Source organism: Mizuhopecten yessoensis, unplaced genomic scaffold (genome assembly GCF_002113885.1).
Source record: "Mizuhopecten yessoensis strain PY_sf001 unplaced genomic scaffold, ASM211388v2 scaffold8991, whole genome shotgun sequence".
Lineage (NCBI taxonomy): Eukaryota > Metazoa > Mollusca > Bivalvia > Pectinida > Pectinidae > Mizuhopecten > Mizuhopecten yessoensis.
Genome location: NW_018407824.1, coordinates 67,772 through 205,543, shown reverse-complemented (window position 1 = coordinate 205,543; position 137,772 = coordinate 67,772). Strand labels below are relative to the sequence as shown.

Sequence of the window (137,772 nt, the reverse complement as noted above, 5' to 3'; positions counted from 1 at the left end):
TGTTGGTTACACACCTGATGTTGGTTACACACCTGATGTTGGTTACACACCTAATGTTGGTTATACACCTGGTGTTGGTTACACACCTAATGTTGGTTACACACCTGGTGTTGGTTACACACCTGATGTTGGTAACACACCTGATGTTGGTTACACACCTGATGTTGGTAACACACCTGATGTTGGTTACACACCTGATGTTGGTAACACACCTGATGTTGGTTACACACCTGATGTTGGTTAAACACCTGATGTTGGTTACACACCTGGTGTTGGTTACACACCTGATGTTGGTAACACACCTGATGTTGGTTACACACCTGATGTTGGTTACACACCTGATGTTGGTTACACACATTATATTGGTTACACACCTAATGTAGGTTACTCACCTGATGTTGGTTACACACCTAATGTTGGTTACACACCTGATGATGGTTACACAACTGATGTTGGTTACACACCTGATGTTGGTTCCACACCTGATGTTGGTTACACACCTAATGTTGGTTACACACCTGATGATGGTTACACAACTGATGTTGGTTACACACCTGATGTTGGTTATACACCTGGTGTTGGTTACACACCTAATGTTGGTTACACACCTGGTGTTGATTACACACCTAATGTTGGTTACAGACCTGATGTAGGTTACTCTCCTGATGTTGGTTACTCACCTGATATTAGTTACACACCTGATGATGGTTACACACCTGATTTTGGTTACACACCTGATGTTGGTTACACACCTAATGTTGGTTACACACCTGATGTAGGTTACTCACCTGATGTTGGTTACACACCTGATGTTGTTTACACACCTGATGTTGGTTACACACCTGATGTTGGTTACACACCTTATGTTGATTACACACCTAATGTTCGTTACACACCTGATGTTGGTTACACACCTGATATTTGTTAGGTGGTCGGGTGGCGGATTCGATATCGTACTCGTCTTTCACTAAAGCGGCCTAGATTCCCCGATTGAACGTGAAAATTATGGGTACACACCTGATGTTTGTTACGCACCTGTTATTCCCCATTTTTATGTCGAAATAACTAAAAATTCGACAAATTATGATGAGAAATCTATACTGAACATACTAACTCGGGAAGTTATGCGACTAGATGACAAATTATGCATGTAGCATGTCACCAGGCAGTTTCAAATAATGACCATATTTGACCATAAACACCATCAGCAATTTATACCATATGACACGATACTTTAATACGGCATCTATGTTTGAACCAACAAATGTTGCGGTCCATATGCGTAATACCTGTACAAATCTCAAACATGAATTATACATCATATTAAGAATTACTATACATTCTTTTCTCGTAAACTTCAGGTACTTTCTTGTTTCACAAACGGTGACAGACCCATTTGACCTTTTTGGAACAATCTTAACGAGCAAAATCAAATGGGTATGCATTGTGACAACCAAAGCTTTATAACGTTTAGATTTGGTGGGGGGATTTAAAATCTGCACGCGGAAACTAGCAGAGTAATCAGAATCATTGGAAGGGCTGGGCAATTTTTCACTTCATGCATAATAGCTGCTAATTGGTAAACACGAGTGTACCGTAGTTTATTTAGAGCATATGTAAACAAATAATAATCGGACGGGCATGAGGACGGGTAGATTATTGTTACTAATATCCTGAATGCAATTCCACACATATTCAATTTCTACCGATCTATCAAACCCTGACTTATTGCACATGTCATAACTGATTCCGAACACCTCAATGATTCATTGGTGTCCTGTTGTGAGGGTTGACCGTAATGTTAACGTTTGACCGTGATGTTAACGGCATTTTCTTTCAAAGTGAAGCTTACTTGAACGGAATAACATAGACACTGTAGCGCCCATCCCAGACTATTTTGCACTCTAAAATATATTTTCTGAAAAGTCACACTAGAGCAACTACGGGTAATGAACCCTAGCCGTCTGTACGGAGGGTCAGAGTTTTACTAACTGCTCGGCCTAATCAGTCCGGGAAAAAAGATACATATTCACTTTATATAAAATATATTCAGTTTTATTTTGGTACATTACTTGATGAGATACATGTACAGTTTATATATTCAACAGATAAGGGTTATTCAATTATATTGTTCCAGTCACAAAAATGATAGTAAATTTATGTTTTATTTTTGTATATCACACATCCTTTAGGGAAATGAGATTTCTACATGATACATAGATTAGTGTAAGTCTTGTTTAAGTAGGAAGGCTTTCCACTGGAAAGTGTAATTTAACAGCAATATGATAAAAAGATACATGTATTTAACCGTGAACGCATTCAGAGAAAAAAACGAAAAGTTTAAATTCTTCTGCAAAACTTTACCACAGAAATCAACTTTTAGCGACAACATTGTGTGTAGAACGTAGGTACAATGCGCCTGGTGTCTGCGTGTTAACAAAAATACAGCAAAAACATTCGGCGAAAGTAACAAGAAAACACCCTTTCCTAAAAATCTCATTAAATGAATATTTGCATCATGAGATGGCTATATATACATACTACATGTACATGTAATATATGATAAAATTGTAATTGAACGATAGAGGAAGGTGCTTGATAGAGAGGGCTATCTAGCGCAGAATGTACTGCATGTACCTACGGGAAAAGATTTTTTTCCTATAATTACAGTTTCTTCCTTTTTCCTATTTTTTATATTCATATGTTATACATCAACAATTACAAATACCTATATATACTCAAACATGTGCGTATAGAGGGAGAAGAGACGGGAGTTTGGAAGACAAGACCTATCGGCATTCGTTATACTGAATACAAAGTTCATGTGATGGCGAGCCCATTCCTGGGACTCTCCGACGTCTCCACGAATAGTCCGGAGCCATGTGTTTGACCATATTATTTGTCAAGTTATCCATCATTACTATACTTAAATGTATATCTTATCGAGGTGGGGGGGGGGGTTTCGGGGTTTTTTTGTATTATCAAATGACGATCGTCAAGATTATGAAGGATATAAATAATTTTATCTATATTTTAATCACAGAAGATGTTTTACCTAAAGAAGCTTGCGACTAATATGCATTAAGCAATATTAACAAGAAGGATTATCAAGGCCGATAAGGCATCGAATAGTACCCTAGTATTATAGCAATCGCAACTTCTCGGCCAATTCTGGCTAGGCGCGGAATCATTCCGCGCCTAGCCGGAATTGGCCGAGAAGTTGCGATTGGTATTATAGTACACGACCACTTGAAGCACTTTGATGATTCGATTACCGGATCATCCAGACGCTTTAATCATTAGGAAGATATGTTGGAATGTATACACAGATCGTGAATGACGTTCTATCCAGCGTGACAAAAGCAATTCGCTATACTACTTCCGATAATCACAGGGTCATCATATGCCTTTGTCCTAATGTGTGTCCAGGGTGGCTTATAATCAGCTCCTATTTTATCGCAACCTTCAGTTTTATGTATCATCTCCTTTCCTGTCAGACAGATAGCGTCGTCTGAATCGCACACATATCCTCTCGCGCCTGTGTGTCCTGGCGGGGCGATGCGCGTGTTAGTGAAGGATATGAATGAGCGTCCGCGCCTCCCGTAGTGCCGCCTCGTGCCTATCCCTCAATTGCAAGATGGCGATACAAAAGAGTTATTTAAAGAGACCGGCAGAGGAAGATGCCGTTCATGCTTATCATTTACCAATAATCGACCGGTACCTCTTTACAGATCGTTAAGTAACGGAAATGATCTATATCAGGATCGTTTCATCTCGCTTAACGCACAAGTGCACGGTGCAGCTTTGCACGCCAAAGGCATTCTATGTGCATGCACATATACTGTTGAAGAGTTGATTTGACATTCGCACGAGTATCCAAATCGTTATGTCTCCTTGACAAAACCGTGCGATGCCTTCATTCTCGTACGTCTGACAAGGAATGTCTCCAAAATCCCAGTAATTTACTTTTTTTTATATTTCGTTCATGTCTGATAGCTCAACACCGTAATATTTCATTTGTGTGTGAATGACATCACACTAGCATCATGTCGGCGTGTTTTTGTAACAAAATACAACAGCAATATGAAGTTGAAGTATCAATTCAAACTTTGCATTTGTGGCGTTTCTAAAGAGGGGCCACGTCAATCGTTTATACTGAAAAACACTTGGGTATGCAAAGTCAATGGAATATATAGGTCCAAAGAGGGAAAGAAAAGATAGAGGAGGAGACGTAGATATTTGATTTAATAATTAACTCTAACAATTAGTCGTTGTCGGTCAAATAAAAATACCTAAATATATATTGCATTACATATACTATGCATCGTAGTTTATGAACGCAATTAGGTCTTTGTCATTTTGAAGCTTTTCCTCCCTCCAGGACTGACGTAGGGTCATTGTTTGAAAAAAAACCGTTACGGTGACGCTAGTCCGTTGTAGGATGTTTTGCACTATTGATACTGATACTTTAATACCGAATATATGTTGGAAATCCTTACATTTATGTCATTTTTGACAATAAATATATATTGTTAATGTACGTATTTAACATTCATACCGACATGAACGTATTTTATTTACGTGGTTTCGTACAATATGGATTTAACAGAAAATTCATTCAATTTTATGATTTTATTAGCACATGATTATTTATTCATGAACTAAAATAACTTCGTATTTTTTTATAAATGTGTTGAAAGCACTTATTTCAAGTTGAATCTACTTTGTATGTTCTGGAGCACAATATTTAATTGGTCAAGCAGCGTCAGATTACCACCTTTTGTGACGTCAGACCCACTTTTATATCTTTGCTGACGCCTCCATTAGGATACGATACAGCATTCCTCCAACCCAACTCTCGACTAACAGGTAAAACGTTGAAGCTGTCTGACGTCAGTGTCCGTTCAATATTACCTACCAAAAGCTTATTGTCAGTGTCTCATTCTCGTTTAATAGCAAGACTACTGGTTAATTGAACTCCCTTATGATGACAAAAAGTTGACCTTCGTCAATACATTAGACATTACGTCGCTTTTTCAGTCCCAATAACATAACATAACTTGAATCGGCTCATTTGTTTCATTGCTTTTGAACTGGCTTACTGTCCCCTTTAATATATCACATGTAAATGTCTGTATTCTGGTTCCTTATGTTTTCATGACGAATGCGCCGCATTATATCAGTTATCGAATTGATAGGACACGATTGTTTGTTTGTTTAGCTGAAGTTATTTGTGGTAAAGCAGATAAAGGGGAATCATTCTAACAACCTCCAGTACCTGGACAACTCTCCACAGGAGTACACAGTGACCTTGCCGTTAACCACGAGACACTCGCTAATGTAATAGCCCCAATTTGTCCAATAGTCTGGTCATGCCCTAGGGACAGCTAACTGTTTTACGATTTCCGTAAATTATTTCGTCCCGTTTCTGACTTACCAAAAGGAGCTACTGAATAGGTTATTGTTAATGACTTTCTCCTCTTCAACAAATTAATCGTAGATTGGAATCCCCCAACACTCCCTCGACACATCCCTCGGTCACATCTGTACTGTTTACCGACCGCGCTAGGAGTAAATAACGACAGCACTTCATCATTACGTCAGTATCAACCCTGCTTATTAACCTCCACGATAACTGAGCCGACTGAACATATTCTTTACTTTCTGTTACCCATAAGAGCTCAAATCTCAACGAGGGCAAGGAAGTGCCGTCATTACACCAGGGTGTGTGTGGGCGAACAACTTATGTTGTATGATCATTTGTATAACTTAGTGGCATCGAATGACCATTTCTATTTTTTCTTGTACCTGTTAAGTTCCAATGCGGCGATACATGTTCTCGAAGGATACATCGACCATTATTCCTCAGAGTTTTGGATGTCCTAGCGACGTACAATATGATGATATTGCACAATGCATTAAGTACACTTTATGACAATTTGGACAGTGACTGACAGGTTAACTTTTTTTAAGGCCAAAAGGATTGATACTGTGGTGTGTTTATGTATCTGCCGTGATAATGAGCATGGTTTTGACTATTCCCCTACGTACAACGGATAAGAGGAAGGTCTTCATCATTTTCATACAGCTAACACAAATGCCATTCCGGAAAATCTGAGAAAATAAGATAAGGAGTGGAGACCTCTGCATCACCCGCGTCGTAACCATAACAATGTGGGTTTTGTGAGGAAGGACCATCGGCGGCTCACAATCAAAGTATTGTTGTCGAGTCTGTGGTCAGAGTTCGCCACTACAATCACAAATATGTATGATACTTAGGCTTTTTATGTCTAGCACATCTCTAAAATATGCATTCCAGTTAAAGTTAATTACCATGAAATGAACAGCGGACTTAGAGAATCCAGACTGTCCATGATCAAAGCTGGGAGAGACATCACCATGTCGCCATCACTAACTAGTTATATTTTACGTATATCCCCGACTCGCTGATATACAGTACCAGACGGTATGCACAGGATTGAATAGAAACCTTGTTCAAGGTGTGTTAGATTAGTTTCTTGAAAATAAAATACAACCATGTGATAATTATGCCTAAAAATTTTAAATGAAATTTAAAAGATTTTATGATTCCGTTAGATTTCGAAATATATTTCAAACTAATAACAAAATGACCAAAAACCATGGATAGTAGATCTCTTTCAGAACAGTGTCGTCCGCTGATTAAGACAATCCGTATTGTACATGTACATACTGGATTGATTTTAAAACTTACTGCGCCAGTTTATAAATGGTGTGAATTTAAAACCATTTTTAAATAAATTTGAGGTATTGTGGACTTTGCTTTGTTTTGTCTAGTGTTGAACGCCATCGCAGTAGAAAAGGTCATATAAAGTATGATAGAACATCCATTTCTGAAGGGTCCCCAATTTGTCAACTGCTAGGATAGCAAGCAGAGGGATACAACAGGTTTATTCTTACCCCTGGTCAGCAGGCATTAAACAGGAAATTTATTGACTTTCATATTTTTTTCTCTCAAAATGTTGCTGTGACTTTGACCCCATTATCCATACATTGTGGCTGGACACATGCTGATAAGAACGTATCAGCTAAGATGGCTGGTTGTAGCTGTCTCGTGCAGATAAAGCGTGTAGATAAGGTTAAATCTTTCTATGAATGTTAGAAGAGCAACTATCTCATCCTTCGCGGCGTTTAGTGACCGAGATAAAAAGACATCTGACGACAAAACGTGCTCTGTTCTCCTCAATACATTAAATTTGAAATGTGTATTCAAAACCAAATGACCACCTATCAGTACAGTAAGAGGGCAATAATGAATTCTTTCCTCTCTCAGGATAGAAAAAAATACCCATAAATCGACCACGTAATATAATCCCGCTGTCCCGTGGTACACATACTCGCGCAACCGTTCTGAGGGCGTCTGTGTAAGGAGATACGGGGTGCTCGTCTTCGGCGGGGAGTGTCATTCTTCTTCACGGGGATTTGTCATATAGTTGTAGAACCCCCTACAGCAGTGAACAGCACGCCGTACACCAAAAACACGTACTCGTGATTCGTCTGAACAGAAACTCTTGACTGCAATGTCAGTTAAAATTATGTGTGGCATTACGTATTTGTCATATGATTACTGTATTATTCAGTGACACGTCCATGTTGACCTATGGCGACGTCACCAAATGGTAAATTAATGTAATGAAGTTAAAGAATTCAGGACTATGTTAAAACATCACAATGGAGACGAAAGACACGGATTCCAAATGGTGGATTCTTTAGTAAAAGGTATAAAAGAATATCTAAGTGTCGACAAACAGTAAATCGAACTCAAAATCTTTAAAATCAATGCGAAATATTTACGTGGTAACCCTTAAAAAGTACAAAGGAAAAAATAGACCCATAGTTTGACAGGATAAGCGTATTAAAATTTATGAACGACGTCCGTCATTATAAAAGCGACATTGAAAATACCAATGTACACTATGATTGGCACGTGACCGTCGAATTTGCCAATAGTTCATCTATAAAAACTCTGTTGTCGCTTTCAAATATAGTTTACTCTATTTTTCTCCCTCCAATATGGTTTACTCTATTTCTCTCCCTCACATATGGTTTACTCTATTTCTCTCAATACCATATGGTTTACTCTATTTCCCTCCCTGCCATATGGTATATATCTTCCTCCCATACGGTTTACTCTATTTCTCTCCCTCTAATACGGTTTACTCTATTTCTCTCCCTCCCATATGGTTTACTCTATTTCTCTCAATACCATATGGTTTACTCTATTTCCCTCCCTGTCATATGGTTTTCTCTATTTTCCTCTCTCCAATATGGTTTACTCTGTTTATCTTTCTGCCCTATGGTTCACTCTATTATTCTCCCTGCCATACGGTTCACTCTATTTATCTCCCTGCCATACGGTTTACTCTATTTCTCTCCCTCCAGTATGGTTTACTCTATTTCTCTACCTGCCATATGGTTTACTCTATTTCCCTCCCTGCCCTATGATTTACTCTTTTTCCCTCCCTGCCATACCGTTTACTCTATTTCCCTCCCTGCCATATGGTTTATTCTATATCCCTCCCTGTCATACGGTTTACTCTATTTCTCTCCCTCCCATACGGTTTACTCTATTTCTCTCCCTCCAATACGGATTATTCTATTTCTCTCTCTCCCATACGGATTATTATATTTCTCTCCCTCCCATACGGTTTACTCTATTTCTCTCCCTCCCATACGGTTTACTCTATATCCCTCCCTGCCATATGGTTTACTCTATTTCCCTCCCTGCGATATGGTTTACTCTATTTCCCTCCCTGCCATATGGTTTACTCTATATCCCTCCCTGCCCTATGGTTTACTCTATATCCCTCCCTGCCATATGGTTTACTCAATTTCCCTCCCTGCCCTATGGCTCACTCTATTTCCCTCCCTGCCATATGGTTTACTCTATAATCCTCCCTGCCATATGGTTTACTCTACATCCCTCCCTGCCATATGGTTTATACTATATCCCTCCCTGCCATATGGTTCACTCTATTTCCCTCCCTGCCATATGGTTTACTCTATATCCCTCCCTGCCATATGATTCACTCTATTTCTCTCCCTCCCATACGGTTTACTCTATTTATCTCCCTCCAATACGGATTATTCTATTTCTCTCCCTCCCATACGGTTTACTCTATTTCTCTCTCTCCAATACGGATTATTCTATTTCTCTCCCTCCCATACGGTTTACTCTATTTCTCTCCCTCCCATACGGTTTACTCTATTTCCCTCCTTGCCATATGGTTTACTCTATTTCCCTACCTGCCATATGGTTTACTCTATTTCCCTCCCTGCCATATGGCTCACTCTATTTCCCTCCCTTCCATATGGTTTACTCTATATCCCTCCCTGCCATATGGTTTACTTTATATCCCTCCCTGCCATATGGTTTACTCTATATCCCTCCCTGCCATATGGTTCACTCTATTTCCCTCCCTGCCATATAGTTTACTCTATATCCCTCCCTGCCATATGGTTTACTCTATATCCGTCCCTGCCATATGGTTCACTCTATTTCCCTCCCTGCCATATGGTTTACTCTATTTCCCTCCCTGCCCTATGGCTCACTCTATTTCCCTCCCTGCCCTATGGCTCACTCTATTTCCCTCCCTGCCCTATGGCTCACTCTATTTATCTCCCTCCCGTATGGTTTACTCTATTTCCCTCCCTGCCCTATGGCTCACTCTATTTCCCTCCCTGCCCTATGGCTCACTTTATTTCCCTCCCTGCCCTATGGCTCACTTTATTTCCCTCCCTGCCCTATGGCTCACTTTATTTCCCTCCCTGCCCTATGGCTCACTTTATTTCCCTCCCTGCCCTATGGCTCACTTTATTTCCCTCCCTGCCCTATGGCTCACTTTATTTCCCTCCCTGCCCTATGGCTCACTTTATTTCCCTCCCTGCCCTATGGCTCACTTTATTTTCCTCCCTGCCCTATGGCTCACTTTATTTCCCTCCCTGCCCTATGGCTCACTTTATTTCCCTCCCTGCCCTAGGGCTCACTTTATTTCACTCCCTGCCCTATTGCTCACTCTATGTATCTCCCTCCCGTATGGTTTACACTGTTGATCTCCCATATCGGTTGATTTTCCTTCCTTATCGTGTACTTTAGCTTTCTCTCATTATTGTAATATCTTTCTCTCGTGTGTGTTGCTCTCTCCAATATATTGCACTTTAGCTATTCCCCAGTATTGTGCTCTTGTTTAAATAACAATATTGGATATTAAATATAAGATCATCTGTCCCAGTACCAGGTGGCCAGACGCTATATAACTAAATATATATGAAATCAGTGTGGTCCCAGATGAAAAAGAAACGGTCTGGTCATAAATCGGCGTAGTAACCATCTTTTGTGTTTGGATGATATATATGTGAAGACGAAAGTATCGACTCAGAAAAGCAGAGACACAGTTTCCACGATAGCGAAATATGACAAACCATCTTACCTTTTAATTGAAGAAAAGGCATTGCAAAAGCATTTACTTTGTATAGATGTTACTCATGTAAGGAATTTTGCCTAGCTAATTTTCAAATTATAAATGGTCAAGAATAATTATTTCAGTTTGTATAAAACCTTTGCCACACCAATACAATGGTTAGTCTTTTGTTGTTACTAGAGCGCTTTAACGCGACGATTATCGATTGTAAACGAGCTTATTATTACAGTTAAATTGTATAGTCTAACGCGTTCTACGAGGTAGTTAAAGCGTCAAAACCAAATACATTTTTTTTCAAATTGATCCTTACCGGCTTCCGTACTTTAGTTCTTTTAAAAGGATGATGTAGGAATTAAGAATGTAAGCATCATGACGTTTGTCATACAAGTCACATGGATGTGTTCTTCTAAGTCTTCTATGTATATACCATCGTAATTTCTGTCGTCATGGCGGCGCGCTCATCATTTGTATATCGCCAATACATATTGTATTTCCATCTCATTTCAATTATGGAAATAAGTATTCTGATATTTAACACGTTGTCGATAATCGAGCGCTGAAGTATTTTGCTACATGGGAACTCTTTCTCAACATTGAGCAGGTGTACAGTTTAATAATACCTGCAACAATTACATAACAATGACTGTAGGGCTGATATAATATAGAGAACGATGCTGTTGTAGCGATCATTTCTATATAATGAAGATGCTATTTACATGTATGCATTGACTTTGAGTCATAAAGATTACAGAACATTGGTTTAAAAAGAAATATTATAAAATATCTCCTTGTGGCAAATATGAATGTTAAGGTATTCTGTGTCTCAGCAGAGCCCTATAGATATTCCACTGCAGACTGTATTTGATTGCATAATTAAAAGTGACAACAATACAGTGTCTGTCTGACGCCGCAAGCAACCCGAGTATCAATTCCGCCTCCTTTGGTCTACGGCTTCGCAAAACAGAAAGGTAATATTCTACATGTAGTTCTTAAAATCCTTGTTGAGAATTCTGAATGTAGTTGCAGAACCCTGATGAGAATGTTTATCATTTCTTTTTCGTATTCCTTGCTATAATCTTGAAAGACGTTTTTATTTTTGCAAAATATCATGCTTAAAATCAAGATATTGAAACAAAATTGCATCGCTCTAGAAAGTTATGATACATGAGGCAATCGATACTTTTTGAACTTTATTTGCTGTATTGTATTGCTATTTACTTTAAAATATAAATGAAATTCTTGTATTGGAATGCCAGTCGTGATCACAAAACCATCCTCTAGAAATCGTTTCATCATTTCAAATATTCATTTTTTTAAATATCATCTCAGGAATTTTTTTATATGTTTCTGCCCATCTTAATTTTGTGATAATTAATTGATACAATTAACTAAGGGACATGGATGTATATCGATGATATTTTTTTCCTTTTCTTTAAAATAAATAATAGCAACATTAACAATACATAATTAACGGGAGTGTGGTGGACGGAAGCTTAAGGTAGCGTAACCCCTGGAATTTCTAGGATGTTCAAAAGAAGATGCGGATATATGCGCTTCCTCTGATTTAAAACTTTCTAAGTGAAAGATAATCAGCAATTGCCATCAAGACGTTAATGCATTCGAATGTTAAATGTTCATCAATTCTTGCACCTTCTCTCAAAATTGTCTGAAAGCTTTTTGTTATTTTTACTAGAATATTTAACATCGACCTGAAAGAACAGTGCTGAATGCAATATATAATGTAGCTGTTAATAGGACGTAAAACACAATCAAACGAAACCAAACGAAACCAAACGAAACCGGAAATACATTTAATGCTCCATTTGCAAAGGTATTTCCCAATTTAAAAACATTTCTGTTTCGAAAACAGACATTCCTGGCCTTTTTTTTATTGAAACCGTCAACAGGTGTTTCACTGATATGCATCCTATTGACTATTTGATCGTTATTCTGATGAATACAATTACAAGGTTGATGAAGGATTAATTCACTCCAAGAAACAATGTCAGTGAACTGGACAATAACCATGTGCATTATGACCATGCATACAGTAAATGTAAGTTTGTTTAGCATGCCAGTTATCGAGACAATAACTAAAATACCGGTCCATTTCATATTTTAAACATGGCTATCAAAATCTGGAAAGTTAAACCTTTTGTGCTTTTGTTTATAACATACAGAAAAAAACATACGAATATTAAAATCAACTTATCAACTTTAAGTGTAGTACATGTACCTTGTGTGTGTGTGCATGTTTCAGGGCATCAAGATCAAAGTGGTACATGTAGTAACTTTTTATAGAACTCTGAAACTAATTTCACATGGCAGCGGGGGCATTTATGTCTTACAGACATTTTCTAGTTCAGATTATATTAATTTTTCATTGTATGCACAAAAAAGTGTACAACCAAAGCATAATCAAGTACACATTTGAATCCAACTCCATGCTTGTTAGTCATATGTTTTGAATTTTTGCTTTTTGAATATTTATAGTTTCTTCTGTGTTTGTGCCAAAACATCTGATTATTTGTATTATATTTATTGTACTGTTGCTTATATCATCAATGTTTTTTGTTTGTCTATTTTGAAACATTATAGTTATTTGTTATAATTCATTGATTTGGAAAAAGATACAATGTAACTCTCGAAAGGAAATTCAAATGTCATAATTTTTCAATTTTGAAAGTACCTCATTAAATATTCATTTATTAATCAATTTAACAGTGTTCATTAATAGTATGATATTTCTAGAATATTTTACAGACAAAATTATACATATTTAACCTTCAGTTTGGGAGACATTTCAGTTTTTGAAGTGTTTTTTGTTGAAATGGTTCCAAATACAATTTTGAAACATATTTTACTTGTTCTTATTTGTTACGTGAACATGCATAATAATGCAGCCTCAAAAAATTGAGAACATTTTATTTAAAAAAAAGGCATTTTCCGTGGTTTTTTGGGGGAAAAAATGATGAGCTTGTCGTATGATATACTAAGGTCTAGGAAGTTATTGGGTAATCATAGGAAACACAATAGTTAGATTTCAATGGTTTTTATCCATTTTTTCGTGGTGTGTTGAGTCACCTTAGGTAAGGGCACCACCTTGTCTAAGTACACTCGTCCTTACATGACATTACAAAGGGTTGCTATTGTGTTAATAAGATATATGGGATGGAGAGCGATGAAAGATATATTCATTGTAATGAGAAAAACAAAAAATAAACATGAACACGGATCAAAACCCCTTTGTAGCTGATAAATCGAAAGCGGTCACTTAACATCCCGACTCGAGATTATTTTTAAGGAAGAAATAGTTTACATACATGTTACCAAAACTAGTAGATTACTTACAAAATGTGTCATTGTTATACGGAATAGGGATTAATACGAATGTAGTTAGGTTCAACACGTATGTATTATATATCTATCAAGATATGGCGATGTAGCGTTATTACACAGAGAAAGTTAAACGTAACTATGTCCTTCGATCAAGTGATAATTTTTGACATTTGACCGTCAACCCCATATTCCGTAATGATAAATAGCTGTTGCAAACCTTTGCCAATATTCCTTAATTACCTCGCGACAATTAGAACCAATACAGATTTAGACGTATCACCAATGAATACCTTGCATACTGACGCCAGACATTCAGTTTCATCCAACAGATCGTTTTATTCTGAAACTTTCGTAATCATTTGAATATCTCTGACATCAAAGAAAGTTGCTGTGAGAGTATTTGTATGTCACTGAATTACGTTTATGTACTTGAAATATCACATGTTACCAGCCAGTACATAAAACCCGTACTTTAGGATACAGTTCTCCCGGACGCTTGCTAGACTGGAAGCGGATTGATTATCCAGCCTGTTGATAGGTATACGACAGCGAATACCTTAATTTATGTTTTTCGGGGTTGTTTTTTTATAGACGGTGTCGTATGAGTCGTGTTCATTAGCAAATCAATGACTTCTATATATAATCAGGCAATTCATTCAATGTTTCTGACAGCGACAATACGAATTAAATGACACATTATTTTCTCTGTTCTGAAAGTAGAGTAACGCACATCCTCGAATAACTATATTGTGACATCAAGAGACATATGCACTATGATACAAACTGTACCTGAACGAGAATTTATCACTTTTGTATCGAAATACTGGTAAATGTTCGGCCAAACTTGTTCATAGTCGACAAAGGTTTGCTGGAGCTCATTTAAAGCTCAACTTCATAATTATCGTTTTCTTTTCTATGTGACAAATATGATATTGTATTTGGTCCCTCGGTTTAAGTATTCAAAGGAACAATACTATTTCTGCTGTCCTTAGTCAATAAATATGGCAAAGATTATATGTTATTTAACAATTTCAGAATTGTTGGCAATTGGAAAGAGTAAATTTTGTTTTGCATAGGAAAAACGCCTTCATTGAAAACCATGAAATGTTGAATTTTGAATATGATTTTTACTCGCTACACGAAATATTATTATCATTCTTTGACTCGGACTAGACTTTCTATAGATCATATCCAGGATATGTTAGAAATATTATATCAAACTTTTTATTCTGATTTATCTTACCATTTATCATTGTAACCGCTAACAGAACTCCATATTTAAGTCTTCGTCAGAAAGGCTCTTTGAAAGAAATTACATAAGCTATGAACTTGTTGATATAAATTTTATCAATGAAGTAAATTTCTGAATATATTTGATGATTCAGACCTTTTTATATACAAATGGAAAACACGTTATATCTGTGTTGTTGTCAATGTGAACGAAAAATGATTTTGATACAGAATAAAATTGTTCGCATTGTCTGGGTGACAATCTGTTTGTAATATTTCAGCAGATAGGCGGGATTGCAACGGAAACCATGTTCTTTTTACCTTAACTTATTAAGCTGAATTGATTCGGTAGCCGTTAAAGAACCTTTCAAACGTGCTCATACAGGTTTATTCTATTTAACAGTTGATTCCCTACTTAGAGACTATGTGTAAGTTACAAAATTGTTTTCCGGATGTTTACTGTTAACAATTTGACGATTTGCATTGCCGTCATCATAACCTAATTCCTACGGTGACATGTCAGTGTTGATAATGATCTAAGGCTTGTTAACTATTTTTAACTCGTGGGGATATGTACGCATTCCTGGATTTGACGTGATACATATAGAAGGAGGGCACATGAAAAGCTTACACTTCCGGAGCACACGTGTTTAATTCTAGTGTCTTTGTATGGGATTAAATTGGCTTCCTCAGTTCACGGTATTGTCTTTTCATTTCGAGGTTGAGCTCAGAAAAATACAGAAAAATGAAATGAATCTCTACAAACATTGCGGTTATTGAAGTGCTTCTCGGGCTTATCGAAACAGTAGGTAAAAAATAGTATTTATTCGGTAATGAAATAAGAACTACGGATCTGATATTACCAGATAAGCTGTTATCTCTAATCAATGCACACCAATTGTCTCCTGTTATTAATTAGTTATTGCTATTATTTATTTGTTATCCATCTTAACTGTCGTTCAAAGCGTTGCTAACGAGAATTTAATCTTTTAAAGTTACGTCTAAAATGGGCCAAATTATTGGTCCTTTATTCTGACCTAGATGCATTCAAGGACCGAAAACCCCATTAATACTGTGATAATTATTAATTTTATACAAAATGAAAACAAAATTGCATTATTAAGAAAAAGGAAACGAGTATCTGTCATTCAGGGATTTTATTTTGGCTATAAAAGGGGGGAAATGTCATTAATAAAGCAAAATACACAAGCGCGACCCAACTGCACGCTTTTAAGAAACACATTTTAAAAAAGAACTCTACTAAAGCCACATATTAGTATACGGTAGTGCTTCGAAACATTCATAGATCACAGTATGAGGTTTTAGAAGAAATGACAATGATTCTGTCTGCGAACACAGTGATGGTGACAGCTGATAAAGGGTAACAAGCTCATGTGTGTCAATAGTTCCCTTTCGGGTCTGAAGTCAGCACTTATGACAGATATATCTTTGTCAAAGGTAGGGTTCATAACACCTAAGATTTGTCTGGTGATGCTGGAGTAAACGCTGAACTAGTACATGCATTTTTTTATAAATAGCTTAGTAGATTAAATGATGATGTCTTTCCTCACCGTAAGGTTGTTTGCATGTCTAATAAGCTGTGTATGGTTCATACAGCATTCTGCGATTTTTATGAATGATAGTGTTCTTCTTGCAGAAAATATAAGTGGACAGTCCGACATTGTTCTCTGTATATATTCTGGTGGATGGCTGATTCAGTCCAGTCTCATTGCCTCTCGGCGGATCCATGCTTATGTTTTTCCTTGCAATGTCCTTCATTGAACCATGGATGCTCTCTTTTGCCTGAAGACCTGTATGTTTCTCGGTCAGAGTTTCGAGACCAGAGATCTACGTTTAAAAACGTTCATAAAGTCTTTCTTTTATAGATTGAACAATTAGTAAAACATGGGTTTGATGAAATCTGTCGATGCAGTTTCGGATTATTACCCACAGCTTTCATTGCAAGATCTGGTTTAGCACAACTAAGTGTGGCATGGTAACGAAAACAGGTAGTCTCCCCTGGACATCCCTCGGACACGGATCTACCACCGAACTTTCTTTTGTGGTGACTACATCCAGTCAAGTGTATGGCAAGTTGTGTGGGTACATGAAGATACATATGTATAAGGTAGGTGAACGTGGAAATGGTTTATTGTGTATATGATGTCATCTGTGTTCTGTATCACAATCACTACCGGAGCATGTCTGAAATTAGATGTCTCACACTTAGGTCTTCATTACACTCCACCATCACGCGTGTTATGTCGAGCACTGTGGACGGTTTCGTACAGATGTTACTAGCTCAGCAAGTATATGGTCCTCAACTTCTTTACCTAACCAGCAAAGGATCTGATATATTTAAGAAACTATCTTATTTTTCAAATTGCAACAAATAGTCATGGAATAAGTGTAAGTTGACTTGCCATATCATAATCTCAAATATAAGGGTAGTAACACTCCTGTTATTGTGATTGTTTACTACTTTGAAGCACGTGCAGAAAAATGATGACAAGTTCGTCAACAAATCTTGTCATACCACTTGAGATATACGCATCGATTTCCGCTATTTACTATCAGTATGAATCTCCTGCAATCATGGTACGGCTGACGGAAGTTCAGGCGGGTCAGACTATTGCATTGCTAATGCAAGGTCAAAGGCAACAACATGTTGCTAAGCAGTTCGGTTTGAATGTTTCCAACATCGAACGTCTTGTCCGTCGTCTAAGAGACACCGGAAGAGTTGCCGACCGCCAGCGATCGGGAAATCCGCGCGTATCGACGCGACGTCAAGCTTAAAACAGGGATAATCGTCTTATCCACCTGCGTAATCGTCACGTTACTGCGACTGAATCCGCTACTGATACGGAAGGTAATCATAACCGCCACATTCTCCTAAAAACTATAAGGAACCGATTGCACGAGGTTGGTTTGCGAGCTCGTCGTTCTTACATTGTCTGCATCTCACTCGTGCACGACGCGCGCGACGTGCGTCGTAGGGCTTGGTTTGGTTTATTTTGTTTAACGTCCTATTAACAGATAAGGTCATTTAATGACGTGCCTCCATGTATGGGGTGTATGCGTGCTTGCGTGTGTGTATGCATGAGACAGGGTATGTTGTTGTGCTAGGGCTTGGCTAGCGGCATAGACAATTTCCAATGAGGTAATGGAGATGTGTGTTTTCACAGAATAGTTCCAGTTTAATCTTTTCAACCGGACGGTCGACGTCGTGTATACCGTATACATTTAGTCGAGACATTTCTCGCAAACCATAATAGCAACCCACTGGCCGCCGTACAGTCCAGATTTGTCCAATCTGTAGGACGAACTTGGCATGGAGGTCAGTGGTCGTCGCCCCCGCTACTCTCGACCAACTAAGGGATACCTTGTTGGAAGAGTGGAACAAGAACCCCATGAGAAGGAAAATACACTGATGAACTCCATGCACAAGATAACCAGGGCTTTGACAGATGCGCGAATGGGGAGCCCCATTAATGAAATTTGATAATTTGTTTATTAAGGACTGTTTCATTGGATTGTACCATTCATATACATAACATTTATTCACCTAAAATGTTTACCCTGCGTTTCTTTTTCTTTTCAGTATATATAAAATATAATTCAACGAAGGCCTCATTATTGAAAATCTGCTTATCTATGTGATATACGTATCATGAATCTTCGTATGGCGGATGACATACTAGCATACGTTGGCAATGCTGGACTTGGTAAACAATCGTTATTGGAACCATCACTACTGTAATATTAACAAGCTTTGTCCATAGCCTCAGTACAAAATAAATCAAATAGATTATTTCTATGGCGAAACACTCATCAACGATCTATTGTACAAAAAAGGGTAATTTCTTTCTTAAAAGACAATTAACTTTGACCTAAAAACTTATGTTTGAGGTCAAGGACACTGGGTTGAGTCTTTCTTTAACTGTTTTATTGAATGACGTGTCTGTGTGGTGGCAAGAAAAATGATACGGGCGTGCTCAACAGGAGCGGTTATAGAATATCCAGCCCTTCTCTTTTTCACAAGTTTTATTCATTGACTTTTACAGTTGTGTTAAATGGCATGATTGCCACATAAATTACAGTATTTACCCTTTTTCATGAGAAAATAGACCATCATGTTACTAATATAGAAATAGTTAGTAACAGTTAAAGCACATTTTGCATAAACTTGAAATTTGGATATAAATGGTGCTCCTTAAATACTGAAAAGTTCCAGATTGTCAATCGCTTTTATCTGGCTTCAGAATGCAGATAACCTTGAAAATCGTCCTCTGTTTGTTATACGAAAACAGTGTTTCTTCCCCTACGCCTTTTTTGGAACAGTTTTAATCTAAAGGCACACCTCCTTGTCTGTGTGTGTGGGAGACTTGATGTAATAAACCTGGATCAGCATTAAGGTTTGAAACAGTCTTATATAGTAACTGTATGGCTTACTTACAGAAGCGTGTACAAAGAAAAATACAGCTTCTGTCGAAATTGAGTTACCTTCCGGTTCTTTTTATGAAACCCATCCTTACATATATCAAAAACCACGGCAACAAAAGCCAAAGCCAAAGTGTGCAATTTGATTATATTGATTTTCAGGACTACATTGTTTTACGGTAAACCCCAGTCCAACAGTATCCAGCAGGAGCCTTTTTGTGAATTTCTGACAGCTGTATTGAATTATCTTGACAAATGTAACAGTTAATCTACATTTTAATTACAAACCTGTTAAAATGCATCGAAACATACGCTTCAGATAGTTTTTATATAGACAAATGTGACAGTTTGCGATTCAAAACTTGCAAATCGAACAATAATCATTTGTTTTCAGTGCTATAAAACGTCAGGCTATTCTGATTCGTATGTCTCGGGAGTAGGGATGAGGGTAGGCAGTTAACGACAGTTAATCAAAACGAATGTATTATTTGCTAAAACTGTTTCTTAACTTTACTTTTTTAAGTATATTTCCGCAATAATAAGTTATCACTATCACTTATTTAACGATACGTTGTCACGTGCTAATAACATAACACGTAAATAGCTATGCCTTTTGTCATGCCAAAACTTGTATTACACAAAGTTGAATGAGGTACACAATTGGTCTTATGCAAGATTAATAAGTTAAGTACACAGTTTGTATTACACAAGCGGAATTATATACACAGTTTGTATTACATATATACAATCTGAAACAGTTTCACGATTGGTATTGCAAAATTTGACACAGTTTTTGTCGGCTATTCATTATTTAGGGGATAGTACGTTGTTTTGAGTGGCTATATATATATATATATATATATATATATACTGGCGATTAGAACATGACATTTGGGTTTGAACTCGAGACCGATAGATTAGAACATGGTCCGTATCCAATCAAAACACGCGTTGCAGACGAATCGTGTTAGAATGTGTAATATTTCAATATTGAAAATTAATTGAACCTTATTTATTTTGAAAACAAATGCAGAACGATTTCTTTCAACTTATATTACTCACTCTTGCTGTGTGGATGGTAGCGCGCGGGGTGTGTGGGGAGAAATGTTACCGGAGAAAACCCACGGATAAATATAGGAAATACGAAATACGTTGACCTGTATGTGGAAGGCAGATGTAAAAGGAATACAACCAATATTCATATGGGTAACCACATATACATTAGGCTAGTTAAGTTTCCTCTGAAAAGTAGAAGCTAAGAGAACTGGCACGATTTCCTATTCGAGAATCCCAAATCCAGAATAAATACCAAAATATTCATGGAAGCCTTGTAACAATTTATGCAGTATAATACCGGACAAAGAATTGGCGATGTTTTAACTCCACAATGGTCCTACATTATACATGAAGATGCTATTAAATGTCGAATAGATACGAAACTTTTTCTCAATATTTCCTCCAGTAACTATTTTCTTTTTCTGAAGTGTTTCTTCGTACTTTGACAGGTTTTTAATAGCTTGTCTGCATTTGCTTCATTTGCCGTTTAAAAATTTACATTACATATAAATTAAGGTGGTTGTGCTGGTGTGTTTATAAAGTAGGAGCACGCTAACAGCGAAATTGAGTTGAAAAGGATAAATTTGCATAAGACACAATCGTGGTTAATGATTTATTTTACATTAACCAGCCTTTGGATAAGTTTAATTGTGTTTTATTGCCTTCGTACATTCACGTAAATATAGTGTTATTTAAGTTTGGTGATGTGGAGAACGAAAATGATGATTGATTATTTAATGAAGATATCTCTCTGAAATTGCAAACGCTTTTGAGAAATCGCAAGAAGAACAAGCGATGTGTGTTTTTTCTGACGAATGTTAAAAGCATGAAATAATGGATTTCGAAGAGTTAATGGTAAAAGACAATTAGGAAACATCTAGACTGAAATTTATAATTAAAGTTATCAGGAATGAGCAATGTACTAAGATTAGTTTTCGACTGGCTCGTTAAATACAAACAAATATTAGAAGATTCTTTCAGACTGTAAACCAGTTTTTTAGGAATGATAAAAGGTGAGAAAAGGGTAATTCCAATTTAATTTTTTCCTTTTGTTTGAACACTTTATGTCCGATTCCGTCAGACCCTATTTAGAAGTTCACATTATTTCCTATCTTCATTGGTGACGTCGTTAGGCGAATCGTTAGAAAGTGGTTATAATCATACCGTTAAAGTCGTTATATTATTACATGTAATAGGCTTTGAGTCAGATTGACTTCTGTCTATTGCAGAATCAATGTTTTCGCGAGAGAGAAATTAATTGTGCGCTTTTATCAAAACATTCTTTTGATCGCGTGTACCAATTCGTTTGAATGATTATACCTCTAAAAAAAGTTTAAATACTTTTTTCTAGAGACGGCAACCGGACTCAAATAATGTACGTTGTAGTAAGTAACGCGTCAAGGAAACAAGGAAAATATATCCCAGAAATCCAAATATCAAAAGTCTATATAACTGCTCAAAAAAGGATGTTTAATTTACAAAATTAATATAAAAATATTGGAATTCAAACTGGGACAGTATAACAATTGCTCATACTCAGATGTTAGAAAGCTTCCAACTAGAAACCGAAGGTATAGTTACAAGTGGTATAGATATACCAAAGTTACAAGTATATTTAATTCATACAAAGAAAATGGCTGGAGACTTTACAAAAATAAAAGGTGATAACCACAACATGATACAGCTTTGTGTACATTGAACAACACAAACCCATCTGAATGACAGGAAATGACAGCCGCAGCTATTCACGACCACGGAACCAAAAATCAAAATACAACAAAAATTTGCAACAAACTATAAAACCAACAATAGGAACATTTAGCAGTCTATGGTTTATAAGAGTGTAGGTTTTAATCGTTGGAACTTGGAATGATTAAATGCGAATATCCTGTGGTGATGAATAAGTGATTTGCCTTATAAACCGAAACATATGTGCTACTACCTGCATACCTATCCCAAAACACTAAACAACCGATCATTTGATAGATGGGATATTCAAAATTAGAACGTGATATTCTTGTAGACTTCTTATCCACAGAAAAGCAAACATTGCAAAGCACAAGAATTTTAACAAACTTAGCTGCAGTCGAACTATATTGATCCACGTAAAAAGCTTTAAAGCGAACAAATCTAGACTGGTTATCTTTCTGGACAAATGATGATATTTCTATCAAGTTATCCTGATAAATGGAGCCCGGATCCACGGGGCTCGACTCGCAACAGAAAACAAATTCAATCGAAAAAAAACGCAAAAATATATTTTGAAATACATTAACATACTGGTAATGTATCTTATTGATTGTGAAGATCAATAAAGTGTCATACAGAAATATACAATGTGTAAAAGGGAACACAAATCTATGTAAGGGGGAGACACGAAGTTAGTTTAAGTTGTTACTGACCCCGTATGTTACAGCAATTGAACAATTATCTTTTGGCAATACTCATGTTATTGTGTGGCAATGAAGGGGACTGGCCCTATTGTACGATGTGTAGGCTCACTCCACTTTTTATGGGAATACAGGAAAAGATTCAAATGCAAGAATCGGCGGACGAAAATAGTTTGTAATAAAATAAAATAATCTGGAGTTCTTTTGTAACAAACTGTTTTAATAAAAGATAGAAAAAAACAATCTGAACTGAAGATTTTAGCGACAAAAATATATTTAATCAGCATACTGCTGTGTTGAGAATGGAGATAAAATGCTAATCAATTGAAAATAAACTATTTAAACCTGCAAAAACGTATGCCGAAAAAAATACAACGCACTATTCAATCAGAATTAGAATTAGACCTTTAAAAATTGTTCACACTCAGAGATTAGCTAGGGCCATACGTAATTGAGCACCTGTGACTCTGCATATACAGTAATGAACACGATAAAATAAATTTATCTTTCATCCTGACATTAAACACAAAACAATCCTGATTAGGGATAAGAAACAACAATATTACCTCAAATACAGCTTACACTGATACCATCTGATACCATATGCTGCGGACTCATTTAACATGACAAAAAAAAACTTTCTAAGGATCGGTTGATTAATATAAAATTGGACATTCACGTCTACGCATTTAAACTAAACGGTACTACACCTGCGATTGTAGCGTCTAACAAACCGGACCATTCCGGTGACTATGACGACATTAATTTGTCCACGGATGTGTGACACTGCGGCGTTGAGGAAACATTGACTTTGACCGATCACTCACAGATGCTTAGGACGTTGGCTTAACAGTCTTAGAACTGATTGTTTTGAACATGTGGTGTTGGCACATTAAAAACGTAGAGTAGATGCCTTTCGATTATTGATCGCGTTCCTTCAGGGTTTTCCCTTCTCATTGCTCTATTAGCTGTAACCATGGTGGATTTTACCTACATCAAACTTTTTTCACCTATTTCTTTATCTATGTTGTACATTTTCAAGATGCCATTTTAATTCATTTGATAGAAATCAAGCTTATCTACGATCATTCCTGTTTAGACATCATAACTAGTACCACGAGATTTAAAGAAACATTGACACATCAGCAGTAATGGACGTATTGATAAACCTTTTATGAAAGTGAAAATCACAGGGATAAGAAATAGCAAGCGGATCACAGGATTGCTAACAACTTAAAATTTGAACTCAAATACCGGGTTTCGTATAAAAAATTGAAACGAGTATTTAGGAAATTCTTAAAATAATGATGGTCAACAAATCTTAACATTTGTAATTTTAATGTCACTATACATCAAACGAAAATCTATAAATTTTAGGTCTACAGGGAGGCGGGACTACACCGTATCACGTCTACAGGGACAAGGCAGTACCGTATCTCGTCTACAGAGACACGGCAGTACCGTATCACGTCTACAGGGACAAGGCACTACCGTATCACGTCTACAGGGACATGGCACTACCGTATCACGTCTACAGGGACAAGACACTACCGTATCACGTCTACAGGGACAAGGCACTACCGTATCACGTCTACAGGGACAAGGCCGTACCGTATCACGTCTACAGGGACAAGGCAGTACCGTATCACGTCTACGGGGACACGGCACTACCGTATCACGTGTACAGGGACAAGGCAGTACCGTATCACGTCTACAGGGACACGGCACTACCGTATCACGTCTACAGGGACAAGGCCGTACCGTATCACGTGTACAGTGACACGGCACTACCGTACCACGTCTACAGTGACACGGCACTACCGTACATGTACCACGTATACAGGGACAAGACAGTACCGTATCACGTCTATTGGGACAAGACAGTTCCGTACCACGATTACAGGGACAAGACAGTACTGTATCACGTCTACAGGGACACGGCAGTACCGTATCACGTATACAGGGACAATACAGCACCGTACCACGTCTACAGGGACACGGTAGTACCGTATCACGTCTACCGGGACAAGGAAGTACCGTACCACGTCTACAGGAACACGGCAGTACCGTATCACGTCTACAGGGACAAGGCAGTACCGTATCACGTATACAGGGACAAGGCAGCACCGCACCACATCTACAGGGACAAGACAGCACCGTAACACGTCTACAGGGACTTGGCAGTACCACACCACGTCTACAGGGACAAGGCAGTACCGTATCACGTCTATCTGGACACGACAGTACCGTATTACGTCTACCGGGACAAGTCAGTACCGTATCACGTCTATCTGGACACGACAGTACCGTATCACGTCTACATGGACACTGCAGTACCGTATCACGTCTACAGTGACACTGCAGTGATGTATCACATTTACAACACCATGGCAAAACTGTACTATGTTAGCTTCACAAGAAATTCTCTGGTTGAGTGTACCTTTAGCGCGACCATACCTTTAAATGTATAGGCCTCTGTCTACAGCTAGCAATCTCTGTCAGTCAGATAGATTGGAAAGGCAGACAAACTAATAACACTGTCCACAAAATGCACTTCTTTGTTCGGAAGGCACTGGAAGCATTCAAACAGAACTTATCAATAAAGCTAAATATCTTCTATCGTAGCCCCACCGGTTTATAAGTGTAACCATTTCCGGTGAAAGACTGAATGGTTTCTTCCTCTATTTATATGTTCAATGTGTAATTAAAAAAGTGAATGTCTATATATTTTGTATTCATATCTTAAAGGTTAAAAGGTATCAAGCAAAAGTTATGTTTGATGACATGCCAATAAAAATGTTTCAGAACGGTATGCTACAATATGTACTATGCAGCGGTAATATTTACATTTCCCCTTTGAAGCCCTCCGATAAACCTACCAAATAAAACCATTGTTAAAAGCAACTAACATTAAGAACATTTACACGTTAATGTTTTCCAATTGGGAACTGTTCGGAGATGTCTACGGGTTGTACTGTTAGAGTGATCATGGTGTAACGTAAAATTCATGTAATGGTTTCTGTATGACGTTCGCGCCCTAACAGAATGGGTACGTGTAACCATATAACCTTTTCCCTCTAGTATGGCTATTCCACCATTCGGTAAAGCAGTGTATAAATATGAATCATAAACAGAAAGAAAATATCAAGAAACATTGAATGAAAATTACTTTATTTGAATATATATATATATATGTATATAAAGGATAGCATGCATCTTAATAAACATTTATGATGAATGCAATTAAGTTCCGTTTAAACATTTTCCAAAGAAACATGGAAGGGTGTCTTGAAGAACATGCATGAACAACAGAATTGTGTTGCTTACAGTCATATATGTTAAATAGGAGTCTTTTAAACTTCAATAACGCTCTCTATGTGAAAACTCCAGTAGTGCTACAAATATTGACGCTAACGTTTGACGATCTTACACTGTTAAAGGCAGTCGATAAATGAATGCAGGCTCCAATACCTATAGTCAACCTTTACCAGATCCCAATAATTCCGCCTATTGTCTGTGTAATTGAATCACCAGACCAGGGAAATGAGGGTAGTTTTCACGTTTAGAGGAACCTCGCTAATCAGGATAGTTTATTACCAAACAACAACACATTTAACCCTTTCACAGATGTATCCATGTAAACAGAAAATTAAATATCTTCCACTACCGATAAATAGGAAAAGAACGGTTGGTGAGTCGGGGGATAGATGGGTTAGATTCCTACCATAATGAAACCCTGATAGCATACATGTAACATGTCATTAAGCATCACACATCAAACTACTCCTTTACATGATTGCAGTATTAATTATATTGATAAAATACCAAAGCAAATAATTTAAGATTATTCGAAGAATTACATTCTATCATAAAGATTTGTGTTAATCTCTCAGGGAGGCAGTCGTCTCAAAGTTGATATTGAGAAGGGAAGGGTCGATAAAAGAGCTAGGCGTTTTACACATTTAGAATAGCGGGCGTAAAAATTGTGTTTGAAGCGACCAAAAACAAAACCGTTAATGGTTATTCACATAATAGCCTGGACGAATCTAAAAGATTAACGAAAGATGACAAATTTTAAATCTACGTTGTTAGGTGGCAAGTTTCCATCAAAGCTTCAACACAACCCTGCAATATGAGATATGGACCCGCAAGTCTTGTCTAACAACGTATATCACTAATAACAACACTCCAGACAATCGTTATGTCGAGAAGGTTTTGTACCACTAGCCAATCCGGAGCAATTTGTTTCTGGTTTGGTGTAAATCAGAGACAATGTTCATCCATCTACTGGTAACAAGCAGCCGATGGCCATCACAAGTTACCAGTTATTTATGGTACTTTCTACTAAAAGCATGTGTACAGCAGGTGTAGTAGTTGTCTAGACGTAATATATTTCTCTTGACTTATGTTTGAAGGAATCTAAAAGGCTCCGGTCGTTGGTCTTCGGAACCACTCCAACAATTGTTGGAACAACTTGAATTATCACGCTAGTACGATAGAAACTAATGAACATACAAATATAACCAGCAATGCACCATTTAAGCTCCTTGATGAATATTGAGAAGTTGTCCTTTTAATTGGCAAGCAAATCTCTGTACATTGTACATGGTTCAGGAAAATCTATAACGAAATTTCAATTAATGATTGTTTTGCAAGTTAACACAAATATTTAATTCTTCTCAAATATTTTCAACGGAAAACAAATAAAGCAACCTATCAGTATGTTTGTAGAACCAGCTTCTGTCCTTGTATTGATGAATATTTTGGTATGAGCGGGAAGCCTGGACTTGACAAGACATTTCCTATTAACAGTTTTATTTTCTGTTGTGTATTCTATGATGAAAACGTCATATAGTCATATTATTAAAAAAAAAATCTTATATATTTCCTTATCGTTTGTTAAAAGTACATATGTGTTTTGATAAGTTGATATTTATTCGTTTGTTAAACTAATTTGGTTGGTTTCAATTCTAGGGTTTTCAAGAGACCCTGCAAGTATGTTTTTATTATCCAAAATTAACTTTGAATTTTGGGTTTTAAAGTACAAGTATATTAGACATTTGTTCTGACTCTGCAAGATTCAGAAAAAAATATGTTTTACTTTGGAAATTGCTTAATGTCAAGGGTCAACTAAAGGGCCAGAATTCATTTGATACACTACGATGATTGATTTCTATTTAGGTTACTTTTCATGGTGAGATGCTTTTTGATGGGTTGTTATTTCTACACATGTACGTTAGGTTTTTTTTGATGGGTTGTTATTTCTACACATGTACGTTAGTTTTTTAGGCGTGTTTTGGTGCATTTTGTATGTATATATATATATTTCATGCTTAACCTGCCTAGTCCAATATGGCTGAGGTCCCTAGATTCGAACCGCGCGCGTCTGCAGAAGTGAGCGATATGATTGTGTCCTTGAAGAAGTAACTGTATCTGTTTGTCTCAGTCTACCAAGCTATACAAATAGACACCGGGTTTCGGGTTGTACAGGTCACTAAGGCAAGCAAGAATTTACTCCGAAACCCCGTCATAATGCTGATGACGTCATCTACAAGTTTTGTATCGACAATATGTTTACAGGAAATTAGTTTTGCAAGGTAAAATAGATGTAAGAACGGATTAAAATTATTTCTGTGTATAAAATTGGGAGTAGTGAATGTAATTACATATTAATCGATTCACTTAAATGCAAAGTTTTTTTGTATTGCTATGATTTACGAAAGTTGGTCTAGTGCGCTTCAATAATTTCCGTCGATATTTTTATATTAGGCTGGTTGTTGTATGCTAATCAAATACGGGATTTCAGGAACAATTACCAAGGCAAAATGTTTATTCCACTCGTAATGAAATCTTCACAAACACCGCCGTGCTTGTATCTCTTAACCTGCCTTGATGCTGGTATTTACCGGTAACTGGGTCACCAAAATGCCTGTAAAAGGATAAATATCTATAATTTTCTGGCGTCGATCTTTACAACAAAATAGCAAATTTCTCAATAGTCTTGATTCCACGTACCATCGTGTGAAAATCGTTTTTGTAGGAGAGTTAACGAGAGTTGTAAATGTATATTTGTATTTTGTACCGCCGTTATTAGTCAAGCTTTTGCCATGGCAGGTAGGACTCTGCAGATTTAGCCCAGTTTTATCTATTGAAACATCGTTATAACTGAGTCTGTAAAAGCTACTATATAACAGTATTTGTTTGACTACATTTGACTTTTCGCCAAGAATTCGCAAGTACGCTTAGTTCCAACCTGGCTACACATCTAGTGGGTACATGAAAGCAAAACGTGGTCCAGTGGATAAATCAAATTAAAATGTTGGAATGTTTGTATGATTCCCAATTTTGGCTGCAAATTGAACATAAGTACGCTTGCGTTATGTTTATTGGACTCGCACTGACACTCTGACGCCGGGAGTTTACCGGATATATCATCCATGGTATTATTTGAGCGATTTCTGCGAATGACAGATCTTTACCGTTGATTTATTTAACTTTCATTGAACCTCTCCACCAGGTCGACGCTGACTGTATAGGCATTCGTGGTTATGAGGAGCATCCATTGCTAAGTTTTCTAGCTGCTGATGCTGGCTCCCTAATTATAGATGTTGTATCAGTGACATGAACATTTCTGATAAGATCGTGCGATACCCGTCCCTTTCCGCTCTTTACATCTATACTACTCTCATCCCTGATCATTACGGCGGCTGATTGGTGTCGATTACAGTTATCGTTCTTTTACCCAGAAGGAAAGACGATATTAAACAATTTCTTTTTCCTCGGTCCTAAAGGGATGCTCTTTCTCGTTCTTTCGCACCAAAAGAATGAGAATAGAACACTTTCTAATTCTCACACTTTGTCCTTTTCTCAGATCAAGATGGCATGATTTTATGTTTTCTAATTTTCGTCCTTTAGTTTATATGAATATGCGAAAGGACGAAAGGACAACAAATACTGCGCAAACGGTCGAAAAAATTATATAGTACATATCCGCTTATTAGCGACCTTAATTCCCGCCCTTTCGTAAAACAAAGAACGAGGAGACGAAATGGCACAAATCCGCCCCCGTAGATGGACTTGTTGTTGAGCTCTGCTCCAGACTCACTAAAAAGGGCTGCGTGTTGACTTAAACCCTAGGAAAATAATGCTTCCGAAATTCCTTGATCTCTAATGACGGTTCAATGTATGTATTCTCTTTACCATAACAAATCGAAGGCAATTCGCGGTCATAGTGCCGATTGGAAGGTCTTGGTTAGCTACTTGTAGAATGGGGGGTTAATTTAATACTACAACATTGTACAGTCGTAATATGGACTTGAGATATCGTGTAAAACTATGCCAGACGTCATCTACCTGACTGGCTGTTTTCTATCGTATTTTGTTTTCTGCTGTTGTTAACTTATTTGTTCCTGTTGACATTGCTGCTTTCGTCTCTTTCGTATTTGATGTTTCTACAAACATCGATCAGTGAACATGCACTCGCTACTGATTCGTCAGGCTACGAGTAGTGCTACTCTAGCACTCCTACCCGTACCAGTCCTATACCGATAACCGGTGTACCGCTGGTCAGTACAGCCAGGCTAGTAGTCCGTGATACTGACCACATGATGGACTGAGTGGTTTAGCCGAGGGCCTGCTGCCAACTCCAGTGGACGTACTTAATAAGAATTGAGGAGCCTTCCCATCTGGATGATAAATAGGGACAGTGTTAATTGTAGAGGACATATAATGACAAGCTGAGTGTTGTCATCGGGCGGCGAGATTTACCGCACAGCTATTAAGGTGGGTGGCACTTGTTTACATGCTATTGGTTATACATATTATTTGTTTTGTAAGCAGAGATAGTAATGCGTTAACTAAAAATACAATGTCAAACCCTGGTGTACAAATGTATTTAATGAAAATAGGCAATATAAATGATATCGTAATAATTACTCTGTTTATGTTGCAAGGTACATGTACAATTTAGGTTTTTCGCAGCGACGTTTCTCCCGTGTATTAATTGAACCGACTGGTCAAGTTCAGAATATTGTGTCTCACACTTACAGCTATTACTACCCTGAACAAACCAACTAACGTGTTATATCGTAATTAGATTTGGTTTGTGACAATTTCATTAACTCCTTTAATAAAACATACGTGTACCATTAGAAATGATTTCGGCGCCGTTGACAATAACATGCTACTATCGCCACATCTACGGGTCATGTACACTGTATATGTGTTTCTCTCGATTGCTGAAAAAAAGAAACAGTCTGAAAGAATGTTTAAATGTAAATAGCATCTTACCATGAGGATATGGTTTATTACGAACTTACAGTGCTGTCGTTTTAAGCCTGGAAGTGTTTTAGGCTGACTGGGAGAAATAAAGGCCCGTATTCACGAAAGCATTTTAATGCTCAAACTCAGATTCTGTGCTAAAGTTCATTTTCTTTTTCCAAAGATAATTTGATAAAACAATCACAGTTTCTCAATTATTTGAAAGAATTTATGAGAGACATAAAGCCAATTTTCAATGTTACCACTTGATTTTTTGACTGTCTGTCACATGATTTAAGCAGGTTACAAGAAACTGTTTTGGGAACAAAATCAATGCTTAAGCATTCAAACTAGCTCATGAATACGGGCCCAGGAGTCTTAGTAAAATGTGATATGCCATCAAAAAAGCCCAGGACTGAATGAATACGAGATCATTTGTATTCAAAAGTAAATAACACTGTTGATAAGAAACCAAGGAAAACATCGACAAGCCGCAAGTCGCGGAAATTAAGGGAAAATGCATGTCACTGTCAAGAAGGGAAAGTTCATAGGTCATTTTCAATAAGGAAAAATGTCTGAGCTCCTTTTGTGTTAACCTCTTTATCGCATTCAAATAATATACAAAGGTTTTTAGTTTATATAAACTATATCAATTCAATATGAACTATATCAATTCATTGTAACATTATATTGTGAGACGTGATAAAGCCACGTTATTGGTAATAAGTGATTGGTAAACTAGGTAGTATAGTAATCTTACACGAGACACCAGACTAGGCTTGTACCTAGAGTCTGATACATAGGAAGGTGATGAATCGTTGTTAAATAAGTCTGGAATTTTCACATCGACATAAAGTGTTTTACATCTGCCATCAAAAACAACTCTGTAAACTTAAATGGTTTTGATGTACAAATGTACCCGTTACTGTTCTAGTAGCATTAAAAGCTTTATATTTTTAAAACTTTACTGGAAGAGATTCATGTAACTTCGTATTATGTCGCCTCATTGTGGTGAAGAATACAATAATATATCCAGTTTTAATTAAGTTTACGCAGAATTTTCAATCATAGAAAATGCAACCGTTATGTAATCTGGTTAACCATTACCGCTCAAAGCTTTTGTTATTGGTGTTCCTTGATCTGGATGGGAAATTATTCTTCCGAAATAATGAAAGATGAAGTTTTAATGGTTAAAAGAAGCATCACTGTAGCCATTTGGCGGTTGGAGATGAAGAGCACTTTTTAATGTGACGATGGCATCAATAAGCTGGCTTACAACTGTAAAGAAAAGTACCGTCTTTAAATAAATGACTTTAAATCGTCTTCATTATCGTTACAATGTAGCTATTAAGATTTCAATCGGTTCTTAGATGTACCTATAGGGCCTCAATTATTGACAGGAGCTAATGTAGATTCTGAACCATTGCCAATAATATGTTGTTTTCTGTTACTAAATTGATCCTTAAATGTAGGAAAATTCATCAGTAATGCATATTACTTGTAAATTAAATGTCAACCTCTGTTATTGTCATGCTATGGTTGAAGTCGCAGCGACTCATCATCACATCACAGGCCCACACTGTAAGCATGGCATTATATGAACGTAGCCTCAAAACAAATATTGCCTTATCAAGACATTCTCGGAGAACTACCGCCAGCTATATCATATTTAGGAATTACTTGTTTGTGTTATGAGTATGATATATCATTATGTATGGCAAATACATGTAAACGTGACAGGAAGTGCTGATTTACCAGTGTGGAAGAGATACATGTAGTATGCACTATATAAGAAACATTTTGTGTTTTATTCTGTTGGTTTACAACATTTGACTACAATACTGCAATAGGCCGAGAGAGGAAAGTATTCAGTAAAATAACAAAACAAAATAAATACTATACCTTACAGTAGTCCGAGAAAGTCTAAACGTGTAATAATACCGACGTAGATCTTACCGTGACCAGGAGTATGCTAATTTCTTAGAGTTATTTTTCATTGTCAATGTCTGATGCTGCGCATTCATAATTGCTTGATAGCACATTGGAAAAGTGTTGGGTTCGCAATGTATAGATGTCGAACCTACATCCCTTTATTTTTTTTGTATTTTTTTTTACATACATATGTTTTGAAATACTCTTTGAAATAACTACAATTCTATAAAATGCAACACGTCATTATCGAGACAGTTATAATGAGTAATTAATAAATTGATGGTTCTTTTTGCCGAACTTGTGGAATACTCCTAACCGTCATACCTTATCCAGGCTAATGTCGTTAATGGACCGTATGGGGCGAATCAGTGATCTTTACATATATTGAAACAAAATGATGTTTTGTTTGAGGATATATCATTCAATACCCTTCCTGTTTTACTTTATTATGTGTATACGTTGATACTTTAAGAAAAGAAGTATTAGATGTGTTTAGTTAGTTAGTTTTAACTAATTAAAAAAACAAAGGACAATGAATATTTAGAAACCTGCAATGAGGTGTTTTTATGTCCTTTTTTGGATGGTACATTTAGTAAAGTTTCTTTTAGCTCGTATCTTGAAGACGGTAAAATGCTTTTGAATAAAAGTGTATTTTCGGCCAACGTTAGAATAATTCAGAGCACACGACACGTGTGCTGGTATCTTGCGGCAGGTGAAATGACGAAATGCCCAGGATGTGATCTGGTTACATTAACTACCACCATATAGGTACATCATCCAGTACATCAGCAAACAGTGTATGGCACTGAATAACAGGATGGAATCTTAACATTGCGTTAAGCTTGGTGATCGCACGGTATCATTGAAGAAAAAAAGTTAGATGGTTTTGCGATTTTGTTTGCTGTTTAATAGGCTGGCGACACCTGCTATTTCATTACCCTATGTTGTATGTACTGTCATGCAATAACTTAACCGTAAATAGGAAATTTGACAGATGATTGATCAATTGGTGTTAAGTTACATCATTGTTCCCAGATACAAAGGTTGACAGAGACGGACGATTTGCGTTTTAACCCTGTCCAAAAGTGACGTCACAGAACTGATAATTTGAAGAAAAAACATGATATATTGTTTATACACCGCCCCAAACGTATATGTATCACTTTCACATATATGTTTAAGAATTTTCACAGAAATGCGATACGTGTCCACGATCAATGGATCAATATCTTTTTTACAGTTAAAATTTGCCCGCGATCACGTCTATAGAATCGTTTTACACTAACGTCTTCACTCTATCTCTTTCACTCCTACAAATACCGTACAGCCTACCAACTAGTTACTCATTTCTGTAATGAGTTATGTCAATAAGTATTCCTACATTATCAAGGGAAATGTTAAAAGTAAACAAAAGGAACAATATATGTATTGTATATGTATATGTACTGACCTGATAAAACGGATTCGCAATCTGTCGTAGATACACTCTTCGCTTTACCGACTTCAGATACAGTATATACTAATACAATCGCTAATCTGCAGTCAATTACAAATAAATGGTATTACTAATATCAACATCGCCGATGAATATTCGATATGCTAGTTGTAAGGCAGGTGAAATGCCATAGGAATCTTGTGTAAATGTTATGACTATATATTTCGGTTAATTCGCTACGTAAAACCTTTTAATGGAATACAAATATTTTGTCGTGATAATTTTCTCATGCTTTATACACCCAGCAGAGACGATGGGCCTTGTTACTACATAACCCTCGTATAAATTATAAATACAAAATAATTTAGATGGATAATGACAATTGAATTTGCATCATGCTCGAGTGCTAGTCTAAACAACGGGGCAATCGAACATACAATCAATAGGAGAAAGTTGGATATAGCCTCAGGAAAGATTACCTCAGTGTGTAAGGTCAGGAGAAACATTGCCTCAGCGTCTAAGGTCAAGGACACGACAACGAAAAGCCTGTGTTTAGTAGTTAACACGCCTTTTCAACTTATCATTGAGAAACTCCCGTATTCATTTACTCGTTTTTCATATCTTTATTCTTAAAAATGTCCGTGTTATTTATAAAATGTTTCACAACATTACATGATTGGTTTGATGATAACGACTCAATGTACATAGCATGTACCTAACATATGATATTTCAGGTATGAACTTCAGTTGTACTAACATAGCAGTCACCATGGTCAGTCGTATCGCCAACCATCCGTTACAGTTGTCATAAAATAATGGCCGCGACATGTATTATCTTAACATCAAAATGACCACTGGTCAATTCGGACCTGCCCGAAGGTTGTTTTTGACTAAGTTAAAATCTAATGGAAAATAAATGACAGTTTCATCGGAGGAAGACTTGTCCCGCGGCTAAGTGAATGGAGACTAGTGTGTAGTAGATTTTAGACACACCTGGTTTATATACGTAAACAATAACTGTTGATATATCTTAATTGATGTGTGCTTTTGAACCTTCAATAATCTATTTTACATCTTCAATATCTTACTCAGACAAAGGCTAATTTCACTCGTGTGATAGCAATCATAATTATAACTTGTCAAGCATGACTTTATCGGGGGTTATCTAACTTATAAGAAGTCACATGAACTAGACGATACACTCGATACATGATGCGTAAAAGACGGCTCGCCATTCGTTATTTGATATTTTCTTCGTTTCTTTTGAAATGTGGCTAACATTATACAGCAGATAGACTAACGATTGTTAAACATTGAGCCATTTTTTTAAGTTTCAAAAATGTTACAACTGTGTATATTTAACATTCAGGATATACATTTTAATACAATAATGGATTTTGTGCTGTTGAATATGATGTGATATAAAACTGAAAAAAATGATATTAACCGAGGCGAAGTTATAATGAAGCCAAGGTCAGAATAACTGTTATAGTTCATGTCACATCATATAAATACCAGCAAAAAGGTCTAAACCTGTTTAACAATAGTATATGCTTCAACAATAAAAGAAAAAGGGAAAAAGAAAGGTTCTGAATGACACGGGTTTATTGCCGGGTTCATGATTTTATCTTATTTTGATGCAGGTTCCCAATACTCCAAACATTAATTTTTCAAGACCATTTTTGACAATGAAATATAATCGTATGTTAAAAGATAACCAAACATACATTGAATATTTCAATAAGGCTTGGAACGTTTGTTTAACTTCGGAAAACCCGAACTAATAATGTTATGAAATCCATCCAAATATCTTTTTAAACCATTACTGATTGATTTGAGTGTGTATTTTTGCATAGGATTCTACTATCTTTACGTGAAAGAGCAACCGCGAAAAAAAATGTCCAGGTTTGAATCTAAAAACTCATCATTGAAGCTAGTTTTGAAAGCTAACTTACCGTCAAAGTTCCCCCTTAAAATTTCGTGGAAGACGCACACTGTATGTTTAGACGCCCTTTTCATTGCCAACTACACTTTATCTGCGAGTAGTTTCTGAAATTCGCAGTTATTACAAAGGCATAACGTTTTTTAGCAACCAAATTCTCATGTCGTCCGACTGACAGATCGCATCCGGTCTACCTGCGCATGCGCTGGTACAATTACATTTTGAAATCGACATTCACCTGAAAACCGGTCTACGTAATTATAAGTATCCGAGGACTTGGCACGTGTTTGAGAAGCGGCCAATGAGGTTGCAAGACATTATCAGGTATATACAGTAATAATGGTGAATATGTGTCTTGAATTTAACATGTTTTATTGTCCGATTCGGAATAAAGGAACTTGGCACAGTTAAAGTCATAACAGCTTATGACGCCATCTCCTATAAATGATTCCTTCACAAGTGGTTCCATAGACAGACGATTTCAAATCATTGAGGAGGGAGCAAGTCAAATTACCATATTTATAAACTAGTTCAAGTTCAACTTTAACTTGAATCTCTTTCGCTGGATCTGATATAGGTTTGCACATGTCAAATTCATCACAGCTCAAATCTATACCGCTTCTCAATCTCTATAGTGATACAATATTCCTAGCTATGCTGTAGATTGTTAATTGTGACAAAAACGAAAAAAGCATACAACACAGGTACTACAATGTATGTAGTTTGAAAAGAAATAGAACTTGAATTCACTAAAATGTTAGAGACTGTTTCTCCAAAACAAGAAACGAATCGTTGCCCTTTACTACAGTAATAGTGCATGTGAACAGTGGGTACACTATACCTATACTAATACTGTATGATATAAAGGTCTAGTAACATCACGATCGTACGTTGTCGGTCATGGAAATGGTAGTGTTTGATAGTGTGGACACAACAACTACATTACTACATTTCTCCTAAAAGTCTAACATCGACTTGCATCCCGGGACCATTCGTCTCCAATAACTAATCATCGATATATAGGCCTTGGAACAGGAGAAGAGACGTGTATTGAATCTCTGTTTTACGCCATGAGGTCAGTATTAAAACAATTCCTCGTGTCTTATGCCAGGTCTTTGTCATTTGGGCAGCAATAAACCCGTTCCCTTGTGTTGTCTGTAAGGTCATTAGGACAGCTGTTGAACCGTTCCTTTATGTGTGTTTCCCTTCATTTGCTTTCAGAAAAATACGGGTACAGTAACATCTTTTCATCTTGTCGGGCCGTTCGTTTTTAGGACATAGTAAGACCTTTCGTTTGATTGACTGACAAGACAACATTTTGGGAATCGGTGACGCCATATGTTTTGATATTCCTGTACATGTTTGCTTTCCATACGCAACGGTATGTGAAGTTATAGTTAAGAAAAAAACAGATGTACTTCCACCATCATTTGATAGGTCACAACCTAATTCTATCCAAAGATAGATTTTTTTTCTCCCTGAATTATAATCCGTAAAATGATTCATACGAAGGCTTTGTCGTTGTAACGATTGTTTTTCTGTAAATTGGTATCTTGGAGAATGCTCCGTCATTATTATGACATATTGGACTCATTTGTCATTTTGAGCCTGTCCATTATTTTCACTAATAAAAGCCGACATCCATCATCGGTCGGATTTCAAAAGTGAGAACACCTAACTACTTTAAGTATCAATTATATTGTACAATTACCTTTTTTAGGATTTCGGGAGAAAGTTATTTGTAAAAGTATTTGATTTTGGGTGTTACTCCAACTAAATCCGTCTGTTTCTATTTGAAATTAGTTTTGATAAAAAAGCTATAAACATTCTGAAAATCATAGATCAAATATGTTCTCGATTTGGTACTACATGTAGCTATACAGTCGTCTAAAACCTTCATTCTGTCACCCATTCCTGCCAACTGATTCGATCTGATCAGCCGAAGTGTTTACCTCTCTCGAGCGTGTTAAGCCGCTCCAAGGACAGACAATGTATTATACATGTTACATTCATCTGACATGTACCGATACCTTGTCTGCCGTTCAGCATTTCTGCTAGACCCCGGTAACGTTTTTCACGTAAAAACTATGTAAGAAACATTAATTCTTGAAACATTAAAACAAGCTGTAGTAAACGAATAACTCATAGTTGATAGACGTGATTTTGATCCACCAGTGACGTCATCAATTAAAGCTGTATGGCGCAGTCGTACTTTTTCCAGTGTGTATGTATAATCATATTTGTAACATATCAATATATCCCATTTATACATGTATATACTGCATTTAAGAGTGATATGAGATATATATAACCCGCGTGTATTTAAGGAATGGCCAGGGCTATTTTGGGTTAAAACACCTGTGTGCACGTTGCATAAATCCGCGAAGAAGTAAATGCACAAAAGTGCGCACACTTTTTGGTTATTTAAAACTTTTGGCTCATGGTTAATGAATGTTAATTCATTTCTGATAAAGCAAAATGCAAAAGAAACAGCATTGTGATGTTGTTTTATCGCCGAAACAACTTCAACCCAAACCAAGTTGGAATTACAAATACCACGCCAAACACGACGTCATAGCTTTTGGTGTTTGTTTTTTTTTTAGTTTAAACCATATTTTATTTCATTTTTTTTGTCATACATACAATACATAAGTACAGGGTTCAGAAAAAAAGTATTAAAATACTTATATGAATCCCTCTCCTTAATTACTGACAAGCGGATGACAACACTATAAAGCTAAACAACATCGTAAGTATCATATATGTAATAAAGAACAAAACTTAATTCAAAAGAGAGAGTGAGTGAGAGAGAATAGATAAATTTGGATCTCCGCACAGAAGCATGTCAAGAGTGTAATTTTCAGGTAAATTTATAAAGCATTTGTATAATTAGGACAAGACGGAAGAAAGTGATCAGTAGTTCCATGTGCCTGTCTACATGAGCAATAAGGACTATCGACAAGATAACGACTAAATAGGTGGGCATTTAAGGAGCTGCAGTTCATCCTCAGTCTAGCTGATGAGCCTGGTCGAGGCGTTTTCCATAATTATAATAAGGGGGAACTGTAAGGGAGTGTCTGTGTAGGTAGTTTTTCAGATTACTTATTGAGGGGTTATTTTTAATATATGGGGGTAGTGAATTCCACAGGTCAATAGAAGAAGGAAGAAACGATTTCTTGTAGACGTTAGTTTTGCAAAAAACATTGCTTAAGTTATCAGCAGCACGTGTGTTATATTGGTGAGCGTCGATTCTACGGGGGAGTAAGGCCAAAAATCATTTTATGTATCTGAACTATTTTCTTTACGTTGCGTCGGTATTGTAGACTGTCCCAACCTGTTTCCTCATAAAGCTTAGCATGATTTGTTAGTTTAGTACCACCCGTTGTAATTCTTGCAGCTTCGAGCTGAATATTCTCAAGGGATTGAGACTGTTGGTTAGTTAAGTTATCCCGGACGATATCACCATACTCAAGTATAGGTCTGACAAATGAAAAAAAACGTAGGTTTGAAGAGAGTTTTTGTCTATTTTAAATTCAGGTGGGTTTTTTTACCTGAAACAGTCTGCCTTTCGGGGTAGAGCCAAAATTAAACATATTAATATATCCCGTGTGTATTTAAAAAGTCCTACTTGTATAATTATAAAACATATGTGTTTACTAAAAATAGGGGGAGTATACAACAAGCATGGTTAACACGTTGAAGTGTGAATATAACAGACCGGTCGAACACAGTGGGGAGGAGGTTACAACATAAGTTGAACAAAAACGGTGTGTAGCATAGATCAGGTTAACATGTTGAAGGTGTATCATAGATCAGGTTAACCCGTTGGGGTGTGTACAATAATCAGGTTAACACGTTGGGGGTGTAGCATAGATCAGGTTAACACGTTAGGGTGTGTAGCATAGATCAGGTTAACATGTTGGGGTGTGTACAATAAATCAGGTTACCACGTTGGGGTGTATCATAGATCAGGTTAACACGTTAGGGTGAGTAGCATAGATCAGGTCAACACGTTGGGGGGTGTGCAATAAATCAGGTTAACACGTTGGGGTGTGTAGCATATATCAGGTTAACACGTTGGGGTGTGTAGCATAAATCAGGTTAACACGTTGGGATGTGTATACAATAAATCAGGTGAACACGTTGGGTTGTGTGTACAATAAAGCAGGTTAACACATTGGGATGTTTTTACAATAAATCAGGTTTAAACGTTAGGGTTGTGTACAATAACTCAGGATAACACGTTGGGATTTTTTTTACAATTAATTAGTTTAACACGTTGGGGTGTGTAGCATATATCAGGTTAACACGTTGGGATGTGTATACAATAAATCAGGTTAACACGTTGGACTGTGCGTACAATAAATCAGGTTAACACATTGGGATGTTTTTACAATAAATCAGTTTAACATGTTGGGGTGTTTGTACAATATATCAGGTTAACACGTTAGGCTGTGTACAATCAATCAGGTTTACACGTTAGGGTTGTGTACAATAAATCAGGTTAACACGTTGGGGTGTTTGTACAATATTTCAGGTTAACACGTTTGACTGTGTGTAAAATAAATCAGGTGAACACGTTGGGATGTTTGTACAATATATCAGGTTTACACTTTGGGCTGTGTGTATAATATATCAGGTTAACACGTTAGGCTGTGTACAATCAATCAGGTTTACACGTTAGGGTTGTGTACAATAAATCAGGTTAACATGTTGGGGTGTTTGAACAATATATCAGGTTAACACTTTTGACTGTGTGTACAATATACCAGATTAACACGTTAGGATTGTGTACAATAACTCAGGTTTATACGTTAGGATTGGGTACAATATATCAGGTTAGCACGTTGGGCTGTGTGTACAATATATCAGGTTAACACGTTGGACTGTGTGTACAATATATCATCTTTGAGTGTGTAATCGACTGTGATATATCACAGCGGCAACCTGTCATGATTGAAGGTATATTATTGAAGAATATGTACGAATTTCTTGTATATAACACGCACACGATATGTGTAGATAGCCACGTGCAAGTAGCAGCGTGTAATTGCTACATATTCTGCCCTCTGAAACAGCACGTACGGGACAACGGCGATATCTGCGGAATGTGTTAGAGGATGTACTGGGTGTCAGATGTATCTGTCTACCCATGTGGTATCAAAATTAACTTCTACATCAGAAAACCGTGTTCATTTTGTTCTATCAGATATACTTCGCAATTAGTATATGTCAATCTGCATAGCGTTGAGGCTGTAGTGTAGTGTTCCTAATTGTTTTGACTGTTAAATAGCGATGCAGTCAGTGCATGTCAATTTGTCAAAGCTTAAAATAACCGCCAACATTTTTTTGCATTTTTATAAACAGTAACATTCGTAAGACACACATAGAAATAAAATTCAGGCTATTACTTGCAGGATCAAATGCCTTTAATTTTCATTAATGATTATGCCAGGAGTAATATTAATACCCTCATGAAACGTAATTAATGGGCTGGGATAACTTTATAATCGGAAGTTGACATAAGTAATTTTTCCGAATTGTTTCATTCATATCTTTATTCTTCCAAATTTGAAGAGTTACAAATGACATATATATGGGTTACAAAGATAGATACACAAAGGACATAAGTATAAGGTAAAATGAAAAAGAAAAATACGTGGAATCAAATTTTTTTTTACATGATTACACAATATATGAGTTACACAACGATAAATAAAGACATAAACAGGACTATATCAAACAGCAAGGGAACATGTATGTAAAGACAGGACAGTCAAATTGTCAGGATTAACCAGATATAATACGAGTGCAAATGGTTTACATGTATGGCAGACTATCGTCATTAATTAAACGTAAGAAGGAACACTTTTTCGGCATAAATGCAACAATCTCTTGCAAAAGGTGCGAAAAGGCGGTCCTCATTAACAATTGTCTTTCATGGCAGCAGATTCACCTCCCTACATGAGTTAGCAAGAACAACATACACATGCACCGGATAATCGTTGACTATCTTTGTGAAAAGTTCATCACGTAGAGTTAGCAATGTGGGATTACGGCAGTCTAATATACATGTACAACGCGCAACTGCATCTTCTACAAGGATATCGCACCGGGCACATGATAGTTCACTATTAGGTGGAATACCCCATAGCTTTGCAACGTTTTTACACGTTGTGTTGAGATTAGGGAAACATTTATATAGGTAACATAGTGGCGAAGGGCTGATCTCACAATGCAGGTGTTTAAATCTTAAGAACTCATCGCAAGCATTGAGACGTTCACTCCATTGCGAGGAGTACTTATCTAATACGACACCTTTTGTGAAGTGTTTCCAATAGTTTTTTACCGGGACAAACCCACTTAGCAAAAATTGGTACAAAAAGTCTTGTAGATCATATTTGTGAAGTATGTTCAGGATGTCTAGAAAAAAAGAGTCATCAGACACAGTGGTTATTACATTTAGTTATATGGCAACAGCGTTCATATGAAATATATATGACACTTAAAGCATATTATATATTGTTATTACGAAAAACACACATCATATGTCAATAATACATGCATCATTATTTCAGTTTGTGTATTTGTTAAGCCATTATTTATGTTTAACAAATTATCATAGCCCTGCGTGTCACGCGACCAGTTTAGGGCCTCAGACCCAGTGAAGTATGACTTTCGCTTTGAAAGAGCAAGATTGAGAAATAGTTTCAAAGCTTTCCAGTTGGAAGTCCGTATCTGTCATATCACTGACATTCAACTGAAATATACGTTACATACGGGCTTTATTAGCACCAAGAATTTCGTTGTTGACAAAACACGTGTACGTGGATCAATAGGGCCCGGGTTGCTCATAGTACATAATGTAAATTAAGGATGTACTATTAATAGACTATCTTAGTTATTGTGATTTGCACAAATATATTCTGCTAATTGCCAATACGAAATGGTAGCAGTAGTTGATATCTGTGTTTATCAATACTTGGAATCATAATCGATCTCCGGTGCGTATATTCAATAATCAATTTACTATTATTGTCCTATTATTCATAATACTTGTCAATGGGATAATATAATATCGGTTTGGACCCTCAAGGAGTTAGACATATCATGTTATGACATGATGAACAACATCGGACGGTTCTGTCTTCCACCCACGCGCCCGCTTTCATGTCTAGGACATATCATGGTTCAATCTGTCTCCTTTGAGTCAGGTTAGACTAAACCAATGAGATTTGCGATTGTAACCCTCTAACCGTAGATGTCATTATAATTGATTAGTTTTTAGAGGTTGGAGGGATATTAGCTATTACTAAATGCATTTAAGGGTACATGTATATTGCATGCTTTCATTCTTAGTTGAAATTTAGTTTTTCTTTCGTTTGGTTTCTGTTTTTTATCGCTTGTTATCACTGTTTAAAGGAAAAGATTTAAGGTGATGTTCTTTACAAAATCAACGGAGAAATATCAAAAGGAGAACCAAATAAACATACTTAGTCTAAATAGGTTCAAAGGTTAGTTTTTAGGATGTTTATACGTTACAGTCAAACACAGGGGAATTTTATTGTAGTTTTTTCATAAGTTATCTCACCTTCATTTCGTTTTGGATCCTTTAGAAGGACTAGACCAGGGCCCGTATTCATGAAAACTGTTATCATCCTCAAGAATGGATTCTGTGCTCAAGCCAGCTTTCTTGTAACTCACTTAAATCATGTAAAACAATCAAGAAGTCAAATGTAAACATTGAAAATAGTATTCGGCTTTTAGTCTCTGCAAATTGTTTTCAAATCATTGAACAAAATAAGATTGTTTTATTAATTTATAGCTGAAACACGAAATTAGGCTTGAGCACAAAAGCCATGCTTGAGCATGGTTTTCGCTTTCATGAATACGGCGCCAGGAAAATACAGTTAATCAAAACCTGTATTCATAAAACCGTTAACATGCTCAAACACACACTCTGTGCTCAAACTGTCTTTCTTGTTACTCGTTTCAATGCTTTTTTTTATTAATTTATCTCTCGAATAAGGAATTGGACTTGAGCAAAACATCTGAGTTTGAGCAAAAGACAGTTTCGTGAATATAGACTCTGATAGCTACATGTAAGAGCGAAACCGTGTCGTGATCCGCGCTCAAGGGTCCCAGTCTGGTCTCATTGTAGTTTTACTATCAGAACACTGTTTTTTATTTTATCATCTTTTTATCGGTATGAATGTTTCCAATTCCAAGTCTTTTGGTAGTAATACGAGGATCCTACCATATTATGCAACCGACCTTGTGGAATGCATTTCAATCCTATTTCTCTAATGCTGTTGAATAATTTATAGGTCAAACCAATCACTCCACAAGCTCGTGTCGAATTTCTCGTTTAAGCGAAACTTGTAATGTCTCAAAGAGAATCAATTTTCAATGCATTCTGATAAAATGTTATTTTTGGTTTAAGATCGGTTTATCCTCTACCTTGGTGGTTCATTATCAATACTGTTGTTGCTACATCATCATGACTTTGAAAGTTGAGAGACCGGACTTCTCATGTGCTATATTCATCATCTCAACTATTATTTTGACTATATCACATAGATATCTCATTTCGGGAAATGTTTCTAATGGACTCCTGTGTACCTTATCCTCTACTGGTTTCATGTGAACCCTAGCTTCAACTGGTTTCATGTGTACATTAGCCTCTACTGGTTCCCGCTGTATCTTAGCCTCTACTGGTTTCCTGTGTACCTTAGCCTCTACATGTTCTCTGTGTATCTTAGCCTCTACTGGTTTCCTGTGTACCTTAGCCTCTACATGTTCCTTGTGTATCTTAGCCTCTACTGGTTTCCTGTGTATCTTAGCCTCTACTGGTTTCCTGTGTACCTTAACCTCTTCACCTGACTCGATGTTTGTTTCTCTGCGCGTGTTAATATATAACAAGGTACTCATACACATACTACATTTGCTAATTCTAGTCTGGGAGAGACCTCTGGTTGACCTGACAAACACCTGCCGTTGAATGTTCTTCGGTGAACAACCGAAATATCAGCACCTTCGCATCTTTGCGATAGCTTTCAATTAGGAGAGCAACATATTAACATTTTGAAATAGCGGTTTTGCATAATAGACAAACATACTAAAACAATATATGTATTGTCCTTGATGAGGGGAAACAAGGAATCGTGTTTCCCTATCACAGGGGCACCTACGTAGAACAACAACCCAACAGTAGATCTGGCTTACTAATACGCGCCATAGAATTCAAAATTATTTTGAAGAGGGTCTTAAAATGGTTAATATAAGGTCATTCATAGATTCCCTAAAATCAGGATGGATACGAGATTATATCAGAAGTCGGGCAAGTGGCAAGTTATCTTAGAAACACATATTGACTTACATATGCTATCTCATTGAGGAAGTGATTACATTTCAATATGTCTTAATAAGTGCACACATTGATTTTGGAAAGATGTCTTTAAAGCATGGAGAAGGTTTAATGAAAAGGAGCAGGTGAAACCAATTAATGAAAGTTGTATCTGGAAAATGCCACTATGGTACGATAGTAAAAAGGATGCTATTGTATACCCTATCATACCCTGTAATGTTATTGTTTTTCTTAAAAAGAGTAAAAGGGATAAAAGATTTTCATAATCTTATGGTAAAAAAAGATACTATTGCTACTGGGAGGAGAAAATGGGAAGAAAAATTAGATTTGAATAATTTTGATTGGATTGATATATATAAGACCCCTTTTAGAATAACAAAAAATTCAAGACTACAATGGTTCTAGTATAGAATTGTTCATCATATTTTCAGCCATGTTTAAAGTAGGATTAGTGACAAGTCCACTCTGTACACTTTGTAATTTAGAACAAGAAACAATCATTCATATTTTGTGGGAATGTGGAGAAGTACAGAAATTTTTACACAGTTTTGAAATATTGTTAGATGCACTTTTTATCCCATTTTCATTTAATAAAATCAATTTTCTTTTTGGATTATTTGTACCAAATGAGAATATGACATACAATAGCATTGACAATGAAATTTTAATTATTATTAAGTTTTATCTTTATAAGACAAGATGTCGACATCAAACGTTGAGCCCAAATGCCTTAATTAACACGATTAAAGAACATTATACTGTTCAAAAATATATTGTAAACAGTCAAGGCGATTCTGCACAGGATAGGTTTGAGAAAGAATGGAGAAAATGGATAAAAATATAAGACTATGCGGAAGTGTAATTTAAATAATACCAAGGTAAAAACAGCTTTTAATATTTTTCATGTTCTCTGTCTCTCCTCGATTCCTAGATAATTTTTCTTAATTAACTTATTTAAATCTTTTTTTATTTTACTGGCCCAGATATATCTCTCTTTCTTACAAAGAGAAGGAGGATGAATAAGATGCTCATCACGTATAGATTATGATGATGATGATGAGAGTGATGATGACGATGATGATGATGATGATGATGATGATTGTCAATGTGTATGGACGACGACAACGATGATGATGATGATGATGATGTGTATAAATGACTATGATTGAGAAACGCATGCTTCTGTCTACAAGTGAGAGTTTGTGTGTAATGTCTGTTTGATATAGATGTAACAAAAAAATATACGCGCCATAGTTGTTATCTGATTCAATCACTCGGAACTCAGATGTGTTTTCTCTTGCTCATTTTTATGCTGTATATGCTGTGATTAATGGAAATATGATTGTAGAAACTCAAGCGCGTGTTAAACATTATTTGCAAATAAACATAACTTGGTACAATGGTCATAGTTTTGTGTGAATGTTTGTTTATTGCCTCCCGCATACTTTAACACTATTTTATATCATGACCTGTTTCTAACGTGACCAACCGTCCCTATAAGAAAGTCCCCATGCATCAGCTGTCATCTAACGACTTCCAGTGATAATGCGACCACGCCAGAATAGTTTCAATCAGTGATTGTCTAGATTGTGCAGAATGATATCGTTTATACCGGAAGTCATAGAACAAGAATTGCGTTCGTTTGACCGGAAGAGGCCGCCCACCTATATACAGTGCCCGGCGGTTATCTTTAAAACAATTGGCCATGTTTCATTGAACATTATATCATAAAAACATACATTCCCTAGAGATTGATCAACATCTGGTATGTTTACGACCGAATTATCGGCGTAATCGTCGTATTATTGGGATCATCCTAGTCATACATTCTGGTTCTGGAAACATAATTTATAATCACGATGTTTGAACGGTTGATCAGGTGTAATTATAAAGACATTATTGTACATTATAATCCACGATAAATCACCAGCGGGATGGTTATATAGTTATATTCTATGTCGTTGATGAGTAAAGATGTGTCGTAGATATAAAGGTATACTTTGTTATTTGATAGTCTCGTTCCTATCTGTGGGATTAATTTGATTATGAAAAATCTTCTATTCAGCGAATTCCTATCGCCTTGCACCTGTTTAGATATGGAGGTATTGTTCCGTATAGGTGTAATAAACAACCCAATCAGTTTGCAGACATCTCTTCAACACATTCTAATATTGTAATAATAATACACCATGTTATTGGTTGGACCTACTACATTAAATTGATTCATTGGTATCGATTGCATCGTTTTAGATAACCATTGAAATTTGCATCAGTCACTCTATCAATGGTTCTATGGACATTGCATTATCAGATCGTGTGATGATTATGTTCACGGCGAGATGTATTGAGTTAGTCTTGAGACTGATTTAATGAATATCAAACTGGATATTGTCAAGGTCAAGCTCATAGAATTAAGCTGACCTCGAAACAAATTCCACATTGTTTGAAGGTTAAACCAATTTATCAAGCCACGCACTTCACCACAGCAAGGGTCGCATGGGCCTTATGCGAGCAGAGTTGTTACCGGCTGGACATGCCATGGTATAACCGATACATTAGTCACAGTCTGTCATAGCTATACATACGATGTCATGTGCTAGAAAACTGCGTTGAATCACCACCAAAGTGGAAGCAAGGCAATACCGGAGTGTTAACAAATCCGTTACAAGAGCTTAAACTCGATTTAAACAATTAAATCATTGCAAAATATAAACAAAGAGAAAACTTATACGGAAACATTTGGCAAGGTTCTAGAACAATCAGACCAGGTAATCCAGAATGATTATTGTCATACCCACATCGACGACATCTGTTAGATCGGTGGTCATCGCCATACGCCGTGCCTTAGATCATTCGATCGTTAGTGATCGCCTTACGTCGCACTGTAGATCGTTAGTGATCCACATATACGCCGTACCTTCGATCGTTAGTGATCGACACACGCCGTACCTTATATCGTTGGTGATCGACATACGCCGTACCTTAGATCGTTGGTGATAGACATACGCCGTACTTTAGATCGTTGGTGATCGACATACGCCGTACATTCGATCGTTGGTGATAGACATACACCGTACCTTAGATCGTTGGTGATCGACATACGTCGAACCTTAGATCGTCGGTGATCGACATACGCCGTACATTATATCGTTGGTGATCGACAAACACGGTACTTTAGATCGTTGGTGATCGACATACGCCGTATTTTAGATTGCTGGTGATCGACATACGCCGTACTTTAGATTTCTGGTAATCGACATACGCCGTACTTTAGATCGTTTGTGATCGACATACGCCGTACTTTAGATTGCTGGTAATCGACATACGCCGTACTTTAGATCGTTGGTGATCGACACACGCCGTACTTTAGATCGTTGGTGATCGACATACACGGTACTTTATATTGCTGGTAATCGACATACGCCGTACTTTTGATCGTTGGTGATCGACATACGCCGTACTTTAGATCGTTGGTGATCGACACACGCCGTACTTTAGATCGTTGGTGATCGACATACACGGTACTTTAGATCGTTGGTGATCGATATATGCGTACTTTAGATCGTTGGTGATCGACATACGCCGTACTTTAGATCGTTGGTTATCGACATACGCCGTACATTATATCGTTGGTTATCGACATACGCCGTACCTTAGATTGCTGGTTATCGAAATACACTTTACCTAAAATTGCTTGCTATCGATATACACCGTACCTTTGTTTGTTGGTGATCGACATATGCCGTACTTTATATCGTTGGTTATCGACATACGACGTACCTTAGATCGCTGGTTATCGACATACACTGTACCTAAGATCGCTTGATATTGACATACACCGTACATTAGATTGTTGATGATCGACATACACGGCACCTTAGATTGCTGGTAGTCGACATACGCCGTACTTTATATCGTTGGTTATCGACATACACCGTACCATCAATCGCTGGTTATCGACATACACCGTACATTAGATCGTTGGTGATCGACATATGCCGTACCTTAGATCGCTTTTTATCGACATACACCGTACATTAGATCGCTGGTTATCGACATTCACCGTACCATCGATCGCTGGTTATAGACATACTCGCTGGTTATCGACGCATCTGCGTTGTTTGGACTAAATCTACCAGGAATAAATTAGAATGTTTACTTTTCCGGGACGCTGTTGTTGGTTTTTTAAAGAATTTATGACGTCGTTTTCGTTTTGATCCTGAATAATTTTATTGTCCTTTCTAATCGCCTGTGAGATCTTGTGAGTTGACGTTGTGGTGTATGTTTTTCTGTTTTATTATCATGTTTTATCAGGCGGAGGGAATGATGTCCTCACAACTCCATTGGTCTTATTGTTTATTGGTCTCTTTATAATCTCAGACGTTCACGGTTACGACGTCAACATCCTTAAAGGAATGGATACGACAGGAATATTTTGCTGCCACACGCCATAATTAAATCCATTCGATGTTTTATGAGGAAACACTCTCCGGCCTGTAACAATAAAATATGTACAATGCATTAATTAAGACATACGAACACATAATTTATGACATATTGCATATACAAATAATGTGAGTTATGAATATATATGGAGATGTGTAGAACTAATGAATTTCACAAATTGATATACATCTGTAACAGAGGATTAAGTAATGGAGAGACATTGACTAACATAATCTTTTCACAACCAAAAAATATAAGGGATGATTAGTTTTCTCCTATCCTATTATTTCAGTCAAAACTCCACCGACAGTAGTCTGCCATGTTTGTAAACAAAAACACATGTAGGGTATACATATCGTCATTCACTTTTGATGACCTCACAATTACAGGTGACACATTATATTGAGGTCACAAGTGAACGCGTGCTAATTGGCACGAGGTTATCTCCCCTAGGGGGTGACAAGCTGATCTTTCCCGGCTAAAACGTGAGACTCGCCTGTAAAGGGTGGGAGAAATGTATATCACTTATTAGAATCTAAGTCGTGAACACAAATCTTAAAGATTCTAATTGATTTATAACAGTTAATAGCATTATTGATATTTTATATTTATTTTCCTGTTATCCATTGAAAAAGCTAAATGTCCAGCTCAGGTCGACCGTCTAGAACAATTGACAGTGTTTGACCCCTGTGTTTTGGGAGGTATACCTTTTGCTACTGGTTAGAAAGGCAATTTGTAAAAGATCTCTATCCAGGATATTAAAACTATTGTGTATATAATCCATACTGGTACAGCCACGGTTGAATGTATTGATATGCTTTTCATTTTGATTTTGATCATTAAATATAAATTCCAATATACTAAAAAAGACAACGCTGTATGTAAACATGTACTAAGGTATAAGTTATGTGCTGAGATATCTATTGCATTGGTACTATTACTTTTTATATAAGATAAATATGTACAACGATCATTTCTGTGTCTGAATCGGCACAATTATGGGCATTTTGACTTATCTTTGTATATCACTCACGACATATGTGGTTCTAAGATTGATGGCCTGGACAAGATACCATATGTGGTGTCACTGATTTGACATTTCAGATTGGAGTAACCCCTGTGGTGAAACGTTATTACAGTGTCTACTGATGATGTGGTCACTCGTTGACCACTGGCCATCAGACTAAAACCTTACAACTAAGACAAGGCTGACATTTCAGATCTATCAAACATTCCTCGGATGCTCTATAACCGATTTTACGTAAGATTTCCTGGTTTTGAGAACGTTTTTATCATAATGACCAAATCTAACATAATCGATAGAACGAAGCACCTACAATGTATTTGAACATTTAGAAGGTTTACTGCACGATACAAATTATGATTATTTTCATCCATTTGGGACCAATCAGTGGTTCTTAAGGCCAAAGAATGAGTTCCTAGAGTGTCCCAATACATATGGGTAACTACTGTGTGCAATCAAGCGTTACCTTTAGACCACTCACTCTCCAAACAAAATTCGGCTCGATTCCCAGCGGTAGTAGAAAAAGAAGGTGATGTCTGAGAGCGTTAATTGTTATCTCTCCGATGGCACGGTGGTTTTACCCCGTGGGTTTTCCTCCACCACGAACACAACATTTTCTCCCTTGGTGGAGTCGTAATAAAGTCTCTACATAGCTTAAGTTTGTTGTTGACAATGTACACGACGTTAAATAAAGAGTAGTTAGAAGAACAACAAAACTGTAAAAGCGTCTTGGTAAAACACTTGGCTAAAACAGATGTTTTGTTTTGCACTCGTATGTCAAGTAAACAGTACCAGAATAACATCCAATAACAAGGTTGCGCACGACCGACCTCGGGGACTTAGTGTGTACCAGCAAAGTGTACCACTCTGTGACGTATAATAATCAACAGAAATACAGAAGTAGGGAACCGCGTCAACCGGAAGTGAAAGATGTAGGAACCAGACATAGCATAATGCAATGACGTCATTGACGATGTCTTAGAATTTACAGTTAAATTTATCTACACAAGAAGAAATATAGAAATAAGAACGTATTTTTAAACAGTTTATAGATCATGTGGGTATATCAGCAAAAATGCAACGGGAGATATATATTCAGTAATCATGTCAGCCTTTTGTTGTATGACAAGTCGGATACATAAACAGATCATATTCGAATCAAAACTTAATGCAAAACAAAAGCCGCTGACAACAAGTGATCGTTTCTATTGCGTACGACTATTCTATTCAGGCGGAAAATCCCATGATTATAACATAATTCCTTCAGACATTTTTTTTAACCGTTGGGTTATATTGGTTTCCTGGTCTTACATCTAAAGCAACATCCCTGTTATAACGCAAAAACGTAGCACGATTACGCAATAAACCTCCACCCTAGAATATTGTGCATCTCACAGTTTTGACATATGAATTGAGTTATCAGTTCTTCTTTTAACAATAATGGAAGGATTTATATTGTTTATGGTATTACAAATAGGACATGCAATATAATATTGATTGGTTTAAAGGATTCCCAACTGTAAATTATTTCGAAATTCACCAGAAACAATTCAGGTAAAAATGAATTATATTGGTTTCCTATCAGTGTCTTATGTTGGGTAGACGAGACATAAATGATAAACATCAAGGAGTAACGTAACATAAACACAGGTGATTACACCTATACAATTTGGTAATAGATATATTATGCCTGAAATGAATTACACTGCACCATACAGGTGTTTCGTCCTTCTAGGGTGTATTGGCAATGTTAATCTAAATTGTTTTAAAGTATTTTTGAAACAGAAGGGGGGTGGGGGGGGGGGGGGGGGGGGGGGGGGTAGGGTTGCGTGCGTTTATCCCTTAAATATATAAACTGAAAAAACGAGTGCTAATAAATAAATAAGCAATGAGTAAAGCCATATATGAATTAAACAGCAACAGAATGCTTTAGTAGAACAAGGAACAAAACCATTATTTGAATTCAAAATCGATAAAACTAAAGCAGCATTTAAACAAAGGATAAATAGAAATGGTGATCCTCGAAAAAAACACTAGGATGATAAGACCATGTCAAGCGTCATCTACTTTATTGACGACATCCCTTATATGTACTTACATCGAGAATACAAGAAGAGAAAACAAAACCACAAAGCAACCTCATGAGCGTAATCAATAACGTCGAACTTCATATCACGCAAAGAAATAGCACATTTCCTTTGATGATCATGATGGCGAACCCGAAACTTGTCCACAGTCTTCACCAGCATGCATCTTTGCAAACCCTGCGTTGTAAATCTGTCTGTAAGCAGTCGACATCTATCACGCAATAATGATATTCGAAGCAAGCTCTTGACACCCGAATCAACTGTGACATGTAAGCTTCGTGGAAAGTTACTGTCAAGAAAAGGAAAATTCACGATCAGAATGATAAAAAATCATCCTGCTTACTTCTATTTATCATAAATATGTTAACTGTCCATACATGTTATATATCAATTTCTTTTAAAGTTGTTACCCTTATATATAAAACAGGATCATGTGCAAGTGGCATGTATCTTAGTCCGTTACACGTATCTTACATAGGTTTTATCTATCTTACTCCATTACACGCATCTTACATAGGTTTTATCTATCTTAGTCCATTTCACGTATCTTACATATGTTTTATCTATCTTAGTTCATTACACATATCTTACATAGGTTTTATCTATCTTAGTCCATTACACGTATCTTACATAGGTTTTATCTATCTTAGTTCATTACACATATCATACATATGTTTTATCTATCTTAGTCCATTACACGTATCTTACATAGGTTTTATCTATCTTAGTTCATTACACATATCTTACATAGGTTTTATCTATCTTAGTCCAATACACGTATCTTACATTGGTTTTATCTTTTTTAGTCCATTATACGTATCTTACATAGGTTTTATTTATCTTAGTTCATTACACGTATCTTACATAGGTTTTATCTATCTTAGTCCATTACACGTATCTTACATAGGTTTTATTTATCTTAGTCCATTACACATATCTTACATAGGTTTTATCTATCTTAGTCCATTACACGTATCTTACATAGGTTTTATCTATCTCAGTCCGTTACACGTATCTTACATAGGTTTTATCTAAACGCTTTTCCACATTGTATACCATCTTCACTATCCTGAACTTAATTCACGCCCCAGAGATTTGCCATCTCGGCATTTTCTTTCTAACCTTAATTAATGCTTTAGTGATTTGGTGCATCATTCTTTTCTGTCTAAACTGGCTACCAGATCAAATATATTGATGTCAATAGAATTATGACTTATTTTATCAAACATCACACTGCTTACAAGAAAAGTTATTTAACTCGAATAGATTGATCGCAATGAAAGCTCACAACTAATTAGGCCATTTCCGCTAGAGTACACAGAGGACGATATCGTCCACAAATGATAGCATTCTAGTACGGTTTGCTACAGGAGAATTCGGTACAGGACTAACTGTCTATCACTTCTATCTGACTTATTTTTGTATTCCTTGCCTAGATTTACACAAAAGATTGTGAGGAAGGGGATAAGCTACCGTCCTGAATTTTGTATTTTAAACATAGTGTTTGCATTCAGGTTATCTTGTTCTTGAATAGCAAGACCATTGCGAAATTTGCCTCTACTCTATCGCATATAATTCGAAATTAAAGACACCATAAAGAAATCCCCTCAATATCTTACTATTGAATTAATGGTTATCTCACTGACAAGCTTTTTGACAAATCTGACGACTTATATTTTACAAAAGCGATCACTTACCAGTCCTGCTGTTTTTAGCTACATGGCTGTCTGCTCTAGAGCCTGCTATCAGATGTTTGGAAAAGATACTTCCTGCTGACCATACCACCACTTAGCCATCATATTCCCACTTAAAAGGCTTCACTCTACGTCAAAGAAATGCTTAAACGTTAAAGTAACCATTATTACAAAGACATGTTCACTATGAGTTAGAACGTTGACGACCTATAGCTAGCAGACATCATATTCGGTGCCGCATATGTTGTGTAAACAACGCTTACCATTCCAGAGAACCTCATTTTCCTTTTGTTTATCTCTGCTCTCGGTTTAAGTACTAGCGTAGCCTCCACTCGCGACGTTTTTATACCGACAGGCATCTTAAACGTATATCGTCCAAAACAGCTCATAAAGCACAAAGTATCACTACAATAACCAAACGTTATTCTGTCGAAAGGTCTTTCCCTGATAAGTGGATGGTTGTAAAACACTATGATCGGATCAATAAAAGGTCGACTAATCAAATTATCTTAAATATTGTTTGATTGATTTTGATTTATTGTGTCATTTAGAATGACTAGATTATCAAGACCTCGAAAACTTTACTTCTTTGTGTAAATAGTACAGTTTATACAAATGTATAGTTCCGCCCACTATTCCTATACCGCTGTCGCGGCGACATAACGTATGAAGTGGCAGTCCTGATGTCCCTGATGGTAACGAATGTGTGTTCTGATTTCCCTGATGGTCACGAGTGGCGGTCCTGATGTCCCTGATGGTCACGAGTGGCGGTCCTGATGTCTCAGATAGTCACGAATGTGTGTCATGATGTCCCTGATGGTCATGAATGTATGTCCTGATGTCCCTGATGGTCACAAGTGGCGGTCCTGATGTCCCTTATAGTCACGAGTGTGTGTCCTGATGTCCCTTATAGTCACGAATGTGTGTCCTGATGTCCCTGATGGTCACGAATGTGTGTTCTGGTGTCCCTGATGGTCACAAGTGGCGGTCCTGATGTCTCTGATAGTCACGAATGTGTGTCCTGATGTCTCTGATAGTCACGAATGTGTGTCCTGATGTCCCTGATGGTCACGAATGTATGTCCTGATGTCCCTGATGGTCACGAGTGGCGGTCCTGATGTCCCTAATGGTCACGAGTGTATGTCCTGATGTCCCTAATGGTCACAAGTGGCGGTCCTGATGTCCCTGATAGTCACAAATGTGTGTCATGATGTCCCTGATGGTCACGAGTGGCGGTCCTGATGTCCCTAATGGTCACGAGTGTGTGTCCTGATGTCCCTGATAGTCACGAATGTGTGTCCTGATGTCTCTGATAGTCACGAATGTAGGTCCTAATGGCTCTGATAGTCACAAATGTGTGTCCTTATGGCTCTGATAGTCACAAATGTGTGTCCTGATGTCTCTGATAGTCACGAATGTAGGTCATAATGGCTCTGATAGTCACAAATGTGGGTCCTGATGTCACTGATAGTCACAAATGTGGGTCCTAATATCTCTAATAGTCACAAATGTGGGTCCTGATGTCTCTGATAGTCACAAATGTGGGTCCTAATGTCTCTGATAGTCATGAACGTGGGTCCTGTGCCATATATTTGTCTAGTCTTTTGTGCCGTGTTAGCTTCTGTTTCCTTCATGGGGTCAGAATAAATGTGGTTTCGCGACATGCAATCGTCAGCGCTGGACTAAATTATAAAGATGGCAGTTCCTCTGAAAGCAAATTATGATAATGATTGTAAATTGTGCAACAGTTCTGCTACGTTTTGTCTTTGACTTCCAACAGCGTTGCTTGATAGCACGCCACTACCGAGATATTTAACGAGACACACATTGATAATATTCGTTCCAAAGATATATTAGCTGTTTTCACCAGATAAGAATAGCACTTTTATCTATTAGTATAAAAGTATTCATTGAAGAATATCAAAGTAAAACCGCAAAAGAAATTCGTTCTTCTTTACTGGTTCAGCGGATATAAAACCATGCTCTATACCTAAGTTACCAATCTAGGAATTGTCTATCATTATTCATGCTATACAATATAATTCGCAAGGTAAGCAAATATAAATTATCTTTGTGTATTGATGGTTTGGTATATATTATCTTTGTTTGTTGATGTTTTGGTATATATTATCTTTGTGTATTGATGTTTTGGTATATATTATCTTTGTGTTGATGTTTTGGTATATGTTTTGTCTGTGTGTTGATGTTTTGGTATATATTATCTTTGTGTGTTGATGGTTTGGTATATATTATCTTTGTGTGTTGATGTTTTGGTATATATTATCTTTGTGTGTAAATGTTTTGGTATATATTATCTTTGTGTTTTGATGTTTTGGTATATATTTTCTTTGTGTATTGATGTTTTGGTTTTTATCATCTTTGTGGGTTGTTTTTTTTTTTTATATATTATCTTTGTGTGTAAATGTGTAGGTATATATTATCTTTATGTGTTGATGTTTTGGTATAACTTATCCTCGTGTGTTAATGGGTTTGGTATATATAAACTTTGTTTGTTGATGTTTTGTTATATATTATCCTTGTGTGTTGATTTTTTGGTATATATAATCTTTGTTTGTTGATGTTTTGTTATATATTATCCTTGTGTGTTGATTTTTTGGTATATATAATCTTTGTTTGTTGATGTTTTGGTATATATCATCTTTGTGTGTTGATGTTTTGGTATATATTATCTTTGTGTGTAAATGTGTAGGTATATATTATCTTTGTGTGTTGATGTTTTGGTATATCTTATCTTTGTGTATTGATGTTTTGGTATATATTATCTTTGTTTGTTGATGTTTTGGTATATATTATCTTTGTGTATTGATGTTTTGGTATATGTTTTGTCTGTGTGTTGATGTTTGGGTATATATTATCTTTGTCTGTTGATGTTTTGGTATATATTATCTTTGTGTGTAAATGTTTAGGTATATATTATCTTTGTGTGTTGCTGTTTTGGTATATATTATCTTTGTATTTTGATGTTTTGGTATATATTATCTTTGTGTTGATGTTTTGGTATATTTTATCTTTGTTTTGATGTTTGGGTATATAATGTCTTTGTGTATTGATGTATTGGTAAAAAATAAATGTGTGTGTTGATGTTTTGGTATATATCATCTTTGTGTGTTGAGGTTTTGGTATATATTATCTTTGTGTGCTGATATTTTGTATATATTGTCTTTGTTTGTTGATGTTTTGGTATATATTTTCTGTGCGTATTGATGATTTGGTATATATTATCTTTGTGTGCTGATTTATTTGTACAAAATATCCTTGGATGTTGATGTTTTGATATTTGTTATCGTTGTATGTTGATGTTTTGATATTTGTTATCGTTGTATGTTGATGTTTTGATATTTGTTATCGTTGTATGTTGATGTTTTGATATTTGTTATCGTTGTGTGTTGATGATTTTGTATACATATGGTCTTTGTGTGTTGGTGATTTGGTATATATCATCGTTGTGTGTTGATGTTTTGGTATATATTATCCTTGTGCATTTATGATTTTGTATACATATGGTCTTTGTGTATTGGTGATTTGGGATATATCATCGTTGTGTGTTGATGTTTTGGTATATATTATCTTTGTGCATTGATGATTTTGTATACATATGGTCTTTGTGTATTGGTGATTTGGGATATATCATCGTTGTGTGTTGATGTTTTGGTATATATTATCTATGTGCATTGATGATTTTGTATACATATGGTCTTTGTGTATTGGTGATTTGGTATATATCATCGTTGTGTGTTGATGTGTTTTGGTAGATATTATCTTTGTGAGTTGGTGTTTTGGTATGTGTTATCTCTGTATGTTGAGGTTTTGGTATATAAAGTTCCAGGAATGAATCTGAGATATTTGCAAGATGAATACATGAATATATGGAGTAATCGCTGACAATCGAGTTTAGAAGATAACTGAAATATACAAGTCTAGTACCGCTATCAAACCGTTTTGAAGCTGGCAATGGTCGTACTATTACGATTATTCAATATGGTCATCACAATAGGATGTTTTTGATACATTTCCTGACAAGTGCTGTCTTCATAAATAAACCTTAAAGAGAATATTTACCAACAATGCTCTGCAGACAGGCATATCCGTCTACTGAGAAACCATTGGTTGGTACCAGTCTAAACTAAAATGACAAGGAATGTTTTAATTGATAACATATGTTCTTTTCTAAATATCAGAGAATACATTAACAAGAAGTCAAGCGAGTACAAATAAATATTTGTTCTACTATTGCTACCGTCCATTGCTATCTTACTCCATCCTAAACCCTGAGGCACTAACCCTGTGTCAAATGAAGGGATTATCTCAACACACCTGAACTGTTCCTATTACGATTTATTTGTATAGTTTGTGAGCGTAGACGTACTCTGTGGAGATTATTCATATTACTGAAATAAACATAACCTTCTAGCTAGTGGACACTCCCTATTGTCTGAAGATTCATGACACTGACACAAAAACAGCAACACTTCTGCCACGCGATAAAAAAAAAACTCATTTGTTTCATGAATGTGAGGTTCTACCTAAATAATTTGTTGAAATCAAGTTTCAAGTTCTGAACTGTAAGTCCCGTGCTGTTAAGTTTTGTTAAACATAAATAATACTCATCCAAGTGAAATTTTCTTCAGTCACGGTTATGTCTTCATAAGACACGACAGACGTCATAAGACGGAGTGGTGTACCTGTGTCATTCCGAGGATCAAATACAGAGAAAACCTAGAAGCTAAAGCGGACGCTGCATCATTTGAAATTGTTACAAAAGTGATGAAGGGGGACTTTCATATCAACGCGTTCAATACATTGCCGGACTACAAATATCTGCGCTTAGAGAAAAACTAAGTGCTTAATAGCATCGCCAATGTTCCAACGAGACCAACTGGAACTACTTTTAGTTGTAATACCGGCCAAATACTAGGTCTTATGACCACTGCTCTATGTATGGCGCTTACAAAACCACATCTAGAATCAAAACCATAAATAATGATGTACGTATAACTCAAAGGCTTTTTTTACCAAGTTTGTCAAAGACTAAATCTCTGTTTAGTTCAGTTTATTTTATTCCGTAAGCTTTACAGCATAGTGGTTCAGTACAAAATGTATGTAACAAAGATGGCATAATAAATAATCATCATCATCATTCTCACTCAACATTTTCTTTTTCATTCCCACTCATCATCATCATAATCATCATAATCATTATCTCTGAAACAGGACCAGTCACTGAGCAAGATGTCCAAATGAAATTCAAACGTTTGTATATCAAGCAGTCTTTGTAAACACAGACCATGATTTATGTTTCATAAATACCCTTTATTTATGCATATCACCCAATACCTAAGTATTTGTTATTTTTGTGAACCTGTATCTTCTAACATTCTATACAAACGAAGACTTGGACCCGAATCCGTCGGTTAAGAACAAACTTACGGCCGTACTCTAACCTACATCTATATAAAGGAGCGTCTTATATGTTTTTTCATAAGAAGAGCATGACATTCCTAATTTTTATCTGAAAGATGAGGGCATCTTTTATAAGCTATCTGATTTGATCAAACTTGGAAACCTTTGTAAAACTTTGGTCAAGATAGTCTCGATTTAAGAAAAGATGAAAAACTTCTCAAGGGAACTTTTAATTACAGAAACCATATATTTGTGGGCTATACTTAATATATAAAGTGTCGAAGCGTTTGAAGGTAAAATGATACATTTCGTTATATACACACGCCGTGCTCACTTTGTATTTAAGGCAGACTATAATTCCGAAATCTGGTGCTAATTCCTCCATGGGTTCAAACAAAGATGAGAAACACTTGACAGGGTTAACGGAAGACATTATTTTGATCCTCTCTCTTATTAAAAAAAAATTGAAATGCTATCGCTGTTCCCGGGAGCAATTAAGCCATCAGATGGCATCAGATATAAAAGGCCTAGCCTAACCAGTATCCTGGCTATCCTGATGCGGCAGGCCATTACGACAGGCAGGGTTAGCGGAGTGGCAGGTATAGGCCGCGCTAGCACCAGATCGCCGCTGGAAGTCAACATTTACATACGGAGTACATTGTGGGGCCTCTCATCCTGGCCTAATTGTCTTTAGTTTATAATGCTATACGTGTATTAAGATATACCTAATTGCTGCTTAATTTCCTATTTATTCGAGATTGCTATAAATATGTCTGATACTGTAGCGCACCTGAGTAGAATCGTTATGTATCTCCGACCGAGAGGGGGTGAGTCGACATACGTTTATTAGTTTATACACAGCTAGATATAGACCACTTAATTAAATGATATACGTCAGATGTTTTGTTTATGTTACTTATTATTAGGTTAATACGTTATTTCAGTCTTTTTATTGGTTCTGGGAATCTACAGGGAGATCATGTTTTATCGAAGGTTCCGGGGTTGTGTGTTATTTGACTTTCATTTGATAATATATTCTTCAATAATTTTTTTTGTTTATTTTCAGGCTTGAATGATGGCCACCATCTGTAATGTCTAAACAAGACGCTTGACATCCGTGTTGAAGATAGCGTGGGACGTCCTGGCTACTACAATGGATACAGAGACTGGAATCGAGACCCCTACGGAACAGGGTTATTATGCCACCATCAACCCTCCTCTTTTGAACGCAAGTGTTCCGGCGGACGGAAGAAGTACTATTGGTCATACTCCTTTACAAGTTCCTATTTATCTCCAGGCCATTATTATCACTATGTATTCAGCAATTATTATTCTATCGGTTGGAGGAAATTTGACAGTGTGTTTTATAGTGTTTCGGGCAAGGCGCATGCGCACGGTAATGAATTTTTTCATAGTGAGTCTCGCTATGAGTGATCTCTTGATGGCCCTTTTGTGCATCCCTTTTACGTTTGTTGCCAACCTCGTTCTAAATTATTGGCCATTTGGCGACGTCTTGTGCCCCGTTGTTACATTCCTCCAATCAGTGACAGTTTTTCTCAGTTCTTTTACTCTCGTCGCTATTAGTATGGATCGCTATATCGCCATTATTTACCCACTTCGGCAAAAAATGTCGAAAAAACAAGCGTTCATCGTAATTGCTTTGATCTGGTTCATAGCTTTTATCATTCCCATACCCACAGCAATGTTTTCTTGGACACACAAATACGTCAATGTTTCAACAGCCCCGAAATTTTGTCAGGAAATGTTTGAGAATCCTGAAGATAAACGTTTGTACGGAACAATGATCATGTTACTACAATACTTCATACCCCTCGTTATACTCATGTTTACGTACGGCCGGATCAGCGCCGTCATGTGGATAGATAGGGCGCCGGGCGAGGCCATGACAACACGTGACCAACGTATGACTGAATCCAAGCGGAAGGTGAGCATTTGTCTAATTATTACCAATTTTAGAAAGCCATGCACTACTTTCCGTCTGGTCATTAACAGAAAGTACTAAAGGATCTGAAAGGTTAACCATTGAATTTGAATGTGGGTATGAAGTATGAATAAGTAGGCAATTATAAATGCAGGGAAAACTATAAATAGCCTTTACCCACAGTTTTCCCGCACTGTACCAGGCGTTCTCCCTCATGATCGATGCCGTTTCTTACAAACTAGTCTTTTGTACAATAAACTTGTCTTTTTGGTTAACTTTCCTATTCTTGTGCGAATTGGATAAGTAAAACTAATGATATTTCCAACAGAATTATCTCCCATGACCATTAATTTACTTCCGTTTCATTGAAGAGTTATTTTCCGTTTTAAATTGAGTTACCAAAGGAAGAACATCACATTACGTCTACTGATAGGTGTTGACAGCCCGCGTTCAGAATCACATGTATGATAGCATCTATACAACTACGTATTTAGATAGAAAGGTTGCAGAGCTGGTATATGTGCTCAAAAAATGTTTTTTATATATATGGCATCGCGTGGAAAATCATAATTGTAATTCATGAAGATGAAAACGTCAAACGTTGCAACTATGTTCTGTATTGATTTTAATGCTTTGAAACAGGACTTAATGACACACGATCCATTGACAGTCCAATTAAACTGATAGAGAGTTGAAGTAAACGACATATTTCTGGGGTGGAGAAACGTTGGTTATAACGATACCCGAGTGACAGTCTGGTGTTAGATCGTGCATGCCTGTAAACATTGTTCCTCTTATTAATTTTCAAGACGTTTTATCACAATATCGTAAAGATTTACCAAAAAGAATAATAGACAAAAGAGATTTGGAGAAACAGTATAATATCTCTATGTTACTAAAGATATTTATTGGAAAAAAGGCAATTGTACATTTTTATATATTCCCAGGATTGAGACGTTCCCTAATACGTGTGTTTGTGAATATTAGTATAGGGTGTTAAACGTGTAATAGGGTACATGTAACTGTTATAGATATATTTCACCTCTACAATCTCATCAAATTGATTTGGTTATTCTCCACGTAAACTGATAGTCAAGAGACACATTATTGATGCAGGTTTTTTTTTATCAATATTGGAAAAGTTTACCTGTATTAGGTACATTTACTTAGGGTATGCTTGTTGTGTCATCTGTGTTAGATGTTTTCCTTTGTTTGAGTATATACAAATGTACCATATACCAGTTGCATTTACCTATCTCTAATGTAATTACCTGCGATAGGTGTCGTTACCTATATTGGATGGGGTCATTGTTTCTTATGTGCCTTAAGCAATTAATGGTTTATCGCACAGCATTTGTATAGTATCCTAGGAACGATATTAATACATGTCCTAAGGAAGTGAAGGAATTTAAGATATCTCTATACTAATGTATACTAAAATTCCAGACAGGACTGTTCTGAAGGTTAAAGAACGACTATGGCACTATTCCAGATTTGAAAGTGCCCAACTAATCTGAAATTCCATTTAACAATTTCTTCAATGTCGATTCACCTTACCTTGCCTTACCTCTCCACATCGACATCGTGTACGAGGTCGCAGAGATCACAGAGGACGCTGGCCGGCTACAAAGCCGTTCAGTACGAAATACCAACAGTTCTCGTATACGAAAAGGCCAGAAGCCAGACACTGATAAACAAATAAAATCGGTCATATGCACTACTTGATACCTGTATTTCATTCCTGTAGATAATACCATGCTCAATATTTGATTCATTTCTAAAGCACCTTTTCGCATTCCCAGTTTCTGCTAAATGTAGATCGCTAAGATTTTCAACATCCGTTTACTAGCATATAACAGTATCTATACAGACCAGAATTACCTATTATACGGCCATTTGGCTGTCGATAAAGAGGTGTTATGCTTTTGTCAGAGTGAGTGGCCCACACCAGCAATGTTAAATCGGCAAAATTAAATACCTATTACGTCACACTATTGAACATGGCAAAACAAATGCTGCCAGGACTTTATTTGTCTACGATAAGTTATAACATTACGTTTTTTCATTATTAGTTATGGATTATAAATGAACATATGAACGATAGTTTTATGGTTATGTAAACCAATGATAAAGAACATATATAAAAAATAGGTACATGTATGTAAATTGCGCACATTCCAAAATTACGGGAAATGGGCACACAACAGAATTAGACATTTTCTTTTGCTGCTGAACATAGCCGGTATTGGATGGTGTGTATTGCTAAGCGTTGGGCATGACAATTTCTGTTTTGTAGTTTTCAAGTGGTATTGCACTAAAATGAGCTGTTAGAAATACGAACACAACAAAAAGAACATGTAGCATTCACGTACATGTTGTTATTAACAAGATTTTATAGTTTTATTAAAAGAGGGATGTTCGGGAAGTAAAATACTGGTACATGTCAAAATCTGAAAAATCCAAATCCCATTTGACAACTACCGACTACTGTGTTACTACAATAACTCGTTTTATTTTATCGACCTGTCCTTGGCGATGAATAGAGATCATCCAGAACAGGTACATTTCCGATATATTGCATCGCATAGTTATAAATCCAGGCTCTGTAAGTGCACATTTAGTTCACATATTGCAAACTGGTGCCTTATTAGCAATGCCATAGTATAGACACCCACTAATAATCTCACATAGACACCCACTAATAATCTCACATAGACACGCGCTAATAATCTCACATACACACCCACTAATAATCTCACATAGACACCCACTAAGAATCTCACATAGACACCCACTAATAATCTCACATAGATATAATCTCACATAGACACCCACTAATAATTTCACGTAGACACCCACTAATAATCTCACATAGACACCCACTAATAATCTCACATATTTACAACATACAATGCCATAGTATAGACAACCACTAATAATCTCACATATTTACAACACACAATGCCATAGTATAGACACCCACTAATAATCTCACATATTTACAACACACAATGCCTTTTCGGAGGCAGAAAATTTACGACATAAAGCATAAACCGTTTGTCTTCACTTGTGATGCGGGTCTGTCAGGCGTCAGCTGCTGGGATATTTGATAAATCACTCTCGTCTCATGTGGGTTTCGTTTCCGCCTCGTCCACTTAATTGCTCATTTTAGCTAGTTCAAAGCCCTGCGTACCGACCAGTCAAAGCACTGCCTGTCAATAAGTGCGATATTGACCAATAAGTAACTATTGCAAAGTCCAGCAGAGATATATTTGATTTGAGATCTATAACTTTTCACTGGCAATATACTCAGCACCAAGGAACTTTCGGGACCAAAGCATTTTGGCGATAAATGAAAGAACGCTTTCATGAAAGAGATATTCACATAGAAAAGGTAATATTGATGCAACGATCATCGATTTTACATTGTGTGGTGTTATTATTTATTGTTTCATGACGAAATGAACATCTAAAATGACGATGAAGGATAAGCACTCTAATGCAGTGTCTATGATTGTCGTATAGTTCCTGACATTGCCCTTAATTGGTGACCATGGTGAAATCGGTCATGCCGTGGTCCAGACTAGTCTCATTAGATAGCCATATTACCGCCACGCCTTTCCTCTAATGATCACAGACATACAGATCACACAAGGTCACCAGAATCGAGAATTCTGTTGTATCAGAAAATTGTATTTTGAAATCCAATGGCTGATGTCGAAAAGATTCGCAACATCCACAGTTATATAAACATGATCCGTTTCTAAAATGTCCTTCGGCTTATAAAATGCATTTATTGAGTTTCATACACTGTTGACGAACGCTATGTATTCCCTTATAGTTGTTGTCTGCGAACTGATATCGATGTTTATCATTATTTACCTCAGTGGATCTGTGATAATTGCTCACATCAGCTTATCTACTATTCATCAGTGTTTAGAGAAGCTGATCTGTCGAATTTTTAAAAGTAGCCGGTATTTTACCAATGTTTACATGAGTTTTTCTATAATCAGTAATATCAGCAAATATCTGTGATCGTTGTTAGGGGCTGATTTATGATCAATGTTTATAGTAGCTGATCTCTGATCATGTTTGCGGAATATAGATGACCTTAGAATTACTCCGCCATCACCATGTTCTTGTTCCATGTCCACCTACAAGTATGGTCCGGCTGGACATGCAGTTGTTGTATCGAGAGACTCCTACTATCAACTGGAATGTAAAATACAAGATACAAAAACGTACTTATGGATTTTGATGAAGACTAAGCCAGACAATGGGCAAAATGAGAGCATGCTGGATAAGACGCATTTTCAGAATGGGTCAAATCTATCAGGTACATAGTTAAAAAAAGAATGAGATGTTTTAAATCTAAAATGAAAACAAAGTACAATTCTTTATGTCTTAACCCCGTGGTCAAGAATAGTGTAAATGTGAACTCATATTATTTTTAGATAAATAATGCATGCTATCGGTGAGCTCGACCGTACTTAGAGAGTTAACACTATGGATATCAATGTGCACGTAAAACGTTAAACGTACTGGAAATGTTTTAATGCCATAATGATATTTGCTTTTATTTTACAAAATAGTTTGAGAGAAGCAACCCGAAGTGGATAATGATGCGTTTTAAAATAGCAATAAGAAAACATGTTCGTTTTTAAACCATTCTAAACCGGCATTGATGACATTTCAGACTCCCCTACCTTTTGTGTATTTTTATGAAGCAGTAATTCGAAACACAATCAACACGCTATCCATTACCTTTATAGGCAACTAGTTTGTAAAGTAAAAACATCCTTATAACCGAATGTTCATATAAGTACGCATAGACTCGATTTATGAGTGCTTTGGGAATGTATTACTGTGCAATAAACACATTTTTTTAATTAAATCAGACAGTGATGAAAGGGAACTTTCTTAGGTATGCTAGATCTCTCCTACCTATACTGGATATAGCGCTCGTGCCGTCTTTTATCAAGAGAACAATTAATCCCAGACGGGTCTTACGTGTGATAACCTTTGTGCCAAAAATATATTTCCTGACTTTGTTTGTGCTTCGGCAGGGTTTGACTGATTCATTGAAGGAATCGAGTCACGTGTGTGTCCGCTAACCATTTAATCACGTGTCCAGTTTAGAGTGGTAACCGGAAACTGACTCGGTGAAAGCTTCTGAAGAACTGTTATTGTAAAATGACAAATTATGCTCATTTTTTTGTCATAACTATTTCAAGAAATTTATGCTATCCGTGTTTATGTTACTATGATTATTTGAAATAGTCAAAACTAAAAATATCTCACTGTGTTACAATTGTGATGAACTTAGATCAATTTGTAACACTACAAATTGAAAGCTATCAAAAGATAATTGGTAGAGATCCAACAATACTAATCAGTTTCTCTTTAGAATTGCCCAACTCCGATCATCACTCGAGATATAATTGACCCAGTAAATTAAACGAAAACTGCCTCTTTATCTTGTTCAATAGCCATTACATTATAACTCTGACACAAAATGGACATGCTGCCGAAACGGTAATGATCCCCACGCGTGCCGTGTCAAGATAATCTTACGACCGTTAATTTGTGTTCAACCTAGCAGAAGAAGTGGGCATTAACCCTTCGATTCCAACTTCCGGTTTTAGTCCAAATGTTGTGTTTTATGAGACAGATAATGGAGATATATCCCAATACACAAGTCGAGGAGGTTCCTGTTGAAGAGTGGTTCGACTTCTTTGTGACAACGTTTGTTCCTCATCAACAACCCCGAGGACTATCGAAATGATTTGTACACTGAAACATCTTTCGGAGTACTCAACATGATTGCCTACTGACTTGATAACAGAAATAAAATGCTTGAGTGTAACGATTTCAGGGATTCAATAGCGCATTGCTTGAGAAAATGGGAAACTCTATAATAATTGAATCTAACACACTTATTTCTCAGATATCAATAATGATGGTAGTGGTGAAATTTATAACACAGTCAGTTTGTTGGTAATCACCAACCGTCTTTTTCTCACGCAATGATCATGTGATATTCGTTGATATTGTGTCACAGATTATTCTTTTTGTTTCATCCGAGAACTTTGAACTCAAAGTCCTTTTTCTATCTGTAATTCATATATGTCTATTTGTTTGTTTACTTGTAATTGGTAGAATTTCAATGGCTAATTGTTTATTAAGTTCATGGGGTTTTACTTCTTCACAGCCAAAAGATCCTGATGAAGATGTGTTCACTGATGAAGGGACTACACCAAAGTATGGTCACGGTCTGAAGTCATAACTTGACACGGTACCATGACTTTTCTCTGGTCATATTATTCTAACAACGGAATGCACCTCTGAAAATAAGGATTAGAACAAAGAGAAAAATATGGATATTCTAAATGTTTCAATGAAGCAGCGGACCAATATTTGATCACTGAATTGTCCTGGGTGTGTGTGTGTGTGTGTGTGTGTGTTTGTGTGTTTGTGATTCCAGAACTACTGGCTTAACGAGGTGTATCAGTTTGTGATTTGTATAATTATATAATAATGCTGTCTGTATATAATTAGGAGTTAACTCTATTGTATATTTGCTGTAGTAAATCGTGATTGTACTGAAGATTTCCAGTAGATCTACAGTGGCAGCTTAATCCGATTGACCAACGCGCTACATATCAAGTAAATTCGATTTCCACACTTCTTGTTGTATTATACTCGCAATGTTGTATTACTATCGTTCTATCGCATTAAACATTCCGTGTCGAGAACTAACTTGTGTGCACATAAACATCGCTATCAACGAAAGATTTATAGGTGGGAAACAAACATATTTTTATACACATTGTCATTTATAATCGTTTTCCAACCACACCTTGACTATTGTAATGTGTTTTACCTCTCTTCGATTGCTGTGTTGATGTTAAGATGGATGTCTTACGATTTAAGGAAAGCCGTTTATGCGATTACCAGTTGTGTGTTAATGGAACCATACCCTAACTTTAGCATCGGCACTTGGAAAGCTCTGTTAGCTATGATAGCGACTCTCAGGAATTGGACGCTGCCAGGACACTGCCACATGAATTGGCGTTCTCTGAACATACTTTGTCTTCGAGACCCTTTAATAGCCGTAGACTGGAAAGTCTCCTGTAGAAAAGTGCTGAAACCAAACAAATGCCTTCAGTAGAACACTGCTGTAACCGAACCAATGTTTTCTGTAAAGTAGTGCTGTAACCGACCCATCTTCTTCTGTAGAGTACTGCTGTAACCGAATCAATGAATTTTGTAGAATATTACTGTAACCAAACCAATGTCTTCTGTAGCGTAGTGCTGTAATCGAATCAATGTCTTCTGTAGAGAAGTGCTGTAACCGACCCAATGTCTTCTGTTAATACCGCTGTAACATACTAAATGTCTTCTGTAGAGTACTACTCTAATCGAACAAATGTTTTCTGTAGAAAATACTGAAACCGACCCAATGTCTTCTGTAAAATGGTGCTGTAACCGACCCAATGTCTTCTGTAGATTAGTGCTGTAGCTGAACAAATATCTTCTGTAGAATAGTGTTGTAAACTAATCAATGAATTCTGTACAGTATTACTGTAACCAAACCAATATCTTCTGTAACGTAGTGCTGAAACCGAGCCAATGTCTTCTGTAGAGAAGTGCTGTAACCGAACCAATGTTTTATGTTGAGTACCGCTGTAACATACCAAATGTCATCTAGTGAGTACTGTTGTAACCGAACAAACGTTTTATGTAGAGTAGTACTGTAACAGAACCAATGTCTTCTGTAGAGAAGTGTTGTAACCGACCCAATGTCTTCTGTAGAGAAGCGTTGTAACCGACCCAATGTCCTTTTTACCGTAGTGCTGTAACCGACCCAATGTCTTCTGTAGAGAAGCGTTGTAACCGAACCAATGTCCTCTGTAGAGAAGTGTTGTAACCGACCCAATGTGTTCTGTAGAGAAGCGTTGTAACCGACCCAATGTCCTTTTTACCGTAGTGCTGTAACCGACCCAATGTCTTCTGTAGAGAAGTGTTGTAACCGCCCCAATGTCTTCTGTAGAGAAGGGTTGTAACCGACCCAATGTCTTCTGTAGAGAATCGTTGTAACCGACCCAATGTGTTCTGTAGAGAAGCGTTGTAACCAAACCAATGTGTTCTGTAGAGAAGGGTTGTAACCGACCCAATGTCTTCTGTAGAGAAGCGTTGTAACCGACCCAATGGCCTCTATAGAGAAGTGTTGTAACCGACCCAATGTCGTCTGTAGAGAAGTGTTGTAACCGACCCAATGTTTTCTGTAGAGAAGTGTTGTAACCGAACCAATGTCTTCTGTAGAGAAGTGTTGTAACCGCCCCAATGTCTTCTGTAGAGAAGGGTTGTAACCGACCCAATGTCTTCTGTAGAGAAGCGTTGTAACCGACCAAATGTCTTCTGTAGAGAAGCGCTGTAACCGACCCAATGTCTTCTGTAGAGAAGTGTTGGAACCGACCCAATGTCTTCTGTAGAGAAGTGTTGGAACCGACCCAATGTCTTCTGTAGAGAAGTGTTGGAACCGACCCAATGTGTTCTGTAGAGAAGCGTTGTAACCGACCCAATGTGTTCTGTAGAGAAGTGTTGTAACCGACCCAATGTGTTCTGTAGAGAAGTGCTGTAACCGACCCAATGTCTTCTGTAGAGAAGTGGTGTAACCGACCCAATGTCTTCTGTAGAGAAGTGTTGTAGCCGACCCAATGTCTTCTGTAGAGAAGCGTTGTAACCGACCCAATGGCCTCTATAGAGAAGTGTTGTAACCGACCCAATGTCGTCTGTAGAGAAGTGTTGTAACCGACCCAATGTTTTCTGTAGAGAAGTGTTGTAACCGAACCAATGTCTTCTGTAGAGAAGTGTTGTAACCGTCCCAATGTCTTCTGTAGAGAAGTTTTGTAACCGACCCAATGTCCTCTGTAGAGAAGCGTTGTAACCGACCCAATGTCCTCTGTAGAGACGTGTTGTAACCGACCCAATGTCTTCTGTAGAGAATCGTTGTAACCGACCCAATGTGTTCTGTAGAGAAGCGTTGTAACCAAACCAATGTGTTCTGTAGAGAAGTGTTGTAACCGACCCAATGTCTTCTGTAGAATAGTGCTGTAAACGAACCAATGTTTTCTGTAGAGAAGTGGTGTGACCGAACCAATGTCTTCTGTAGAGTAGTGCTGTTACCGACCCAATGTCTTCTTTAGCGTAGTGCTGTAACGGAACCAATGTCTTCTGTATAATAGTGCTGTAACATGCCCAATGTCCTTTTTACCGTAGTGCTGTAACCGACCCAATGTCTTCTGTAGAGAAGCGTTGTAACCGACCCAATGGCCTCTATAGAGAAGTGTTGTAACCGACCCAATGTCGTCTGTAGAGAAGTGTTGTAACCGACCCAATGTGCTCTGTAGAGAAGTGTTATAACCGACCCAATGTCCTCTGTAGAGAAGTGTTGTAACCGACCCAATGTCCTCTGTAGAGACGTGTTGTAACCGACCCAATGTCTTCTGTAGAGAAGTGTTGTAACCGTCCCAATGTCTTCTGTAGAGAAGTTTTGTAACCGACCCAATGTCCTCTGTAGAGAAGCGTTGTAACCGACCCAATGGCCTCTATAGAGAAGTGTTGTAACCGACCCAATGTCTTATGTAGCGTAGTGCTGTAACCGACCCAATGTCTTCTGTAGAGAAGTGTTGGAACCGACCCAATGTGTTCTGTAGAGAAGCGTTGTAACCGACCCAATGGCCTCTATAGAGAAGTGTTGTAACCGACCCAATGTCTTCTGTAGAGAAGTGTTGTAACCGAACCAATGTCTTCTGTAGAGAAGCGTTGTAACCGACCAAATGTCTTCTGTAGAGAAGTGTTGTAACCGACCCAATGTCTTCTGTAGAGAAGTGTTGTAACCGACCCAATGTCTTCTGTAGAGAAGTGTTGTAACCGACCCAATGTCTTCTGTAGAGAAGTGTTGTAACCGACCCAATGTCTTCTGTAGAGAAGTGTTGTAACCGACCCAATGTCTTCTGTAGAGAAGTGTTGTAACCGACCCAATGTCTTCTGTAGTAAAGTGCTGTGACTAAACGAATGTTTTCTGTAATGTTGTGCTGTAACCTACCCATCTATTTACTGAAATAGATAACTCGATACAGAAACTATTTCTCATACCGTTTTTCCTTCACTGCTTTGAGTTCATATGATTTTGAGCCATAGTGAACTCAAACGTCATCATCACATTTTCGCAACACCAAAAGCAGTGCTCTCTTGTCTACACAAGTACAAGGGTCATTCGCTTTATCTTATGGTCGTCCAATGCATACTTGTACCATATAGAAGGTATGTATATAATGGATGCTAACCGTTAACCTATGAGTACATAGTGGTCGAGTCTTGAAGTTGATAGAACACTCGTCTTCCGATTCCCCGATCGAATATCAACAGGTATTGGGTCATCTTTCAGACCAGGCAAATGTTCAGCGGATACCCCGGTTTCTTTCTATCACATTACGACCATTCGCGCGCTTTCATCCGAGCAAAAACATTATTTATAGGCTGAAAAGGTTTTATAATTGTTGTAAAATACATACATTGGTATCTATATATTACTAATTATCACAGGTTTGCAAAAATCATCGTATGCATATAAATCCTCAAAAATGTATTAAACCAAAGATCGTAAGTCTACTAATAGTCATTCCACGCATGCAAACATCACTTAAACTCTCATACATAAAAAAAAACTTGTTCATGCATACAAAAACTATCTCACGTAAATTACAACTAGCCTACAAAAGCTGATCTGTGTATGCAAAGAACAGGGCCCGAAATCATGAAACCGTTCTCATGCTCATGCTCAAGTATAGATTTTGTGCTCCAGCCTAATTTCTTGTTCTGTTCATAAATTAATAATGGAATCTTATTTTGTCAATGGCTTGGGGGGGGGGGGNTTTGTCTTAGAATCTTACCAGATAATACTAGCAAACGGCAAAGTTGCAGTGATAACCCATTCAAAAGGGTGCTTTGTTTTGTTGTCAAGCGTGACGTCATTAGAATTTGGCGTAAAAAACTACGCTACACATTCCCGGACTTTTCTGATCGTGGCGTGACGTGAAAAGAATGTAAGAAATAGATAAGTCCATGGTGTTCCCGTTCATTACGATATATTTATTTCACTTGTATAAAAACGAATATATATGATAACAAAAAAAAAAACCAGCGGTGTGGCAAAATGTGCCTTCGTAGCAGTCTCGAGAAGTAACAACTAGTATTCAAAGGGGCGGGGTCTACGGTTGACGCTTTAACCTAGAAGACGGTTCGTATGTAATCCAAAAAAAGTCAAATGGGTACACTGTCAAAAAAAAAAACATTTGCAAAAGTCGCTGCGGTATCGACAAAAGGTATAAATGATATTTTATGTAAATCATGTTATGTCTCTTCTCTCTTTTAGAAGATGACCTCATTACCAAATCGGTGACAATTAGTCCTAAACGTGCGGTTAAAATTAATGTACATTTGCGTGGTGTGGGACAATTATTGAGTAACAATAGTGTAAAATAAAAGGATATTGAGGTGAGCAAAATATTCTGAACGACAAAAATAATGCATTCATATAATCATAATTAAATAAATTCGAGTATGCATGATCCGTTCCCTCGTGGTTGTTGGACTGTCAATAAGTCATTTGCATAAAAAGATTTTGAGTCCAGCAGCCTTGCTGCATTTTCTTGTTTTTATTAAATTCATGTTATGCAGATATTACTCCCCTTATCGACACAAGGGTATGACTATAAAGAAAGTTATAAAGAAAAGTCAAGCTTGCAATAGTATCAGGGAGCCTCAGGGAGCCTCAGGGAGACCAGCCTAAGGGAGCCTCAGGGAGACCAGCCTCAGGGAGCCTCAGGGAGCCTCAGGGAGACCAGCCTTAGGGAGCCTCAGGGAGACCAGCCTCCCTCTACATCTATAAGAGAAGCTTGTGTTTAAGTCTGTATAGGTTGTTAGTTTACAGTTTTGTGTCCTACATCGTGTAACAACAACTACGGCCATTTGAAGATGAGTATGTATGCATGAAAACCATGCAAAGTCGCACGTGATAAAATATTCATGCTCGTCATGATTGCCGACAGAATCTTGCACTTTTGATCATATAATAGTAAATGCAATGACAATATTATTCAAGTCTTTCTATCACTATGAATATTCAACATTATTCGGGTCTCGTCATTTTGAGCGCCCTATATACAGGACATGGCAATCATTGTTGAACCCATTCTGTCCCAATCCCCTATAACGACAGGAGGACAGAAACATTAATGCATATATATCAAGTATAGCAAGACAGAGACGAACACGCCACATCATACGCAAGGCATTATCTGTGTACTGCAGGACTGAATACATCAATCTGTAATAAGGAATGTCTTAAAATGGGTACAACAAAAAAGGATGAATATAAGATGTGTGTTAATTACAGTCGGTTACTGGTTCCATGTACAATGTACCAACACAGATTATTCTATAACTATATGAATGTCCCTCAATGGTATCGTACATCAATATTTACTTTATAATATAGTGTTATTAATCAGCTGATATCGTATTGGCCCAGGTATTAGGCCTTGTTCTGTGATATTGGCCCGAGGCCTACTTTTATTAGCTAACAGTGAATATTTTGAATACATAAATTTAAACAATAGTGCAAGCATAAAAAAAGTAAAACAATTTTATTTCATACTTTTCCACATTATCTGCAGTCTTTTGAAAAGTAAAAACATATTCCTACTACTGATGTTAGCCCGAACGTCACTGTTGTCTGCTGCTGGGGGAACAGTGTCGGCATTCTCCGTATTTTCAATTTCCTCAAGAGTTAATATCAGTTCTTTATCCGTAGAAACAATGTCGGATAGAACATCATACCTGTTTATGTCTTCAATTGATGTCCCTAACATATCCTCCCCATTTTTGGCATGTTTATCACCTGTCCTCTTGATCAGCGACTCCTACATCACGTCCGTTGCTGTTGTTTGTGTTGACACGGGAAAGTACGTAAAAAACAACCAACAACCACGAGAAATTCCGAATGAAGTGCACGCTCGATTTGGCGCATTTTTCATATTGGCTGAGTTAAAAGTCGGCTTATATCGGGGAAACGTCGGCCAATATAATTTTAACAATATAGGCCGAGTTTGTTGTTATATTGCTTGGCCGGAAAAGACATACGAATGTTATATATTAGATAGCTAATTAATAATGCACGTTTTAACGCAGACCTATTTGAATATTAATGCATTATATGGATATTGTAGAAAACTAGCTTCAATGGTGTCTTTGGATTACACATAAGTTTGATTCCGATAATACTCGAGAAAATTATAGGTTTTGCTTAATCGGCTTGATTTCCGTCTTTAATTAGAGATTGTTTGGATCGTCTCGGCTCCTACATGTAATTCGGACTAGTGTCAGTTACTTGTAGAGTATGACGGGCCCTATTGTTGTATCTACTGAACTGTTCAGAGCAGAGTATGCTTTTTCTGGATTGTCGAATTACACTGGTATGATGCTATAAATGAGCCATATGAATTATTGACACACATCACAGCAACAACTCTCCCCTAACAAAACATACATGGTTTTGCTTGATGTTCAGGTGTTGAAACATAACCTTATTGTCCTTGGAAATTTAAAGGGTGTCAATATTAATATATGCCTTGCTCCTTTGTTGCCCTTGTTTCAGCGATTTTAAGTTTAAATTCAGGTTTTATTTGGTATTGTTTAGTTTGGTTTCTAAACCACTCACACTGAACCCTAGAGTATTAATTATAAAAACATAGTCTAATAAACAAGGAAATATATATTTTTATTATGTTCTTCCTTTAATATGTGTTTATCTGCTAAAACGATGTTAGTATCCTTTACGAATGGATTGCTTGAATTCAAGACATGAGTATGTTATGTCAATATTGTAGGTTCTTTGGGCAATGCGCTTAGCAATAGTGTGATGGCATGCATTTATTCAAACCTTGTATTAAATTGTACAATTAAACAAAGTTTTCCCAAATCATAATACGTTGGATCAAAAGGCATTGGTGCAGACTACTCTGTTCCTTCAGTAATAAACTGGTTAATAGGAAAACAGCCAATGTCTGCAAACCCATTACGACTCACCCACTTAATCCGGTTATAATACAATAAACTTATTATCTGCTTCCGACAAAACGTTTCCGTGAGCATTTGTCTTGTTTATGTCGCCATATACCTCCATATGTCACACAGATTCACATTTTGTATTCATTGCATGGACAAAAATATTAACCAGAGGTCAGAGAGCTTGACCGTCACGATGACCGCTCCATGCCACCCAACATGGACATTTCGATACAAACTTATAACACACGGAGCAGATAAAAGGCACAGAAAATCGTTCGCAGTGTGATTATGGTGTAATTGAATGTATCCTAATTCGTGGTTGCTGACAAGATGAAGTGTTTCATAAAAAGTCATAATATACAACGTGTTGCGCATCTCTAACTACAAAATCGTGACCGTTTTTTAATGCATAGTAACAAAACGTGTTTTGACCCGAGTTACCAATATGGCAGTAGCATTATCATACTACTAAATGGCATTACACGATCTGTCATTAATTACTGGGAAATGAAGTACAGCACGATTATATAACCCACCCTAATCTATCCCAACTGTTTACCCTAAATAGCGGTATCATTATTGTTTATACAGTTTGTACTTATTATAGTATGACGATGTTAATCTATAGCACACGGAAATATCTCCATAGTAACAGAATCAACACGACATCCTTTAAGTGCTTTTGATCAGTGCATTAGTATGGAAGTCAATGATATGCAGGACTCCTCCAATGTGTGTAGTAACTGTTTTCCAATTGCTACATACCAGGTGTAGATATTCCCTTGCTTATCATTAAGTATTATCATCAAATATATGTTGCAATGACATAATCAAATAGCAGTTAGCAACACTGACACAGTCATTGTCAGTGTGACGTCAGTATCTAATATCAACAATCGTTTAATTGACACTTTGGTATTCTCCTCTGGTTACCTGACGAGTTCGTCATGAATATTACTCATAAACATGCACCATAGACATACTTGTTTAAATGAAAAGAAATATAAAGTCTCTTATCATCTGTAAACATAGTTACGTAATATCAAGGCCAACTCATGGATTATCTCTGGAGCAGATGCGAAGAGTTAAAGGTCACCGGAAAGTTGCATTTTATTAATTAAAAATAACGTATTGCGTATGTAGCGTGAGGTCTACACAACCAATTCCCGAAAACGCATTTGTCAAAGTCGGTCAGGTGAGCGCGGGACAGGTGTTTTAACTTACCTGTATTCTACGTCTACTTCGGTAATGATCGGTAATTTTAACTTTTGAGTCGTTTAGGTCATATATGTACATTATTGTATATACATGTACAAAAGTCAATTGTTTCAGCACGTGCTAGTGAACAACCAAAACATATGTAGCTATTGATATTATAATACTATGTAGATTTTTTGACATGGAAGAACATATTTAAGTACCTGTCATGAATGTATATTAGTTAATTATAATATTTATATTAGATTAACTTTTACACAACATTTTTTGAAATATTCTTGAAGATTTCCATCAAACTTTTTATCACTTCTCTGAAAACATGGATGTAACATAAATTAACGATACATGTGCCGGAAATCCGAACCGTCTAGTGTTAAGGTGCTTAGTATTCCAAACTGTCAGATGCCAACATATTTGTGTCAATTTTAATGCATTGCAGTCAAAGAAATGACAGATTGTATTGAAATGTTATGCTGGAAAATAATAGAAAGATTCTTTATGATGGTCGCAATAAATCGATTGTGTATCCGGAAAGAGAAAGAATGTGTGTTTGGTGAACTTCCGTCCGGTTATATAACGATATCAGCTATCACTTACACGTACATGTAGCTCGTATTCTGGTATGACGGGTTACTCGCCAGTGATACAGGTCATCGTATAACTCATCCATGTGTAGGCCTTTTACTGTATATTTCATAGCGGTTACGTGTCTTTTTCATGAACGTCGAAATCCAGCCACACTGATAGAGTAATGATCACAGAGGGACTCTTTCCATTTCTGCCTATTAAAGTATCCGGTCATCGTCCAGAAGTAATTGCAACGTTTCCGTTCGATATCTTATGAAATACTTGCTTGTTCACCAAATGGAAATTGGTTGTCATTTAAATACCTCCCAAAAAATAGAATTATGGAAAATTATGCTAAGGCATTGTAAAAGGGAAGGACGCAGATCTCATGACAATTTATCGTAAGGAAGTTTAGATCTTCCCCTAGATTTACACATCAAATTCTAGATCATCGTCTAGATTTAAATAACATATTCTAAATCATCGCTCAGGATTAAATAACACATTCTAAAGCATTGCGTAGATTTACACAACAAACCCTAGATCAGGATTTAGATTTATTCAATAAAACTACCAATTAAACTTTTGATAGCTGATTAACTAATAGTTTCAGCATAATTCGTCCTTCTATGTAGAAACGTGTTATAATTCAGTGGTTCGGGCTACTATTTTGACATGTTTCATTTCGTAATGGGAGGAAGAATACTCAGTAGAAATTGTATGCTTGGCGGCTAAAGCGTTGTTTGTGTCCTTGAAAATCTCTATCGATAAGAAACCATATCATTTACAAGCTTCAAAGCAAGGCAGTTATTTCCTGTTTGGCTTGCAACGCAGACATAGGCCCTATCTAATGTAAATCTAATGAAAGTTTGAAGTTGATTGAATCAGGGGTTATGGGGGCGTCCCTATTCGAGAGACCGAGGATAAATCATGTTTAGGTGGTATGTATCCTGGACGTCGACGGCCTCTACGGATGTTGTGTAATGCTATAAATGTTGTCCATTGTCGAAGAAAATTGGCTTCTTCATCGTATTATTGAAACATCGAAAACATATTAACGTCAAGCTTTCTTTCCAGGCAAGAAACTAATACTACTAATACGTTAACTATACATCAGGACACATCTGATTTATCAAACGATGACATTGTCTTTAACAGAAAAACCTAAATGTATATCTTGTGTATATCAGTTGTGGGATCGCACAACGTTAATAAGCTGAACGATCATTGCTTGCGCACATATGTGTGCACGATGGACGGACGATGTGCGATAACAATCGTGGTTGGTGTAAATTGAGGGATGCCTTAACAATTTATACGGTTTCGTGTTTAAACATATAAACTTGATGTTTACGTATGTTTCTATATTCAAGCAACATCTATAAACTTATCTTTCCGTCTATATATTCTTATATTTAGGAATTGTGTTTTCTGTGTTTTTAAACAAACTTAATCGACACATGTAAAATTACAACACAATCCCATATACAGGTAAACATAACCACTTTGTACATGTCCCTGGACCGTAGTTTTCTCCCCGCCTGGGGCATTTACGTAACTCGTCGGGTAAGGCCGGGGTGTGAAAATCCAGGTGAAGGGGAGCTATAGGCAAGCGAATGCAAAAAACAAATACTATTCATTACGGTCAAACGGTATCGCATATCAGCTCTGTGTGTCAGGCACTGGTCAGGCAAAACTGCGGACACTCATAAAATTGTTATTTACCTGTTCTGTTACCTTGGAGCCAAACCCATTCTTGACAGCCTGACGGTCGCTGTCATACTGTGTAACACGCATTGTGAAATTGTATAATCTTGATTATTGTGATGAGAAATTACAGATATATACACAGTGTACATTATCGGATATAAGCCTTCCGTATTTTTGTCATTCCGTAATTTTGATATACAAATGATACCAAATTGCACAGTTGTGCGGAGAGAAGCGCACAACGGGGCGAACGATTGCTAAATCGCACAGTTGTGCGCACCATGTGTGGACGATGTGCGGACGGTGTGTGAACGATGTATGCACGGTGTGCGCACGCTATTTTTGGTGCGTTGTGCGGTCCCACAACTGATTATGTCAGCAGGCGCTAATCGTCCCCTTTTAAAATGTTTTGTACAACTTTGTTACTTCCGCATCTCTTCTGGCCCATTTTGACGTTTACCGGTATCTACCGTGTGTGTTATGTGTGATACAACTGTGTGACTTTATAGACCTTATTGTGTTGATTGGCCGTTAGTACTACCGTGTGGCCTTGTTTAACCTTGTTTTGTGTTGACACCTACACCTAACGTATACCCAGTATGATATCACTGAATTGAACAATCGTGTAGCGCTGCATAATTTTACTTTGTTGACGGATGTGAGAAAAACCATTAGGCCCTTTAACCATACTTTATTGTTTGTGTCAGCATTATGACTAACTTGCGTGCCTGTATGATCTTAATTTATTGTTGTGTCTGTAACATGATGGGCTTAATGTGTTGTTCTTCCTGAATCTTGTAAGTCGTTAGTAGTACCTTTGTGACGTCTACAGACAAAAAACCTGCCTTAAATTCAGATTATATTATTTCTGTCCAATCAGCTGCCACGTCTTTAGTTTCCCTTCCATCCATCATTTTGTGGTCTGTCAGGTCAAGGTGACTTCATTGATGTTGATCGGCAAGAATTTGACCACCCTAAACCAACACACTCTCTCTTTTATGTTCCCTGACAAGCCAGACCTTTCTACAAGATGATCGGGCTATCCTCTGGAACTGATTGGGAAACCACGCTATGTAAATATTTTCTATTGCTATACGCAAAGCAATCGATCTATGATTCCTTTCACCTTGCCAGGTTTAATTACAAAAAACGAGGGGTCAAGGTCATATAGATGTATTCTAGTTGGAAGGTCCACGTTCTAGTGTGGTGAACTAGAAAAGTGTTAGAGTGGTGGTCTAGAAGGATTTTTTTGCAGTTGCCTTTAAGGTAATCCGCACGATAGGTCCTTATTTGAGAGCACTGAAAACAAAATGCAATGCCAAATTTTGTCCATTTGAACCGGGTAGGTTATATTAAATCTGTTAAGTGTTACTGAACACGAATTTTTCACAAACAATCATTTTTCGATCTAATCATTTCGTGTGTGATATTTTGTAAATTTGATATTTGTTTTTGTTACCGTTTTCATTTTCTACTGCATATGTCGTTGAATGGGGCCCGGTATTGAGTTCGTATCATTCATTTAAATGCAAGTGATGTAATTTGACACAAAAGATGAGAAAACCAACTAAACTAAGTCAATTAGTTCCGTCATTCTTAAAAGATGGCTGTTTTGTAGACATAAGCATATACATAAAAAATCGACGTGTCATTCCAGTCCGTCTAACATCAGGAACGACCGGTCATTACTGAAGTGATGGACGTCAGTTCTAAACCTGATTCCAGTCTACGACCACTATGTCAATATAAGTGACTGCCGTTACTATAGCAAAGCGGCTAAGGACTTCTCCTTAAAGAGCAAGCAACACATTCTCAGTATCGAATGACAACGGAGTTAATGAAACATTTTTAATCACCTTACAAGATATACGCAACCACCATGAAAGTGTTAAAGATAAATAACATATTGATCACGATTAGCTACCTTAGACTGGTGATAATCAGTTGTTTGTGTGTTGGGATGTAAGATTTTGGGCCTGTAGTTTATGTATGTATACAACTTAGGGCTATAATTAAGTAATGTTACAATATATTTATCAAAGTAAGCTTTTAACCAGCCTGGTAGTTCTCGGACAGATACTGAGACCACTAACCACTGATAGAGTGAGATTAAAAGTTGTTATCAGTAGCACACTAAAGTTATTACAATAAACACACTAAAAAGTACAATGTTATGGCCCCTAGCTCACGTAACAGTACACAGTTATAAACATAAACACTTTTAATAGTTCAACGTTCATTACCAGTCTGAAGCCAACAATCTACTTGCGACTGACACTGGTCCATAGTAGTAGACCTACTCCCTGTTCGTGACAGGGCATTAGAGGATGTCAGAGGAAACCCTTAGCGGGCTTCCGTATCAATGCTATTTTGCTTGAAGTGCAATATGTCTTGTTATTGACAGGTTATGACGTCACACATAGTGGATACGTGCCACAATGCAGGAAGAAACTGAACTCTGTGTCATCCTTGATATCGCCCATGAACACGCACTCAGCAGTGCGTGCGTGTGACTTGATTGAAGGATATTTATAAGAAAGTAAATGCAGGATAGGCCTGTATCACACATCGGTGAAGGCTAATCAAGGACAGTTTATATATGATGGACATCAGGTCCAAACAATGCGAAGCTTGGTTTGACTCCGTTTGTCCTCTATTCGGCTCTATATTGTGATTTACATTGTTTTATCGACTGTACAAAAAGGTATTAAATTTAGAAAAAATCGCTGTCATGTATAGTCACCGTTACTTAAATATATTTATCCATTTTGTCTTCAAATATATCATTATGAAACTAGGCAATTATCATTAGGCTTGAACTGTGCTGAACGTTCTATCTTTATATCATAATAAATTACTTTGGGTATTGAATGTCAATAGATATTAAATCACATCCGAAAATGTTGTATGAAAAATCGACATGTCTTCTCTTCATTACATATTCGAAACAAACAACACAACGCGCAAATCATATTTGCCTGACCAGCCTGTCGTGAAAATAGTGCAGTCGGCGTTTAATTTTGCAAACAAAACAATCAATATGTATATGAGCTTGTACAGAAGCTCCGCACGCCACTCACGCGACCGAAAAACAATCGCTCCTAACTCGCACACTGCGCCCGCCCGTGAACGTCTCAGACGCTCCATTCATGTATCCCCATCGCAGATGTACTCGCTCGCTCAGGAAAAACCGGATATAGCACCCGGAAACCTACGTCTTAACGGCAGAAAATAATTTCTTTCTGGAATAACAATTATTTTCATTGCGACGTACATCTCCGGGTCGGCACAGAACCAGTACCAGATAAAAAAAAAACACACCAAAAGGCGAACGCACAAAGCGACATACAAAAACACACTACCAAAAACCCACAAAAACACACCCCGCTACATACAAAAACGTAATTGTAAAACGCGCCCTAAATTTCCGCCAGTCCGAAAAACATGTAACCTATCAAACGGGACGGATATAAACTGTAAGTACGATGCTAAAAAAATGTGTGTGACCGCACTGGTAGAACGACAGCTAGACGATGAACTCACCCCGTGTACGCCACGAGTACACCGGCCCACTGGCCGCACGTGCCGCTCGTGCCAGAGAAGACAAATAATTCCCTCTATACTCCGAACCGCGGGAATATTTAAGTCTTCTTTTCACTGCATATTCGAAACAAACAACACAACGAGCAAATCACGTTTGCCCGACCAGCTTGTCGTGAAAATAGAGAAAACTCACAAAGAAAGGGCATGTAGAACACTAGGTAAAACATTTGAAATGCCAAATTTTACAAACCTAAATTTTTCGTTACAGCTAAACGTTTCTCAAGCGAATCTGCCACGTAACCGTCTTTGCTGAACTCGCTTTTCCAGCGACCGCGCCTCTTGAAACATCGGTCGTCGACTCCGTTATTAGCGGCTGTCGTCGCCCCTCCCGCTCGAAGCGAATGCAAGCCTAACTTAGCTTTACCGGAGACCAACCTCAATCTTTTGAGCATTGCCTCCTTAGCTCCTGCGTAGCTGAGTGTTTTGTTTTTCTTAATAAGCTTCCATGTTTTCTCGGAGCGATAAACTTGTTCAAACAAAAAATCTTCCGATTCCAGACTAATTCCTGCCGATTCTATGAACCTTAATAACATCGAATATGGGCAAGCGACCGTGATGTCCTTGCTTATCACTACCTCGTGGCCGAAACGATACTGGTCTGTTTTGCTCTTCCTAATGACTAACGTTCAGTATTCGCCGAATAACTTCACATCGGAACAACGTAAGCTACTAAGCTCGTTAAAACGTAAAAACCCAGAGAAACAAATGAAAAGCATTGACAAATCTCGTACTATCAACAAGTCGTTTGATTTAGAATATGTCCCACACAAATTAATAAGCATGTCACTGGTAACCGGTTCCTTCTTACATGTCGGCTTCCTGGCAACACGTTTGGATGATTAGTCGTAGGGTCCGGGTGACCGTTGATATTGTGCGCCCATTTGATGACACTGTAGAAAATGTGGATCCGTTATCTAACAAATAGTTCAAATACACCGCTACGTGAATCGGTGATGCAGGAAGGGCTGAAAAACCATGAGCCGAAATAATCTGCTCCCACCTTCTGAACGCGCCATACTACTTTGAGTTTGTGCTTATACTCTTACTCTGTAACAGCCTACCAGCCATACCCTCCGCCATCTGGTGCAGAGGGAACCTTCCGCGATGCCCGATGCCTCCAGTGCGTCGTCTATCGACTTCTTCAAACCAATGCCTTCCTCGATAGAAACTCTGGTGGCATCGCCGTCCGTAGTCGCGGTGTTAGCAGCCTCCTATTTTAGCCTGCACTTTCCCGTTGAACTTATGCTTGTAGGTGTCAGTGTTTAGGATAGTTTGCTGTATTTTCTCAGAATTATCATTCATCTTCTTTTCAAAGGAATTCAATTTTAAAGAAATTTAATTGTCCAAGTGAGATAGCATCTCGTTTTGCGAGGTACTAAGCGCACTTTGTACTTGAGCTGAAACCTTCGCACACACCTGAGTACGAATATCTTCCTTCATTTTGTGTGACCGCACTGGTAGAACGACAGCTAGAGAATGAACTCACCCCGTGTACGCAACGAGTACACTGGCCCACTGGCCGCACGTGCCGCTCGTGCCAAATAATTCCCTCTATACTCCGAACCGCGGGAATATTTAAATCTTAACATTCCATGTCAAAGAGTAAGTGTTACCAACCAATATAGTAATGACCTTCTTACCGTTTGTCAACTTCTGTATAAGTACATTTACATAGATCCCTGTTTGTTACTTATGTGAAGGCGAATCGTACCTTGATCCTGAGCCCGATATTGTCTGACTAGCACCAGACCGGAAATAACTATATAGTGATACTTAACAAGTAAACCAACAGAGATATCTTCATTGGACCATGACTGCCATGACGAGCTGCTATTTTATAATCTAAATATGTATTTTAAACAATTTGACCAGGATTCATTACTATTAAAAGTATCTGATTTGATGTGAGCATGAGCGAAACACGCATGTGATAATTTTGTCTGCCAATGTACAATAGGCTCAACATGACCCTATTTGGGGCGTCTGGAGTTGTGACATTGAACCTATAGGAACGGATATAAGACTTTATCATTGAAATTAACTCCCCTTTCGTTTGGTTATCATCAACATAAAGTCCGGTGAAAAGGCGTGCTATATTTGTAACGAGGATGTTAGTTACAAACACCTTCGTGTCACATACAGACAATAAGGTCTACATTTTCATGACGTCACGAACTAAACGAGACGATCTGTGATGGTGTCCTTCTCTTACGATATATAAGGCCGTTTGGATAAGTCATAGGATTTGCTCTACGAAATACCGGGTTAAATGATCAAAATGAAAAATAACTTCACATAGTGATCAATAATCAGGCCTGTATTGTGTTGGAACCACCAATATGCCCCCAAACACAATGACCCAAATACATTATATAGGTTATTAATTGGATTCCATGCGCAGAACTAGTTTGATTTACGACACTGTGGCGAATCCGGGTCAGTGCACATGATTAGCTCATCTCTTCAGTATTTTATCATCTTTTCAAGTAGTGAAATGGTTGTCGTGTATATTGTGGTGATCTAGCGACTCCACCCAGACTCCAATAGACATGAAATCGTTGGATTTGCATAAACAATAGCATGATGAACAAAAAACCCTTCACTGGTCACACACTATCGGACTATTTGACAAAGTTCCGGGACATCTTTTTATGGTTAATACTCTCCATGATCCATCACACTTTTGCGATGAACGTTTTCCCAGCATTGACCTCAACCGACTATATATACAAATTGTATTCCTCCATTGCTAGAAACATTATGGTGCCTTTTGGCTTCTATCAATTATAAAACAAACCAACATGATTATTTTTCACCTTGTGGTTGACTGGATTGGACGGAAGTGTGCAGGACCTGCACATTAAAAACACTTAAGTTGTCTGTGACTCATCGATGAAGTGCCAATTACCAAACCTGCTTGAATTACAAGCGTTTAATCAAAATAATTCATATATTTTGCTGTTCGATATTTATTCATCATGGGTGTGAATATTTAACTGCATCAGATATTTCATACTATTCTATTATTTAACGATCCGCAGGTGCAGGAGCTTTAATCGGCGTTTATTACCCAATAACTGAATCGGCGTTTATTACCCAATAACTGAATGTTTAAATCACCATTTCACTTGATCCACTAGATCGATCTTGTCCCGACAAACTTTACCATTCGTGCAAACCTACATGAAGGTTGGTTGTTCATCCATCTGCCGTTAGTTATTGATATCCTCTGTGTAAACGCCAAAGGTGAACCAACTTCAAAGTGATTAAAATACCGGGCTAGTTCCCCAAATATTTCGTAGTCATGATGCTCTGAATTGATCTTTGAATAATCAGAGGTTATCCCCCCCAAGTAAAAGTATTGGCTGTCACGCTATCGCAGGATCAAATATGGAAATAAAAGACACATATTATTTTGCAAAGCTTTTCTCTCACGGAAGGTATACTACTGTAGCGGAACTGGAGTGGGTCGATCGTCGGGATCGTCGGTGACCAGAAAGCTCAATTGGTAGAGCATCCGTCTAGAGTTCGGTGGGTCTTGGGATTGAACCCCGGTCTGGCCGTGCATTTTTCCTTTCCTGTTATATTTGGCTCCCAACAAAATGTACCAACATAAAGTGGTATAGCGTTTCGTGTTCCTTCGGGGTCACAAACTTTGTTCAAAGAGGGAGGAATTTAGCGGAACTGGAATGCGTCGATCGTCGGCAACCAGATAACTCAATTGGTAGAGCATCCGTCTAGAGTTCGGAGGGTCCCGAGTTCGAACCCCGGTCTGGCCATGCATTTTCTTTTCCTGTTCCACTACATTGCATCATTGAATATTGCTTTAAACAATACTCTATTAAGGTATATATAGAATTTACACTACATCAGCCCTGATACCTGTAACAACATACAAGCAATGCGGAATCAGAAAACATATACAACATGAGCATTATGTCTTCGTACAGCATTTCGTAAAATTGCACACATACATTGAAATATGTATACATTTGTACGAAGAATGAGAATGGTAAGAAGTCACATTCTATCGTGGAATTGAAGAATTTTAAAAAGAGCAGATTTGCTGATATTCTGTGAGAGATATACTAGATTCAACAGATGGCAGGTGCCCCGAGTTGTGCACGACGACCTTATAGTATTGTTAGGTCATTAAGACTACCACTTATGTCTATATGACCTCCTACGAGTGTTGTCAGACTTCCGTGTGTTCTTGTATGACTTAATCCTTGTTAATATTTAATTTTTGTAACGTTATTGTTGACACATATTTTCTGCGTTCTGTCTTTTCAGATCATTAAGATGATGATAACGGTTGTTGTTATTTATGCGATTTGCTGGCTACCCCTGCACGTACTGAACATCGCAGGAGATGTGGATCCCAGCGTATACGATATCAAAGGCATGAACTACATATGGATGACGTCACACTGGCTCGCTATGAGTAACTGCATGTATAATCCATTCATATATTGTTGGATGAATGCCAAATTCCGCAATGGATTCCTGAAAGTGTTAAATTGCTTTACGTGTGGATTGGTGAATGTGACTGACGAAATAGAACTGCAACGAATGAGGCGACAGGACACATTGACAGTAACCACTTCCGTCTCTGTCAACGGAAGTTTAAGGAGGTTCAATTCGTCAAAACGAAAGGAGGCAGCGACATATAACACAGAGTATACATCTATTGCTGAAAAACGTTAGTGTATGGAGTGTGACATTGAATTCAAGCGTTGTGTGTACAGAGAAACGTATCAACCATGTATCAATATCTATAAAGCGGTTTTACTTATTTACTCGAATATCTCAGAATTGGTCTCACAGTGGCTTTTGAGATAATTGAACGTTACAAATGTGTTGGAAACCAAATATATATGGTCGGTTGATTAGTTACGGACAACATTACACATAATTACAATGTTATTTGGTGAAAACAGCCGTGTCGTACATTCAAATATGAGTAATATGACCCATTGTGACGACATTAAATCCAAATGAAATGACGTCAAAAGTTTCAATGAAAGAAACGAAAGGAAGTCAAGATTGCGGAATTATATACCGGAAAAAAATACTGGAAAAGGTTGTTTCTTTAATTGCAAGAATTCTTGATTATGTAATAAAATTGGGCTTCAGATTTGTTTCCATTTCAAACTAGATTTTTTAAATCCATCACGAATGTTTCCTTCCAGCTCTCTAGAGTCTTGTTTAAATGGAGAGAAAAAAATCCACACGTTTCAAAAATCTGAAATGATTCTATATGTATAATGTATATATAGTGTATTTCTGCCTTCCATTTTAATGTGCATAAAAGAGAAATCGAGCATTTTACATTTATTTGTAAAGTCCTCTCATATGTCAGATTAATCTATTTAGCTCTTAGCAGGAACACTTACGAAAGACGGGTAAGAATCTAAGATATCTCTCAAACATGAAATTCGATGTTGATTTCTTGTTTTGTATAAACGATGGATACCAGTATGTTAATGCGGAAAACAGTCCGTACATTTTGTACAGTCATGCTTGAATATAAACAAATTATATATTCTGGGAAATTATATATCATGTTTAATGAAATAAATTAATTAAATATTCATCTTTTGCTTTCACCATTTTCTGTGTTATAGCATAATTCAGACAGCTTTCGTTAAACAGCCTTCTATCTCTCCATCTCTCCGTGTGTTATTCATTCAATAGGAATGTTAGATAAACATGTTCAGCCAAGAGATTACTGCTGGTCGACAAGAAGGTAGCATTCCTCACACAGTATTTATAAGAATAACGAGATTATCAGCCCGTTAACGTTTGAATGTTCCCCGAGTCCAGTATCAATAGTGTTGCCATTCCCATTTTGTGACAAAGCAAAATAAAGCCAGTCTTAGAGTGTTTGACTAAAACTGCAGCGTTAAGTACAGTCAGGAAAACAGTTACACGATTGTCCTAAGAAGTCATCTTTCGATTTGTCGGCGTTGGACGGTGAAAAGCAGGAGTTACGTGCGATCAAAGCTTCGTACGTTAGGATATACCCTATACGGATCAAGTTATTAACCTACTAATTCTGTTCTCTGCCTGTACGATATCAAAAATCTTTTTCTTGATTTTCCTTTTTTGCATTTTTTTTGAAAAATTAACGATGCACATCAGCATGCTATGGACATTACTATAGTGGCGTAACAGGAAATCAATTCCAATACGATCTACATTTAATTGACATCAACTTTCGATAACGACCTCTTGGAATTTCAAATTCCTTCAATATATTCTCTTTCACAATTAACTTTACAACTAAAACTTCTACGTAAAATTATATGCTAATTTTGACGTTGATTTCATTTTTTACACTCTGTTCGAAAAATCACAGTAATTTCTTGCTATAAAAATGTGGTAAATGGAATCTTTACAAATCAAAAGAATGTCTAGGGTTCCATTTTTGTCTCGCCGCCACGAAGAAGCGGAAGCGAGACTAAGGTGTTGCTTTTATGGCGACGGCGGCGGCGTCTGCGTATAAGTTAGTTTCACTGAAAGTATAAGTGCTAGACCAACCAAACTTGGACCATAAATGCAGCTTAGGTAGTTCATTTCAACCCATGTATGAAATTACAGGATGCGGCCTACATGTAACTTTCCTGGTCCATTAACTTTGGCAGCATCTCCATATTTTTTTTATTTTTTTTCGTTTAAGTTAGTTTCCTGATATGTGCATTAATGGTCGCACAGGCGAGACATATCAATCCGAATGTCTTTTTACCTATTTCCTACAAAAAGTACAATTCTGTTTTGTTATTTATAACTGAGCACTTGTTTTGACATAATTTTGATCTGTTTTAATTGTTACGATATCTTAAATACAGTGTTTTGCCTTTTTTCTATAAACATGGTACTTAGAAATGCATGCTTAACGACAAACCCGATTCATCATTTCACGCAGTTTGATTAAAAACAGAATCCACGTATTAACGAAACATAAGCCAAAATACAATACCTTTTATTCAATTGTATTGAAGGACAATTGTCCTTCTATATTGAAACAAAAGTTTCTATGAGCATTCAAACTAAGAAAATTGAATCACCGCTTAGTTCTGCAACAGTATTTTATGCTTTCGTTAAAGTTTCTAGATATATTCTGCATATATAGCGTTATTTCCTAATTGAATACCTATATAATACCTATATAATACCTATATAATACTATATAATACCTATATAATACCTATATAATACCATATTTCTTGAAATACAAACTGCATCCTGCTGATTTACAATAAAGCGTAACCTGAGCTTAATCAATTCTGCTTAGTTGTTACCTAATCTGATATAAGTTATATGTTAAGTATGACTGAAAAAGATATTATGTCATTAAGAAATAAATAAAGCTTACACTAATTTTAATCGCCGAATCAATTTTCAAACATGAGTGACAAGCCAAGGTAGTGAATGGAAAGGATTCTTCAGCACTCACAACTGAAGTCCATCATACACCGCTAAGTGGTGTACATATCTACCCCGTCACCGGGAGTGTGTAATCCAATACTAATGTGGTAGCGTCATGTAATGTACCATATCTATTGTGATAACCTGTTATGTCTTATAGAATTATTAAACTGCTACGAAACACTGTATTTGTTTAGCTTCCAACAGCCCGAAGGAATCATTCCCACTTCTGTGTAACTGCTATATTTTAAATGACAACCTGTGTTGACGGTGTGTTATAACATCTGCTGTGTTTAAATGACAACCAGATTTGGCGGTGTGGTTTACCATATGCTGTGTTTTAAATGCCCATCTGCTATGTTTAAATGACAACCTGATTTGATGGTGAAGTATACCATCTGCTGTGTTCAAATGACAACCTGATTTGACGGTGAACTATACCATCTGCTGTGTTTAAATGACGACCTGATTTGGCGGTGTGGTTTACCATATGCTGTGTTTTAAATGACCATCTGCTGTGTTTAAATGACAATCTGATTTGAAAGTGTGGTATACCATATGTTGTGTTTTAAATGACAACCTGCTTTGAGGGTGAAGTATACCATCTGCTATGTTTAAATGACAACCTGTTTTGATGGTGCGGTATACCATCTGCTGTGTTTAAATGGCAACCTGATTTGACGGTGAAGTATACTATCTGCTGTGTTTAAATGACAACCTTATTTGACGGTGCGATATACCATCTGCTGTGTTTTAAATGACAAACTGTTTTGACGGAGAAGTATACCATCTGCTGTGTTTAAATGACAATCTGATTTGGCGGTGTGGTTTACCATATGCTGTGTTTTAAATGCCCATCTGCTATGTTTAAATGACAACCTGATTTGACGCTGAAGTACACCATCTGCTGTGTTTAAATGATAACCTGGTTTGACGATGTGGTATACCATCTGATGAGTTTAAATGACATGACGGTGTGGTATACCATCTGCTGTTTTAAATGACCATCTGCTGTGTTTTAATGACAACATGAGTTGACGGTGTGGTACACCATCTGCTGTGCTTAAATGACAACCTGATTTGACGATGTGGTCTACCATCTGATGTGTTTAAATGACATGACGGTGTGGTATACCATCTGCTGTGTTTTAAATGACCATCTGCTATGTTTAAATGACAACCTGATTTGGCGGTGTGGTATACCATCTGATGTGTTTAAATTACAACCTGATTTGACGGTGAAGTATAACATCTGCTGTGTTTAAATGACAACCCGATTTGGCGGTGTGGTTTACCATATGCTGTGTTTTAAATGACCATCTGCTGTGTTTTAATGACATCCTGATTTGACGGTGTGGTACACCATCTGCTGTGTTTAAATGACAAACTGGTTTGACGATTTGGTATACCATCTGATGTGTTTAAATGACATGACGGTGTGGTATACCATCTGCTGTGTTTAAATGTCAACCTGATTTGACGGTGAAGTATACCAACTGCTGTGTTTAAATGACAACCTGACTTGACGGTGAAGTATACCATCTGCTTTGTTTAAATGACAACCTGATTTGGCGGTGTGGTATACCATCTGATGTGTTTAAATTACAACCTGATTTGACGGTGAAGTATGCCATCTGCTGTGTTTAAATGACAACCAGATTTGGCGGTGTGGTTTACCATATGCTGTGTTTTAAATGCCCATCTGCTATGTTTAAATGACAACCTGTTTTGATGGTGCGGTATACCATCTGCTGTGTTTAAATAACAACCTGATTTGACGGTGAAGTATCCCATCTGCTGTGTTTAAATGACAACCAGATTTGGCGGTGTGGTTTACCATATGCTGTGTTTTAAATGCCCATCTGCTATGTTTAAATGACAACCTGATTTGACAGTGTGGTATACCATATGTTGTGTTTTAAATGACAACCTGCTTTGAGGGTGAAGTATACCATCTGCTATGTTTAAATTACAACCTGTGTTGATGAAGTGGTATACCATCTGCTGTGTTTTAAATGATCATCTACTGTGTTTAAATAACAACCTGATTTGACGGTGAAGTATTCCATCTGCTGTGTTTAAATGACAACCAGATTTGGCGGTGTGGTTTACCATATGCTGTGTTTTAAATGCCCATCTGCTATGTTTAAATGACAACCTGTTTTGATGGTGCGGTATACCATCTGTTGTGTTTTAAATGATCATCTGCTGTGTTTAAATAACAACCTGATTTGACGGTGAAGTATAACATCTGCTGTGTTTAAATGACAACCTGTGTTGACGGTGTGGTATACCATCTGCTGTGTTTTAAATGACCATCTGCTGTGTTTTAATGACAACCTGATTTGACGGTGTGGTACACCATCTGCTGTGTTTAAATGACAACCTGGTTTGACGATGTGGTATACCATCTGATGTGTTTAAATGACAACCTGATTTGGCGGTGTGGTATTCCATGGCCATCTGCTGTGTTTTAAATGTCCATCTGCTATGTTTAAATGACAACCTGTGGTGAAGATGTGGTATAACATCTGCTGTGTTCAAATGACAACCTGTGTTGACGGTGTGGTATCACTTCTGCTGTGTTTAAATGACAACCTGATTTTGTCGGTGTGGTATACCATCTGATGTGTTTAAATGACATGACGGTGTGGTATACCATCTGCTGTGTTTCAAATGACCATCTGCTGTGTTTAAATGACAACTTGATTTGGCGGTGTGGTTTACCATCTGCTGTGTTTTAAATGACCAACTGCTATGTTTAAATGACAACCTGATTTGGCGGTGTGGTATTCCATGGCCATCTGCTGTGTTTTAAATGACATCCTGTTTTGACGGACAAATCAACCATCTGCTGTGTTTAAATGACAATCTGTTTTGACTGTGTGGTATACCATCTGCTGTGTATAAATGACAACCTGTGTTGACGGTGTGTTATACCATCTGCTGTGTTTAAATAAAAACCTGGGTTGACGGTATGGTATAACATCTGCTATGTTTAAATGACAACCTGATTTGGCGGTGTGGTTTACCATATGCTGTGTCTTAAATGACCATCTGCTATGTCAAAAAGACAACCTGATTTGACGGTGAAGTATACCACCTGCTGTGTTTAAATGACAACCTGGTTTGGCGGTGTGGTTTACCATATGCTGTGTCTTAAATGACCATCTGCTATGTCAAAAAGACAACCTGATTTGACGGTGAAGTATACCACCTGCTGTGTTTAAATGACAACCTTTGTTGACGGTGTGGTATACCATCTGCTGTTTTAAATGACCATCTGCTGTGTTTTAAATGATCATCTGCTGTGTTTAAATGACAACTTGATTTGGCGGTGTGGTTTACCATATGCTGTGTTTTAAATGACCATCTGCTATGTTTAAATGACAACCTGATTTGTCGTTGTGGTATACCATGGCCTTCTGCTGTGTTTTAAATGACCATCTGCTATGTTTAAATGACAATCTGATTTGACGGTATGGTATACCATCTGCTTTGTTTTAAATGACAACCTGTTTTGAGGGTGAAGTATACCATCTGCTGTGTTTAAATGGCAACCTGTGTTGACGGTGTGTTATACCATCTGCTGTGTTTAAATAAAAACCTGTGTTGACGGTATGGTATAACATCTGCTATGTTTAAATGACAATCTGATTTGACGGTGTGGTATAGCATCTGCTGTGTTTTAAATGACATCCTGTTTTGACGGACAAATCAACCATCTGCTGTGTTTAAATGACAATCTGATTTGACGGTGTGGTATAGCATCTGCTGTGTTTTAAATGACATCCTGTTTTGACGGATAAATACACCATCTGCTGTGTTTAAATGACAAACTGGTTTGACGATTTGGTATACCATCTGATGTGTTTAAATTACAACCTGATTTGACGGTGAAGTATACCACCTGCTGTGTTTAAATGACAACCTTTGTTGACGGTGTGGTATACCATCTGATGTGTTTAAATGACAACCTGTGTTGAAGAAGTGGTATAACATCTGCTGTGTTTAAATGCAAACCTGTATTGACGGTGTGGTATAACATCTGCTATGTTTAAATGAAAACCTGTGTTGACGATGTGGTATAACTTCTGCTGTGTTTAAATGACAACCTGGTTTGACGATTTGGTATACCATCTGATGTGTTTAAATGACATGACGGTGTGGTATACCATCTGCTGTGTATAAATGACAACCTGTGTTGACGTTGTGGTATCACATCTGCTGTGTTTAAATGACAACACGTGTTGACGGTGTGGTATAACATTTGCTGTGTATAAATGACATCCTGTGTTGACGGTGTGGTATACCATCTGCTGGTTTAAATGACCATCTGCTGTGTTTTAATGACAACCTGATTTGACGGTGTGGTACACCATCTGCTGTGTTTAAATGACAACTTGATTTGGCGGTGTGGTTTACCATATGCTGTGTCTTAAATGACCATCTGCTATGTTTAAATGACAACCTGATTTGAAGGTGAAGTATACCATCTGCTGTGTTTAAATAAAAACCTGTGTTGACGGTATGGTATAACATCTGCTATGTTTAAATGAAAACCTGTGTTGACGGTGTGGTATAACATCTGCTGTGTTTAAATGACAACCTGCGTTGACAGTGTGATATAACATCTGCTGTGTTTAAATGAAAACCTGTATTGACGGTGTGGTATGACATCTGCTCTGTTTAAATGACAACCTGTGTTGAAGATGTGGTATAACATCTGCTGTGTTTAAATGACAACCTGTGTTGACGGTGTGGTATAACATCTGCTGTGTTTAAATGAAAACCTGTATTGACGGTGTGGTATAACATCTGCTCTGTTTAAATGACAGCCTGTGTGTGATAGCTTACACAGGGTGTAGCCGCTAAATATAAATGGAATAAATTGACAATTAGACTGCGATGATGGTATGGTATCGTACTTCAAGGTGAGGCCACTGTAAATAACGTAACAATCTACGTAAAATGTGAAACCTTTTAGATGTCACGCAGTCTCAATCAAATGTAATAAAGCGGAAATCGTGAGACACTTTTTCATTTTGAAACATGGCAAGCCTAGCTCATCATCCATTATTAACAAACAAAAACGTCAAATCCTGCACTGAAAACCTTTTATAATGACATGTCATAATCATTTCTCTCCACTTGTGGGTGTGCATTTCTGTCTTTACCTACCTAGGTGAGTCCATCTCAAACACGACATCAATCGGCAAGTCTTTATCACGTCATCACTTTATGCAGCCTTCAAGGATCGGGTCTTCAATTTTCGTCACGCATTTCATTCGCTCTTGATTGTGCATTGCACTTGTTTCATCGTAACAACATACTTTCACGGTAGGAGAGGTGCTGGAGAAAATAATAATCGATCACTCCTGTGTGGTGCACACAGAGAAATTGCAACCCTCGACTTAAATAGTTTTGTAGTTGAGCACATCATTGAGCCTGGTGCTAAACTTTAAAAAGAGCTTCCCCTCAGGAGTGAAAGATTCTTTTAATGCTACATCGGTATTGTCAAAATGCGGAGCACAGTCTGGGGAAAAGTTTGGGTTGAAAGGTAGACCCTTATCGTTTAACAGCTGACATCAACGTGTTCGATATTTCCTTTGGGACAACCAGAACGTGTCGATAAGGAGAACGCCCACACATCGATCAATGTTTGCCCTTGGCGTATGGGGCAAATCTAAAACTAATTTGAAACTTGTTTAGTAATATTCTTTAAAAGTGAGATTACTGCAGCAGAGTATAAACTTTGAAAATAACAGATAATCAGAGCAAACATATCTGTATATCATATAATACCTACCTTTTATTTTAACACATTTATGCGTATTAAATTCATCATATCGCATATTTTATATTCTCTACCATACTAAAGTAGTTAACAATTATCGTACATGTATAAGAAACATAATGATGTATATTAAGAGCGGATAAATAATTCCTTGCCAGTGGAAAGCCAACAAAGTCTCACACGCAGAGACGATATCGGTACTCTGGGTTGACATGAATAAACAACAGGAACTATAGTGACAGTAAAACAAAAGGATATAATGAATCCCCTAACAAAAACCGGAGGCGAAACCGGAAGGATGACTATATATGGCAACTGGCAAAAGATTCCTGTCATATTCAGGCAGATATGTCATATATGATCTAGAACTTAGTAAACAGTTATCTTGTTAGACGCCGCAGGAAGCGCACTATGACGAGATAGAATACCCTAGTAGAGTGAGCTTTTCTTTGTGAACTTATCAATAGTTGTCACGTTAGACGCCGCAGGCAGCGCACTTTGACGAGATAGAACACCCTCATAGAGTCGACTGTTTTGTGAGAATGACGAATGGCATTCATAATATCGGCTGAAGTTTTCTCCTCAGGTTGGTATAGTATGTGTTGTCAAATAGTTCAAGACCACTATCTTGCATTATACCTTGAAAGCAAGAACCAGGTTACACATGCATCTTTCCCTGGCTTTGTACAGACACCAGTTTGACTAACTGTCTGAACTAAAAACTTCAGATGATGAATGGTTTGGGTAACTGGGCTACGCAGTATTTCATTAAGTTTCATCATGATTCTGAAGACATAGGCATGTTCAATAAGTGATTGCATTAACTCAAATAACATCACTGAGCTCCACCTACTAGATAAAATAGTCTACATCATAGACGTCAGGTCGACAAGGCGGTGGCGTTGTGTTATCTTTAACATTTTTCGATCCTGAAGCAAATTGCACAAATTACCGAGAATTGACAGATGAATTTCGAACATTAGCAGGTACGCTGCCGTCAACGGTCACACACAGTATGTTTGTCAGGATACACGCCCTATCAACCAGAGTATCATCCAACAGATATACAAAGAGCGGTGTCGAAAGGTGAGCAATCTCTGTGGTCCGAAGTAGCATTAATATTGCTAGAGTAAAATTGGGAAAATAATTGAAACCATCTACCCACAGCATTGCTTAATGATTGATGAATCGGATATGGAGACGGTGTCTATTCGAAGAACAACTTTCTGTCTATATCCGCTGACATTATTTCTCTATCTCTAACTACCTTTTAGTTGCTAGCACCTTGATTGACAATACCTCACTTTTGGCTTTCGTGTTTAATGTTCACTTGGGTGAGGAAGGCACCGGGTTCTGTCCCCAGGCCGGGGCAAATCAAAGTCATTAAAAATAGCAGTTGTTATTCTCTGCTTAATATTAAGGGTAATGGTAACAACTGGTTCACCTGTTGTCAGTATAATCTGTCATGGTGGAACGCTGTGTATTTACCTTCGGCATGGTATTTCAGTCCGATAGCACAATAAAATTGGCATCAGATCCGCGCTATCACAAGAAGGCAATTACACCAACATGCCTTGCTTCGAGCCAATATATACACATGCACGCATACACAACACACATTGAGGCACGTCCTTGACTGACCCTTAGCTTAACTGACTGACATTTTGTGATAAATTATATAGTAACATTGCAAATACTCCTGTAAAGGTCTATTGACATCGTACCATTACAATGTTTAAAACAAAACTGTGTAAAACGTCGTCTTAGCTTCATCATTAAGAAACTTCTGTTTTAATATAGTACCCCTCCCTGTGTAAAAAACAGCCATCGTTCGTCAAATATGAGGTTATTATTTTTAAACAGTATAGAATTTCGAATTCGACTGTTGGCGAGTCCTATTTTAGACAAGGACGAAATGAAAAACCACGGACCTGTATTGAACTTGTCTAAATTTATTGAATATCCGGCTGGTAAGAAACTTGTCATTCTGCTCAAACGACAGCCAATCATAAACCTTACCATTTGCACCATGGCAATGACTTGGACAACAGCTGAACAGCAGGTCAAGCAAAACTTCGATCTAAATGCTGCATTTGATATATGCTATATTGTTCAAGTGACTGGAATATTCTATAGTGTCTATCTGCAGGCACTCTTGTCTGGATCAAGTCTAATTATATGGACAGGATCTAACCATTGCCAGTTTGTAATTATGTCTCTGTTTGAAATCAAGTGGGGATACATGTCACATACACACCGTTTTCTGCAATTGTTACTAGAACGCTACATGTATGACACTTAGAACTAACATTGTCGTCAGACCTCACAACTTTTGGGGAAGCATCCCCATGTTGATCGGAAGACTGATTGTTCAACAGAAGTGCCCGGATGAGTCTCAGTGTGTTGAAATTGAACTGTAATAAAACATACCTGTCTTTATTTACTCTCAAAACATAAATACCACATCATTTGCGGTTCGAAAAACATGCTCCGTTACTTACGGTAATGTATGTTTTAACAAATCAACAGCTGATTTATGAAACACTATCCCCGCCTCCCCCTGGACATGTAGATCGTGAGCGGTTTTGGAAAAGTCTTTGAAAATCAATCTCTTTAAAGTGGTACAGAACAGAAAGCTGTCGTTCCTCTAAAACTAGACGGAGTTTGATAACTAACTACGATAGACAACCCTGGAATGTGCTGCTAGCGGGCATGATAGGAATCATGAGTATGAAATTAACACCAAAATATATTATAACTGCAATTTAAAATTAAGGTACGCTATTGTCATATCTGGATGAAACTGGTTTGCATATTTATAGATGTATTATGAAATCAGAAGATACCACACATTAACAGCATTCACATGAAACAAACAATGCTGCTACAGTAATGAAAGGGGTAGTATGGTATTACTGGATGGATACTTTGTTCTGTGTATTTTGTATGTGTGTTGTTCACATGGCAAATTTATGAACATCGGAATCCGAAATTTGTCGAAGTCGCTATTGCTGCGGGTACCGAATTCCCGAGTTGTACAGGCCCGAAATGGCAGCATTAAACGACATATAAAGTATGCGAGTTTTAGGAGCTCCAATTTTGATATGATATTATTAAAAGAAGGGCCCCGTGATGACTCGTCAGTATTCTAGTAAATATGTTTTTGTGACTCTATATTTAATTGAATATGGAAAACTGAATGGCAAGCGTGGATGGCAAACGGAATGACAAGTGTGGATGGCAAACGGAATGGCAAGCGTGGATGGCAAACGGAATGGCAAGCGTGGATGGCAAACGGAATGGCAAGCGTGGATGGCAAACGGAATGGCAAGCGTGGATGCAGCGTTTTGGAAAATAAGGGTCCATATTGATGCTGTTGCGGACGGCATAACTAGGCGCAAAGCGTCGATTTGGGATCGGCATGAGAATATTTAGACGACTCTTTAGTTCTGTTTGATACAGGGGTCCGTTTACTTACTGCTTTATATAGTACCTAGTGCCTTACGGGAAATTAAAAGAAAACGTTTTTCTAATGATGTAGAACTTACATTGTAACTGTTCTGTATTTACCAGCACCTTTTGCGGTTACTACAGTATGTATCTAGTGTCCACAGTATGTATCTAGTGTCCACAGTATGTATCTAGTGTCCACAGTATGTATCAAGTGGCCACAGTATGTATCTAGTGTCCACAGTATGTATCTAGTTACTAAAGTATTTATCTAGTTAGTACAGTATGTATCTAGTAACTACAGTATGTATCTAGTAACTACAGTATGTATCTAGTGTCAACAGTATGTATCTAGTAACTACAGTATGTATCTAGTGTCAACAGTATGTATCTAGTTACTAAAGTATTTATCTAGTTACTACAATAATTATCTAGTTACTACAGTGTATATGTATATCTAGTTACTACAGTGTGTATCTAGTTACTACAGTATGTATCTAGTTACTACAATATGTATTTTGGTACTACAGTATGTATCTAGTTATTACAATATGTATTTATTTACTACAATATGAATTTAGTTACTACAGTAGGTATCTAGTTACTACAATAATTATCTAGTTACTACAGTCTGTATTTTGTTACTACAGTGTGTATCTAGTTACTACAGTATGTATCTAGTTACTACAATATGTATTTATTTACTACAATATGTATTTAGTTACTACAGTATGTATCTAGTTACTACAATATGTATTTTGTTACTACAGTATGTATCTAGTTACTACAATATGTATTTATTTACTACAATATATATCTAGTTACTACAGTATGTATCTAGTTACTACAGTAGGTATCTAGTTACTACAGTATGTATCTAGTTACTACAGTATACATCTAGTTACGACAGTATATATCAAGTTACTACAGTATGTATCTAGTTACTACAGTATGTATCTAGTTACTACAATATGTATCTAGTTTCTACGGTATGCGTCCTTGAAACCAGGTAATGAGTGGTATAACAAGCAGTTATACTGCACATGGAGTGTTTATTTATAGTTGTATCATTTGACTTGTGAAGGCTGTAATTTGGTGATTTAGTCGACGCCAACTATTGTTCTGGGTTAGAAATTATATATTTATGCTAAGCGGGGAACCCTATCCTTCTCACAGTCTTGTTTACAAACGAGATGTCCATCGGGCCTGTATATTAGGACTATGGCGGCCATATGAGCTTTCTCATTGTCCCAAAGTATTACAATGACAACTCTTGGTAGGGGCAAGGGCAGGAAATGTGTGTCATGTTTAGTTAAAATAGATCCGAAGGAAATGAAAAAAGGGTACAGGAAAGGATAGACATCATAGATAATTGGTACCAATTGTTCCGGTGACATTTGGTATGAGGTTGAAAAAAATCGTTGATTATGAATTGTTCAAAATTACCGCCTGATCAAAAAGAAGAAAATATTTCATTAATAGAACATTGAATTAATTTGGCCCCAAGTTATTCTGAACTACATAATTCTAAAACCGTTTTTTGATTTAATCTACTAAAAAATTCCATTGCCCTTAAAATATAAAGTTCGATTCCCTGCACCTTATGTTTTTGCAGGATGACATATTTGTAAGGCACACGGGTTTTAACACTGTATTTGTTTGTTGACACTGTACATGAATTATTTTGTCCTTGTTTGTTGACACTTTACATGAATTATTTTGTCCTTGTTTGTTGACACTGTATATGAATTATTTTGCCCTTGTTTGTTGACACTGGACATGATTTATTTTTGTCTTTAATTGTGACACTGTACATGAATTATTTTTGTCCTTGTTTGTTGACACTGTACATGAATTATTTTGTCCTTGTTTGTTGACACTGTTCGTGAATTATATTTGTCTTTGTTGACAATGTACATGAACAATTTTCCTTGTTTGTTGACACTGTTCGTGAATTATATTTGTCTTTGCTGACAATGTACATGAACAATTTTCCTTGTTTGTTGACACTGTACATGAATTGTATTTGTATTTGTTTGTTGACACTGTTCGTGAATTACTTTTGTCCTTGTTTGTTGACAATGTACATGAATTATTTTTGTCCTTGTTTGTTGACACTGTTCGTAAATTATCTTTGTCTTTGCTGACAATTTACATGAACAATTTTCCTTGTTTATTGACACTGTACATGAATTGTATTTGTATTTGTTTGTTGACACTGTTCGTGAATTATTTTTGTCCTTGTTTGTTGACAATGTACATGAATTATATTTGTCCTTGTTTGTTGACACTGTGCGTGAATTATTTTGGTCCTTGTTTGTTGACACTGTACATGAATTATATTTTAACGTTTTTTGTTGACACTTTATTTGAATTGTTTTGTCATTGTTTTAATATAAAGTTGTTTCTTAAACAGGCAAGTGTTATCAATTTATAATAGTCAATCTTGTTGGCCTGGATAATAGCACGGAAGTGGCCTTATTGGAGGAGGAACCCAAAGAAAACCCACGTGGTCGGGAAGAAGACCTATGCCTTTTCACTTTCGACTTGGCAATCAAACCCTGGATTTCGTGGTTAAAAGCAAGTGCCATTGGATAGGCTACATATAATGTATTCTATGTTGTGTCAGTGTCACTGAATGTCACCAGGGAACTATCTCCAACATCTGTATATCATAATGTTGTGACTTAGACTTGAAAAGACCGCATATAAGTATGCGTTCATGTAAGTAAACAGCGTTATTTAGAACAACAGAATGCTTGAACTTTACTTAACATGACCTTATATAGGTATATGTCTATGTAGGTTTACGGTGTTATTTGGTACGAGGGTTTAAGGAGTAGCAGAAATCGAAATAAATTAGTTCAAAACACAACAAATGTCAACCGTGTGGGATTCAGAGCATTACGCGTCACGACTGCAGTAAGTGTATGCAACCAGCCATTAAAGACATGTTATGCATATCTTTTCATCCTTTATTAGGAAATTAATAGACTTTCTAAATATTTCTCTTTAGCATTGCTTAATATATTCCTCAAACTTTATGACAGCAGTAGTTGACGATAAAGACCTTTTAATAGCAGTAATTGTCTATGAGAACTGTGTGACAACTGTGGTTAATTATGAGAATCCTATTACATTAAGTAGCTGATGATGGAAACCTGGTGACAGTCGGAGTTGATACTGAGAACTGTTTGACAGCAGGGGTTAATTGTGACAACCCTATGCTATCCGGTAGTTCACTGGAAGAGCCTTATAACAGAAAATGCTGAGTGTATGAGTCTTATGACAGCAGAAGCTAGCTGATCGCAGATATCAATTTGATATTTATTCATTTCCCGAACATTGAAACACGAGATTAAATGCAATTGACTCTAGCTCATCACTTCATGGATCTACGGCGTTGGATGAACGTTTGCAACTATCATAAATGTCCGTCACCAGGGTCGACGTTTTTCATTTCTTTTATCTTACATATTTTAGTTATAATGCTTTGATCGACAATGTAGACAAGATTCAAATATAAATAGATAGTTTAGCCAAATTATAGAGGCTGATCTGGGCTTTGAAAACACCAGCTTGATTTGTAATTTTTATTGTTTGGATACATGAACAACAAACTCAACAAAATCGAAGTATTCATTGTACACGTAATATACTGTATAAAAAGTAAAGGCTCATAAATTAACCTAATTAAATGTTATTATATAATTTAGTGCCTGAACATGTACCCATCAATTTTACGGAAACCTCAGGGACTAAACATCTCCCGGCAGAGTCTACCAGCTTGTATCTAGGAATATGAAGGTAACACAAACGCAGTTGATCAAACGTTAAATATGTGTTTGTGAGGATTTCATGCTGAATTGTTGCACATTCTAGATATTTTCATGCGTATTTCTATTAACTGTGACCCGCTCACGGTGACATTTAAGTGTTATGTGAGATATGCGAGCCATTGGGTTTACTCAAAGCTGTTCAAAATTAGCAATACATGGCCACACAATTCAATATATCAATGTTATGCAATTTATTTTCGTAGGTTGTAACACTACTTGAATATGCATTTACAAAACAAGTTACAAAGAGTGTGTCTAACCGCTTTTGGAATCGCTTCCAGCCGACAAACAATGTCCAACAACAGCCCAGATCTGTACCAGCCTGTCAGATGTGCTATCTCTGCATTGACGTCAAAGTCCATAAGTGCTTCTGTCATAAGTACATAGTTTCAACACACAGGCAGCAGGTAACAGGATTTCCACTCCGAACAGTTCGAGATAGATTCCATTTATCCAATGTAAGGGTTAGACGACCGGCAGATCGACCAGTTCTAACGCGATTTCATAAGCAAGCTAGGCATCAATGGGTTGCACAACTCACTACTTGGAAACTATGTCATTGGAGATTTGTCCTCACAGATGAACCGACGTTTTATGTTGACTTCAATGATGGAATGAGAAAGGTCTGGAGGTCAGCAGGTGAGCGATAGGCTGGTTGCTGTGTTACCTTACATGAGTGTTTAGGTGTTGGGTCAAAGATGGTTTAGGCTGGGGTCAATAATGGCTATCATACCAACCTCTAAGTCATCGATAATGGCTTCTTCACTGCAGTCCACTACAGTGAGGCTACACCCTAAAATGTACTCCCTTCTGAGGTGTACTTACATGTTCTGAACTGATATCTGTTGATGCACTCACAATGCCCCATGCATATGAACATTTTGTTTTATTGGTACTATTACTGTTACTTATTAGCAAAAGCTGTTCCCAAAATATTTCCTTCAATTATTTTGTTAATTATATATGATTTAGCTGCAATACTGTATACTGTAACCCTACACATTTCATACATTTATACTAGATATGAATGTCACGGCCAAATTGTTATTGTCATCATTGTTGTGACGTCAGAATTGTTATGTTGGATATCGCTCACCCAGGAAGATGGTTATTTTATTTTTTAAGCATGATAGATATATACACATACTTTAACAAAATGTTGACTTTTGATTAAATAGTTACATTTTCTTTTAAATAAAAATCAAAATAAAAAAGATGAATTCAAGTAATCTATTGCTTTCAAATAACATTTATCATAGTTATGAATCCATAAAACTGGAAATGACAAACGCAACATAAAGCGCGCGTCATGAAATGTGTCACGTTACAGTTGGCATTCATACTATCGATGAATACAAACTGTAACCAGTTTGATGCTTCTATGAGTTTTACCGATAACCCTTCAGCAGACAGAATAGTGTAAACGTTATAAACTTTGATTCAAATCCGATGGCTGCCATACGTCAGAAGGCTGCCATAAGTCACCAGGCTGCCATACGTCACAAGGCTGCCATACGTCACAAGGCTGCCATAAGTCACAAAAACATTGTCTTTAACAATATCGATAATATTAGATAGTGTTAACATTCTAACGTTCCGAACGTGCTGTCTTTCAGAACGTGCCTACCATACTATAATCGGTAAAAGGTACGGTAACATCTGATATGAGGGACGGCCATAGGAAGCAAATCATTCTTATTTGGATAATACCTTAATACTTAAATATACATATAGTCTGTCTTACCGAAGTTTTTGGTTGCGCACGTGTAGAATAACTTTTTCTTGCATATAACAGCACAGTTGATCGATACGAGATTTCTATTGCATTTCATATTTCAGGAAATCTTTTTGCTGATTATTTCAACAAAATGAAAGCTCGTGTTTCCTCAATGATACCAGAAGCGATGTGTGCCTGCGGAAAAGTACCGGTGTAATCACGAACATTCATTTACATACTCAAGCGGTGATATCAAACAAGTTCCAAAAATTCCTTGGGATGTATTTGCCATGGTATGGCATTTGTACTATATAACCCTACGTTATTTAGTTTTCGTTCACAGTTAATTGATAAAATAGTTTCATTGTATTTCATATTTCAGAAATCTTATTGTCGACTATTTCAACTAAATGGAAGCATATGGTTTGTACCATAGAGTAGACGCCATTCTTGCCTGCGGGAGGAAACATCAATTTATCTCATTGTTAAGGAATGTAATTGTGAATGACACGCTGTAAGTTCAGGGTCTAAATGTCTAAATAACAGAAAGAGACACGCATTGGCTTTGTTACTTCACAAACACCCCACATGTCGAAATATAAAAACTGAATAATAAAACATCTAGTTATTGCTAACTTGTAACATGTTGATGCACTCATGGGTACTCCCATTAAGTACCACCGCCTACGTTTTATGTAAATCGTTCCTGATTCTTATCTTATAAAAATGCGATATACTAGCTTTTATATAGATGTGGTTTATATTCAGGATCTAAATATATATAATTTGGCAGTAATCACGTTATATATAATGTTTTGCCACTTGGTATACGATGCATGTACGATAGATGTATCTCGGCAGTTTTCTCACACAGTAAACTAATAAATATTTCAGAAAAAATGGAGAAAGGTTAGCATTTTCAAATAAAGCATAGTATTGGATCAGCCAAGAAAATGTTGAAAACCAGAGATAACAGGACGTTATGGACAAACAGATACAGATATCAAATCGTCAAAAACAAAAAAAGATCCTACACCCACATACAAGACAGAAGCGGAATCTTGTACATAGCGTTTACAATCCTAACACCGATTCAATTTGCACACATCTGCGTAATTAATCTTGTGATTGTGTTGGACAGGTAAAAGTCAGACTGACGGTATATCTTATTTTGTTTCGGATTGTGATCCTTGATCAGAATAAATAATACCCCAATATAAACACTAAATGATATGAACATTTAGTACAACACACCATCGTGTTTCATCTATCGCGTACACTTAATTCTGAACATAAATGACAACACGATAGGACTGATAAAATCCCTCATGATATCAAGCTCGACCCCAATTGAAATCAATGGCAATAAAGGAAAAACAGATGCCCTTTCTCTCTCAACGCACAACTCCCATTTTTCACGAATGTTTGAAAGTAAAAGAACCATTTGATTGATTACTGTTGGAACAATGTTCTACAACATTCAGTTAATGTTATTAAACAATACTCAGTTATTCCTCCCTCCTCCCTGGTAAACATTGTTCATCCATTGAAGATGTCTATGATACCGCATTCCAGAGAGACATATAGAACAATCTACATGACAGAAAATGAGACGAATTAGATTGTACAATCACAAAATAACAATCTAGCGCAACATGAGACGACATGGAACAATCTAGAGCAATTCCGGCAACATAAACATTTAAGAGTACTATTGAACGGTTTGGAACAATATCTAGATTAATAAAGAATGACACAGAACAATCTAAAGTTACATGGGACACGGTCACTTATATAAAAATACGACGACATAGAATAATTACGAATAACACAGAACTACAATTCACAAAAATCCATTTAGAATAGCATTGAACGTGACGGAACAGTCTGGAGTGACACGGAACTACATTTACCAATTAAGAGTAGCATTGAACGACAGCGGGCAATCTAAAGTAACATTGCCGACATGAAAAAAAGAAACGACTTAGAACAATCTGAAGTCACATGGTAGGGCATAGACCAATCTAGAGCAACATTGCACATACCTTGAAAATACGATGTATTATAACTCTGAAGAAAACTGAGAGTCATGCTATGAGAAGGGGCGCTGTCCGTGTGCATGTACGCAATCTACTCTACCCATATCAACACAGGTAACATTATACCATAGCGACAACGCATAATTAATATTTGGTACGAAACTCCATCAACGGAAACTGAGAAGACATCAATATAGCAGTAGAGACACCCAAACACAGAATAGGAGGGAACCATGTACGCCAGAAGGATAAGCGTTAAATCAGCAACACATAAACAAAGATAACTTAAGGTAGAGCATAACAGCGTGTCAAGGTCTCGGTGATCATCACAACAACAACAGACGACTTGAGAATCAATTTATATCAATTTGTCATGATAAAACATTGATTCATCACTTCACGTTTATTTGCAGTGATAAAACGGAAAACTCTTTTATAACAAATAACTACATATCACGCCAGCCTTTTATATTTCGATCTAGGCAATTCCGTCTATTGTGTCGTGTTAAATAGAGCACAGTCACACACACTCCATTAACGGTTTTATGTACATCAGTAACCTTTAGCGTCTTTGCTTAACAATGAACGAGAAAAAGTAGTACATTTTTCGAAACAAATAGTCAAAACGCGTTTTTGTATCTATAGGACATCCAGGCTGTCAATATTAAGAATGCTTGCTAAACAATGGTACTGGCCATGCGTACCTGACACGTATACGGTCTTTGAAAGAAAAAAAAGATACAATATTAGATTTCCTAGCAAATAGCACGAAATCCAGTAAAATATAAGGCATTGTTAAAATATCGGGCCCAACTTGACTTAGACATCAATTCGCATTGTTTAGGGCTGATAGCAGTTTGATCAATACCAATATGACCACAAGAGAAGAAGTTAAAAATATCCAAACCTTTTTAATTCATATGAAAAGAAAAAGTCTTAAAAATCATGCGTGTAGCAATTTTACTATGTTTCATAAACACTCAAAGACTTTTCAGAAAATAATTTGAAAATGTTCTAGCTGAAATAAAAATCCAACAATATGATGATCTTGGAATTTAAATCGACCAGAACAATTACGATATTTGTTCTTCATAATAAGAGCAGTGTTATCGGCAGGATATTAGAATTTATCTCATTTGAGCGACCACATTGATTTTTTTAACTAGATCATCTAGTTCAGTAACCTCAATATCCGATCGTTCCATGCGCTGTCTACATCGAATGCGCTACTTTCGGTGCTACAGTTTATTTTGTAACGAATACATCTAAATACCGGGTTGTAATCATATATAATATGTCTATACTTGGTTTTGCTGTCAGAAAATGTTTGTGAATAAGGACGTAACAATTAAGTAGAAGTGTTTCTATGTATTCTTTTCAATTATTGCAGATACATGGAAGTCAACGGCGATTCAATTGTAATTGATTTGGCTTGAACGCTTGAGCTTTTAATTCCACAGCTTGAAATTAACTTCTCAGGTTGGAATAAACAAACACTCCATTGTAGTAGTGTGACAAGATTGAATTAAGTTTAATGTATCACTCCTCGTTCTGTATCAGTGGCGAGTTGCTTTGAATAATCCCATCACATCACCGTATGTGGGCGTGGGAACGTTGAGGACTAAATGTTACACTAATATACCGGCTATTAATTGTTTCGTGTATTATTTGTCTTAGTACTATCAACGTTATTTGAAAATTGTCAAATTCAAGACATTGTAAAAACGAATAATTGTACAGTACATTGTTTAAAAGTTAATGAAATAGCAGACCTCTGCTTCACAAACATTCCCCAGCTTGAACAATTATATTGGAAAGCAGTATTGATGTAAAGAAACAAATCTAATAGCTAATATTAGCTAAATGTACCTGGTTATTGTCCCATAGGTCAATGTATCTGTAATAAAATCTTTTACCTGTAACTGAGCGAGATCGGGTTATCTCAGCCGAGGGTTAAGATTCTGTAACAAAATCGCAACCGAGGCGTAAGCCGAGGTTGGGATGTTACAGAATCTTATTCCGAGACTGAGATAACCCGATCTTGCTCAGTTACAAGTAATTGAATTTTTTTCTCGCACCTTTTATTTCGAAAAAGAACTATTCAATTTTGCTAAAAAATACAAATATCCCGCCTTAGGCCTCAACTGATGATGACTTCTTCACTCCTTAAGCTTCATTTGAATGCTTCCTCGTCAAAGCTGAGTCCGTCCTTACAGGGATTACAAAGTATTTCACAGTGCAGATTATATTTTATCTACAACATCAAATATCTAACAACATCAAAACTATACAATAACGACAAAACTGAACATTTATAATGCAAATTGTCAATTTCAAGCAGTTTTAACGCGTGGATGAATACATCGTAGTTTAAAAATTCCGCAAACTGTCACGTAAAGGTACAAGACAGATCGGACGAGATAGGAAAATCTAGCATGGGGTATGACGTCGGATATCTCTGTCTGAGGTGCGAGAAATGATTGTCCCATACCTAAATGTACCTGGTTATTGTCTCTTAGCTAAATGTACCTGGTTGTTGTCTCTTAGCTAAATGTACCTGGTTGTTGTCTCTTAGCTAAATTACCTGGTTATTGTCTCTTAGCTAAATGTACCTGGTGATTGCCTCATAGCTAAATGTACCGTTGATTGTCTTATCCTTGAGTACCTGATTATTGTCTCATAGCTAAATGTACCTGGTTATTGTCTCATAGCTATATGTACTGTTGATTGTCTTATCCCTGAGTACCTGATGATTGTCCCAAAGCTAAATGTACCGTTGATTGTCCTATCCTTGAGTACCCGATAGTACCTTATGATTGTCCCATAGCTAAATGTACCTGGTGATTGCCTCATAGATAAATGTACCGTTGATTGTCTTATCCTTAAGTACCTGATTATTGTCTCATAGCTAAATGTACTGTTGATTGTCTTATCCCTGAGTACCTGATGATTGTCCCATAATGTCCCATAGCCAAATGTACCTGGTGATGGTCTTATCCTTGAGTACCTGATGGTTGTCCCATAGCTAAATGTACCGTTGATTGTCTTATCCTTGAGTACCTGATGAATGTCCCATAGCCAAATGTACCTGGTGATTGTCTTATCCTTGAGTACCTGATGATTGTTCCATAGCTAAATGTACCGTTGATTGTTCTATCCTTGAGTACCTGATGATTGTCCCATAGCTAAATGTACCGTTGATTGTCCTATCCTTGAGTACCTTATGATTGTCCCATAGCTAAACGTACCGTTGATTGTACTATCCTTGAGTACCTGATGATTGTCCCATAGCTAAATGAACCGTGGATTGTCTTATCATTGAGTACCTGATGATTGTTCCATAGCTAAATGTACCGTTGATTGTCCTATCCTTGGGTACCTGATGATTGTCCCATAGCTAAATGTACCTGGTGAGTGTCTTATCCATGAGTACCTGATGATTGTCCCATAGCTAAATGAACCGTGGATTGTCTTATCATTGAGTACCTGATGATTGTTCCATAGCTAAATGTACCGTTGATTGTCCTATCCTTGAGTACCTTATGATTGTCCCATAGCTAAATGTACCGTTGATTGTCTTATCCTTGAGTACCTGATGATGGTCTCATAGCTAAATGTACCGTTGATTGTCCTATCCTTGAGTACCTGATGATTGTCCCATAGCTAAATGTACCGTTGATTGTCTTATCCTTGAGTACCTGATGATTGTCCCATAGCTAAATGTACCGTTGATTGTCTTATCCTTGAGTACCTGATGATTGTCCCATAGCTAAATGTACCGTTGATTGTTTTATCCTTGAGTACCTGATGAATGATTGTCCCATAGCTAAATGTACCGTTGATTGTCTTATCCTTGAGTACCTGATGATTGTTCCATAGCTAAATGTACCGTTGATTGTCCTATTCTTGAGTACCTGATGATTGTCCCATAGCTAAATGTACCTGGGGATTGTCCCTTAGCTAAATGTACCTGGTGATTGTCTTATCCTTGAGTACCTGATGATTTTCCCATAGCAAAATGTACCTGGTGATTATCTTATCCTTGAATACCTGATGATTGTCCCATAGCTAAATGTACCTGGTGATTGTCTTATCCATGAGTACCTGATGATTGTCCCATAGCTAAATGTACCTGGTGATTGTCTTATTCCTGAGTACCTGATGATTGTCCCATAGCTAAATGTACCTGGTGATTGTCTTATCCATGAGTACCTGATGATTGTCCCATAGCTAAATGTACCTTGGGATTGTCCCATAGCTAAATGTACCGTTGATTGTCCTAACCTTGAGTTCCTGATGATTGTCCCATAGCTAAATGTACCGTTGATTATCATATCCTTGAGTACCTGATGACTGTCCCATAGCTAAATGTTCCGTTGATTGTCTTATCCTTGAGTACCTTATGATTGTCCCATAGCTAAATGTACCGTTGAATGTCTTATCCCTGTGTACCTGATGATTGTCCCATAGCTAAATGTACCGTTGATTGTACTATACTTGAGTACCTGATGATTGTCCCATAGCTAAATGTACCTGGTGATTGTCTTATCCATGAGTACCTGATGATTGTCCCATAGCTAAATGTACCGTTGATTATCATATCCTTGAGTACCTGATGACTGTCCCATAGCTAAATGTTCCGTTGATTGTCTTATCCTTGAGTACCTTATGATTGTCCCATAGCTAAATGTACAGTTGAATGTCTTATCCCTGTGTACCTGATGATTGTCCCATAGCTAAATGTACCGTTGATTGTACTATCCTTGAGTACCTGATGATTGTCCCATAGCTAATTATAAATGTACCGTTGATTGTCCTATCCTTGAGTACCTGATGATTGTCCCATAGCTAAATGTACCGTTGATTGTCCTAACCTTGAGTTCCTGATGATTGTCCCATAGCTAAATGTACCGTTGATTATCATATCCTTGAGTACCTGATGACTGTCCCATAGCTAAATGTTCCGTTGATTGTCTTATCCTTGAGTACCTTATGATTGTCCCATAGCTAAATGTACAGTTGAATGTCTTATCCCTGTGTACCTGATGATTGTCCCATAGCTAAATGTACCGTTGATTGTCTTATCCTTGAGTACCTGATGATTGTCACATAGCTAAATGTACCGTTGATTGTCTTATCCTTGAGTACCTGATGATTGTCCCATAGCTAAATGTACCTTGGGATTGTCCCATAGCTAAATGTACCGTTGATTGTCTTATTTTTGAGTACCTGATGATAGTCCCATAGCTAAATGTACCGTTGATTGTTCTATCCTTGAGTCCCTGATGATTGTCCCAAAGCTAAATGTACCGTTGAATGTCTTATCCCTGTGTTCCTGATGATTGTCCCATAGCTAATTATAAATGTACCGTTGATTATCATATCCTTGAGTACCTTATGATTGTCCCATAGCTAATTGTACCGTTGATTGTCTTGTCCTTGAGTACCTGATGTTTGTCCCATAGCTAAATGTTCCGTTGATTGTCTTATCCCTGTGTACCTGATGATTGTCCCATAGCTCAACGCTTCTTATTCGTGTTATGACTCTTCTATTTGTTCTCTCAAATATCCAAGATTTATCAGTATACGACTCTCCTTTTTATACCTCAGAGTCATGATTATAAGAGAAACGTTTTGGTTTTAGTTATAGTTGAATGGTATAATATGCCACCCATTAGGCTTATACAATGTATACTTAACTGTCCTTCCCCCTTGAATTCTTCCTGCTATATAGTAACGTCTAGTTAAGGTTCTAATGTTCGGTGATTAAGTAAATGATATACAGAGTGGTATTTCTAACATAAGGAAGTGCCATACACTAACATTTCATGTCTTAATATCTATCCTCTGCTGCTCTGTTATGCACACAAGCATTACTTCGTGAATTTTGGCATTTTCCAATTCACCATATGTTTCACTAAATCACCGAATACAGAACTAATAACTTCATCGTCTGTTTCAAGGGTTTTGTTGTTAAAACACTCCAGACAAATAAAACAAAATGCATGTAGTTTAAAGGAAAAAGTGCATTCTTCAAAATGACATCCATCATGCAGATCAATAAAATTGCTCAAACTTGAAAATAGGCTAATCAATTTACAATATATTTTATACATTAACTAACTGGAACAATCACAAAAAATGTTTGGTGGTTGTGTATTAAAATGTATGTTTTGCATTTAAATGAAAAACAATAAAATTATTTCTTGGCTTTAATGCCACCGTTTCGTTATGAACACAGCCCAGATGAAATTTAATCTGTAAAATTCAATCTCAATTCAGTTTCATTACAGTGTTATAAGATGTGATGATAATTTCTGTTATTGGTCTTCACCCCGATCCTGTTACACACACGGACCTTGTGTCACGAGAAATAAAAGTGACTTCCTGTGCAGCAACACTTTATGGACATAGCTTCATATGTGACAGGATTTTTATGCACATTTTATGTATCCTGCGAGTTAAATTAAACACTTTGAAGTGTAACTTTTACAAGTAACACGTTCGATTTCAAACCTCCGCAGGTATTTCTTGAAGCTATTACTTAAAAAAAATATAGTTTTTTTCATTTATATCAATAAAATATCTTTAATTTAGAAAGAGATGTTTCGTGTCGTAATACGAATATAATGTTTTCCACAGTTTCAACTGCATTTTCATCAGGATGTCGTATGCAAACACAAAGTCCAAGCCGAAGTGTCAACAAAACTATAACTCGAACTCGAAATTGATCAGTCTAGGGTGAAATACAAGCAAAGGACAGATTTACATAGAGACCATATAAGTACGTGGAGAATGGGACTAAGGTAAGCGTCTTCTGGTTCATCGATGACATCCGCCATGTTTATTAATGCCTGATCCAATTAATCTCGTCCTTGCACCGAAAATTAGGGTGATGACAACGAAACTATACTAATCAGCATAATCAAACACATTAACTTTCATATCACACAAAAATCCCACATTTCCCGACGGGATAGTCTTCATTAACCAGCATGTTTAGAAACCATAAGTCTGTCTGCTGGTAGTCGACATTTATCACGGAAGTCACGATACATGTGTATTTTGATCATGCTTCTGAACACCGACCAACTACGACATGTAAACACTGTAGGTAGGGGAGCAGGGATGTTAATATCAAAGAAAGTGAAAGATCACTTTAAGTGAAACTCGCACTTTGAAATACGGAAAACGGTCTTTCAGAAAGGTTGAAGCGAATTAATGGAATAACTTACAACCTGTTGTGAGTAAATCGGAAACCCTCGCCACATTCGAGGAGGATGTTTTAAACGTCACCTCGTTTTTGTTATGTGCTCATAAGTGTGCGTTGCTGTTTTTGTTGTTCATATTACTATCCCGGTTCTTGTTTCGAAGATGTGCTATTACTCGTATATGACTAAAATGTACATGACTTATAATGTTGATGAAGCAGGAGAGTCTTACACCGATGGAAAACCTGGCACCTTTTAAATACCACAAAGCTCTTGCTAAAAGCTATTATCTACACTCACAACCAATTCTTCGTTCCAATTATTAATTATTAAACTTTCGTATATATAATTCTTGTGATTAAGGAGAAATTTTAGAAAAATTGAAACCTTAAAGCGTTCACAATATGTAGACTCTTTGTACTTTTTCAAATGTTTCCATATATATCTTCCATTTATATTTTCTCCTATGCTATCGATTTTGAGTTCGCTTTATGGTTTTGCTGTCCCTTCAGTATTCTCTTGGTGTTTATTAAGGTTTTTGTTCAGTACTGTTAAAGCAATGATGGAGGTGAGATAGAAATTCAGTGGATTTCAAACTGATATTTCTCTCTTTGTTTACTCAAAGGACAACGGTGTACACGCGAGTGCTGCTTGTAGAGTTATATATTGGTATGTTTATGCATACTTATGAAACTCTAGATTATAAATGTACAGTTGAATGACTTTTGTAACTTTGTAGATAATTGGGGAGCTCAATATATGTTGTTTATCATTTAATATTTTTTATGATTACATTGTTTTTAAAGTATCTGGAAGACATGTACATGTTCGACAATTAAAATACATTTTGCCCGGCGGTTTAACAAAATTTCTTACTTTTAAAAGAATCATTAAGACTTAGAATAAATCTGCGCATGCTACTAGCTAGCTTAGACGAACACTTAGTGATGGAATCTAGAACAAAACCTCATGTTAATACAAGGATCAGACACATTTCTAGAGTAGTTACAAAATATATCAGAAAACCATTCAGTAATCAGTATGTGTTGATATATGCCCATAGAAACCAGGTGACATTAATACACTCTCTATAAACTGGATTCAATGTTTCCTTCAACGTCAAATGCAATAGACTTGAAAATGAACGCTTAATAGAGGCGCCCCATATAGTCTCAGAGAACAGGAGGTTTACAGTCTGGGTCGATATATACATACAACCTAGTGTCTACATGTGTTTCTGTGGGGTGTAGCCTAAGGTCTATAGACACTGTATATGTATATTAATAAGCAATTTATCGCATTTCAAATTTATTTGCGAATCAAATTCTGGTTAGATTAACCCACTGGTTAAATTGCTGTCTGTGACAATGTCTAGTTGGTACATCTCTGTGTTGATCCCATTAGATTATATAAGTTTCCTATCAATATATATATAATTTGGTTGGTGTACATATCAATTTTGTCTACATAATTTCATTTTCATTAGCACAGTATTACACAAAAGGAAATAAACTAAAGAACACAAGTTATAAAATTAATTTGTTCCATTGTACCAAATTTTGCGATTTAACGACACATTCCATTGGTTAATAAGTGTGTACTACAGGACTGGAACGGATGCGCGAGTATATGCAACGCTCTTCCAAGAACGTCCTCTAATGGAAGAGCCTACTGTGAATTGTCCTGGCTTTTTCGAGTAAAAACACAAGCATGTATTATTCACCTTATGTTTGTATGTGTTTATCATAGTAAAATATAGATCAGGCCTGTTTTAATTACTTTGTTTAACATTTTCTAACCCTCATAATATAGTATATCGTAATACACGTATATCCGTTGGTTAGTAGGCAGACAATGTATGTTTTAGTTGCGAATGTAGAAAAATATGCAACTTTGTAATATCTTCAATTTCTGTAAAGTCTACCATAAATCTAACAACTCGCGCATGATTCAAACTTCTATCACATGACAATAATTCATATTGGTAGACAGTTAGATCTTTCCTCCATATTTAAAGAGTATCGAGGGCAATCACGTCGGTACCTCAAATTCAACTGTTAAAGTAAATTGCCAAGTAGATTCGAATAGACGTGGTCTGCTTGGCGGAAATGATAACCACAGCAAAAACGATATTATACTCTTTAAAATAGCTGTTCTACCATTAATTAGAAAATGTCCATTTGGTAAAACAGTTTCTTTACTTTCGGCCCGTTTGGTTTGTTTTGTTGTGTATGACTTATTGACAGCTAAGATTATTAAAGGACGTGCCACCACGTGTGTAATGCATTTTGCAGTGCGCTAGAGACATGGTATGTTTGTGTATATTACATCCTTGCGATAGCACGAACCTGATTAAGACTTTAGAGTGCTACTCCACTGGAATACAATGCCAAAGGCACCCAGCATATCATTTTAGTTGTATATCATCATAACTATTAACAAAAAAGTTTGTTTATTACTTACATAATGTCAGTAACAGATGAGTTGAAGGATGAAAATCACCATTAAGCAGTGGTATCAGTGATACATGTGTTTGCACATTGACAATCGCTATCATGATCCTTTCTTCTCCTCATGTTAATCTTTCTGTCGTGGAGTAGTCAATACTGTCAGTGCGGTGTACCTCTGTCGGTATAGCAAATTTTCCTTATGTTTATAGTTTGTTTTTGCTACGTCGAAAAGCAGTCAGTAATAATGTCTCTTACTATATAGATACGAGAGTACTTTATGAAAAAACGTTCTTAAATTATGTGATGTGCTAGTATTATTGCAGCTGGTATATCTTAATGACATAATTAGCATCAATGTTACTCATTTTGTATTCATGTCTTACGGTGAATTACTCATTTAGCCTCATTTAAGCCCCTGTACGGGAGGGATTCCTGCTGACGTATAACTCTACTTACGTAACACGCTCATAAGAGACGTAGTATTCGTGTTCTGTTTCACAAGAGGACAAATGTTATACCAGTTTGGTAAGGCAGATTGTATTTATGAAGGTATGCATTCTTTTGGAACTTTAAAGAGTGGCGGGTAAAAGCATGATGGGTATTGTTTAAAATGGAAATCTTGATCATGCAGGCGATACTAGCATGCTCCGACCATTATTTTAATTTCACACGCTGTTGCTCTAATAGCTAAGTCTGGTATTAATATACTTTATGTGGAATGATATTGATAGCAAACACAGTGAAATAGTCTATCAAGTCTTGTACCGTTAAACAAAATACACTGACGCTATTTCGTTGATATTTTAATCAAATTATAACAAGCCTAATTGTGTTTCCATTACATGCTTGGAAAATTAATGACATTTATTTCGCCGGCTAAACCTATTACAGATAAGTCCGTCTTATACCTTCGCTGTTCTGTTTCCAGGAAACTAATTCAAGTAAGTACGCCATTCATATACCGGCATGCATTTACACATGGGCTGGAAACACATTACAATACTAATACCTTTCTAAAGATAACATAATGAACGGAGATAAATCGCATTTAAAAGTACACCTCGTCCTTCTGTAGTAAAATGTTTAGTTCCTACACTTACATGATGTCACAGACCTTATCTCCCAACAAATGTGTACTAAACATTGGCTAAATGGTCTGCTGTCGTTTTAAAACATCTGTATAACACTAGAGAAACGTGTTCACCACCACTTAGAGTGCTACGATGAGTACATATTGTATCTAAAATTTGCGTTTTAAGCAATTCAGATGTTCGAGTAAAGCTAAGTCTGCCTATTTTATTGTTACTGCTTTGTGTACAGTGTATGCCTTAATAGCTTTTGAGGCGAATTTGAAATGTTTGTCTCGTGTATACTCCACCTCTGTATCCAGCATAAAGGTGCGGAACCTGAAATACTTTCGGTGGCACCACTACTTACCTAGTATTTATGATGTCATTAAATACTCTTGATGAAAACACAGCTTATCAACTAGTGTTTTGTACAGTATATTGCTTATATTTGATGACAGCAACTTAGATGACGTTTTTTGATGTCCATGTAATACCGCGTAAGAAGTACATTTTAACTAGTGTATATTATGTAGTTTAATGTTCATTGCATAGCCCCTATAAGCACTCTTAACCTTCTGCATATTATATATATGTAAGCATAGCTTCTGTAGTGTATTTGATTAACATGGATGTATTACTTATCCGGTGTATGTGATGTATTAGCTGTATATGTTGTATAAGAAAGCACAACTGGTGTATGTACTGTTTATAGAAGTACATTGAAACACAGCCTATCCAGTGTATGTACATACATGGAAGTACAGCTTATCCAGTGTATATAATGAACATGCAAATCATTCAGTATTGTATTTTGATAAAACGTTTACATGAGATTATATTTGTTGGTCATAATTTTTAAAAAGTTTGAGCAAAAAGATCACTTTAAAGTTAAAACAAATATGGCATGCCGGTCAATACAGTAGATTAGCTCTAAAATCCTTTAGTTATCATTCGGTATGCCAGGTTTTTTCTGTTCTTTAGGAAATAGACATAGAAATTAATCTTTTCCACGACTGAAAGTATAGCAAAGTCATTTCCTGGATGAAAACGAATGTGAAGTTGTTTTCTTTACTTTAACTTACTGTCTGTATCACTTGGTCAAAAATACAATTCAGTATTATTCTGCTATTTCGATTTATTTGCCATTGAAGTGACATTAATTTATTCTTCAATTACATTGGCAAGATGTTTGCTGATCATCTCAGACGTGGTATTATACACTGTTGTTAAAAAATATTAACATAAGAACAATTGAAGAACGCATCTAATAATGATAAACCCTGGTCATTACGTCTGAAGTATTTTTTGTGAGTTATATTGGTATCACTATATAGTACGCACAAAGCGTACGATATTGTTAGGCCTGCATCATCTCCATACACTACTCTGGTGTATCTTAACACCGGGGTTTTTATATTGATTTTTGTGTCCTTTCATTGAGGACTTAATCCTTTAAATCCTTTCTATAATACAGAGCATTTCGAGTAGACTTTTTTTCTGAAAACAGAAATCCTGCCGTTACATGACAGGATTAGTTTAAAATGTCGTTCATAGACTGGGTTTGATCCTATTCCGTAGTGAATCCATCCGAAGCCTGAAGGGAATTAAAATCTGCGGCTTACAAAACAGCATAGACATGTCATCGTATAGTTTATGATCGGAACCGTGCTTTAGATTAAGGTTTTCTGTAACATTCCTTTTGATCTGTGAGTTGCTTTATGTCTACGGTTTTGATCTTTGTGTTGATATCAGCAACACGCAATATTTAGACCTTAATGTTGGTAGATACATTGCATTGTTATAAATGAAGTTTTGTTGGACAGAACTTGGGTTCATAGCATGGGTTGATATTATAAGAATTACTCGTATCGGTATGTATGAACGTTTAGTTGTTCATTGTAGGTGTTGTTATGAAAAAGATTATTTGTATTGTTTATTGTGAATATTTAATTGTAGCATCATAAGATTTCCTTTATCTTTGTCCTTTTAAGAATTTAAACAATTGCTATGTAACATAAATAAGCGTCTCTTCAATCCTAAGAAAATCATTAGAATTATTTCAAGTAAAATTTGACATCAAATTTCGTAAATATTTGTATGTTGTTTTCTTTTTCATTTTCTTATTTATGAAAATAATTTTTCTTCCAATGTTGACCCTAAAATTGAATAGAATCATCGTTATTGAGATAATCCATGTTGTGATCCTAGCATTCGCAATAAAAATATGTCTCACAAAAAGTGACAAACATAATTTCTAAGTAAAAATTGGATAGGTATGAAACTCAATGTTGTGAATTGAATATTACTATTCAAAGAACAGTCTAACACATCGTTACAAAGTATGTGTATGTATACCAAAATAAAATGTGCAATCGATTCGCTCGTCTGATAATGTCAAAAATGTACCTAATTATTTCCAGCATATGTCATTGTATGTGAGGAATTAACTCCCCGGAGCTTAGGGGTAATCGGTAGTCTGAGGAATGCAATCGTTTCACATATTGTCTGATGAAAATTTAAATCCTAAAAGCTAGGTGGGGCCAACACAAATTATTCAAATTCTCGATAATAGTTTTTACCGTAGTGAAAATCCGCGTAATATTAATTTCAAGACAAATTGCAACGCCAAACAGATTTTTGATTAATGTTTAAAATGCCTTCTTTCCCTAGGAATTATATTCTAATACTTATCAGTGATAGTTTAGCTCTATAGGAATGCTTTATGTTATAAATCACTTTCCAAAATAGCAAATCAAATGTCAATTTTTTCTTCAATCACGATATGTCTGAGTATTTATTTCGGTATTTGTCAACAGGCAACTATCCCTCAGATAATCTAGATTTCCCTGAGCGACGTATAAAACGTTTGAAGCAGTAATGATACGATAGGTTGTAGCAGAATTTGATTAAATACTATTTCTTACTGACATGGTATATATCTAAAACATTTTCTCTATGTCAATTATTCGATCGGCTATTAAAATGAGTAATGAATACAATAAACGTAGGATTTAGGATGCGAGCTGTATATATAAACATGAATGCTGCTTGCCTTGAATGTCGGTTTTCTATTTACCTGTTATAGGAGATATTCGTTACGTTTGTTATTTATTGGGGTTTTAATGGAAGTATGAATGCTATTAAATGAAATGACTTCTTACGCTTATCAAGGGCGTCGTTTGAATAAAGTCATGTGATTTTCAAAATATATAAGGAAAATGCATGAGTATGTTTTCGTATTTCTTTTTCTTCCTTTTCTTCAACTAGCGGTTTTATTTCAAAACTCGCTTCAACCTCCATATATAAATAATAAATGTGTGTCACTATTGACCTTACCATACAACGAATTGCGAACTTAAACAGTTTTGGTGAGGGCGCTTTGGCAGAAAATAACATTTTCTTGTCTTAATTGACAAATGGCCGATACAGATGAGGATCAAATCCTCGATAATTCATCAGATATGCAGATACCCTGTCCCGTGTCCCTCGTATAAATTGCATTGACTGTTGGTTTACGCGTTTAACCTGATCTGTTTTCCTCGCGCAGTCCTTTCATGTGTTCAATGGGAGATAACAACTGTTTCGCAACACTTCAATTTAGTTTGAATTCAACGTTAAGTTAATGTGAAATGTACAGTTCAATGCTCCCAAAAATAACACAAAGCACTTTAAAAAAATGTTCTTCACATTACCACCATCTGTGACATACAGTTATAATCCTTACACAGTCCTATCCGCCCACTAGATCATGATCTTTACTGCATGTGGTAGGGTACAGGTCCAGACGACGGTGACACGTTTCTGGTCAAGCCTCCACTGTTACACGAGATGTACTTACGTTTTTGTTGGTGACAGTTACCTGCAGTAGTAGGTATAGACACGAATAACACACATTTTCAGCATGATTTTGATTATCTTTATACAGGAGAAAGGCATATATACAAGCATAATTACAATCTTTATTATATCAAAAAAACACATATCTAATTAAACAACACAATTGACACATACTATCATTTCTATTTGTGAGATGTAATTGTACTTTCAGCAAAAGTTAAAAAAAATAAAAAGTTATTTGTAAAAATAATATCACAGATTTAAGGAATACACTCATTAAAAACTCGAATACCAAATACAGTGAATAATGACAGCATACACATATAAAATTCAATCAGAGTCAAAGCAAGTTATGCAAATTATTTAAAATATAAGAAGTATAGCTCAAAGGAACGTGTTGCCTTTTGAACCTTGGATAACCCATAAAGCCTTACCATGGGAACAATCTTACTATAGAATAGTAACTTTATAGGTCCTGGTGATCACAACACAATAAGTGTATGTCAATGTTTGTGGGATACTGCTCAACTTCAACAAGATGAAGATAATTGGCAAAGTATACAATATGTATGAACAATAACAACCTCAGATACATCAATACTATATCATTCACACATCATAATATTGTATACACACTATTTATAAATAACATTATACATAACCTAATACTTGCCCTAACAGTCGTTTTCAATGCTGGGGTCTGTTCGTTTAGAGGATTTACTTTTATGAGAAAAAAACGTATTAACCTGCGAATTTTAATGCAGACCTTGAAAGGTTTTGTCAGGTCTCACCAAAACAACAACAACTCACTAGGTCCGTCCCAATCTCATAAACAAACAGCTCTGGTCCAACCGTTAAAAACACAACAAAGGTAAAAGGGCCATGTATGTAAGATTCAATGGGAGATAACTGCTGCTTTAACATACGTATGATGTACAACACAATCTACAATGGGATACAAACACAAAATAAAACATTACCAAACAGAAAACATCAACACTATATGTATGTAATGTTGTCTTCAGTAATAACAAATATATTTCACGAGTGTGGCTAATATTTTGATATGTTTTACGAGTGCGCAGCGCAGTTTGAACATATCACTTTTGATATTTGTCACAGTGTGAAAAATTTCAGTTTTATCAGGTTGATAGAATCAAATATTTCACTGGCAAAAATGTAATAAATGGTGTTGTCCTCCTAGTTGCTATAGGATAGGTGAACATTTACCGAATCCGACTTACTGGAAATGACAAAGAGAGAATATTTACGTATCAGCTTTGCACTCTACATTGAAATTGGTTTAGAAAAGTTATCGACAGATGAGAAAGAAGGAAATTACATATTTGTAAGCTGTTAAATGGATTCACTTGCAATTTTCTAAATTATCTTTTACCACCGACGTGAACTATCCCAATCCACTAAGATATGCGCGTGCATCTCAAACGTGGTATCATATAAACAGCATTGGAAGTCCGCGTCTAATAATGATTAGCCCTGGTCATTACGTCTGAAGTATTTTTTGTGAGTTATATTGGTATCACTATATAGTACGCACAAAGCGTACGATAATGTTAGGCCTGCATCATCTCCATACACTACTCTGGTGTATCTTAACACCGGGTTTATTTATATTGATTTTTGTGTCCTTTCATTTAGAACTTAATCCTTTAAATCCTTTCTATAATACAGAACATTTCGAGTAGTTTTTTTTCCTGAAAACAGAAATCCTGCCGTTACATGACAGGATTAGTTTAAAATGTCGTTCATAGACTGGGTTTGACCCTATTCCGTAGTGTATCCATCTAAAGCCTGAAGGGAATTAAAATCTGCCGGCTTACAAAACAGCATAGACATGTCATCGTATAGTTTATGATCGGAACCGTGCTTTAGATTAAGGTTTTCTGTAACATTCCTTTTGATCTGTGAGTTGCTTTATGTCTACGGTTTTGATCTTTGTGTTGATATCAGCAACACGCAATATTTAGACCTTAATGTTGGTAAGATACATTGCATTGTTATAAATAGAGTTTTGTTAGACAGCACTGGGGTTCATAGCATGGGTTGAGAATATAAGAATTACTCGTATTGGTATGTAAGAACCTTTAGTTGTTCATTGTAGGTGTTGTTATTTAAAAGATTATTTGTATTGTGTATTGTGAATATTGAATTGTAGCATCATAAGATTTCCTTTATCTTGGTCCTTTTAAGAATTTAAACAATTGCTATGTTACATAAATAAGCGTTTCTTCAATCCTAAGAAAATCATTAGAATTATTTCACGTAAAATTTGACATCAAATTTCGTAAATATTTGTATGCTGTTTTGTTTTTCATTTTCTTATTTATGAAAATATTTTTTCTTCCAATGTTGATCCTAAAATTGAATAGAATCATCGTCATTGAAATAATCCATGTTGTGATCCTAGCATTCGCAATAAAAATATGTCTCACAAAAAGTGACAAACATAATTTCTAAGTGAAAATTGGATAGGTATGAAACTTCATGTTGAGAATTAAATATTACCATACAAAGAACAGTCGAACACATCGTTACAAAGTATGTGTATGTATACCAAAATAAAATGTGCAATCGATTTGCTCGTCTGATAATGTCAAAAATGTACCTAATTATTTCCAGCATATGTCATTGTATGTGAGGAATTAACTCCACGGAGCTTAGGGGTAATCGGTAGTCTGAGGAATGCAATCGTTTCACATATTGTCTAATGAAAATTTAAATCCTAAAAGCTAGGTGGGGCCAACACAAATGATTCAATTTCTCGATAATAGTTTTTACCGTAGTGAAAATCCGCGTAATATTAATTTCAAGATAAATTGCAACGCCAAACAGATTTTTGATTAATGTGTAAAATGCCTTCTTTCCGTACGAATTATAGTCTTCTGTATTTTATAGTTCAGCTCTATAGAAATGCTTTATGTTATAAATCACTTTCCAAAAAAGCAAAACAAATGTCAATTTTTTCTTCAAGCACGATATGTCTGAGTATTTATTTCGGTATTTGTCAACAGGCAACTATCCCTCAGATAATCTAAATTTCCCTGAGCGACGTATTAAACGTTTGAAGCAGTAATGATACGATAGGTTGTAGCAGAATTTGATTAAATACTATTTCTTACTGACATAGTATATATCTAAAACATGTTTTCTTTGTCAATTATTCGATCGGCTTTTAAAATGAGTAATGAATACAATAAACGTAGGTTTTAGGATGCGTGCTGTATATTTAAGCATTGAACTGCTTTTGTATGGTATTTATGATCTATTTGAATGACACAGCTTTGCAAGCAAACAACTCGTAATGCGCGCTATATTTACGTTTTCTCTGCCTCTTATGTTCTTTTTTAACTTAAAACTTAAAATTAAAAATGCCCGCCTTATCGACAGTCCACACAATTTCGTTCAATAGTTTGAACAGCGTATTGTCGCGTGCTGATTGGCGAACAAGGTAGTACTTTGAAATTTTATCAAACACTTCAATTTTATTCCACAATTAAGTATCAATACAATTGCGTATGATATGTCTATAGGGTGATTTAAGTTTATCAATAGAACTCCGAGCTGAAAGTTAGATTTGAAATTGTTTCGATTTTTACCCGGAACAAATTTCGCGCATGGACAAATACAGTGAACACCGTAAATTCGACCTTGCCCTCCAGGAGGGAGTTTTTTTGTAAGTTAATTCGAACTTTTCTCTTTGCTCGTTTTGTGAAGAATCCAGGCGTGAATTTATTTGTTGATTGTATGGGAACCTGACAACAGTCGGTAGATTCTATAACGGCCTCGTTATTTGAAATGTCGCCAGAAATCAGGAACCGTGGATGCGAGACGCGTGAAACTGATAGCGTTCGAAGTGAGTGATCTTGCGACAGAGCACAGGTCGTTACAAAATGTCTGAAATGTTTATGTGTGCTGTGACTCATATCAGTAGGTCTGTAACGTATGTGTCAGTAGGTATATAGAATATGTGTATTTCAGACATTTGTAACGAACCCNCAGTGCAGTGTATCAGACGATATTTCTGATAACTTGCATGAGCGTTAAAATTGTTTCCATTGCCGGCATTGGTTATTTCAACTGATGTGTATTTTGTACAAGACCTTGTCTTGTTTTCGTTGTAATAAAGGTATTTTTTATTTAATTTTTTATTTTGCACATACATTTACAATTACATTGTCAAATCTCACAATGCCCAGCGATATTTCAGCAGCCGTCATGTTTATTTATAATAGATATTGTAGTTCCGGTCAGTGTTGTATTAATACTCTAAGAATTGTGTCTCGTGATGCATGGTAATTAAAGTCCCATCAACGACACAGCTTTCAAAGGGGCTATATAGTGACAATGCTATGCAAATGTAAATATATAAACATGAATGCTGCTTGCCTTAAATGTCGGTTTTCTATTTAACTGTTATAGGAGATATTCGTTACGTTTGTTATTTATTGGGGTTTTAATGAAAGTATGAATGCTATTTAGTGAAATGACTTCTTACGCTTATCAAGGGCTTCGTTTGAATAAAGTCATGTGATTTTCAAAATATATCAGGAAAATGCATGAGTATGTTTTCGTATTTCTTTTTCTTCGTTTTCTTCAACTAGCGGTGTTATTTCAATACTCACTTCAACCACCATATATAAATAATAAACGTGTGTCACTATTGACCTTACCATACAACGAATTGCAAACTTAAACAGTTTTGGTGAGGGCGCTTTGGCAGAAAATAACATTTTTCTTGTCTTAATTGACAAATGGCGGATACAGATGAGAGGCAATTCCTCGATAATTCATCAGATATGCAGATACCCTGTCATGTGTCCCTCGTATCAATTGCATTGACTTGTTGGTTTACGAGTTTAACCTGATATGTTTTCCTCGCGCAGTCCTTTCTTGTGTTCAATGGGAGATAACTACTGTTTCGCAACACTTCAATGTAGTTTGAATTCAACTTAACGTTAATGTGAAATGTACAGTTCAATGCTCCCAAAAATAACAAAAAGCACTTTAAAAAAATGTTCTTCACATTACAACCATTTGTGACATACAGTTCTAATCCTTACACAGTCCTCGCCGCCCACTAGATCATGATCTTTACTGCATGTGGTAGGGTACAGGTCCAGACGACGGTGACACGTTTCTGGTCAAGCCTCCACTGTTACACGAGATGTACTTACGTTTATTGTAGTAGGTATAGACACGAATAACGCACATTGTCAGCATGATTTTGATTATCTTTATACAGGAGAAAGGCATATATACAAGCATAATTACAATCTTTATTATATCACAAAAACACATCCCTAATTAATCAACACAATTGACACATACTATCATTTCTATTTGTGAGATGTAATTGTACTTTCAGTAAAAATTAAAAAAAAAAAAAAACTAAAAAAAAACGGTATTTGTAAAAATAATCATCACAGATTTAAGGAATACTCATTAAAAACTCGAATACCAAATACAGTGAATAATGACAGCATACACATACAAAATTCAATCAGAGTCAAAGCAAGTTATGCAAATTATTTAAAATAAAGTATAGCTCAAAGGAACGTGTTGCCTTTTGAACCTTGGATAACCCAGTAAGCCTTACCATGGGACCCATTTTACTATAGAATAGTAACTTTATAGGTCCTAGTGATCACAACAAAATAAGTTTATGTCAACGTTTGTGGGATACTGCCCAACTTCAACAAGATGAAGATAATTGGCAAAGTATACAATATGTATGAACAATAACAACCTCAGATACATCAATACTATATCATTCACACATCATACTATTGTATACACACTATTTATAAATGACATTTTACATGATCTAGTACTTACCCTAACAGTCGTTTCAATGCTGGGGCCTGTTCGTTAAGGGGATCAACTTTTATGAGTAAAACCGTATTAACCTGCGAATGTTAATGCAGACCTTGAAAGGTTTTGTCAGGTCTCACCAAAACAACAACAAATCACTAGGTCCGTCCCAATCTCATAAACAAACAACTCTGGTCCAACAGTTAAAACACAACAAAAGTAAAAGGGCCATGTATGTAAGATTCAATGGGAGATAGCTGCTGTTTTAACATACATAGTATGTACAACACAATGTGAATTCAACGCAAAATCTATAATGGGATACAAACACACAAAAAAAACATTTTCAAACAGAAAAGATCAACACTATACATGTATGTATTTAATGTTGTCTTCAGTAATAACAAATATATTTCACGAGTGTGGCTAATATTTTGATATTTTTTACGAGTGCGCAGCACAGTGTGAACATTTCACTTTTGATATTTGTCACAGTGTGACTGGCTCAATAGAGTCGGCAGGATTTAGAAGAACCATTTCTGAGAGCCAAATTCTACACCGATTAAAAGTTAGTGACGTATTTCCATATAAAGCAGAATCCCACACCAAACTTTCGTCAGTCCAAGAAACATTAAAGATGGCGACTATCGTTAACGTTCCTCTTACTTCATCAAAGTCGTTAATGGACACAACATAAAGGTCCTTACACACACTGACTGGTTTAAATTGGTTAGTTACAGGACGTACATCTTCTGAGTAATCTGAGAACAAGTCATGTAACAGCAGTTTTGTAGTTCCTATTGATGTGGTTCTTGCAATATTTACACTGCACATAGTTATCGGCAGGAAAATGAAAATATCCATTATGAACATCAACGAAAAGGCGTAAAAGAGACGGATTAAAACAGAACTACGAGTTGACGCACCGTGTGGACGTTCCGATATGACAGCCTTAGTGACAGTATATCTCCTTTATGTTATCCCATTCAACGCTTTGTGTATTTTTTATTGAACTTTACGCAGTGTTTGTATTAGCCAATACAGGTTACTGTATAATGCCGAGGTATTTTGTGTATGTGTTCTATCTTACAACGTGAACATTTGATACACTTAACGATGTTGTGTTATGTTAATCAAATCCTTTCCTTTTAGGCTTTGATATAAATACATAAATATAGAGCTTTATCAAATTGATGACGCTAATGAAAATATAGCTCGATTGTGTTTGAAGTGTTCAGCCGCTGTCGAAAAAAGGATGGATTGTTATCCCACAAATTGTTTTGTAATGAAACGGATGTCAGTAATAGAATTTACACGCCCTTGGGAATGAAATAAAAGAAACTTTCCCGGAGGTTGAGATTTTCCATCTCACATCAAAAGGGTGAATAATTCATTTGTCTCTTACCCTGTTAACTTGTCATGTATATAATGTAATTTTGACGTCGTGACTCGCATTGTGTATTGATAACGTGACGTTTATGTACTTTAAACGTAACGTCTCATACTGAAAATTTAAAAATTACTTGTTTCAATTTGTTTTTCATCGAGTAGAACGTTATTTTCTACGATCCCGTGTCAATGCTACCTGTAAATGATCCGTATATACTGTTTATATGTAATGTACAGCCAGATAAATACGGCGGGACAACAAAAACGCTGGGCATGTTATAATCCATATATATATATATATATATATAATAAAAAGTGATTAAATGTCCATGTGAAGGAAGTAATATAGAAAAAATAAAATTTAACGACCGACTAAAAATCTAGCTGCTTTCACCCTTCACAGGGCTCTTCAGGTTTATTCAAAAGAACAACGTCGTGACGTCACAATTACATGTCATCACAATACAATAGTAACGTGACGTCACGAAGTACACAAGATTGGTGGACAATTTGGCGCAAGATTTTATTGTGGCCTGTTGAGACTCGGTTTTAATATTTTGATTAGTTGGTCTAATCACAATACGATAAATGACTCATACTTAGTCACTGTAAAGCATCTCATTATTGTAGTGTTGACGCTATATTATATTTTCATTTATATTTCTTTATCATCTTTTCCTTCTAAAATCCTTAAGGAAATCCGTTCATAATGTAAAAAACATAATATTGTCTTTACTCATTTAACAATTCAAATGATCAGATGACATGGACGGTTAGCCTCCCTTACTCCGCAATGTACGAACACTTGAATTTGATAACTTTCCACCAACACAATATAGGGTCAAACATACAGAGCTGCGAGGTAGTCTGCAACAGTCCACCAACACATTATAGAGTAGTCCTTAATGGTCCATCAACACAATTTAGGGTAATACAGAGCTACAATGTACAAGGTGGTACTAACGGTAAACCAACACACTATATGGTAGTCTTTAATGGCCCACCAACACAATATAGGCTAGTGTATTTAATGGTCCACCAACACAATATACATTTTTTAGGGTGGTCTTCAACGGCCCGCCTACACAATATAGGGAGGTCTTCAACGGCCCGCCTTCACAATATAGGTTGGTCTTCAACAGCCCACCTACACAATATACCCTCATACAGAGCTACAATGCAGTATTCAACGATTTACCAACACAATATATGGTCATACATACAGAGCTACAAGGTCGTCTTCAATTATCCACCAACACAATATAGTACACAATTAATATAGTGATATAGGCCAAAAGGTATTCTTCAACGGCTCACAAACTCAATATAGGGTCAAACCGAGCTACATGGTAGACTTCAAAGGTCTACCGTCATTAATACAGAGCTACAAGGTAGTCTCAAACAGTCTACCAACACAATATACAGTCATTAATACTGAGCTACAAGGTAGTCTCCAACAGCCTACCAACACAATGTACACTCATTAATACAGAGCTACAAGGTAGTCTCCAACAGTCTACCAACACAATATACAGTCATTAATACAGAGCTACAAGGTAGTCTCCAACTGTCTACCAACACAATGTACAGTCATTAATACAGAGCTACAAGGTAGTCTCCAACTGTCTACCAACACAATGTACAGTCATTAATACAGAGCTACAAGGTAGTCTCCAACTGTCTACCAACACAATGTACAGTCATTAATACAGAGCTACAAGGTAGTCTCCAACTGTCTACCAACACAATGTACAGTCATTAATACAGAGCTACAAGGTAGTCTCCAACTGTCTACCAACACAATGTACAGTCATTAATACAGAGCTACAAGGTAGTCTCCAACTGTCTACCAACACAATGTACAGTCATTAATACAGAGCTACAAGGTAGTCTCCAACTGTCTACCAACACAATGTACAGTCATTAATACAGAGCTACAAGGTAGTCTCCAACTGTCTACCAACACAATGTACAGTCATTAATACAGAGCTACAAGGTAGTCTCCAACTGTCTACCAACACAATGTACAGTCATTAATACAGAGCTACAAGGTAGTCTCCAACTGTCTACCAACACAATGTACAGTCATTAATACAGAGCTACAAGGTAGTCTCCAACTGTCTACCAACACAATGTACAGTCATTAATACAGAGCTACAAGGTAGTCTCCAACTGTCTACCAACACAATGTACAGTCATTAATACAGAGCTACAAGGTAGTCTCCAACAGTCTACCAACACAATATACAGTCATTAATACAGAGCTACAAGGTAGTCTCCAACAGTCTACCAACACAATATACAGTCATTAATACAGAGCTACAAGGTAGTCTCCAACAGTCTACCAACACAATATACAGTCATTAATACAGAGCTACAAGGTAGTCTCCAACAGTCTACCAACACAATATACAGTCATTAATACAGAGCTACAAGGTAGTCTCCAACAGTCTACCAACACAATATACAGTCATTAATACAGAGCTACAAGGTAGTCTCCAACAGTCTACCAACACAATATACAGTCATTAATACAGAGCTACAAGGTAGTCTCCAACTGTCTACCAACACAATGTACAGTCATTAATACAGAGCTACAGGGTAGTCTCCAACTGTCTACCAACACATTGTACAGTCATTAATAAATAGCTACAAGGTAGTCTCCAACAGCCTACCAACACAATGTACAGTCATTAATACAGAGCTACAAGGTAGTCTTCAACTGTCTACTAACACAATGTAGAGTCATTAATACAGAGTTACAATGAAGTCTTCAACGGTCTACCAACACAATAAGGTCACAAAAGATCAAATTGCAGGGCCATACAGTATTTCTAATCACACATGTACATGAAGGTCATATACAAAAAACACGACAGTCCTTACGGTCCACCAAAACCACCAGATTATACAGGACAACAACGTTATTTGAACGACGACCCAAACCACTTATTAAGGTGTTTTAACAACGGTCTGTAAACAAAATAAGTCAATACAGGTCAACACGGTCGATTACCGGCCAACCAACTCAATAGGGTCACACAAGCTAAGGCAACAACGTGCTCTTAAGCTTCTCGACAATCTAAATACATCCAGTTCATACAGTAACTGTTCGTAGCACAATAACGCCAAACAGGTAAGCCCTGAAGACTTACCGACTCATTAACACAGTTACGACATACATTGCCACACTGTAGACTTAACGGTCAATAAACATAATAAGGTCATACACGGCCACATATAAAATATTAAGATCCCAATTTTGCAACGCTACATCAAATTTACTTTGATGACTTTTGTGTTCCCCGAGTAGAGGGAACAAAAGGAAATTCCTAATTCTGCAAGGGGTTCACAGATTAGGTGCCTCTAATAGCATGCAGTGGGTTATAGCGGTTCATTCTTTTCTCAGTTCCCAACCCCCAAGGTTAGGTTGACAAAAATGAAGGATACAACTGTAGCCCTCGATTTTGCAAGACCAACTCAATGAGTGAAGATGAGATACATTTAAGAGAGCGGAATCAATAACCAATGTGCGTATTTCACAAATCAGAGTACGTGGTATTTTTTAAGCTAATATGCTTTAATTACATTTAAATAGGACAAGTCAAAAACAATGGACATACATATAAATTAACCCTAATTATTTGTAACACTATCAATGGTAGACGGTTTCAGGTTTATTTCTAAGTATTTTATTCTTTAAGTGTTTTATTTGCTTGATTGTTTGTTTGGGGGTTTTATCATTATTATTTGACGTGCATAATGGTGATGCATATTCATACCCGAAGCTAAAAACAAAATCAGTTTATCTTTTTATGATTGACCAGTATGTGGTTATGTCTTTATTTACACGTGTAATGGTATGTATACGACAGCCACACTCATTAATGAGCGAGTAGGTCAGACAGATGAGAAACGTTTAAAAACATTTGTTGCGTCATTTATATTCCACCACGTCGGCGATGTTGTAAAACATTAAATTGGCTAATAATTTCCATAACAACCATCCGTGAACGTGAAACGGTTTTCTAAACCCATCCCACCCCTTTACTGCAAGTGTAAACAAGCAACCCTTTTGTGACTTGAACTTAAACGTATCTTAACGTTTGCACACACATCCATGTTAAACTTAAACAACATGAAAACGGGCGAAACGTCCAGCAATTGCGACAACGCATTGATGGCGAAATAAACATGTGACATTAGGTGATAACAAATTGCACGAGCAAAACACTGATCAATTGAAATAATCAGAAGATGTATGTCACGCTGTTTGTTGTTCTATAGTAGGCCAGAATGTTCCAATGCGTTTTCTCTGGTGTTGTTGGCCCGATGGTTTATTAAACTCCATGCGAGTATTGATTGGTATGTTCTGTATATATTTACAACTCACTTTCGTTCCAATATCCAAGAGGGAAGTCGTTACTGCTGATTGGCTGATACAATATCGTTCATTAATAGAGTTCTAAATTGATGACGTTGTACATACTTAATGAGAATGGGCTAAACCGAATTTTCAGTTTTCGGTTTCAAGATGGCCGACGTTGCTTCTTATTTGCAGATGAAAAGAAGGTATTTTTCACAACAAATGACTGCCTTTTAAATTTTGACATACACCAAGAGGCGTTACTTGCAGAAATTGATTACTTTCTGAAAACAGTAAATGCGTATAAAAACAATCATAAAAATTATTGTTATGAAGTAATTGCTTTTGTTTGAGTGGTAAACAAGAGAAAAAATATCACTTTTCATTGCCATCTAAAATGCTGTAAAAGTTGAGTTAAGTTATCACGTAGTTATGATGAAAAATACAAAAGTTACTACGACTGTCACAAACGAGAATAAGCCAAAGTATACCACATCCGCCATCTTTGCTACCTTATACCAAGTGCATCCCTGTTGATCGCTTGTGGCCTTAATTTCCCCTTTCTGCACTGCATTCTCGTGTAATGGTTCACCACTACTGATCGGCGATCCTCCAAGGTCCTCCAGTTGAAGGTTATTTTCACCAGATACATCTTTACCTGCTTTGATATCGCCATTCTCTTGTGGAAACAAGTGATTGCGTTTAGTTTCAATCTTCTTACTCCTGTAAATCATCTGAAGGAACAATACAGTCCTGCTTATACATTGTGGAATGGGCTGGTGGGCATTGTCTTTACCATATGTTCTGATTTGAAATATGTTCACAATTACAATGAGAACACTAATTGAAAGCGTGAACAGTAAGTAGTATGCCAAAATAGACATGGGTTGAGAGGACGCTGGCATCCGGTCACTTACCACCGTCATATACACACTGAAGGCCAGTAACACTGTGATACTGTACGACACCCGCTCTCCTGAATCAAATGGTAGAATAAACACGAACGGGTTCACAAAGGCTAACATGATGATTGGTATCACAACACTCACCAAAAAACTAGTATGGCGTCTCTTGATAGTAATAGTGTACTTTGCAATGTCAAAAGTATTTGACAACTGCATTGTTCTTGATCCTGTCACATCCCATTCACCGTTAACACAATAAAAGCCGAAGTCTATCGTACGTGACGGTACTGTCAACGTTACCTGTGATGAAGAGTAGCCCCATGGACTTATGCTAATTGTACAGTTCTGTTGGTCAAATGGAAATCGGGAAACATCTGCTGTACATGCTGCCTTCAAAAGTCCGCCTGTCGCCCAAACAACCCCGCCAGTAGATGTGACCGTCACTTTGAAACGAGCATTGCCAATTGGCTCAACAGAGTCAGCAGGATTAAGAAGAACCATTTCTGGTAGCCAAATTAAATCCTGATTAAAAGTTAGGGTCGTCGTATTCCCATATAAAACAGAATCCCACACCAAACTTTCGTCATTCCAAGAAACATTCAAGATGGCGACTATCGTTAACGTTCCTGTTACTTCATCAAAGTCGTTAATGGACACAACAGATAGGTCCATGTTAACACTAACTGGTTTAGATTGGTCAATAACAGGAAGAACATGTTTAGAGTAATTTGAGAACAAGTCCTGAAACAGCAGTTTCGTGGTTTCTATTGTAGCAGTACTTGCAATATTTACACTGCACATCGTTATCAACAGGCAAATGAGATTATCCATTATTTACAGCAATGAAGAGAAGTAGAAAGAGAGTAATTTATATATAAGTGAGAGGTGACGAACTCACGTTCTGATATGACTGTATTTCTGACAGTGTATTCCTTTTAATACAATTTATTGCTATTGTCTCATTCATTAGTTAACGATGATTTTATATTATTGACCTAATGGTTAGTGTGTATTGTCCAACACACATGACTGTACAATTACTAGGCCATTATTTGTAAATGATTCAGATTACTGCTTGAAGAACTTTTACATTAAATAATGCGATGTTGATCAAATCCTTGGTTTTTATACAAATATAAACCTTTTAACTTGTATTACACTAATAGCACTTATGAAACGTCGTCTTTGTTTAAGTTGTTCTATCGCTTTCAGAAACGGCCAGGTAGTTATCAAACTTAATGTTTCTAATGAATCGGATAGTATTCATAGAATCTTTTATCCCATTAAGGGTGATATAGTGGAATCTTTTCCCCAGGGGACAGATTCCCTATTCACGTTAAGCGAGTGATTGATGTTATTTCTCCTCATTTGTCATTTATATCTATAATGGGATGACGATGATACTGGCGCCATGCATTGTTGACGTGATAGCATGCAATTGTTATGAGTAGGAGGAAAAGTGTAGATTTACTTGTTCAGAGTAAAAACTATCTCTGTCTTTGTTGTTAAACGTGTCTAAAGAATAAATAATATACATATGGTTTTGGAATATTAGCGATTTTCAATGTTTAGGCTTTAGTTGTTAACCAACCCATTATCCAATCTTCTCACTGCCATTCTTACTACCGCAAAATTAGGGTTGCAGATTATGATCACATTGTAAATTCAGGAAGTGGATAAGAATTGAAAAGATTCTTTGAATCCTCTTAAAAACCCTCTTATCAAAACCGTGTTCTATCAAAACTGTTGACTTTTTTCGCCCATTATACTAACATACGTCATACAAAACTGAGGGAAAGTCTGCGTTATCTGATTTTGAGATTTTTCTTTTTCAAATAAGGCAAACAGCGATTTATATATATGTTTGTAAATTATTTTGTAGTATATTTTGTGAAAAACATATCAAAAGTAAAAACAAATCGTTATCTCGATAGTACAGTAACATTCGTGTTTCCTCTACCTGAAGTGTTTACTTGTTGCAGTTAGTTTGGTATTTAAGACCTAGCTACTTTGTACAACTACCATGACTCTGTGATAGATGTCAACTGCTAATGGACAAACGTATAACGAAGATTCAGGTATATAATGACTATGGGCAGTGTTTATGGACGGCGCTATGATCTAGGGACATATTTGCCATTTTGTTTGTATGATATGAAGGCCGATGGTTTTGATAATGTTCATAAGTGTGCCTTGTGGTGTTACTGTCAATTCGTGAGTTCTGATGAGAGGACGTGACTTTACACGAGTTGGATCTATAATAAGATGGCGGGTGTCGTCGATGAAGACGCTTACCCTTGCGGAACACCTGGTCTTATTATCCTTTTACTGTTTCAAGAATATTCATATAAACAATTCCAATAATTTTGAGGTGAAGGTTTTAAAGGTTAAAAAGGATTTGACTGGGAATTTCATAGCATTAGATTTAGAAATAGAAGGGAAACAAATTACACTTATAAATATCTATGGGCCAAATTCAGATACTCCATCTTTTTATGACAACATAGTAGAATCAATAGATACTTTTAAAAATGAATGTTTTATAATATGTGGAGATTTTAACTTAGTATTAAACCCTGAAATTGATTATGATAAAAGCTATAAAAATATCAATAACCCAAAAGCTAGAGAAAATATCTTACAAATAATTGAAGAGTTAGGAATGGTTGATGTTTATAGGGAACAGAATCCTGATAATAAAAGATATACATGGAGAAGAAGTAATCCAATTAAACAAGCCC

The 137,772-nt window shown here is 36.7% G+C and overlaps 3 protein-coding genes across 4 annotated transcripts; 2 read left to right on the top strand and 1 right to left on the bottom strand.

Moving 5' to 3' along the window:
• Positions 1–24,426: 24,426 nt before the first annotated feature.
• On the top strand, positions 24,427–25,077 carry LOC110456986. Its single transcript, XM_021508069.1, has one exon. The coding sequence runs from the start codon at positions 24,427–24,429 to the stop codon at positions 25,075–25,077; it is 651 nt and encodes a 216-aa protein (XP_021363744.1).
• A 5,439-nt stretch (positions 25,078–30,516) lies between these two features.
• On the top strand, positions 30,517–89,283 carry LOC110457000 (RYamide receptor-like). Of its 2 annotated transcripts, none has more exons than XM_021508087.1 (3): positions 30,517–30,697; positions 61,589–62,467; positions 87,992–89,283. In XM_021508087.1, the coding sequence occupies exons 2-3, from the start codon at positions 61,676–61,678 to the stop codon at positions 88,403–88,405; spliced, it is 1,206 nt and encodes a 401-aa protein (XP_021363762.1). In that variant the 5' UTR covers positions 30,517–30,697; positions 61,589–61,675; the 3' UTR covers positions 88,406–89,283. The 2 variants fall into 2 exon arrangements, with proteins under 2 accessions (XP_021363762.1, XP_021363760.1); XM_021508085.1 differs by lacking the exon at positions 30,517–30,697 and adding an exon at positions 61,267–61,349.
• Positions 89,284–134,548: 45,265 nt separating this feature from the next.
• LOC110456985 (neuronal acetylcholine receptor subunit alpha-9-like) lies at positions 134,549–135,832 on the bottom strand. Its single transcript, XM_021508068.1, has one exon. It carries the CDS (start codon positions 135,830–135,832, stop codon positions 134,549–134,551), a length of 1,284 nt encoding a protein of 427 aa, XP_021363743.1.
• Between the last annotated feature and the right edge of the window lie 1,940 nt (positions 135,833–137,772).

Coding starts and splice junctions, on each gene's coding strand:
- LOC110456985 (XM_021508068.1), bottom strand. CDS start 135,832: ATGTGCAGTGTAAATATTGCAAGTACTGCTACAATAGAAACCACGAAA.
- LOC110456986 (XM_021508069.1), top strand. CDS start 24,427: ATGGCACTACCGTATCACGTCTACAGGGACAAGACACTACCGTATCAC.
- LOC110457000 (XM_021508087.1), top strand. CDS start 61,676: ATGGATACAGAGACTGGAATCGAGACCCCTACGGAACAGGGTTATTAT. Junction 62,468..87,991: donor TGACTGAATCCAAGCGGAAG/GTGAGCATTTGT, acceptor CTGTCTTTTCAG/ATCATTAAGATGATGATAAC.